A 101,816-nucleotide genomic window follows, 5' to 3' on the forward strand; every position below is an offset into this window, starting at 1 on the left:
TTCAGTTACTTGAGCGATACATGCTGTATTGTCTTCAAAGATGATGGTTGGGTCTTCTGTTATTGTGTTCATTCCACACTCCTTTTGGATATTACTGATCATCGACCTCAGCCACACACATTCCCGTCCTGCTTCATAGAGGGCTATCAACTCTGCATGATTTGATGATGTCGCGGTCAATGTCTGCTTTGTTGATTTCCATGATATTGCAGTGCCGCCATAAGTGAACACATATCCATTTTGTGACTTGGCATTTTGAGGATCTGATAAGTATCCAGCGTCTGCATACCCAATGAGAGCAGCATCTTGTTTTGGTTGGTAATATAAACCAAGATCTTGTGTCCCTCGTAGGTACCGGAGTAAGTGTCGAACTCCCTTCCAATGCCTATATGTTGGTGCATTGCTGTGCCTAGCTAACAAATTCACAGAGAAAGCTATGTCGGGTCTAGTATTGTTAGCTAAGTACATTAAGGCTCCAATTGCACTTAAGTATGGTACTTCTGGACCCAGAATCTCTTCATTTTCTTCTCGGGGTCTGAATGGATCATTTTTCATATTCAAAGAACGAACAACCATTGGGAAGTTGGTTGGAGTTGCTTTGTCCATGAAGAATCGTTTCAAAACTCTTTCTGTATAGTTTGATTGATGGACAAAAATACCATGACTCAAGTGCTCAATTTGCAGTCCAAGGCAAAATTTAGTTTTTCCAAGGTCTTTCATCTCAAATTCTTTCATCAAGTATTTTGCAGTTTTTTCGAGTTCATTTGGGGTTCCGATGATATTTAAATCATCAACATAAACTGCAATGATAGCGAATCCTGATTGTGATCGCTTTATGAAAACACAGGGACTAACTTGGTTGTTTTTGAATCCTTCTCTCATAAGATATTCACTCAGACGGTTGTACCACATCCTTCCAGATTGCTTCAATCCATAAAGTGACCTTTTTAATTTTATGGAAAGCAGTTGCTAGGCTTGTGATTTTCTGGTAGTTTTAGTCCTTCGGGGACTTTCATGTAAATGTCCGTATCGAGTGATCCATACAAATACGCAGTCACTACATCCATTAATCGCATTTGTAGTCCTTTTGTGACTGTCAAACTTACCAGAAATCTTAATGTAGTTGCATCAACCACTGGAGAATATGTTTCTTCATAATCAATCCCTGAAATTTGAGAAAATCCTTGGGCTACAAGTCTTGCCTTGTATCGAACTATTTCATTTTTCTCATTACGTTTTCTCACAAATACCCATTTGTATCCAACGGGTTTTACACCTGCTGGTGTAAGGGTTATTTTTCCAAAAACTTCTCGTTTTTCAAGTGACTTTAACTCAGCCAGCATTGCCTCCTTCCACTTTGGCCAATCACTCCTACGTCGACATTCTTCTACAGTTCTAGGTTCAACATCATTTTCATCAGACACTATGTCGATTGCGATGGAATTTGCAAATATTTCATTAACGATAACATCCTTTCTATTCCACTGAGTCTTTGTAGAGACGTAATTCATTGAAATTTCATTGTTATCGATGTTTTGAACATCTTGTTCATTCCCCGTAGGGTTGTCTTCTTGTTCGTCCCCTTTTGGATTATCATCATTTTCTTTACTTTCATCCACATTTGGTCTTTCTTGACCTTCTGACGGGGGAACATCATTAGTCTCATTTCCTATTCCATCCAATCTTTTCAATTTTCTTGGCTTAGAATCTTTTGAACCAAGTGGTCTTCCACGCTTTCTGCGTGCCTGAGATTCATTTTCTATGGCCTTATTACCAGTTGGGATTTCAATACGTGCAGGGGCATTTTCTGCTGGTATATGTGATTTTGTCACCTTCTTTGTGTCTACAAATGCATCAGGCAATTGATTTGCAACACTTTGTAAATGAACAATTTTCTTGACTTCTTGTTCACACATATTTGTTCGTGGATCTAACATCAACAGTTGTGTTGCATTCCAAATAAGTTCAATTTCTTTCTTACGTGGGTCCACTTTCTCTCCCCCTAAGACTGGGAATACTGTTTCATTAAAGTGACAATCCGCAAATCTAGCCGTAAATAAGTCACCAGTCAGTGGTTCAAGATATTTAATTATAGAAGGGGATTCAAACCCGACATAAATTCCCAGTCTTCTTTGTGGACCCATTTTCGTTCGTTGGGGTGGAGCAATGGGAACATATACAGCACAACCAAAGATTTTTAGATGTGAGATACTTGGTTCTCGACCACAAACAAGCTGTAGTGGTGAGAATTTATGATAAGCTGTAGGTCTCAATCTAATTAGCGCTGCTGCATGTATTATAGCATGTCCCCAAGCAGATGGTGGCAATCTTGACCTCATTAATAATGGTCTTGCAATCATTTGTAATCTCTTAATTAGTGATTCAGCCAGACCATTTTGTGTATGAACATGAGCTACTGGGTGTTCGACATCAATTCCAATTGACATACAATAATCATTAAATGTTTGGGATGTAAATTCCCCAGCATTGTCAAGTCTTATTCTCTTTATTGTATGATCTGGGAATTGTGCTCTTAATTTGATGATTTGGGCAAGTAATTTTGCAAAGGCAACATTTCTACTTGAAAAGTAGACTAACATGTGACCATCGTGTAGAAGCATCAATTAAAACCATGAAATATCGAAATGGTCCACATGCTGGATTAATTGGCCCACATATATCTCCCTGAATTCTTTCCAAGAATTTTGGAGATTCAGTAGCAATTTTGCTCATGGATGGCCTTATTATTAATTTGCCAAGTGAACATGCAGAGCATGTTAATTCATCTGATCGGGGAATTTTGACATTTCTTATTGAATGTCCAACTGAATGTGCTATTATTCTTTGCATCATCCCAGTTGCTGGATGTCCCAAACGATCATGCCATAAGATAATCAAATGTTTGTCATCTAACTTCTGGTTAGATACCATATTGATTTCCACGGGTCGTATGTTTATACGATATAACCCCGAAGAGTATGCTGGCAATTTCTCATATATATGTTTCTTGCCATGTTTTTCTGCCGTGAGACATATATACTCTTTTTGATCTGTCATCATTGTTTCTAGATGATAGCCATTTTGGCGTACGTCTTTAAAGCTTATGAGATTTCTTCGAGATTTACTCGAATATAAAGCATTATTGATTATTAATTTTGTTCCATTTGGAAGCATTATACAAGCCTTTCCAGATCCTTCAATTAATTTAGCTGACCCGGAAATAGTGTTCACATTTGCTTGAAACAACTTTAGTTGTGAAAAATAATTTCTATCCTTTAAAATAGTGTGCGTTGTTCCACTGTCCAAAAGACATTGATATTCGGAACTAACTTCAGGTAGATCCATATCTTCATAAAATAAATTTGAGATTAGTTTAGAATAATATTATACAATCTTTTATTGATGATAGTGACTAAAAGTACATGACTAGAAATTTAAAATACAGAACATAAAGAAAATACATTAAAACATAGCATATGTTACATTAGTAGATGAGAAACCTAAGCATTGTTGTTTTCTCCAAGAATGAAATCATTTCCAATTTCAGCATTATCCATGAAATAATCGGATACATCAAGGCTGGGACAAGGAGCATTTTCCTCATGAACATAATTTGCTTCTGCATTTTTCTCTTTGCCCTTTACAGAAGCCTGGTAAAGATCTACCAAATGTTTGGCTGTACGACAAGTACGTCCCCAATGTCCTGTCATGCCACATCTGTAACATGTGTCTTTTCCTTTCGAAGGAGTTTGTTTGTGGCTTCCAGATGACTGCCCCTTCTGTTTTTCAAAATTTTTGAAATTACTGTTTCTTAGAAAATTGTTTCTACCACGACCACGGCCGCGTCCGCGATAATTTCCACGGCCTCTTCCACGGCCATTGTAATTTCCACGTCCACCTCTTCTTGTAGCATTTGACTCGGGTGGATAGGAATTTGTTGCATTTGTCTCATGATGAGTGGCCAAAGACCCAGTTGGTCTCAGGTTATGATTTTTCAACAAAAGTTCACTATTTTGTTCCGCAACAAGCAATACACTCATTAATTCATTGAACCTTTTAAAACCTCTTTCACGGTACTGTTCTTGCAACAGTATATTGCTTGCATGAAAGGTAGTGAGTGTTTTTTCAATCATCTGTTCATCCGAAACTGGATGATCACAGTATCTCAATATAGACACTATCTCATGTATGGTTGAATTATAATCAATTACAGATTTGAAATCCTGGAACCGTAAATTTGTCCAATCAAATAATGCCTTAGGAAGGAGCACCCTTTTGTGGTGTCCAAATCTTTCATTAAGGCAATCCCATAATTCTTTGGGATCTTCAACCATCATGTACTCAGTTTTAAGGCCTTCATGTAAATGATGCCTTAACAACACTAAGGCTTTTGCCTTATCTTGTTCAGTAACAGGTTTTGCAACAGTCATTGCAGAAGTGGTAGTATCAGTTGTTTGACCAGAGGGACTTTTATTTTCTTTAACAGTGTGCTCCAAGCCTTGAGCTTTCAAATTCATCATTGCATCCACTTTCCATTCCAGAAATTTCTTTCCAGATAAATCTAAGATGCTGAACTGTCTTTTCATAAGGTCTCCCATTTTAGCTACAACAAATTACGTTATAATTAGTTTATAATAACAAATTATACGTACAACTCACATGTTTAGTTCTTCCATATTTATAGTTAAGTTAATAAGACACGTGATAATTAAATTTAATATAATAATAAACCAGAAATAATATAATCTTTTCTCCCCCTTGGTTTATTATTGTGAGTAATTATATGATTAGACAAAAATTAATCATGTTAGTTGCAAAAAAAAAAAACAAAACGACAACAATAACAGTAGTAACAACAATTATAATGATAACGGTAATATTATACAATGATGATTAATAACAACAAACATAATAAAACAAAAACAAGCTTTTAATATACTAAAACGACAAAATAAGTGAGTTTTACTTATACATAATGACAAAAACTAATATTGCTACTAATAGAACTACAAGCGCCGTAATTAGAAGGAAATATTGTTTTATCTTCCTTAAATCTTCTTCAAAGGTGAAGTTGTGGGTGTTTTGGGTGTTCTGGTTGCCGTCGTCGGGGAACATATCGGAGAAGAAGGGGGTGATAAAATTTTTAGGTGATTTTTTTTTTTTTTGGATAAAAAGTGGGAAGGGATAAGGGATTTGTGGTGAAATTGGGGGAAAAATCCGCCTTTTATAGAGGTAGGTTTATCCGTTACTGTTTTGTACAACTGTAAATATATCATTTAATAGTCTAATGTACTGGCATAAAATTATGGTCCATATATATATATTTATAACTGTAAAAGGTTATCACACTGGGAATGCAAGCCATAGTGGTCCGAGAGCCCTAATATCTATAAAAGATCATGGGTTCGAAAACGGAAAGAAACACAAAAAGTATATAAAAGTGAAAAAAAAATAAGTATAAAAGGCTGCATCTTTTTGTTAATCTAGTTAATAATATGCATGCAAAGTTACTACTTAGCAATTATAATAACTAAGATCAAAAATTTACGTAAAATGAGTATGTAATATCAACATGAATCAAACAAAGAAACATCAACATGAATAAAACAAAAGATGATAGTAATGAATTCACAAGTAAGAGAACTTTCACTGTTGTTTTTGAGGTATATATAATACATTAAATGTTTGAGTTTCTGGTATAGAGGATCCCAAATATGGGCAACTATAGAGCATACTCCTCGAAACATTTAGAAGTAGATAGTATTATTTGTTATAATTTTTAGAAGTAGGTATAAATATACCTGACTGGAAACTGGTGCTGATAACGTGTTAAATATTTTACCAATAGAAAGATGTTGGAGAGTAAGAGAAGTAAAGAAGTAAAAGTAGTGTAGTAGTATTACTCCGGTTATTTTTTTGCTTGTGTAGTTCACAATAGTGAACTTGCCTTTTATAGGCAAATTTTCTTATTAAAATATTTTGCATGATTGTACTTTGTTACAAATTATTGTACTAGTTTACATGCTCATGTGAACTTCACTTGTAATTTTTCTCAACAATATATATATATATATATATATATATATATATATATATATTTTTTTTTTTAAACTAAATTTCCTTTTAATTTATTTTTTTTGTTTTTTTTTTTCTTGCCTTTTTTTTAATAAAAAAAAAAAAAAAAAAAAAAATTCCTGAATCAAACGTTGAGGGGAAAGGCACCTTAAAATCAAATAGCGTACTATACATATCTTGTTCAACAATTAAGAAGCATCCTGTTTTTAAATAAACGGTACAATAGTTCACCTACAACTCCCACTCCACAAAATCCAAGAATCCTCAAAATTCAAAAACATTTGTAAAACGGTAAAACCTAGAAATTCAAAAAAGTGCAAAAAAAAAAAACCCTCTAAACCCAGAATCCTAAATCTCTCTCTTTTCTAGTTCTTCCCCAATTTCTCACTATTAAGTACCTAATCACTACGTTGTAGTATTCAATTGAATACTCATTTGAAGATGGCAGGAAACCCACCTCCTAATCTTGAGCAGTTGGCAGAGACCTTTCGGCAGAGACAGCGGGGTCTATTGGAGGCACTTGTCGCGTGGGAGAGAAGGGTTCAGGTCGCGGAAGGGAAATTACAGCTACTCAACGCCATTCTGGAGTCGTCGCAAGAACCCAACATCGCAAATCTTGACAATGTCGAGAATGATTTTCTTCGTCTGAACGACGCCCACCTAAGGGAAATGCATCTTGAAAGGCATGAATACGGCGATACCCACGTTAAGACGCGAATTCGAACGATGTTTTTGATGGAGATACGGAAGGCGACAGTGCTTGATGTAGTGGATTTAGCAACCGCTCGCTGGGCTAGAAGGCTCGTACACGAATACAATTGGGGTGGGACGTTCCGTTTGCGCTATCCAGACGATACGATCGTGGCGGTTATAGACCAGATTCACAAGGAAGTGCAAGGCTTGCAATTTGAAGACCCAATCATCGAGTAAAGTTGTACGGTACCCTAATTCTTTGTCAAGGTTATACTAGACAGTAGGCCCTACAATACGGTATAGACTTTAATTTCTAGATTCAGAAAGTTACAGTAATTTTTGTAATTAGTAATTCTTTTTAGTCATGCTGTGGGAAGAGAGGGAGAATAGGAGCATGAGAAGTGGGAATCTCTAGTTGTGGAGATCTATAATACTCATGGACTTTTGTTTAATTACTTCGTCATAAGTACAAGATGTGATGTGTATGTGTGCTTAGATACTATAATACTCATGTTGAATGAGACTTTTGTGTCGCTTGAACTATATTGGTAGTTGATATAAATTCCTAAGTCCCAACATTTATGTGCCACTAATGAGATGACCCAATCGATCTATGCATAGCGTTTTTAAGGATCAGATCATGTACTATTTCATGAAATCTGGGATGGGAATGCCGATCGAGTGTTTGTTATACATATGTTGTTTTACTTAAGTGATTAGGAGGAGCGAAGAATTAAGAATAACATAACCTTGCGTAGTACATTTTGTGTAATCACATGTGTTACTTACATTATATGTAGGTAGTATATGTATATCTCATCTTCATAGGTTGGCGAAGGGGAAGGGGCGCAATTGGGTAGTGTTATGTGAAAGGTTTCAATGTAAGATGGATTCTGTTTCTTGAGTTGTTGGCCATAGGAGAATTACTGCTTGGATTATGATTTTGCTAAATTGGATATGAAGGAATCACGAGTCCATTGATAAAAGGTGGGCTTTGCTTGGGGAACTATGTTTATGGTATTAAATATGCATGATAATAAAACAAATACGGACTACTTATTATTTTGATTATACAGAGTAGTTCATTTCAAATTACTCATTTGCATTCACTTCAATTTAATCAATTCGATTCAGTTTAGTTCAAATTAACGTATTGGTTTGCATAGTGGTTCGCATACATTTAACCTACTGCAACGGTTTAGCAAGCCATATCAATTTTAGAGTATGGAGCATATGACTTTAATTTGTTAGCAGTGTGCTCTGGTTTTTATAATTTATCTCAATTAATGCTCTTATAATATCATGGTAAATCTTACTAACTTAGCTTGATAATATAAGAAGAAAGGAATGAAAAAAAAATGTAGCCTATTATTATATGATGGTCCGATCCTTAGCTTTTGAAGGACGTATATGCATAAATTTAGCATGTTTGTTTTATGGAAAAATTAGAAAATTATATACATAATACTTAGAACTACATATAAAATTCTAAGAGTAAAAAAATAAAATAAATGAATATAACATTCATGACATAAATCTATTATACTCCGTAATAATTGGTTTCAATCTTTCAATGAATACATTACGGGGAAATAGACAATAATCAGATGGAGAAATTAATTGATAGTTTACAACAAGAGCTCATGTTGCATTTAACTATTGTAGTGCAATGACAATCAATCAAATGCTTTTGGCTTTAAATTGTTTGGCATACACAACACAATTTACATAAATTTTCCATATTGACCTGAAGAAGACCAAGCTTAATAGCTTATGTTATATTGCTAGGTAGCTGCTGACCAAGTATTCTATTACTTGGATATACTACGACGCATATATCATCATACCATTTGATAGTTGTGATGTCAACAATTGCATACGTAATATTACATCTATTTTAATATTAAAGTAACCTTCAAAATGTTTATAAAAAGACTATATTGATCTCTCTCAAGTAAACCTTAATCATGATGAAAATAAAGGTTTTGTTAATGTAGAAGATAATTAGATATTGCTCATGAAAGAGTGTTAGTTGAGACGAACTCTACAAGAGGGGGGGGTGAATTGTAGGTGAGTTCCTAGTGACTATTTTTCGAATTATAAAACATAACAAAACAGAATAAAACAGGAACTTGTAAAGCACACAGTATTTTACGAGGAAACCTTCTAGTGCCCAACTAGAAGTAAAACCTCGACCCTACCTTAGGGATTTCAAACACAAACCACTTCACTATAATAGGGCAAACACCAAGTTACAACCTACTATAATAAAAACTATACTCTCAAGTTCCTAAAAGAACTCTCTGCAGAACAGCACCCTGTTCTACCCTGTCTAAGTACCACACTTAAACTCACTCGTACTCCCCAAGTACAAATCTTCCCCTTCTCACCAGAAGCTAACACAATAAACAAGATTAACAAAATACTTACTACCCAATTAACCCAAACCAGATACAAATAATAAACACCTAGTATATGATAGGCAAGCTATGCATGAAACCCGAAACTAATATGACAAGTTTATAAGCTTGGAAAACTTACACAATTTAAGCTCTGTAATTCTTCACGCATAAAACTCACAAAAACCAAAACTCATTTCAACCTCTACTATTTATACAAGCAAGACTCGTATAGAAAGTAGGTTTTCAAAAAGATAAATAAGTTAAACTTAACTTATCTTAAAACACGGTTTTAAGTAAATCTTTGTGAAGAAAATCTTTTCAGAAAATAAGATAGAAATAATTAGTTAAAAAGCATAATATCTTTTTAACAAACAGATTTAGGAAATTAGTTTTTAAGTTAAAAATCTTTTTCGAATTCTATCTTTTTATATTTTCCGGATTTAATTAATTTGCCAGGCTATCTTGTCACGCTTCTAATAAATTCCATGCATATCCTACTTAACATATTTAACAATAAATCTAGAAGATAAAATCTTAACTAAACTATTGCTGTGCTGCGCTCTTGATCTGGTAGGATTACTTGGGCTCCACGTTTTACTAAGTTCCTCCAAAGAACTTAGTCCTTCATCTTCAGGTTCCTGTTAGGGAACGTTCCTGTTAGGGAACTTAGCTCCTGTGAGGGAACTCTTCTTCTTATTGAAAAACTTTCTGAATAAAGAACTTCTTCAAGGCTTCCTAGCATCAGCTACTTCTTCAATCTCCAAGATCAATTTCACCTAGGCTAGACAAACACTTGAGAAACCTTTATTAGATGAGTTTGCTTCAGTTTAAGTTCCTCATCATCAAAACCTTTATACATCAACAATTTCCCCCTTTTTGATGATGACAAACTTAAGCAAACTCTTTGAGAAAGTTAAAACAAATAGAAGGACGTATTTTTGGATTTTTGAATAAAAGACAGAAAATAAACACAGACGGAAAATAAACACACAACTCAACTAAAACAAAAACTAAAACACAGAAATAACTAAGACAGAAAGTAAACTAAACTATAAGCCTCATATCAGAAGAAAGTTTCTGATACTTTCTCAACTGGAAACCCAGAACAACTTCAGCCTCCATGTTTGCTTCTTCTTTTCCCCCTTTTGGTATTATCAAAAAGTCCTGATTTTTCAAGTTTATTAAGCATCTACCTACAGCCCCACAAGCAATTCATCGAGTGTGGGAAACTGAAGGCAGCGCTGCTAACTTCCCTTAGGCAAATTCCACTCTCCTGTTTAAGCATTCATAACAAACAATTGCATATATGTACAGGCAGTTCCAAAAGCATTCATTAAAACCAAAAATTAACATCCTGCTAAAATTATTACAACCCAAAATATATTTAAACATTTTAAAACAAAAGAAAATGTTCATGACTGCTAAGAAGTTAAGATAGGCTATTTTAAGAAAGCTTAAAAGGAATTAGGATAGGCTAGGTCTGCAATAGGTCTAGGATCTGCTTGTTGTCTTCCTTCTGCTGTGCAACCAGAGCTTCCAACCGTTGCTCAAGACTTCCCAGCTTCTGTTTGAACTTCTTCTCTTGTTCCTTCAGAGCCTTGTCCTGTGCCTGCACTGATTTCTTCAGTTCTTTTAGTGCCTTCCCCTGCTCCTGCACTTGTTTCTCCAATTTTTGAAGCTGAACCTTTCCAGCAGACTCCTTAACTTGGATTTCAACCCTCTCCATCCTTTCCACCAGCTCAGCCACTTGCCCTTCAATCACCTTTTCATCAGTATCTAGCTCTAAGGGCTCCTCCATGCTGGTCTTAGGCAGAGAGCTTGCAGATAGCCTCCTGCTCTTACTGACAGGTTTGTCACTCACTTCCTTTTGCTTTCTCTTCCCTGTTGACTTTTCAACCTTCTCTTCTTCCTTCTCAAACCTTTGAATCTTTCCCTGAACAACCTCCAAACTTAAACCAGCCAGAGTGTTCCCATTAATCACATTTTCTGGCTTCTCCTCCAAACCAACATATTTACCTTTGAGCTTAACACCCAAACTCTCAAAAACTGTTGACAGAATAGCACCATAACCAACTTTTGTTCCACTTGGAACACAATGAGCTAAATGCTGATACATAAGTGATGGAAAATTAATTTTAATTCTCTTTGACAGACAGAAAATAACTGCCATGTCCATCAAACAAGCCTCACCCTTCTTGGCAACTCTTGGCAAGATGGTTTTCTTAACAAGATTGAATAGCAGTTTGTTCAAGGGACTAAGATCATTATGACTCATAACATTCTTCCCCCTTTTTCCTCCTAGGGCTTCAACTATGTCACCACTTAAGTAATTTCCGACTTTAACACTAGACTTACCCTTAATGTAAGTCTCATACCCTTCCATAGGTGTTCTCAGAATTTTGCTTAGGGTTTCCACATTTAGCTCGATATTAATTTTTCCTATTTTGCTTGTTATAATTCCCAATTTTGCATCAAAATTTTCACAGAATTCAGTCATGGCACTTGGATACATCAAATTATTAGAAACTTTGACCAACAGATACTCCCAGCCTTGGAACTTAATTAAATCTATAAAATCAAGAAACCTAGCACTCCTACACCAATCTAAATCAATACGATGACCAACAACATACCTATCAGATTGCAGTTCAAGCTCAGCTTGATCGATTTCTTCCTCCTCCTCTGATTTTTCTTTTTCCGAGTCTTCCTCTTCCAAATTTCGAGCGAACTCCTCAACTTCCTCAATGTGATCCTCCAAAGACTTTTCTTGACTCTTCTTTGCCTTCCATTCTCTCAATTTGTCAAGAACTGACTTGGTGATGTTTTCCATTTGTTCGGGGTTAGGGTTTTGCATGGTTGAAGAAGGTGGGTTTATGATTTGAGTTTCGGAGTTTGAGGCAATCGGAAGTGATGAAACTTCCTCTTGTTCAGAGGTTTGGTTGTTTTGGGAATTTTCAGATGAGCTTAGTGAGGTGATTATGGCCATGGTTTTCTTCTTCAGTGATGTAGAATAGTGTAGAAGGATTTTTCACAGTGGAGTAAATGTTTTTGACAGCGAAGTGATGGAAAGTGGTTGTGGGTGGCTTTTATAATTAATGAAGCGGTGTAAGGAAGTTAATGGGTTTACTGAGCAGTCATTAATTGAACAAATTCAATTAATTTTCCAAAATCAAAACACGCAAGATGTATTTACCAAAAGTAATTTATTTCCAAATTCATTTAACTTTCAAAGCAAGATCACTGTTCACAAATACGCAATTGGAACACGCTTTCTACACATATACACTGTACATTACTACTAGCAAAATTAATTGAATGTTTTAATGAACTTACCTTCAGTAATTAACAACGGTGACACTTCAGCTGTGTTTATCACACCAAAGTTGTGATAAATGCTCTTTTTCCTTTATTTACATTATTTTTGACTCTGCCATATCTTGGAACTTCAGAGGCTAGTACTTCAGCTTGATCATCCCAAGTTCCAGTCTCAATTTCTCAAACCTTTCTCTGTTCAAGGGCTTGGTTAGAATATCTTCAATTTGATTTTCAGTTTGGCAAAATTCTAACTTAATATTCCCTTGCTCCACATTATCTTTTAGAAAGTGATGCCTAATGTGGATATGTTTTACCTTAGAGTGTTGAACTGGATCTTTAGAAATACATATAGCACTTGTGTTATCACAGTAAATAGGTACACATTTAAAAATACTACCAAAATCTCTAACCTGTTGTTTTATTCATAGAACTTGTGAACAGCAAGCAGCTGTTGCCACATACTCAGCTTCAGCTGTTGATAAAGCAACTGTGTTTTGCTTCTTGGAACCCCAAGAAACTAAACAAGGTCCTAAAAATTGTACCATACCTGAAGTGCTTTTCCTATTTACCAAATCACCTGCATAGTCAGCGTCAGTAAAATTATTTAAATCAAAAGAATCACTTCTAGGATAGAAGAGACTCAAATCATCAGTTCCTTTCAAGTATCTAAGGATTCTTTTTACTGCTGTAAGGTGAGACTCCTTTGGATTTGCTTGGAACCTGGCACACAGACCTACACTAAAAGATATGTCAGGTCTACTAGCTGTTAAGTAAAGTAGTGAGCCTATCATACCTCGATACATAGATTGATCTATACAAGTTCTAGATGGATCTTCATCCAATCTAGTAGCAGTTCCCATTGGAGTATTGTTGGTTTTGGCATTTTCCAACTTGTATTTCTTGATCAGTTCCTTAATATATTTTTGCTGATGAATCATAATTCCCTCTTCAGTTTGCTTAATTTGCAAACCAAGAAAGAAATTTAATTCTCCAGTCATGCTCATTTCAAATTCTCCACTCATAAGGTCAGCAAAGTACTTGCACAAAGACTCATTAGTTGCACCAAATAAAATATCATCAACATAAATTTGTACAACTAGGATATCAGTTCCATTTGACTTTAAAAACAAAGTTTTATCAATTTTACCACGTTTAAATCCATTAGCCAAAAGGAACTTTGATAACCTTTCATACCATGCTCTAGGAGCTTGCTTAAGCCCATATAGAGCCTTGTCAAGCTTATAGACATGGTTTGGGAACTCTGGATTTTCAAATCCAGGAGGCTGTTCCACATAGACTTCTTCATTTAGATATCCATTTAAGAATGCACATTTTACATCCATCTGGTACAGCCTAAATCCCATATAAGCAGCAAAAGCAATAAGTAAACGAATAGCTTCTAACCTGGCTACTGGAGCAAATGTTTCTTCATAGTCTATTCCTTCTTGCTGATTGAAACCCTGTAAAACTAGTCTTGCTTTGTTCCTGACAATAATACCATGTTCATCTAGTTTGTTTCTGAACACCCATTTTAGTCCAATTGACTTTTTGTCTTTTGGTCTAGGTTCCAGATGCCAAACTTTATTTCTTTCAAATTCATTCAGTTTAGCCTGCATAGCATTAATCCAGTCAGCGTCAGTTAAAGCCTCAACATAGTTTTTAGGTTCCATAGAAGAGAGGAATGCATTGAATGCACAGAAGTTTCTAAGCTGAGATCTGGTTTGAGTTCCTTTGGTTATATCACTCATGATTGCATCTACTGGATGAGATTTCTGATGTTTCCAGGGCCTTGGAGTGAAATCTTTGATTGGATACAATCTTTCTTCATTATTGTTGACTGGTTCTTCTGTACGAACTCCATTCTGGATCTCAGGTTGAACTTCCTCAGGAGTTTCCACTTGATGTTCTTCATTATGATTTTCATTTGGTTCTTGATGTGGAGTTCCTGGTGCATTCTCCAATTCTGGTTCTGCATTTGCTTCAGGGTTCGTTACTTCAGCAGTTTCCACTTGCTGCTTCTGCAGTGATGCTGGTTCCTCATCTGGATTCTGCTTGCGCACAAGTCCAATCTCAAAATCATCATCACAATCCTGTACATCAATCAATTGTTCAGTTTCATCAAATATAATATGTACAGACTCCTCAACACACATAGTCCTTTTATTATAGACTCTGTAGGCTTTACTATTTGAAGCATATCCTAGGAATACAGCCTCATCACTTCGTTCATCAAACTTTCCCAAGTTCCTCTTACCATTATTATGGACAAAACATTTACAACCAAAAGATCTAAAGTAAGAAATATTAGGTTTTCTCCCTTTCATCAGTTCATAAGGAGTTTTGTTAGTGATGGCTCTAACAGATACTCTATTGAGTATATAACATGCTGTGTTTACTGCTTCAGCCCAGAAGTTCCTAGGCAGTCTGCTTGATATCAGCATTGTTCTTGCCATGTCTTCAAGACTCCTATTCTTGCGTTCCACCACTCCATTTTGTTGTGGAGTTCTTGGGGCAGAGAAGTTGTGGTCCATACCATACTCATTACAGAATTCATCAAATTTGGAGTTTTCAAATTCCGTTCCATGATCTGATCTTAGATGTATCAAGTTATTTCCTGTCCTTCTCTGTTCTTTCTTTACAAAAGCAATAAACTCATCAAACATTTCATCCTTGCTTACAAGAAAGAAAACCCAAGTGAACCTAGAAAAATCATCAACAATAACCATTACATATTTCTTACCACTTCTGCTTTGGATTCTCATTGGACCACAGAGATCCATATGAATGAGTTCCAAAGGCCTTTTGGTACTTACCATCTTTTTGGACTTGAAGGAAATTCGAGTCTGTTTTCCTTTAGCACAAGCTTCACACACTTTGTCATACAAAAACTTAATGCAAGGAAGTCCTTCCACTAAGTTCTTAGATCTTAATTTATCAAGTAAAGAAAAGCTTGCATGGCCAAATCTTTTGTGCCATAGAAGAGGATCATCCTCAATAACACTAAGACATGTTAAACTGCTATTAGGAACCTCGTTGAGATCCACAACATATGTGTTCCCTTTTCGAGTTCCTTCTAAAATAATGTTCCCAGTGTCATTGTGGATGATTCTACACTTATTAGAAGTAAAGCTAACAGAGTTACCTTTGTCACAAAATTGTGAAATACTTAACAGGTTGTGTTTGAGACCCTCGACTAAGAATACATTTTCAATAGCATGGGAACGTGACCTTCCTATTTTACCAATAGCAATTATATCTCCTTTCATGTTATCACCAAAGGTCACGGTTCCTCCATAGTAGGCATCCAGTGAGAGAAATCTAGTTTTATCTCCAGTCATGTGCTTAGAACAACCACTGTCGAGGTACCAAGTGTTGTTCCCCCTCACTGGAACCTGCAAGAAGAATTAAACGTTAGTCAGGAACCCAGGTTTCCTTGGGTTCCTGTGCAACAGAAGTTGATTCATTTTTCTTAACCCAGACTTGTTCTACATGTTTGACATTCTTCTGAGTGCATTTTTCTTTCTTAGGACATTTAACCTGCTTATGTCCAGTATTACCACAGAAATAACAAACAATACTACTGGGCAAATCAACATACTTCTTTTCTTTCTGGAACTTCTTCTTATAGCCTAAGCCTTCAGTTCTCTTGGTCTGAGCTTTAGTGATCCAGTCAGGAACTCTATACTCTATTGGCTGTTTACCTTTCCTAACTCTCTCAAGTTCCCCCTCAAGACGTGCTTTATCCGTTTTTAGATCTTCCAAATCATATTTTAATTTTTCAAAATTTGGATATTCCGTAAGTGGAGGAACTTCAGAGTTAGGAGTATCTACACTGAGCTTTAGTAAAGATAATTCCACATTTAGAAGTATATTATCATGTTTCAGGTTTTCTACAGTCTCTTTTAAAATTTTATTATCATCAAACAGACTAAAAAACCTATATTGAATATCAAACTTCATGTTATCAACCCACTCACTGTTCTCTTTGTAAGTTTCTAAAGCTTTATCACTTTGCTGTTTGGATCTATATAATTCCTTTATATCTTCCTGAATTTCCAAAACAACATTTATTAGATTCTCTTTAGACAGATGTTTCAAATTATTGTAAGAGTACCATACCTCAGATTCTAGCTCCTTCAGTTTGGCAGCTTCATCAGTTTTTGCCATCAAACACAGATGAGCCGTTTCTTCTAAAGGTTGGTCCTCCTCTTCCTCTGAATCTGTATCTCCCCAGGCAGCTAACATGGCTTTCTTGACATTGTCCTTGGTGAAGTAAGGCTTGTAGACTCTTGACTCTTTGGATTGCTCCTTGCCTTTAGTCTTTCCTTTCTCTCCATCCTGAACAGGACAATCTTTGATAAAGTGATCCTTTGATCCACATTTAAAGCACGTTGTGTTTCTGGAACTTGTAAACTTTTTGTTCCTATCAAACTTCCTATTGTTCATCATTTTCTTAAACTTCCTGACTAGCATAGCCATCTCTTCCTCATCAACTTCTGATTCTTCAGAGTCTTGAGCCTTGAGTGCCAAACTCTTATTTCTTGAATTTTCAGTGTTGGAACTCAGATGAAGTTCATGAGTCATCAATGATCCAGCTAGTTGTTCCATGTTGAATTTTGTGAAATCCTTAGCTTCCTGCATGGCAGTCACCTTGGATCTCCATCGTTCATCTTGTGGAAGGCTTCTTAGAATTTTCCTAGCCTGTTCATCAATAGGAATATGTCTGCCAAGGGAGTTCAGTTCATTAATTATATCATTGAATCTAGTAAACATTTCCTCTATGGTTTCCTTAGATTGCATTTCAAACCTTTCATATCTAGACATTAATAAATCAATTTTGGAACGTTTTACCTCATTGGTACCTTCATGAGTTACCTGTAGCAAATCCCATATCTGTTTAGCAGACTTGCACCCCATGATACGATTATGTTCATGAGGTACAAGTCCACAGTGTAAATACTTTATTGCTAAAGCATTCAATTCAAGTTTTTGATAATCTTCCTTATCATAATCAGAAATGGGTTTAGACACTACCTCATGTTTGTCATTGGTTTGAGTTATTTCAAAATCACCAGTTTCAATAACACGCCAAACCTGGTAATTTTCAGCCTTGATGAAGATCTCCATCCTGTTCTTCCAGTATGCATAGAACTTACCATTGAACATAGGTGGACGTTGGGTTGAGTACCCTTCTTCTAGTTTCTCCTTGTAATTCATCTCTCCAGGAACTTACTCAGCAAAGTTTTCTGCAAACACTTGAGAACCTTGCTCTGATACCAATTGTTAGTTGAGACGAACTCTACAAGAGGGGGGGTGAATTGTAGGTGAGTTCCTAGTGACTATTTTTCGAATTATAAACATAACAAAACAGAATAAAACAGGAACTTGTAAAGCACACAGTATTTTACGAGGAAACCTTCTAGTGCCCAACTAGAAGTAAAACCTCGACCCTACCTTAGGGATTTCAAACACAAACCACTTCACTATAATAGGGCAAACACCAAGTTACAACTTACTATAATAAAAACTATACTCTCAAGTTCCTAAAAGAACTCTCTGCAGAACAGCACCCTGTTCTACCCTGTCTAAGTACCACACTTAAACTCACTCGTACTCCCCAAGTACAAATCTTCCCCTTCTCACCAGAAGCTAACACAATAAACAAGATTAACAAAATACTTACTACCCAATTAACCCAAACCAGATACAAATAATAAACACCTAGTATATGATAGGCAAGCTATGCATGAAACCCGAAACTAATATGACAAGTTTATAAGCTTGGAAAACTTACACAATTTAAGCTCTGTAATTCTTCACGCATAAAACTCACAAAAACCAAAACTCATTTCAACCTCTACTATTTATACAAGCAAGACTCGTATAGAAAGTAGGTTTTCAAAAAGATAAATAAGTTAAACTTAACTTATCTTAAAACACGGTTTTAAGTAAATCTTTGTGAAGAAAATCTTTTCAGAAAATAAGATAGAAATAATTAGTTAAAAAGCATAATATCTTTTTAACAAACAGATTTAGGAAATTAGTTTTTAAGTTAAAAATCTTTTTCGAATTCTATCTTTTTATATTTTCCGGATTTAATTAATTTGCCAGGCTATCTTGTCACGCTTCTAATAAATTCCATGCATATCCTACTTAACATATTTAACAATAAATCTAGAAGATAAAATCTTAACTAAACTATTGCTGTGCTGCGCTCTTGATCTGGTAGGATTACTTGGGCTCCACGTTTTACTAAGTTCCTCCAAAGAACTTAGTCCTTCATCTTCAGGTTCCTGTTAGGGAACGTTCCTGTTAGGGAACTTAGCTCCTGTGAGGGAACTCTTCTTCTTATTGAAAAACTTTCTGAATAAAGAACTTCTTCAAGGCTTCCTAGCATCAGCTACTTCTTCAATCTCCAAGATCAATTTCACCTAGGCTAAACAAACACTTGAGAAACCTTTATTAGATGAGTTTGCTTCAGTTTAAGTTCCTCATCATCAAAACCTTTATACATCAACAAAGAGACATTTATTTGAATGAAATAAGCTATTAAAAAAAAAAACAAAAAAAGAAAAGTGCAACTAACAAGAAAACATGAAGGTACAACATCTTCTCACAAACCTAACAATCTACACATGCAAGTATGCAACATTGTTCATTTGTTCTTGTTACTTGTTCTTATACAAATTGCTTTCTTCTCATTCTTACTTTCATTAGTTTTGTTGCTACATAATTCGTATTACAGTATGTCACAAAAAAGGGAGTAAGCAAGAGGTCAGTTTGGGAGAATTATTAATATTTTCAGGTCTCAAACAAATAATATAAACAATTTTAAAAATATAATGATCAGTTTGCATTCTAAAAGTAGATCATAAAAACGGTGACTCGATTAGCTTGCTTTACTAGCTTCTTGATTCGCCAGCCACGTTCACACTACGCTTTTTAAAGACACTTAATCAAATTCATTACCATTATTATAATTCATAATCAACCACCACATATATATGTATTTTATACATCCGAGTATTTTATTGGAATTGTTTGTAACTTTCATAGTTGTTACGGAGTACAAGCAGTCGTCTTACTCCGTAACACACAAAGACTAGTAGGCAGCTACCCTACCACATTACAATTTCAAATCTACCAATCTCAAAAAACAAAATAAACCTCTTTGAGTCATTGGTCAACATATAGAAATAAAGTATAAATAGACTCAAAGTTGAGTGGTAGAAATTGTGACTTTTTTTTTTTAGTAAGAGTAACCAATTAATCAGTTAATCTGATCAAATCCGTGAAATTCTTTGTATTTGGTTTATTTTCTACAATTTCGATTTCTAGGGTTATTTTTTGAATATATTCTTTGCTTCATAAGATTAACCAGATATAAAAAGGAAATCGAGTTTAGATGCTTATTTATTTATTAATTATTCTATTTATCTTTTTCTGAGGTGCAAAGTTAAATTTGGTTAAAGTGAGCCAATAGTAATTGCTTTAATCATTCTTTTGAAAATTTTCAGTGATTCTGTGTTTGCTGATATGATTTTTCAGTTTTTGGTGATAATTGCACCAAATATAGTGATCATTAGTTATTTGATCATGTTCAAAGGAAGAAAATGAGGAATTCATTAATTGGGTATTAAAATTTACTAAAGCAACAACAATCAGAGATTTAATTGGATATTACACGTATATATACAGTCGCAAAATCTTGATTTTCGTTTGGAATAGTCGCAAAAACTTGAGTGGGATTGTCTTGTGTTTGTTTGGAATAGTAATTTGTATGATATGCTGTGGAAATTTGGCAGGTTGTACTTTCTTCTACGTCAACAAACAAGATCAGCTTGACAATCTTGCACCAAGTGCCTGAAGGTGATGTTGGTGTTTACTGGAGAGGGGGTGCCCTTCTCAAAACAATTACTGATCCTGGTGTGATTTTGCGTTTTTTGTTACCTTATATGTTTTCCATTAATGTTTCGTGCAAATCATCTGATAAATTAGAAACAGGTTTTCATTGAAAGCTTGCTTTTGCTTTCTTATTTTCCAGTCGAATTTGCTACCACCTCTATCCCATAATATTATGTTCAGGTCATCAACAGGCTGAACAAGGACGCTGTATATGATACTCTTCTGAATTATGGTGTGCACTATGATAAGACATGGATATATGACAAAATTCATCATGAGATCAATCAATTCTGCAGTTACCATGCTCTTCAACAAGTTTATATTGATATGTTTGATCAGGTGAGCAACATAATTATAAGAATGATGCTTCTGAAATTTCTGGTGCCATATAATAGCTACTATTTTGTTAATTTTGAAACTAGCTGTACTGCTTCATTACTGCTTTTGGGAAGAGGGCCTTTTGTCTGTTTATTTGAATCGCTTTCCCTGTCTATATATATATAACAACAAGAATGACCATACATTAAGGATATTGCTAATGTCTAATGATGAGTATTTTGGAGATCCATAACTTTACCTTAAGGCCTTAACCGAATGGAATAATTAGAGAGGTAATATTTTGCGAGCACGTGAACTAAATGGGGAAACTTTTACCATGAGAACATAGTCGTGATGCTTTTTAGGAAAGCCGCAGTTGAAGAAATGTAAAGACAGAAAATGCATGAAGTATCTTGGGGTCATCCACTTCCTAGAACCTAGACTCAATCATTAAAAAGCAACCTACTTATATGTAAGCTGGAAGCTAGAAGTGCCAACTCTTGACTCATCACTTCTGTTCTGCTATGGCTTGTTCCTATTTCAATGTTGTTTCTGATATTCACAATTTTGATACATCTCCTTCCTTGTCAAAGTTCTGTTTTCAATTGTTTCTATATGTAATTCTTCACCTATACTTGTAAGTTCAGCTGAAAGTCTGCATTTTTTTTGACACACTGCTGTCATATCTTATGCAGATTGATGAGAGGATAAAAGATGCTCTCCAAGTCTCCAGGGTGACTGTACTCGTTATAATCCTGGTGTTGAGATCATCAGTGTCCGCGTCACAAAACCTACCATTCCAGAGAGTATAAGGCATAATTATGAACAGATGGAGGAAGAAAGGACAAAGGTACATCAACTGGATCTGTTTATGTCTTCATCTCTGGAATGAAATTTTGTTTTATATTGGGATTGGGGAAACTATGATGCAGATTCATTTGTAGGCAGATTTTATGATAGTTTGGTCCCTTGCTTAGGAGCAGAAAGAATGTTGTTTACTCTTATAAGAGTCGTCATGATTGTAGGATTGTAGCTGTTCTTCTTTTGTTTCTGTCAAGTTTTTCCTAGGTTGAACTTTAGAGGGATCTTAAATTTGTTGCCAATTTTTAATTTTCCTCCCTGATTTGCTATGGATGGTTTACTTTTGCTATATCGTATTAGCTCTTTGTGTTTCATGCATTTTATTATTTTAAATTTTAATCTCTCCTGTTGCTCAGGCTTTAATAGCTATTGAGAAACAAAAGGTTGCTGAGAAGGAGGCAGAGACACAGAAAAAAATTGCTATTTCTGAGGCAGAAAAGAACTCATTTGTGCGCAAGATCATCATGGAGCAAAAGCTGATGGAAAAGCAAAGTGCCTGAAGCCAGCAACAAATTGATAATGAGATGAATTTAGTTCGGGAAAAGAGCATGGCTGATGCTTACTACTACAGGTGAATCTCTCTACTCCAGGAAGCCCTCGGGACATTTGCCGAGGGGGTGAAATTCCCATGCCATGTCATTTATGCCACTCATGATTTTAATCACAAATTAAATTACCACTAATGTTGATGTTGATATTGATGTCTGCCTTTTCAGATTGGTAAAAGAGGCTGAAGCTAACACTTTGAAGCTAACACCCCAGTATCTTGAGCTCAGATTTATTGAAGCAATAGCAAATAACACCAAAATGTATTTTGGAGATAAGGTAATCTAACCATACCAGCTAGTAAAGATAATCAGGAGGAACAAAAAATGAAAAGGGTATTGTACTTTTCTTTCATATGTTTTGCACATTCTCTCTTCTACATCCTCAAATTTTTGACACTCTGTAAAGTACTAAAGTGTGTCATTTTCCTTGTGTTATCTACTGTAATCAATGAAAAAGCTTGTAAGAAACATAAATACCAACTTCACGTTATTTCTTTCTCAATTTTTTTTTTTTTTTTTTAATTATTCTTTCAATTTTTTTATAATATCTATATCTATACTAATATATTAAAAGACGTTCCTAAAAACGTCCACGTGTCACGTAAGCTCTCCTCACTATGCCACGTCACCTACTCAACTATTCATAACGCCACGTGGCTCTTCTTCCATTTGTTTTTCATTCCATGTCATGGACTCATCATAATAATTTTAAAAAAAAAGTTATCCGCAAGAATTGAACCCACAACCTCTAATTCTAAAACTAAGTATCTTACCACCAAGCTAGGTAATTTTTTATGCAATCATTTAAATACAAAAAATTAATATCTAGCAAATGACTATATAAACAACAAATTTAATTACAAGAAAATTAAATCATACATTACAATGTATATAAATGTTCAATTCCATGTAATAATCTGAGACATCGCCCGGGCCCAAAAACTAATTTGAATGAAAAGTAAACATAGATAAAAATATCCACATACATATTACCATCAAACGGAGCATTTGGTCTAGTACAACATTGAATACTATTACTAAGTAATCACTGCATCCGTTAAATCAAAAGGCGCTAGCTTTTGCAGTTGACCAGAAAAGTTTGCTGCCATTATTCTCTGTAGTACTGTATGCTGCTTATATAGTTACATATAGTTCTGGTAACATTTCAGAATGAACTTACAACTCCTAATCTTGCTTGTTGAGTGATCAAATTTCCGATGAAAATGATGCTTTTTGAGGTCTAAAGAACTGGGAATTTAGTTTCGATTAATATACCCATCAAGAATGGTTTGGTGGAGGAAGAGTTAGTTGGATCAAGTTGGTATGGTGTTTGATGCAATGCTTGCGCTTACTTTTGTAACCAAATTTAATTTACTTACAATTAATATTAGGATAATACCCACATCATTAGAATCCTTAATATAATAAAAATTTCCAAGAAGCTGTATAAACATCATAAAATCACCACATTAACACTTGGTTTAATTCGTTTGGCAAGCAGTTTTGCCCTACTTCTGCCAATTTCCATGTAATCCCTTTTATTATTCCCATACCAATTGCTTAGCTCTCCATGTTCGGGTTTACGAGGATCAAGTATAAACTTCTTAAGCATGGGAGCATGTTGAGTGAGATGATACGCAAGAGCATCAGCATATTCATACCCTGCATATCCAACAAATTCTACCGCCTCAAGTCTCTGGAGGGTACGAATTGCATTAGTTTGAGCAACATTAATTGGTATTAACCTTGTGTAGTAGTCATCCTGCCTCCAAAGCATCTGCAAACAGAAGATTCACGTCAATACTGCTTGCAAAGAAAAGCTAATGACACATTCTTCACATACAAAATCTGGTTTGGAGAGTGATTGCAGAGAGCCTGCTGTTTGCGCGAGCTCTTTGATTCTATGTAGAAGTGCACTATAGGCTACTTCTAATGGCCTATACCAAATATTGTATTTGGAGTTATCAACTGGCTTAAAGCAAACTATCCAATTTGTACATCATGTATAAAGGTATTTAGACCCATAAAGAGCATATATAGATAGTAATCAAAATTTGTACTCAGTACAGATGTACCAACCTTTAACTTGAATGTATGCAACTGAGGGCATGTCGTAATCAGGGATAATGTCGATACTACAAGGTATTTACCATCATCGCAAGTGAAAGATAACTCCAAAATCTTCACATTATCAAAGGATGAAAATTTACAAGCTTGAAAGGGTACCTACAAAATTGGATCAAAACAAGTGTGGTTATACTAATATCATGCACATTTGCACACTAATAAACAAATTCTACTAGGAATCTTCATGTCACATCATATGTCCAAGTTAGATTTTGACCGTTTGATGCGCACAAAACATGTACATACCCATGTTTTATACAATTATACCTGACTAGCAACTTAATTACTAAGGGGGTGTTTGGTTCAAGCATATTAGGTATAAGGTATGGGTTTGGAATGAGCAAAACCCATACCTTGTGTTTGTTTCTTGAAATTTCATTTTTCAAACCCATACCTCAAACCCCCAAGGTATGGGTTTTTGAAACCCAAGGGGGGAGGTGGGTATGGCTCATACCCATACCTTTAGGTTTAAAATTAAAAGGAAAACTATCATTCCTAGATAAAAACCAAACACATGAAATCAAGTATCAAGTTCCAACCCCATACCACCCTGGTTTCATTCCTCATTCCAAACCCATACCATTGTTTGAACCAAACGCCCCCTAAGTATATATTAATTATAGCAAACAATAATAATACTAACCCTGAACCAATGCAGCGAGAGTTTCTCAAGTTGGGAAGATAAACCGGATAGAATTCTCCCGTTGCTACTAAGTTTAGTAAAATATTTTCCTCCAAAAGCAGCATCCACAAGTGATGGAACACTAACATACTCCACATCTACGGTACGAGACTCAAAAAATAAAAGAGTAACAAGATTTGGAGCAACAATGTGCAATGATTATTCAGTATTGAGAAGGCGGGTGCTAGAAAAAATCTCCAAGTGTTTGAGTGTAAGGGATGAGATAACAAGTTCTTGGCGTTTGGAAGAACCAAAAACATCATCGGTGGTCAGACACGAGTGAAGCAAAAGGCGGCGAAGTTTAAGACAATTAGATAAAACCCATTGAAGCAGAGGTCCATCTACAACCACCTTTGTCAAGTAAAGAGATACAAGACTAGTATTCAAGACAAAAGTCGGGTTCTTAAAAAAAGGGATCGTAGAAAAAGTCTCCATGTGCAACTCCAAATTTCGAACCTTTTTAGTTGAGGCGAATTCGAGCCACTTATCAATATTAGAAGCAAATATTTTATCATCATTAGGAATAGGAAAATGCATTCTGAAGGTGTTAAGAGACTGAGCTTGATTTGCTCTGATAACCTGGTTAACCCAATCAGCATAATTACCAACTTGGGAATTCTCATATGGCTTAGTCATTGCAATGGCTAGCCTTGGAGGATCTTCGAAATCTAGTTCCGTGATATAAGTCCATACACGTCTCCACCTTTTCGAAAGAAGGCTAGTTCTTGCTGCTGCTTTAATCCCTACAAAAGATAGCAAGTATACTAGTATATCATCAGGTAGGCTGCTAATCAAATCCACTCGATCACCTTCAAGATTTTTGTTGCTCCTCTACCAAAAAAAAACAAAAAATACAAATTAAAGTTGTATCAAAAGAAAGAAATGAATGTTAGTTAAGAGGATGCCCCAAGCATGAGAAACAATTGTTGCTCATCACATGGTATTTTCGTAGATAAACCAACAACTTTATTCAATTGTAAAGCCCACAATAATGAAAAAGTTGTTGATTAATTCACGAAAATATCACCATGAGAAACAAATTTCGTTTCTCACTATGAGAAACAGGGAATTACCCGTTAATTAAGACACAAGCAACGTACCCTTCTCTTATAGCACTTGTGAATGGTGGTAGTAGTGTTATGTTGAAACATATCTCGGAGGCATGTCCAAGCATCCATGGCAGTAGTATAATTATTATCAAGAAGAGTGATGAGTAAATCAGTGGAGATAGTGGCATAAATCCAAGTGAGGACAACAGCATCAAGTCGAGCCCAAAGATTGGTGTCACGGTCACTAATAATGTGTGGAGGAGTAGGAATAGTGGAGTCGATGTGATCAAGAACATTGTAGGCACGGGCCCTGACACGGAAAAGGGTAGACCAACGACTATACACAATATTTTTAGTACTAGTATTAAGAACAAGAGGAATGAGGTTCTTAATGTTGGATACATGAAGTGCAGGGTGAATAAATTCACAGCAAGTTTGACAAGCGCAGTTTTTCTCCTTAGTATAGTCCATGCCTCAGTTTGTAGAGCACTGCCAACAGTAGCGTATCATCAGAATTGTAGAATTTGTCGTATACACCCAAGCGTACCGTATACCCAATTAACCCTGAGTTAGATTTAGTTTTTCATTTGATGATTAAATGAAAATCAATCATCAAAATGAGAATAAAATATTCATGGATGTATGGTACACCCGGGTTTATACAACAATCTCTCTCTTTTTTATTTATTTATTTTTTTTTTTTTTGACGAAATATAACAATCTCTCTCAAAGTTGAAATCAAATAAATAAATGAAAAACAGAATTCTAGCCGAAATTTTGGACAGAAGTCTAACAGAATTAAAAGTAAGGAGTTAAGCACACAATTAGGTACTCAATTCTTTAAAATTTCACCTTTTAGGTACTCAATTCTTTTTACTTTGCTTTTGGGTACTGAGTTAAGAATTCAAGCTAAAAAAATTAAATCAGCCAAAGAATTTAGTACCTTGGGTTAAAGAATTTGGTACCCTTGGTTAAGTATGTGGGCCCCACCCGATTAAAAAATTAATATTTATAAAAAAAAAAAAATGCTCAATTTTTTTTCCCTTTTCTGGAACTTTGCTTTTGAAGTTATTTTTAGTTTTGTATATTCAACCTTACTGCATTATTGGACTTGATATACAGGAATTCTGCTTTAGCATATGGAAACTGCAATCAATTTTGTAAATGGAGAAATAATAATCTAAACTAGAAAGGAAGCAGATGTTACTTCAAAATAGCCGAAAACTCTCAATGCATAAATAACACAATCTTTAGAAATGTATTTCACTTTTTATACAACTTTTTCCATTGCTTGCCCTTTATCTATCCCCTGCTATGAGCATATCTGTCTCCTCAGTCCTCAATACTATCAGGTTCAATAATCACATAACTTTGAGTCATATTTCTTCCTGATCACTTCAAAGACTTGGAAAATACTATATTCTAATCAAGTTAATTGCCAGTTTCATTGAAGATACACCACCCCCCTCCACACACTAAGCTGAAGCATATAAAAAATTATATCTAAGCTTCAATGTGCTTGTCTTCAATCCAGTGTTCTTTCTTATTCACCGTATTTTAACATCTTGACAGAAGAAGGGGTCCAAGGACAAAAAAACCCCAAAATTCGAAAACCCTAGGTCGCGAATTACATCATCAAATGGGCAAAAAATCTAAAATTTATATCAAATTCTCAACATAAATGATGAGAAATTGAGCTTACCTCAAAAATATGGCGGTTTTGGTGTCGTTTTCACCAGATTCGAGCACAAAGAAAGCTTTGTTCTTCGAGAATGAAGTGCGCAGCAAAGTTCCAGAAAAGGGAAAAAAAAATTGAGCATTTTTTTTTTATAAATATTAATTTTTTAATCGGGTGGGGCCCACATACTTAACCAAGGGTACTAAATTCTTTAACCCAAGATACTCAATTCTTTGGCTGATTTAATTTTTTTTGGCTTGAATTCTTAACTCAGTATCCAAAAGCAAAGTAAAAAGAATTAAGTACCTAAAAAATGAAATTTTAAAGAATTGAGTACCTAGTTGTGTGCTTAACTGAAAAGTAAGTGAGTGAAATTTTATTTATTCGAATTACTCATACCTAACCAAATTAAAAGTAAGTGAGTGAACAAATTCGTTTGAATAAACTACCTCAATCCAAAAAATCAATTGAACAATTTAAGGTTGATTTCCTTCTGAAATTCAATTTGACAACATAAAATGCAAAATCTAACAAACATAAACAATTTCATCAGAAACGGCAACTGTAAATAAAGTATTTAAATTAAGCACAAACAATTCAAAGCTTTATAAAAATAAACATTGCTAACCAAACCAAATCACTTACCTTCGTCGATTCCACCGTCTTCGTCACTACACAGCCAGCAACTCATTTCATCCTTCACCCCCTTTATTTTTTTTTTTTTTTTTTTTTTTTTTTACTGTTGTTGATTTGTTTCCAATATATATCCGGAAATAAAGTAGGAGTAATTCCATAACACTTTACAATTTTTTATACTACCTCCGTTACACATTATTTGCAACGATTGTACGGAAGTAGTATGTTATGGTGTGACTAGGGATTACTTGTTTGGTTAGGGTTATTTGTAAGGGTTACCTGTTTGATCAGAGGTTACTTATAACGGTTATTCGTTTGGCATGGATTATTTGTAAAGGTTACTCGTTTAGTCAGGGGTTAGTAGTTTTTAAATACTTGCTCTACTTTTCTTTTTCAACCGTTTTTAAATACTTACTCCATTTCCTTATAATATTTAATTAATTCTCACTTAGTGGACCCAACTTAAATTATATTTTATTAATTTCATATTCTCTTTCCTCTAATTGTTTCCACTACTTTTACTTTATACAATTTTTTATTCTTTCACCCACTCCACTACCTCCATAATGTATTACTTTCTCCAATTTCTCCTAAAACTCCGCGTATGGAGAAATGAAGCAAGTATCAAAAAACGAAGGGAGTATAAATTACTCTTTTGGTCAAGTTTTACCTATTCAGAGGTTAATTGTTTAATCAGCGGTAAATTATACAAATAACTCTTGAATAAGTTACACATATAAGTAACTTTTGAATAAATAACCCATACAAGTAACCATGCCACACAGAAAAATTCCCCCATAACATAAATGTGGTAGGTAACTCCGTCAACTATGCTGTTTAACCAAGTGTACGGCTGGCCAACAAGTATTACACATCACAACAGTGGCGGATCTAGGGGATACACAGAGGTACAGTTGTACTCCCATTTTGAAAAAAAAAAAAAAAGTTTGGTAAGAAAAGAGACTGTCTGTATCAAATAGGTGGTCTCTTAGGTTCTGTTATGTAGTTACTAACAAATCAGCCCGTGTTAACTTTAAAGAGACCGTCTACTTAAAAAAAAGGTCTCTTAGCCTCTTAAGGTAATATGTTAAATTTTTCTAGCGATAGATTAGTATTTTTCGATCAATGAGACATGTTGTTCTAAATACCAGGTCTCTTAGATAATCTCTTTTTTTTCCACACATATTTAGTTAGGGCCTGTTCATATTTACTTAATTTCATTTCAGTTCAGTTCAGCTCTAATCAGTTCAGTTCAGCTCAGTAAATGTGAACGGACCCTTAGTCAATAATAAGACTTATCATCGGAGGATGGGATGTATCGTACACGCAATTAGTAATAATACAAAGTAAAATAATTTATGATTTATTAACTCAAATTTAGTTAGGAAAAAATTATTGCAATCCACATTATTTTGCATCATGTTCTTAAATAAATAGTACATCAGTGTTTCCATTCAACTACAACTCCCACTCCACAAGATCGTTTACTTCCAAAAAAATCCTCAAAAACATTTGTAAAATCCAGCAATTTAAGAAAGTGAAAAAACCCCTAAATCCAAACTTTCTCTTCTAATTCTCCCCTAATTTCTCTTCAATTCACCATTATTGAAATTCAAGCTAAGTTTCAGCCAGTAACACAGAAATACAAATATGCATTCTTAATCACCTACGTTTTAGCATTTAATGGAATTCTCATTTAAAGATGGCTGGAAATCCACCTCCTAATCTTCATTTGTCGGCAGAGACATCGCCGTCTATTGGAGGCATTTGTCGCGTGGGAGAGAAAAGTTGGTTAAGAAGCAAACAATCAATAGAGACGTCAGGTCGTGGAAGAGAAAGCTGAGTGTTTGTAAACTTAAAAGGATATCCTTATATGACTTTATACTTTATGACTTTAAACTTAATTAAGAATTAAGATATTCAATATGTTAGGAAATGTCGGGTGCGCAGCGGAAGTGAATATGTGTATTGATTGAGAAATATGAATGAAAATAATAATCGGCAAGATAATTAATATAAGGAGGTGTTTGGTAAATGGGATTAAGAAGGTGAGAATGGGAATATATTACCAACATGACTAATTCCCTTGTGGCAAGTAATAGAGGAAGGGAACTAAGAAGGGTATGAAAAGACCAAATTGTCATTAATGAGAAGGGTGAAAAGGAAGGAAAAAAAATATGAGTAAGGACATTGATGTAATTTCTTAGTAAATATCAACATATTCCTAGCAACTACCAAACTATGGACTTTTATTCCCTTTCATGAATTCCCAACAACAAATTCCCACCCATAATTCTCCAAATTTCCATTTCCACATGTCAAACGCCCCGTAAACGAACCCATGATTTTATATAACGATAAGTACTTTTATTCCACTATATAATAAAATAGGAGAGTACAATTTTTTTCATTTGGGTTTGTATTACAATATGACTCTCTAGTATTTGTATATGTGTATGTGTGGCTCTTTGTGTATGTGTGGCCTCTTGTCTTGTTTTTGTATTGCTTTCTTGACAATATGTGCCCAAGTCACACATATATATACTTGTATATGGCGGTTGAATATGACGGTGATGCGATGATATTTTGTGTCAAGAATTCTCTAGATATGCAGTTTCTACTAGAAGTTGACCATAATTCTAGAATTTTCAACACAATACTTGATTTTCTTTGGCTAATCCAGTCCACCGCCATCTTTCTATACTTTGATTTCATGTCCATTCTTGATCATCATAGATCAAGTTCCTCATCTTATGATATATGGACTTGGGCCTTAATTATTACACCACAAAATTTGGGCCACAACTCAACACAATACAACGATTAAAGGCTTAAAGCTAAGAGATATTTGATAATTTTGACTTAGCTAAGAGAAGATTTAAGAGCACCTTTTATATATTGTGGAGTGTTTGACACCATGTATCATTATTTTGAAATAAACAAGTCTTTACTTGTTATTTTTATTTAATATGATTTTCTTTATTTTCAAGAATAAATCAATTTATTCATTTCAATTAAGGAAAAAGTGATTTAACATAGCATGGGTGCAACAAATTAATAAAGATCAAGGTAGTGCTCATAGTTTAGTGGGAGAGTTGCAAAGTTGCAATTTTCATTCCTTTAATTTGGTATACATGAATAATTATGTTAATATCATCCTAAGAATATTTCACATGAGGATATAGTTAGACTCTATTCTTTGAGACATAATATCATGGATATACTTTGACTGAGTTAAATTAAATTTTGATCTTACTCCATTATTATTAGGGAATCAATTCAATTCAATCCACTATGAATTCAATAATTTCTATTCTAGTCACTTAAGTGAAAAATTATGCGGAGTAGTTAATTTCAAATTATTCATTTGCATTCACTTCAAGTTAAGGCCCTGTTTGGTAATTAGCCGTTAGCTGATTGGTAAGAGCTGGGTGCATTAGCTGATTTGACTAGCTGATTTATAAGAGCTTTTTATGTAGAGTTGTTTGATAAAATTAGCTTATTATATGTAGTTGTTTGTTAGCTGAACATATGAAATGACAATTTAAGACATTGATATTTTTTTTACTTGACTAGGGTAAGAAACTGGGAGGGCAAGAATGTGAATTAGAGTAACTTTTAGGATAAAATTGTCATTTAACATCCATTACTCATTAAGCTGAATTAGCTTATTTGCTTCAATAAGCTCATTTAAAAAACTCTTTTACCAAACAATCAAATTAAATGATTTATGTAGTCAAACCTCTAACTTGGTCAAATAAGCTCATTTTTGGTCAAAACTCTAACTACCAAACATGGCCTTAATCAATTCGATTCGGTTTAGTTCAGATAACGTACTAGTTCAATTCACAATGGCGGAGCTAGGATTTACGGGTGAGGGGGGCAAAATTTAATATAGATGGGTGAAAATGCATGATAATATTTTTTTTTTGAGGGCGAAAATGCATGATAATAGAGGAGGGGAAAAACCAACAAAAATTGGTTGTATAAGGTTTTGAATCCACAAGAACTCATGTTCCAATACGGCTCAATGACGTTTCATGTAAATTTAGCATATTTGTTTTAAAGAAAAATAGGAAAATTAAATCGTATTAAATTTACATTATATGGTTTTAAACTTTCAATGAATACATTACGAGAAAATGGACAATAATCAGTTGGAGAAATTACTTGATAGTTTACAAGAAGTCATGTTGCATTTTATTATTGTAGTGCAATGACAATCAATCAAATGCTTTTGGCTTTTAATTATTGTTTGGCATACACAACACAATTTACACAAATTTTCCATGTTGACCCGAAGAAGACCAAGCTTATATTATATTGCTAGGTAGCTGCTGACCAACTCGGGGACTTGACCAAAAAACTATTACTTGGATAAACTACGAAGCATATATCATCACACCATTTAATAGTTGTGATGGCAACAATTGCAAACGTAATATTACATCTATTTTAAAATCAAAGTAACCTTCAAAATGTTTATAAAAAGACCATATTGATCTCTCTCAAGTAACCTTAATCATGATGAAAATAAAGGTTTTGTTAATGTAGAAGATAATTAAATATTGCTCATGAAGTCATGAAAGAGACATTTATTTGAATGAAATAAGCTTCACTATTGCGAATTTGTTAAGATGGGGATATAAGTTAATAGTACTAAAACAAAAGTGTAACCAAAAAAAAAAGAAAAAAAAAAAGTGTAACCTACAGGAAAACATGAAGTTACAACATCTTCTCACAAACCTAACAATCTAACATGCAAGTATGCAACATTGTTCATTTGTTCTTGTTACTTGTTCTTATACAAATCGCTTTCTTCTCGTTCTTATTCTCATTAGTTTTGTTGCTACATACTTCATATGTCACAAAAAAAGAGAGTAAGAGGTCAATTTGGGAGAGTGATTATTGATTAATATTATCAAGTCTCAAACCAAATAAATAAACAATGTTATATAATAATGTTACATTATCAATTTGCATTATTCTTGATTCAATTAACTTGCTTTACTTCTTGATTCGCCAGCCACATTCACAATACGCAATATAAAGAACACTTAAATTCATTATCGTTATCGTAATTCATAACCAACCACCACATGTATATATTTCATACATCTAGATATTTTATCGGAATTGTTTGTAACTTTCATAGTTGTTACAGAGTACAAACACTCGTCTCACTCCGTAACACACTCAAAGACTAGTAGGCAGCTACCCTATCTACTACGTTACAAACTTACAATTCCAAGTCTACCAATCTCAAAAAACAAAATAAACCTCTTTGAGTCTTTGGTCAACATATAGAAATAAAGTATAAATAGACTCAAAGTTGAGTGGTAGAAATTGTGATTTTGTGTGTGTTCCAAGAAGTAACCAAGGAAGTTGCCAAGAAATACACCAAAACCAATTAACACATGGACCCTCTACTGCAGCAACAACAGCAGCAAACACCGGCGCAACGCCCACCTCCCGCCGGCGGCGGCGGCGGCGGCGGTCTCTCCGGCATCTTGCCTTTGCTCTTCTTTATCGTTGCTGCCTTCACTGCGGTACTTTCTCTCTCTTTCTTTAATCATCGTTTACTTTAGTTTTTCTTTGCGGACTTTTATCGATCACATTCTGTGCATTTCAATTGTTCGAGTTTAAATTTGTTCCAGAAGTACTTCTTCGATTTTAATCCGTTGAAATTGATGAAATGTGGCTTCAATTTGATTTCATTTCGTCATGTTAGGTTTATTTAATCAATTAATCTATTGATTGAGTGATCAAATCCGTGGAATTCTTTGTATTTGTTTTCTTTTCTACAATTTCGATTTCTAGGGTTATTTTTCGAATATATTCTCTGCTTCATAAGATTAACCAGATATATAAAGGAATTCGAGTTAAGATGCTTATTTATTCATTAATTATTCTATTTATCTTTTTCTGAGGTGCAAAGTTATTTGGTTAAAGTGAGCCAATAGTAATTCTTTTAGTAATTATCTTCAAGGATTCCTTGTGTTTGCTAATTAGAAATTTTTTTCAGTTGTTGGTAATAATTGCACCAAATATAATGATCATTAGTTTTATGATCATGTTCAAAAGAAGAAAATGAGGTTTTTATTAATTGGGCATTAAAATGTACTAAATCAACAACAATCAGAGATTTAATTGGATATTACAAGTATATATATACAGTCGCAAAATCTTGATTTTCTTTTGTGTTGCGTTCATCAAGGAGATTGACTGGCCATGGTCGGGTACTCGGGTTTCAGTTAGAAATATCTAGGGACTTGTTTGTATTGAAAAATATCAAACTTGTGTGGGATTGTCTTGCGTTTGTTTGGAATAGTAATTTGTATGATATGCTGTGGAAACTTGGCAGGTTGTGCTTTCTTCTACGTCAACAAACAAGATCAGCTTTACGATCTTGCACCAAGTGCCTGAAGGTCATGTTGGTGTTTACTGGAGAGGGGGTGCCCTTCTCAAAACAATTACCGATCCAGGTGTGATTTGTGTTTTTTGTTTCCTTTTATGTTTTCCATTAATGTTTCGTGTAAAACATCTGATTAATTAGAAACAGGTTTTCACTGGAAGCTGCCTATAATTACTCATTATGAACCTATACAAGTGACACTTCAGACTGACCAGGTAGTTCTATGAGTCCTTTTTGGTCTTATAACTGTCTTGATCGAGCAGCTTGCTTATGTTTTCTTGTTTTCCAGTCGAATTTGTTACCACCTCCATCCCATAATATAGTGTCCATTTCCGTTTTCATGGACATACTTTAAAAACTTTGACCAACAATTCTCATGTGTCATATTATTAGATTCGTATAAATTTGTAAATTTAAAATATCAGTTTTTATAGTTTTTGTTAACACGTAATTAAAGATATTGATGGTCAAAGGTACATCTTCAAAAAACGGTGAAAATGAAATAGGCATGATATTATGGAATGGTGGAGTATTTGATATCAAAAGGTGGCACAAAAAGAATATATAATTGTATCTGACTTTTCAAGTTGTACTTTGTAGGTCAGAAATATTCCATGTGGCACAAAAGGAGGTGTTATGATCAACTTCAACAGGATAGAGGTATGCTTAATTACTTGGAGGTTCTTTGCATTAGTATCATTGCTCCATATCAATTGGTGTTACTGATTTTTGCCTTTTAAGTTTCAAGTTGAGTTGTATCGCTGTATACTCTGTGGAACTTGGTTATAATATTATGTTCAGGTTGTCAACAGGCTGAACAAGGACGCTGTATATGATACTCTTCTGAATTATGGTGTGCACTATGATAAGACCTGGATATATGACAAAATTCATCATGAGATCAATCAATTCTGCAGTTCCCATGCTCTTCAACAAGTTTATATTGATATGTTTGATCAGGTGAGCAACGTAATTACAAGGATGACGCTTCTGAAATTTCTGGTGCTATATAATAGTTACTATTTTGTTAATTTTGAAACTTGCTGTACTGCTTCATTACTTCTTTTGGGAAGAGGGCCTTTTGTCTGTTTATTTAAATCGCTTTCCCTATCTATCTATATATATAACAACAAGAATGACCATACATTAAGAATATTGCTAATGATGAGTATTTTGGAGGTCCATAACTTTTACCTTAAGGCCTTAACCGATTGGAAGCATTAGAGAGTTTTTATTTTGCGAGCACGTGAACTAAATGGGGAGAAATTCTTACCATAAAACATAGTCGCGATGCTTTTTAGGAAAGCCACAGTTGAAGAAATGTAACCACAGAAAATGCATGAAGTATATTGGGGTCATTTACTTCCTAGAACCTAGACTCAATCATCAAAACCACCCTACTTAACTCATCACTTATCTTCAGCTATGCTTGTTCCTATTCCAATGTTGTTTCTGGTATTCACAATTTTGATACATCTCCTTCCTGGTCAAAGTTCTGTTTTCAATGGTTTGTATATGTAATTCTTTACCTAAACTTGTAAGTTCAGCTTAAAGTCTGCATTTTTTTGACACACTGTTGTCATATCTTATGCAGATTGATGAGAGGATGAAAGATGCTCTCCAGGGTGACTGCACTCGTTACGCTCCTGGTGTTGAGATCATCAGTGTTCGCGTCACAAAACCTACCATTCCGGAGAGTATAAGGCATAATTATGAACAGATGGAGGAAGAAAGGACAAAGGTACACTAACTGGATCTGTTTATGACTTCGTCTCTGGAATGAAATCTTCTTTTATATTGGGATTGGAGAAACTATGATGCAGATTCATTTGTAGGCAGATTTTATGATAGTTTGGTCCCTTGCTTAGGAGCAGAAAGAATATTTTTTTACTCTTATAAGAGTCGTCATGATTGCAGGATCATAGCTGTTCTTCTTTTGTTTCTGTCAGGTTTTTCCTAGGTTGAACTTTAAAGGGACCTTAAATTTGTTGCAAATTTTTAATTTTCCTCCCTGATTTGCAATGGATGGTTTATCATTGCTATATCGTATTAGTTCTTTGTGTTTCATGCATTTTATTATTTTAAATTTTAATCTCTCCTGTTGCTCAGGCTTTAATAGCTATTGAGAAACAAAAGGTTGCTGAGAAGGAGGCAGAGACACAGAAAAAAAATTGCTATTTCTGAGGCAGAAAAGAACTCATTTGTGAGCAAGATCATCATGGAGCAAAAGCTGATGGAAAAGGAAAGTGCCAGAAGCCAGCAACAAATTGATAATGAGATGAATTTAGCTCGGGAAAAGAGCATGGCTGATGCTTACTACTACAGGTGAATCTCTCTACTCCAGGAAACCCTCAGAACATTTGCCGAGGGGGTGAAATTCCCATGCCATGTCAGTTATGCCACTCATGATTTTAATCACAAATTACCAATAATGTTGATGTTGATATTGATGTATGCCTTTTCAGATTGGTAAAAGAGGCTGAAGCTAACACTTTGAAGCTAACACCCCAGTATCTTGAGCTCAGATTTATTGAAGCAATAGCAAATAACACCAAAATGTATTTTGGAGATAAGGTAATCTAACCATACCAGCTAAAGATAACTTTACTTGCCTTAATTATTTATGAAAATTTTACTCAGTTGTTTGCTCTGCAGATTCCAAACATGGTTTTCGACCAGAAGTTGCTGGGAAACTTCCTGGAAAGCGTGGCTAAAATGCCAAGGAAAGAAGCTTTTTAAGCAAGCAGACCATCAGTATGGTCAGATTCACCTGGGTGCAGCAGAGCTTATCGACCAAATGGATCATGCATCAAATTAACTATTGAAGGGATATGGATCTCTATTTTCCGGATTGCTTTGCTCATACGCGAATCTAAAACTTCTAAATGTTCTTTTGTTCTTTTTGCTAGAATTTTTTCAAGGGTGGTTTCACAGTTTCATATGAATAGTGATATGCATAGGCTAGTAAAGATAATCAGGAGGAACAAAAAATGAAAAGGGTATTGTACTTTTCTTTCATATGTTTTGCACATTCTCTCTTCTACATCCTCAAATTTTTGACACTCTGTAAAGTACTAAAGTGTCATTTTCCTTGTGTTATCTACTGTAAATCAATGAAAAAGCTTGTAAGAACATAAATACAAACTTCACTTTATTTTTTTCTCAATTTTTTTTATACTTATTTTTTCAATTTTATAATATTTGAATGAAAAATAAACATAGATAAAAATATCCACATATATATTACCATCAAACGGGCATTTGGTCTAGTGGTATGATTCTCGCTTAGGGTGCGAGAGGTCCCGAGTTCAATTCTCGGAATGCCCCTATTTGTTTTTTTTTTTTTACAAACATCCCTTCAAGATGACGTATCAATGATCATAGTATCAAAGTTTGACTTTGAAAAGTTAAGCAAATCATCAACGACTAATCACACTTTATTATATACTTATGTTGTATTATAAATTACTTAAGCAAGTACTGTTTCTTAAAACGTGTAAAAGTCTCCATAATTCAAGCCAAACTAACCAATCATTACAACTCATAATAAAATTATAAAGTTTTAATTTTCAAAACATACAACCTCATTTATTTTGTCACACCCTTTGAATGAAGACAAAAAACCCATTTATATATAAATAGATTTACAAATAGCCAAAGTTGCCAATTAGCATACCTCAAAAAAGATCCAGATTCTGGGTGTTTTTGCTAATTTTAAGGTTTTATTCATGATTCTCTACTGTTCTAACTACATTTAAAGAATCTCAGCATTTCTAAACAAAAGTTACGTACTTTTTATTATAGATTCATTGTTGTGTTCTTCCTTTGAGCATTGATTCAATCTTCTTCTTCAACAAATTTAATTGGTATGCAACATTTTCTCTCTCCTCTTTTTATTTTTTTAGATAAGCTTATCTTAATCTTATTGCATCTGAAGTTTTGACCATATGTTTTTAAGATTTCTTTCTTTTTTTTTTAAATTTTTTTTATTATTTTTTTTAAATAATAATCTTAGAATTTTGGGTAAGTTTAATGATTTGTTATTTCATCAATTTCATACTAATGAAATTTGGGTCAAAGTTGGAAATTATTTTGTTCTTCATGTAGAAAGAGTGGAGCTTTCATTTGAGTCTGGAATTCAAAAACTTAGGGAGGTTGTTGTAAATTTTGTTATGTCTAATTTGTCTATGATTTTACTAAAATGCCCGTTATTATTATTATTCTTATTTTTTGAAACATTATTATTATTATTATTCTTATTCTTATTGTGACGTGACTGTTATTAGTACTCGATATTATTATTGTTATTGCTATTATTATAATTCGTGTTATGCATTGGTTATTATTTCTAAGATAGAGTAGACAATTAAGAAGATAGATCAACTTATCCAAATTGAGTAATCCATGCAATAAAAGCAAGATCAATTGATTCAATGCATTTTATCTAGTATTGTTGTTATGTAGTGAAGATCTACAATTGGTTATGTTTATCCATTATACCCTCAAATCTTGCATAATCAAAATAATGATCTTATCCTCTTAAAAAAAAAAAAAGTCAAAACGATATTTTTGGTGACATAAAGTCAGGCAAATAAAAGGGTGTTATGTGTTGAAGTATATTGGTATTTTCATGACTTAGAAAATATAATTTTTGCAGGTGAGATTATTGAAGATGTATCTGGTAGAGAGCAAAATAGGAGCTATATTTTGCATGCTACTCTCTTTGTTCTTCTTAGGGACATGGCCTGCTATACTGGCTTACCTCGAAAGGCGTGGCCGTCTTCCTCAACATACTTACCTTGATTATGCTATTACCAATCTCTTAGCTGCTATCTTTATAGCACTTACATTAGGTGAGATTGGAGAGAGCAAACCAGACATGCCTAATTTCTTGACTCAATTGTTTGAGGTAAGTCACTTTCTTTTGCTTTAAACTTGGTTCCTCACATTTTTGTGTTAGAGTTTCTAAAAATATGCAACAAATACCTGTTTTCCTATAGCAACTGCATCTTTGATCATTGGATCTTACATTCATATATTAGTTGACACATTTCATTTAGGCACGTCTGCCAATGCATATTTTTAGATGTTTTAATCTTAGTTTCCAGATAATTGGCCCTTACAGACTTACAGTGTACTGATTCATATTAGTTGACACATTTCATTTAGGCACGTTTAGATGTTTTAATCTTGTATATAATGTGACAGCTTCCAGATAATTGGCCCTCGGCGTGTTTTGCAATGGCCGGTGGAGTTGCTCTTAGTGTAGGGAATTTATCTATACAGTATGCTATGGCTTTAGCTGGTTTATCAGTTGTCGAGGTTGTAAGTGCTAGCATCACTGTTGTCATAGGTTCGTGTTATAATATTCATCTTACTCCTTTAGTCTAGAATTGAAACAACTGAAACTGATACATTGTCCTGTAAATTAACAGGAACCACAGTAAACTATTTCCTGGATGACAGAATAAACAAGGCAGAAATCCTGTTCCCTGGAGTAGGGTGTTTTCTGATTGCAGTGTTCCTGGGTTCGGCTGTTCATAAGTCTAATGATGCTGATAATACTGCAAAACTTAAAAATATGGACAGTAACCTTGAAGAAGAGGAAAGGTATACATTGTCTGCACTATGATAAAGAACTCATTCAATTCCATTAGGAATTACTTGCAACAATATTTAAGACGTGTGAAACTTTATACATGTGCTCATTTGCTATGAGGTATAGTAGTACTAGTAGTAACAGTTTTGTCGAATTGTGTACTTGCAACAATATTTCAGACTTGTGATGTCATCCACTCCGACTTTTGACAGGAAATCCGACATTCCAGCCTCAGATGGAGCATCTGCTCATAAAGGTTGAGAAGTTAGGATAATTTATGTTACATAGTACATCTAGTGCATGTATGGATGCCACTAGACTAGGACTAGGAATAGAATTTCTCAACTTCCTCTTTGCTTTCAGTTCCTATGGACCTTGAAAAGGCAAATGGAAGTACAAAGGAGCCGGAGTTTGGGACTGCAAAGTTCCTCATTCAACTCGAAGAAAAAAGATCCATTAAGGTCAGTTAGGTTGCTTAGAATGTATGGAATCTATTGTTTGTGATGATGATTTAGCTTCAATTGTCTCATATGTTATGTAATCCATTTGCAGGTGTTTGGCCGGAGTATCTGGATTGGTTTAGCACTAACATTTTTTGCTGGAATTTGCTACTCCTTTTTCTCTCCTCTGTTCAATGTGGCAACCAATGATCAGTTTCATAGATTGAAGAAAGGGGTGCCTCATTTGGTTGTATATACCGCTTTTTTCTACTTCTCTGTCTCCTCTTTTGCTATTGCACTCATCTTGAATGCCGCCTTTCTATTTCACCCTATTTTGGGATTGCCAAAGTCATCATTTGATGCCTACTTTAAGGATTGGAATGGTCGAGGTTGGGCCCTTTTGGCTGGTTTGTTATGTGGTTTCGGAAATGGTCTGCAGTTCATGGGAGGTCAGGCTGCAGGATATGCTGCAGCTGATGCAGTTCAGGTTAGTCAATTTAGTGAATTTTTGGTCTATAGAGATAAGCGAGTCACAAAGGGTAGTGGTGTAGACAGGATTACTGGTTTCTTGCTATTGCCTCATGCTAATTACAATTTTGTTTTAACATTTTGTTTGATTGTTGGTGTGTCAATTATCAGGCACTTCCCCTGGTGAGCACCTTTTGGGGTGTAGTAGCTTTTGGAGAATACAGGAAATCCTCAAGGAAAACATACACACTGCTAGTAAGCATGCTGTCAATGTTCATCATCGCGGTTGCAATCCTCATGGCATCATCTGGGCACAGAAACTCATAATATGGCTTCAGACAATGACCTACATTGTTGCAGTCTAGAGTCTACTGAAGAAGATGATGCATGAATAGCGATTCATAGGTGGTTCTTCGTTGTTTACTCTAGGAATGTCCGAATGTGTAACATATATATAAATGAAATTTGTTTAAATGTTTTCTTTCTTAGTTTCTTGCAAAGGAAATAATGGTTTATAGATTGGTTGGAAATAGCTAAGAAGTGCCAAAGTTTTCCTTGAAAGTAGTAGCTGTTTGAAAATTAGAGTAATACTAAGAAATATGGGAAGTAATTTGCATAAAACACCTTGGTAATTTTAAAATCCATTGGTTTTGATGCAAAATACATGTTTCCCTTTGTAAGCTTAGCTTATAATAATGAAATACCTGTATATTGTTCTTCTTTCCCTATTTTGGGGTGAAAGAGGGGGCTGAGTCCCATAATATACTTGAAACTGCAATTTTGTTTTGTTTGTTCCTGCATTTGTAAGTTACGTCGCGTATTGCAAGTGATAGATCACATGTCGACATATGATACGCTACTTCGACCATCCATTTATTTTAAACACCCAATTGAAGTAAAAAAACGGAACATAAGTTGTTCATATTGAGTACGAGTCATGTCAATTTAGGCTAGGGCTAGTCCACATATCAATTGTGAGTTATTTGATCAATTTTCAGTTTGTTATAGTTGAGTCATTGTCAATTAGCTTATCACAGTATAAAAAGTCTTCATATGTAAGATACATATGTTTTCAAGTCTATTTGACTCATCATGTAATTTCAAGTAATATTTTACGTCTAAATATTTCAAATTATATACGTAGATATGAGACGTTTTCATCAGATCTACTTGAGTCGTTATGGTACATTACTTACCTATACAGTATACACTTGCATTGTTGCATATACAAGATTGTCCAAGCAAGTGGGACCAAATAATTGAAATGCATGTTGAATAATCATACTATAATAGCCAAAAGCCAAAACTCATAACTGCCCACAAAAATTGACTCATAAGTGGGCTGTTACTAATAATACTGAGAATCAGTAAATATAAGGAAACAAAAAGATTCTACCTTTTCAAAAGATTCCATGCAGTCAAATTCCAAAGTCAACGGATCCCCATTACATAGCAATGATCATCCAATCACAAAATTACTTCTCCAAACAAAATTTCTTTTAACATCACCAACAATTTTTACAATCTCAATCCACCTACCCACTATATACAGTAGTAGTAAAACTATTTTAGTCAAATTCCAAAACCTTATTATCATCATCATCACAAAAAAAAGAAAAAAAAGAAAAAAAAGAAAGAAAATGGTTTAGTAAATAATACTCTGTTTCAATCAATATCACATCAATTTTGGGTAAGCTTTCTTGTTTTAATTATAATACAGTACAAAGTATTTAATTTGGTTTGTTTTCATTGGATATTTTTAATTTTTGTTGTGAATTGATTGATGTTTGTTTTTTATGAAATGTATCATGCCATCTTTCTTTATTTTTGTGGGGTTATCCTTTTCTTATAATGCTTGTTTTCTATTACTGAATTAATTTTTTCTTCATTTTTCTCAAAATGGTGAGTTTATATTATTTTTTTATTTTTCTGAATTTCATTATTTTTTTCTTTTTTGAAAATTTGTGTATATTTTCTCCTTTTCTTAGATCTGGGAAAATTGAATTATTATACAATGCTCAAGAAAAAAAAAAAAAAAAAAAAAAAGAGAAAAAAACACTCATTTGGATCATTGGGTGTTTTATCAAAGATTTCCAAATTGAATTTTGTTGATTCTAAATAGAAAAAGATTGAATTTTTAATTGTAAAGTGCATGTGTTTATAATTTTCTGATAATTAATGACAATAAATGTGTGATATGATGATCAGGAGGAGTTTAAGGAAGCAAGTTTACTAGTATTTGACCAGAAGATAATTGTAAGTGGGTTAAAAATGTTTCTAGTAGAGAGCAAAGGAGGGGCAATAGCATGTATGCTCTTTTCATTGTTGTTCTTGGGGACATGGCCTGCTGTATTAGCCTTCCTCGAAAGGCGAGGCCGGCTTCCTCAACATACTTATCTTGATTACTCCATTACCAATCTCTTGGCTGCTGTGATCATTGCCCTTACTCTTGGTCAGATAGGGGATGCCAAACCAGGCATGCCTAATTTCATCACCCAACTTTATCAGGTCACCTAACTTGTTTTATTTTGCTCATTTTAATATAAATTGATCAAAAATTTTAGATCTTTTGAAAACTGAATGGTTATGACCTTGTTCTGTTATTCTGTTTGTTTATAACCAAGATATTTGTTCTATGTTATTCTGTTTGTTTATAACCAAGATATTTGTTCTATGTTATTCTGTTTTAGTACTAGGTGAATACTTGTGCTTCATAAAGGATAAATCATAACATAACATATTTCTTTTTTGTTTGTTTCAAAATAGTGACCAAAACTTTGAATAATGACATATGTAGCTCTTTATGGTTACAAATAAACATTTGATAGCTTTTCAAAATTGATACTTTGAATTAATTTAGGAAATGCATGACAAAAAAAAAAAAAAATCACATGTCATTCATAGTGAAGCCAATGCTTTATTTACTTCGTATTATATCTACTTTTATCTCCTTATATGTAGTCCTTAGGACTTCATATACCAGTTTTTTTAAATTTACTGTAATTTTTACTGGTGCGCATAACTTTATAGTTTTTTTTTTGTATGTTATCTCGACTTTAATTTATGTGTGTTCACACTATATTTCTCTGGAGAACATTGCTTAATTCAATACTTCGTATGTTGCAAGCTTGCAATTAATCTTGGGATTTTGGGAAGGAATGTACATGAATTCATAAGCAGATTTGAGGGGAGGAATTCTGTTTTTTTTTTTTTCCCCCTCTCCCTTTCATCAAATAAGATGTTATATTGCTTTTAATTTAAGAATTTGACTAACTGATGTATCAGTCATTAGAATCAGTAATAGAAACATATTTTCATGCAATTAACTGATCAATGGTCTATATATTTTTTACAGAACCAGTGATGATTTTAAACATTGTAAGATTGTTTGCTGCAGGATAACTGGCCCTCGGTGTTATTTGCAATGGTTGGTGGAGTAGTCCTCAGTATCGGAAATCTGTCCACGCAATATGCTTGGGCATTAGTAGGTTTATCTGTAGTAGAGGTGGTCTCTGCTAGCATTACTGTTGTAATAGGTGTATATTTACCTTTTGCTCTGAGCTCAATCTTTTGATTTTACAAGCTGAAGATGTTTGTTACTGAGATGTTCACTACTGTCTGTTTTCGATACTTACAGGAACTACATTAAACTATTTTCTGGATGACAAAATTAACAAGGCTTACATACTTTTCCCTGGTGTCGCGTGTTTTTTGATTGCTGTCATTTTGGGATCACTTGTTCACTCATCTAATGCATCAGATAACAAGAAAAAGCTCAGTCATTTGTCAAGTGGTTATGAAGACAAAGCAGTGTATGTATATATCACTTCTTTTACAGAACAGTAGTCAGTAGCTTGGTTTACATTCGATACAATGTTATTAACACAGTCGAAATATAACAGCAATAAGGGTGTTTCAAAGGATCCTGAAACCGGAAAAGAAAGTAAGGTACCAGCACAGTTTGGGACTGCAGAATATCTCATTGAATTAGAGGATAAGAGATCCATAAAGGTACGCTACATGCCTACATCAACTGCAGCTAATTTCCGTTGTGTTCAGCATTAGAAGTGATTTATTTGCAGCTGACACATATTTATCAGTTATCAAATATCATCCAATTGATAGTTACCTGTTAAAAAGCTACTAACAGACATGAATCACATATGCAATATTCGACTAGCAAACATCTTTTATTGAATGGTTTTGGTGTTAGTATCATACATTTGTTGATTATTTATTTATTGAAATCGTTCATTCCATCATATGCAGGTGTTTGATAGGAGCATTTGGCTAGGACTCGCTATAACTTTCTTTTCCGGGATCTGCTTTTCTCTATTCTCTCCAGCTTTCAACCTAGCAACAAATGACCAGTTCCACCTTCTAAAGAAAGGAGTCCCTCATTTAGTTGTTTACACTGCTTTCTTCTACTTCTCAGTCTGTTGTTTCGTGGTTGCCATCGTTCTGAACATCACATTCTTATACCACCCTATACTGAACTTGCCCAAGTCATCGATTAAGGCCTACCTGGCAGACTCGAAAGGAAGAGGGTGGGCCTTACTTGCAGGGCTCCTCTGTGGTTTTGGAAATGGCCTTCAGTTCATGGGAGGTCAGGCTGCAGGTTATGCTGCAGCTGATGCTGTTCAGGTATGTCAGATTTCATCCACAGCGTGTACAAATCTATGGATTAACTCTAAATACATTTCACTAACTTGTATAAATTCTTGGATGTTATTACCAGGCACTTCCTCTGGTTAGCACCTTTTGGGCTGTACTACTATTCGGCGAGTACAGAAAATCTTCAAGAAGAACATATATATTACTAGTTAGCATGCTGTTGATGTTCGTTGTAGCAGTTGGTATCCTGATGGCATCTTCAGGACATAGGAAATGATTTATTTAGCTTCGAAGAAATTTAGGAATTAGGCATTTTTATACACAAAAGTGCTGATTTATGTTATTGAACATTGTCTTAAACATTTGGATAAATTAAAATGTTATATATTCTGTATAAGTACACAAGTAAATCCTAGGGATTTAGAGGTTGAAGATTAAAACATAATAAGGGAATATAAGTGACTAAGTGAATTTCCCTCAAAAAAAAAAAAAAAAGTGACTAAGTGAAAAATCAAAACAGTAAAAATCATACGGTATTAACTTTATAAATCATCATTGGGCTAAAATGCTAGATAAATATACATTAGTAGGTTACGTTGGGTTTTTGCTCCAAACAATTCTTCAAATTTACTTCATCTTGCGTTTTTCAATCAATTGCCCAGTTCCCACCTTTAGCTCCTTTGGGAATTGGGATTGATGATGTGTCAAAACAATGATACGAAGTAAATAGTATATATTCATCATAAAGCCTGGTTAAGTCACAACAAATGAGAGTCTGATTACATATAAGTCCAATATTGTTTCATCTCATAGTTTCAAATTAATTGATACTCCGTAATAATTAAGTAAAAATAATAATTTAGGATTTTAAAAAACTAGTCATCCTCTTAATCTTTAACATAGATTAATTAATCTCATCTCACACATGGATTAATAATACAAGCAATCGCTGCATATTTTGAGCTGTTCTTTCCAGTAAGGAAGATGATGAAGGATCCGAGACAACCTGGCGTACATGTACGTACTTTATAAACTTTATAAAATCTTCATTGGGCTAAACCAAGTCGTGTTGGATAAAAGTTTGCATACATAAAAGCTTAACAGACTTTCAACATGAGATGACCCTCTCCAAGGGCAAATATTCTGTAACTAAGACGGCTAATGTCAATTTAATTGGGACTGCTAATGTCACTTTGGTGATAGACTAGACTCATTCACGGATCTATACTTGTTGTTAGAGAAAAACTCAACCAAAAGTTTAAGCTAATAGTTGAGGCAACGCCCCCTCACACGTAAGTTTGTTGGGCTTGAAGTGTGGAAACAGCTTGGGCCCCTCTTGTGTTCAGCCTGAAAAGGTAACAAGATCAAAACGCCAAATTCATCATAATTATCACCACGCAATTAAACTTTGATTATCGTATAACCAGGATTACCTTGGGAGCCAAGGAAATTTATCATACTTTTTTATCTTATATGCCAATCTTAATTAAGTATCCTTCTTATAATGTCCTTGATCATCAAGTAATCCTAAACAAATTAAATACCTAATTAACAATTAACATCAACATAGCCGAAGCCCTACATCTTATGTCACACTAGACACTACTATAAATTACACCAAGTTTTAAAAATAAATCATAACTTCGTTAGACTTTACAGAAACTGCTTAAAATTTTAAAAGTGTGAAACTTTAATATTTGGGAAGCAATTTTTCTCATCAAATTTCAGTTAAAAGTAAATTCTTGTTTATATTTTTCTCACTACCTGTATATAATTGTACATATTTTGATCAAGAATATACAAATAGAGTATAATTTGTGAATAAGTGAGTTAAAAAGATGTTTGTAGTAGAGAGCAAAGGAGGAGCAATAGTATGTATGTTAATAGCCTTGCTGTTCTTGGGAACATGGACAGCTATTTTAGCCTTACTCGAAAGGCGTGGCCGTCTTCCTCAACATAGCTATCTTGATTACTCCATTGCCAATCTTTTAGCTGCTGTGATCATTGCTCTTACTCTTGGTCAGATTGGTGATGCTAAGCCTGGCATGCCTAATTTCTTCACCCAACTTTCTCAGGTCACCTCTTCTTTTTCTTTATTTTATATTTTAAACAGGAAAATTTTCTTTAATCTAGGAATATTATTGGTGTAATAATGTAATACTATGTGTATTAGTACAACACTTAATCTTTTAGTAACATTTACTTGTGTTCATAGTGTGTAATTATACTATTCTTGTGTATGTTCGCGCTTCTTTATGCAAGCGTGCTAAGAAAATATGTTACAATTATTTTAGAGCACGTAACTGGTACAATTGTACAAAATTTCTAATCTAAATTGTAGTAGCAAGGTTACTACAATTTATTAACCTTAGTAAGGGTGCTTGTTGCAGGATAACTGGCCGTGTGTGTTATTCGCAATGGCGGGTGGAGTAGTCCTTAGTATCGGAAATCTATCCACACAATATGCTTGGGCATTAGTAGGTTTATCTGTAGTAGAGGTGGTAGTTTGTAGCATTACTGTTGTAATAGGTAAATTCCTTTTGCTGTGAATTCAACCTTTCTTTGGACAAGATGAGGTTTTTTGTGATGAGATGTTTATGATGGTCTGCAATATTTCTGTACAGGCACCACATTGAACTATTTCCTTGATGATAAAATTAACAAGGCTGCAGTTCTTTTCCCCGGTGTAGCGTGTTTTCTGATTGCTGTTATTTTAGGCTCATTTGTTCACTCATCAAATGCCTCTGATAACAAGAAGAAACTGAGGCATTTGTCAACTGGTTTTGAAGATAAAGCAGAGTAATTTTCACTTCTTTTCTTACAAGAATTATGTAATGAATTGAAATTGGTAGGTTTGTATTCTAATGCAATTCTGTAACACAATCAACTTTGACAGTTACAAGGGTGCTTCAATGGATCCTGAAAAGGGAAAAGAAACTCAGGTAGAGACACAATTTGGGACTGCAGAATTCCTCGTCGAACTAGAGAATAAGAGATCCATAAAGGTATTCTACTTGAACTGCAACAACTTTCTAGGAATGACCAGTAATATTTTCTGTGGTAGTACAAAATCATATAACAATAACATGTTACATCACAATTGTTACAACTCCTACTTACTAGCACCTATGTACAAATCGATATCTATACTTAGTATATGTTTTGTGATTGTGAAAAATTATTAGCATCAATGCATCATCATGATTACATAACTCTGCCTTCCTGTAGTGCTTATATCAGATGCATCAGTTGTTCAGTAATCTTTCAATAATATGGCTTGGACTTGCTATAACTTTCTTTTCCGGAGTGTGCATCTCTCTATTCTCACCAGCATTGAATATAGCAACAAATGACCAGTTCCATCTCCTAAGGAAAGGAGTAACCCATTTGGTGGTTTACACTGCTTTCTTCTACTTCACAGTCTCTAGTTTCGTGGTTTCTGTTGTTCTTAACATCATATTCCTATACCGCCCCATCTTAAAATTGCCAAAGTCGTCGTTTAAGGCCTACCTGGCAGACTCAAAAGGAAGAGGGTGGGCTTTGCTTGCAGGGCTTCTCTGTGGTTTTGGGAATGGCCTACAGTTCATGGGTGGTCAGGCTGCTGGTTATGCTGCAGCTGATTCTGTTGAGGTAAGTTAGATTTCAATCACTGGCCCTACTAATTTTACAAGTCTCTTTATTTAATTTTTCCTGTTCCAAATTTAATAATAGACTTGTATGAATTTTTGGATGGTATTTATATCAGGCACTTCCTCTGGTGAGCACCTTTTGGGCTATACTATTATTCGGCGAGTACAGAAAATCTTCAAGAAAAACATATACATTGCTAGTTAGCATGTTGTTGATGTTTGTTGTGGCTGTTGGTGTCCTCATGGCATCTTCAGGACATAGGAAATAATTTAGCTTTGAAATATTGTACAAGTATATACTTGTATATATTAGGCTAGGCGGCCTAGGCCTTTTGAAATGCAGAAGTACTGATTTATGTAAAGCACTGTCTGAAACACTTTTAAGTGTAAGTAACAAGTTTACACTTGATAAACTTGTTACTTAGACTTGGAGTCTATCAGATCCAAAAATAATGCATAGCCTCAATTATCAAAATTAATTCTTTGATTTATCAAACTTAAAAACTTTTTTATGCGGGGATAATTGGATAACAAAGTTAACAACTTAAAAATGATTTTGTCACTTCATGTTAGTGTAGCATAGAAATTGTGCTTCTAACGATGAGAATGACAAGATTAATTGTTCAAAGTTTACACATAGTTAATATAAATATTACTCCGTAATTCATATCTCTCGTCATACAATCAGTTATATAAAATGAAAGAATGGATCTAGATGGATTCGAACCACCAACCTCCCAAACATAATTTGGGTGCTCATTCCATTTAGAGCTTATAGATCATAAATCACCTGACATAACATGAAATTTTAACTAGGTCGGGGCATCATGCTTTTTCTAAAAACAAGACTATATTGTAGCTCAAAAAAAAAAAAAAAAAAAAAAGCTAACAGCACTGTCTTTTGTTACAACTTACAAACCCTCATCCTCTCCTACCAGGCTACCATCCATATCCAATAATTTACTAAACTTAACACTTTGTGAGACTGTGATAGACAGAATAGGCAAAACGAAAGACAAAGATCAAATACCCACACCACAATCAAACCGATTGCAATGAGCATCATCTTCTACTCCCAGGAAGTGTAAGTGTGCAACACAAAGGAACTTCAAATTTAATAATAATTCAGGTAATAATTGAAAAAAAAAAAAAAAGAAAAAAAAAGGCCAAGCTAAAGCAATTTAAATCTATTAATCATATTTACTAAATTGAATAAATAAAAGTAAGGCAGGGAAAACATATCTTAAAGACAGCATAGTCAACAATCAATCAAAAAATATTATTGATAGGTGCACATCTCACTTTGACAACAGCAACTTAGTGTTCAATCGTTGAAGTAGTGCCATTTAGCAAAACACATCAAGCATCAACAATCAATACTTCAATTATTCTTGATAGCTTTGGCGTTGAGAACATATTCAGTTTACATTCAACTGTGAATAAGTACTGTCATTACAGATATCAAAGCTTTCTAATGAGCATATTTGGCAAACCATCCATGCAAAACTATTCAGCGGCGACAGTTGTAGACGTGCAGATGGGATCTGATCCTCAAAATCAGAACAGCAACTTGGCCACATAGCGTTAGAGTATCGACAGTCTGGCACCAAGAATGTATAAAACCTGTAGAGGAAATTCTAATACAAAAGCGTACAAGGAGAATGATACAATTTCTATTACATCAATAATTTAACACTTGCAAGACTCAACACTATTGTTCTCAGTTGACAGAATATAAAATGCAAAACAAAAGCAACAAAGAGCAGAATTAAAATAACAAAAAAAAAAAAAAAAAAAAAATTTGCTCGTTTGTAGAAGATTTTTTAAATTAATTTGAGTATCAAGTTGCCTGAACAGAATGCATAATAAATAAACTTATAATCTACTTCAAGGATTACAGTTGTATGAAGCTGTCAAACTAAATATTTACATGGTTGGGAGATTGCCAAATAACCCCAAATGGTATGGTTTTTAAGAATTATAATCTGTATGGGTGACTACGTTCCCATACATGAGGGTTGGTGCAGCGTACACATATATGATGGTGCAGTACATATAAAAGGGGATCAGTACAGCATACATTGCAGTGGCATATATGACCTATCTGTGCAACTGGCAAGTAGTAATCACATCTTCTATTTTGCAATATCCTCTACACATGGTTACCTATTCTTTTGATAGATACTTGTATATATGCAATAATATAGATATCTGTATGTAGCTTTGCACATGAGATTGTCCATGGAAGTCAAACTAAAGTTCTTGGAGTAAGTTCTGTATGGGTAAGTCAATGAAGAAATGTTCTACATGCTCAACATTCTCAAAATAAATTAAGTTCTAAATAAGCAGAATTTCTCAAAATATACTCTATACAAGACGATTGTAGAAGGCCTAAGAGCCCTAATTTAGAAAGTTTCAACGACCAGGGATCTGTGCATGCAAACAATTTCGAAGACAACACTTGTAAGACGTCTTGATGTGAATAAGGACACCACCTTAACCTTTGCAGATTGCATTGCAATTTAAATCGTACTAAGTAATAAAAGAGGGAAATTAGAAAGGCTTTTGATAAATATAGAATTTGATAAATATACCTTGGCAACATTGGATCTTGGCCAAATATGCTATCCACTGCAATCATTTGACAGTAGATTTGCTCGATGTTGGTGGCAATTGTGGTGGAGTTTGATGATTCAAGTGCAACGGGTGCAGGGAAAGGGAGACAAATAAAGAAAAAACAGAAACAACACACGCACACACCGTTGGGAGAGCCGGTAAAAACCCCGTGCCATCTCCCAACAAAACCACAAAAACGATTTTTATTGACATTGATGACCTGCCAAGCAAGCGCACCCGACATGGCAAAGGTCGACTAACATGACCAATTCAGGAAAACACTCCATTCTCCCCAACACACCAACCATACTAACTAATACTGCCACTTTCTCATCCACATACAGTATACTCACCATAACACATATATTCAAAGTAATCTATCTCAACTACAAAGTACATATTATGTGAACACACCATAGAATTTGGAGAGTCAAACAGCAGCACAGCCATCTTCTTATATGGCCTTATCAGCGTGCTGAACCGTGCAGAACATCCGACGATCAATCAAAACCAAGCCACTAGCTACACATCAGAGCACTGCAAGAGTCCTGGTTCCAACAAGCGACATAGTACTAGTAAAAATCAATCAACTATAAACTTACTCAAGCTAAACATATAAATTCATCTAACCGAACAATCATGTTTATAACTTCGTCTAAACGAACCAACCATCAAAGATGAATCAAGCTTCTTGAATCGCATGAAATCAATTACATACTTGAACTTACAATTTCAATTTCAAACCTATAAAGATTAAATTTAATATTCATCACATTATTCACATACCAAAAGAGAATCAATAGAACGAAAACAATAAGCAATTGCACAGTTTTCCAACAATTAAGACAGATATATGCAGCAATCAAATTCTTGAAATAATAGCGATTCACAGAGAGATATTCACATCAAAACAGAAAAATTAATCTAAATATTCGTAAATTTCAATTAAATTAAACGAAAGAAATAATGTAACGATCATACGAAAAAGCACTTTTGGAATCAAAATTTCAATGACCTGGAAAATTCAGCGATCAAATTCTTAATATGTTTGAATAACAATAATCAAACAGATAAATCGATTCAAAGAAAGGCAGAGACAACTTATTCGAATCAAATTCATCTCCTACGCCAAACGATCATAAAATTCTACCAAAATCAACAGAAAAAACTGATAATTTCAAGAATTCATAATTTCTGCAAATAAATTTTAATTGTATAAAAAAGATCAGATAATAAACTAATACCTCCGAAATCAATCAAATCTGCAAAAAGTGAAGAAATAATCGCGAATCGACACGAACCAAATAGATCATTGAACAAATCAACGAATTTGAAGAACGATTAATTGATTAATTTGAAGAACAGAAAATTGTTCCGAGAAATCTGATCGAGGAGAAGAAGACATGGTTAAGAGAAGAGAGAAAGGAATCAGAAAACTGGTAAAAGTGTCAAATATATATAGTGGATCGAGAAAAGTAATGGACGGTTGAGATTGCATGGTTAATTGATGATCGGACGGTTGAGCGTTCAGTTTATTGCTTAGAAGCTTGGTATTATAAGTTCGGCGGAAAAAAAGGGGCTATTAAAGTATTAATAGAGTGGATAGAGTTGGCGGTAGAATTAGGCCACATCATCAGGGCGCGAATAATATTAGCTGGTAGTTAAAATAGTAATACGTGGATAACTAGACCTGTCAATTTGTATCAACGAGTCAGATTTGGGTCAAATCTTAGATTTGAATCGTTTAATTTGAGTGATAAAAAATAAAAAAAAATAAAAAAAAAAAGTAATTAAGACCTTGTTCAACTCTAATCAGTTCAGTTTAGCTCAGTTCGGTAAATTAAAACAAACCCTTCGTGTCAACAGGTCAAGTTCGGGTCAAATTTTGGATTGTTTGAGATTTTGAGTCGTTTGGTTCTAGTGGTTTGATTTGTTTGGAATTTTAATAATTACAAATTAAATGGGTCAATTTCGGGTCATTTGGGTCGGGTCAAGTAGGATACCATTTCTCTCTGAGTAATTTGGATTGACATGTCTAACAGTAATTAAAATGTAAATTAAAACTCCGTAGAAATTTTACATGGGACAAAGTGAGTATATATTGATACGGAGTATGATAATACTGAAGAACGAGGCAACAATTAGTGGTTCATTCCGAGATACCGAGAACCAAAGAGATTGTTAGCTATTGCAATTGTAAAACAGATTACTCTGTATTAGCTTTGGAAATCATAAACTAAATTACCTATTTACCTAATTATCAATGTACATTCACTATACAAAATAATCAGTGGGAGTCGATAGTCCATTAGACTTCTCACCCGCCTATATATACGTACAACTACTTCATACTTCATATCCCTCTTACACTACAATCAGAAAACTTTATTTTTAAAAAAAAAAATCAAGAGATCAAGAAAGAAAAAATGGCGAGCACTGCTATGAAAGTGCTATCTTTTATTGTCATGTTGCTTGGATTGTTGAAGGAGGTTCCAACTCAAAATCATATGGCTATGAGGGGAGTAGCCCCTTAGCCTTATAAAGTGGACATAACTTTCTTTTCACTTCAATGTGGGATACACATCCCAATTATCCTCTTTCAATGTGGGATAACACTTTCACTCACATGTGGATTTTCTCATGGGCTCAACACATGAAGGCACCTGGCCAACCCGGGAAGAAGATTTTCAGGGACGATTTTGAGAAGGATCCTGCTACCTATTTTCGTAATCTCCGAAAGAAATAATACTTCGTATTAATTAGGCCTTATTAGTTGGGTCTTGGTTGTTATTCTATATGGCTCTTTTCGACTTCGTTTTCTTTTCTTAGCTTCGTTTATGTTTTATTTGATGTTTTATTTGTACTCTCTTCTCCTTCCTTTGGTGGAGAAGTTTTATTATCATCTATGAAATATGTATTCTACCATCAATCTATATCTTTATGATCAAAGTTTGAACTACGTACTACTTCTATTATATTACTTCTTGTAGTTGGTAAAGTTTTAGCTTATCTAATGCATACTCGTGGTACGTGGATTCACTAAGGTGTTTTTTGTATACGAAAATAGATTATGTTCCTTTAACCTAGCAAACAAGTTATGACTACAATCCTTAATTCCTTATACAATCTATAAATCAATAACATAGTTTGGAAAATGAAAGTGCGCTAATGGGGAGATAGTGACTACTAAACTACTAATGCATGTCAACTTAACTATAATATTCATTAGGGTGTCTCTTAATTAAACTCTTTTTAATAATATTATAATTTACTTAGTATTGATTTAAAGTCAATTGAATTGAAATAATACTGTACATACTGTACCAAATTTCAAACATTCACTTATTTTAGTTAAATTAATAATGTCTTAAACCTTAATACATTGCATTTTTTGCAAACAAATACACTCTAGCTATGTTTGTAAAATCGGCCTTGTTGATATACTAGACAAGCTATGAAAGTAAACTAGCTTTAGCATGGTTTGGATGAAGAATGTTACGATCAAGCTTAACATGCTTAATTGTATTGGTGCAAAGCAAAATGTTCACGTACAATATAAATACAAATAATAATAATAAAGTCGTTTATATAAATAATTAAATATAGCATGAAATAACCCAACTTCTTAACATGTAATTGGAGCGTAAATTCCTTTCTAGATTCAAGATAAGAAGTACTCCATAAATCTAAGTTGTGAACTCTTTATGCCTTCTTTCATTACAAAAATACGAGTAATTCTTTACGCCTCATAAATATATCAAGAATAGTTAATTGTTTAGGGTAATACAAATAGGATATATTGGAAAGCTTTGTAAAGGGAGTACTTTTACATAAGACTCAGTAGGTTATTTAATTTACAACTTTATTGAGTTAATTAGCTAGGCTCATTGCCTCATTTATTTAGATCTCAGATTAAAGAATAAAGATATTTATTATATGGGTAATGATATATGTAGCCCTTAGGGCTATATAGCACGAACGGATCGTATAATTAATGCTAATTTATGTTCAATATTTTCTTTTTACTGTAGCTTCTTATTAGGACTATGTTCATCATTTTCCTTAATTAATTTAATTGGAACTTATCTTAATTGTTACGAGTTGAACTCAAACTATAGCTAGGCTCATTGAGTTAAACTTTTATCCGTTTTGTGTCTAGATTATAAAAGACCTCTCTATATGTTTAATCTTGAAGAAAGTAAAAGACATACATATTCCCGGAGAGGAAGTAATTAGTGGCCAGATTATGACTTCCCAAGTATCAAAAAAAAAATTAGGTGTTAAGTTGCAAATGTGATAGTAATTAATTAGCTGTAGCATTAAAAATACATGCATTGTCACGACCCCATTGAAATTTACCCACACAAACAAAGAACGAAGCATCAACAATTAACCACTTTACCACATTTATCTGATTACTAAGCATCCTCTAATCTTCTACTCCGTGTTATACTGTGCTTGATTTAAGTAAATATATTTAAAACATACGAGTAAAAAATTAAAATAAAAATAAAAACTTGGGTTAGTTGTAATTGATTCTTGTTTATACCATGTCATGTCATGTCAGAATTTGTCAACTAACGTTACGTTAATAGACTTTTTTTTTTGACGGGATTACGTTAATAGACTTAATTAATCCAGAGTAGATACAAAGTACGGACTACAGAGGACTTCATCGTAATAATGACCAAGCGTATAAGTTTTAAGCATACTCTGTCCTTAAGTTACCTTTAAATTGCAAAAACTAAAAACAAATATTACACGTAGGCTTTCTTTTCGTTCTTTTACATGAGACTCGTAGGTTTTTTTTTTTTACAAAAGTATCATATGTTTACCAAAAAATAAAAGGGTAATGCTATATAAGGGCTGTATATAAGCATTAACTATACTTCATTTTTTAGTACTCTGTATTAAGTTGGGAATTTATCGATAATTCACGAGTAAATCGGTGTAATAAATGTTTATTTATTGTCTATTCTTTTCACTTTTTAGCTCCTTATTATTCCAAAAAAAAAAAAAAAAATTATTAAGATTACTTATTACACATTTGAAAAACACTCATAAAATTAATCAAATTTGATTCAAAATCTTAGTGAAAGCAAATGGTCAAATAGATACAAAGAACGTTTACAAATTACTCCCTCCGTCCCTTATTGATACTTTGATAGTCTCTTAGGATCAATTTTAAGTCCCAAAATGATAATGATAGCCTCATTTGCTTTTTTCAAGTATTAATACGAGTACAGTATTTTTTTGATATAAGTGAAAATAAAAACCTCCCGACGGTTTCAACTTCCTAGTGGCTTTGAGTTTAATAATTTGAGTACCAAAGCGTCACATACGTATAATTAAGCGTTGCAAATAGATGTAAATAAGTGTTGCATTGGGAACACACCTTCAACTTTGGTATCCTATCTAATCTACTCTCACAAAGTACCAACCATCTCTATATATAAGTATACTTTCCTTCATTTTCTACCTACTACAATTTGATCATTATATACTACTATACGAGTACACATAACATATTTTAAGAAGCGAAAGATTGAGAGAGATCAAGATGAGTAAAGAAGGTACGGGTAACAAAAGCAGCGATAGAGCGATGGCATCGTCGGAGGAGAATGAAGGTTTAGACTACCTTCAAATAGGTATTGCTGTTTTAGCACTAGGTTGGGGAATTTGTAGTCTTTTTTCGGGTCGAAGAAATGACGACACAAATATGATGAACGCTCCAGGGCAACCTGGTGGTGTTCGTATTTCAAGGGATGCTTTTGAAAAGAACCCTTCTGGTTACTTTCGTGATCTTCGCAAGAATTAGGTTTTGGATCAACTATCCATCATATCATATCAACCAACGTAACCATATGGATGTTCATGTTATCTTGAATCTTTTATTAAATGTATAAACCTATTATGGATCGGAGTAATATTATTATTGTTTGTTAACGTTGTTATGGCTATTTTATCAATGAAATGAACTCTATTATTATCAATGTTGGATATGGTTATAGGCCCATATTTTATAAGCCTGTTATTTTGATGGTTTATTGCGTGCATTATAGAGGCTTTCGGAATAATCAAGCAAGATCATTACTTGAAAGCATTATTGACATTGGAAGTATTAGAATATAATATATGGTTCGTGAATTTTCTAGAACAATATGGATACAAGAATAAAGTAATTTCTTGGAATATTACGACCATTTCTTACAAGATCCATCTATACCTATAAATATAGGTCATGGGCATTCAATCGTTGAACACAACACAAGAAGTCATACCATACACAAACCTTCATATATATTAATTATCTTGCCAATTATCAATTTAATTCAATTATTAATTTCATTTTTAACACCATAAAAGATTCCAGCATGTCAAAAAATAGGGAGAAAATTATTTATGTTTATAATTTAAAAAAATTAAATTGCAAAATACAATGATTTAAAACATAAAACCCTTTTAACTTACTAGATAGTTGTCAATAACATGTATAACAACAAATAAATTAGTTGCAGCAATATTACCCTGTCAAACACGGGATAACCCACAAAAACCACTAGAAATTAACATAATTCCACAATTATATAAGCAATTAAAAACCGTTTTTTAGAATGTTTTTCTGGATTAGTAGGGATGGTTGTTTGAATCTCCAGTACTATGTTGTACCCACAAAAGACAAGTGCAACAATTCCTATTCCACTCCACCATCCAAATATTCTAGCGCTAGTAGAATACCTACTAGCGTAACTTGTGTCTGGTTGTACTCCTTTAACAAGTGAAGCTATTTAAGCAATAGCAGAATAACTAAAAAGATTTTAAACAAAAATTACCTGAAAGACATTATGGCAGCCATCAAAAAAACACTAACAATGGAGTTAAAATTTGGTAGGTTAAAGAAAAAATTCAATAGCCGCATACATTATGGTAAAATATGTAAGCTTGATCGGCGGTCCATTCGGGTGAACAATATTATAGAATTTCATCAGTGAATTACCACCAGGCCAGTAACCAAATAAACGATATCACATCCCACTTGGACCATATATTGTTGTGAAACAATTACCCATAACAGCCCTGTGCAATTTTATTTTATTTTTTTGACAAGGCCTCATGCAATTCGATCATTTTCCATAACGTATATAATGTTATGGCCCGTTTCACTAACAGTATTGTCACACCCAAACCCCTGAAATAAATCTAAATAATTTAATGTGATTATTATTATTATAATCATGCGGACTAAACATAATAATAATTATTAAAATAATATATTTTATTACTATTTGTTAGCTACAAAAAGATTCAAACTAATTTTTAATTATATATTATTTTTGTATATGAATCGAATACTAATGAATGCTCAATATTCATAAATTCCTTTTTTATAAGGGAAATATTTCTAAATTCAATTAAATTTTCTTTATAACTAAAAATTACGCATTAAATTTCTTTCTAGATTCAAGATAAAAAGTACTCCGTTAATCTAAGTTGTGAACTCTCTCTATGTCTTCTTTCATTATACTTAAAAAAAAAAAAAAAAAAAAAAAAAAAAAAAACGCCTCATTAATATATCAAGAATAGTTAATTGTTTAGGGTAATATGAATAGGATATAAACTAATTTCATTACAATTTGAAAGCTTTGTATACGGAAGTACTTTATTTTTATACTCCGTGTCTTCGTATAAGACTCGTAGGTTATTTAATTTACAACTCTATTTAGAGCTAGGCTCATTTTGATCTCAAACTGTAGATACTGGTATTTATTTTAATTTGAACTCATCTTACTTGTTACGAATACTCAAGTTGAGTTGAACTTCAATCCGTTTTGTGTCTAGCTAGATTATAAAAGACCTACTCTATATGTTTAATCTTGAAGAAAGTAAAAGACATACATATTCCCGGAGAGGAATTGAAGTAATTAGTGGCCAGATTACGACTTCCCAAGTATAAAAAAAAAATTAGGTGTTAAGTTGCAATTGTGATAATTAAGTAGCTGTAGCATTGGAAATACATGCATCATTGATTCATTGCCACCACCCCATTGAAATTTACCCACAATTTGAGTACCAAAGCGTCACACACGCATAATGAAGCGTTGCAAATAAATGTAAATACGTGTTGCATTGGAGCACACTTTCAACTTTGGTATCCTATCACATTGTGAGTCACAGTACCAACCATCTCGATCTACTCTATATATATTACGTAGGCCTTGTTTGATTCACCTTAATTTTGCTGAACTGAAATTATTTTTACTGAACTGAACTTATTTTTACTGAACTGAACTTAATTTTACTGAAATTAAATTATTTTTACTGAAATTAAATTATTTTTACTGAAATTAAATTATTTTTACTGATTTTCAATTATAATTCTTGATAACTGAATTTTACTGAATTGAACTTATTTTTACTGAACTGAAATTAATTTTACTAAACTGAACTTATTTTTACTGAACTGAAATTATTTATATAAAATACGAGTATAAGTTAGTAAACACATTTATAGAAGCAAAAAAGATTGTAAGAGATGAGGATGAGTAAGAAAGATAACCAAAGCAGCAAGCAAGATGAAGCGATTGTTTAGAACCTTTTATTAATGTTTAGAACAATTATGGAGTAATATTATTATTGTTGGTTAATGTTATTATTATGGCTATTTTATCAATGAAATGAACTCTCTCTATTACCAAGTTTCACTATAACTAAGGAATTCTTGATCCTCCGTATTATTGTTAGTAAACTTAGGTAAAGTATATACAACTCTGTTTTTTTAAGTACCGTTCTCTTGAGTCTTGCCCTCAAATGTTTTTCGATCATTCTTTTTGAGTTTAATAACAAAAAGTTGACGTTCAAAACATTAATTCAAACAAACTTGAAATTAGATCACTGAACCATCCGCTAATACTTCAAAAGTTCAAAACACTTTGTAAAAACAGCTCGAGCAAACTTCAGAACACCTTCTAAACACAACTCGCTACAAAGTAGCTATTAGGATATGAAATCTAAATAAAAAATTTTATTTGGTAGATATAACAAATTAATTTAAGCCGAGCTACGATGATATAAAAGCTAATTAGGAAGCACTCTATAAAAACATCAATCAAAAAACACCATTAGTATAAAATTTCAAAAGTTAACTACAAATTACAAGTTGTTTATAGATAATAAAAGGTTAAAAATCACACTGCACAACTCATAGTTTTGGTAATCCCCTTGAAAAAAATAATAGGATTAACCGTCCTTTCACCTCGCTCTAATGGATTACGAGAAAAATTTAAATGTTCCACATTGAACAACTATGTCTCTTATCGCTCCGATGGGGGCTAGAATCGTCAACGACACGCCAAAAATGATGAAAGCCTGCAAGAGTAGAAAATCATTAGAGATTTTGAGGGAATAAATAAATAATACAAGTAATAAACTTTAGATGATTATTATGAATATTAAAGGTGTAAAATTACCCAATTAAGAAACCAGGATAGACTGTATTTCTCCGGTTTGCGTATTATAAGCCATATTATGCAAGGTAGCTGCAATTAAGTTAAATAAAATCTATTAATACCAAAATAAAAATCATTTATTGTATTATAAAATACAGTAAAGTTTTTAGACTTACATAAAATGAAGTAGGTGCAAAAGCAATTCCTCCCAACACGCTGAGTAGAGATCCAAAAAAGGGAAATGCTATGCCTATAAACATAGTAATTCCTGCATATAAAATATCATATATATTTTAATAAATATAAATAATAAATATAAATAAGTTGATATAATTAAATACGAAATATAAATCAATAAAATACTTACCAACATAAGTACCACGAGTTATGATTCGAAGCTTCTTACTAGGTTGGAATTTCATTTTCAACACCATAAAAGATTCCAGCATGTCAAAAACTGGAATTGCATAAACCTAACATAATAGAAAATTATTAATATTTATAATCTAAAAAAATTAAATTGCAAAACACAACGAACACTTTTAACTTACTTGATAGCTGCCAATAACATGTATAACAACGAATATATTAGCCGCAGCAATAAGCCAATTGGGTTTTTGGAGGGAGATCATAACATTGTCCTCAACAACCCTACCAAACACGAGATAACCCACGAAAGCCACTGGAAAGTAACATAATCCCACAATTATATAAGCAATTAAAGACCCTTTCCACATGGCTATTTTAGAAGGTTTTTCTGGACTGGTAGGTATAGTTGCTTGAATCTCCAGTACTATGTTGTGCCCAGAAAAGGCAAATGCAACAGTTCCTATTCCACTCAAAAACCCAAATATTTGACTAGCGCTAGTAGTATACCTACTAGCGTAACTTGTGTCTGGTTGTACTCCTTTAATAAGTGAAGCTATCCAAGCAATAGCAGAATAGCTGAAAAAATTTAAACAAAAATATATTGTTTAAAAATTGAATATCATCAAAAAAAAAAAAAATTATTATTTAAAAAAATATATAAAAATAAAAATTACCTGAGAGACATTATGGCAGCCATTAAAGAGACACCAGCAATGGAATTAAAATTTGGTAAGTTGGAGAGAAAAAATTCAATGGCCGCATAAATCATGATAAAATATGTAAGCTTAATAGGCGGTTCATTCGGGTGAACAATGTTATAGAATTTCATCAGTGAACTACCACCCGTAACCATATAAACAATATCACATCCAGCTTGGACCATAAATTGTTGTGGCACAATTATCCATAACCCAAGCTTCTCTCCAAATGCGTACTGCCCTAGTTCATGGTAACGATCGAATCGCTTTCCAGGCACGGCCTCGTGCAATTCAATCATTTGCCATAACGTATATAATGTTATGGCCCATGACACTAACAGTAATGTCACACCCGGACCCCTGAAATAAATAAAAATAATAATTATTATTATAATCATGCGGACTAACAAAAAATAATAATAATAATAATAATTATTATTACTATTTGTGAGCTACAAAAAAATTCACACCAATTTTTAATTATATAATCACTCCGTATTATTTTTGTATATGAGTGGAACTCTTATGTATGCTCAATATTCATATTTGTTAACACAATATTCTTAAAATATTCATTAAGTCAATTAAATTTTCTTTATAAAAAAAATTACGCAAAATCACAAATACATACTTTTATTTAATTGAAAATATTGTCAAAAATAGATATAGTTGATGATGCTACCAAGCAAACATAAACATATAAACATACTCTCATATCTGCCCCAATACAACCAGATGATCCACAACTTCAGATCAAATCGCCTGACAAATTGTTGGATTGAACTAACAATTTAGAACAAAAATGAAATTGGAAAGTAACAAAATTGCCTTATCATGCACTTACGCACTCTCAATTTCTGTTTCGTTAACATAATCTATTCGAACTACTAAATTATTTTACATACATCAAAACATTATTTTATCAATAATATATACCATTTCATGCAATAAATTGTACAAAATTATTAACCTTATATAAATCAATACCATCCATGTCTCATATTGCTTTATTATCATGACATAAATTATACTAGAAGTATTTATATAAGTAAATTTATTTGTTAAATTATCTTAATTTATAAAGGAGTAATTGTGTACGTACCATCCGAGTTGAGACATAGCATATGGTAATCCAAGAATACCAGCGCCAACCATACCGGTGACATTGTGAATGGCAGCATACCACCACTTCCCCTTACGGTCCGCCGTAACAGCGAGCCAACCGTTAAGGCTATCCTCACCCTCATTGTTTTCCTTCTTCACTACCTCAACGTTTTCCTTCATAATTGGATCCATAATGATCAACCGAGTTTCTTTTCAACAAATTAAAACAAAAAGATGACAACTGATTTTCTTTTCAACAAATTACTACTAACGAACGATCAATCTTTCTTTTTGTGCTCTCTAAATTTTAATGAAGAGAATATGATTATGATTATGATTTTTTTGTGGTTTACTTTGTGTTTGGTCGCGTATTTATGCAAAATTTTGAGGGAGAAAATAGTTGTGTCTCCTAACAACCTAAGAATTTGTTTCCTAGCTACTCTAGGACTTTTTAGTGTGTGAGTTGAATTATATTTATAATTATTTTTTTGGATAAATTTTGTTGGTTTTGTAGAGTGTGAATTTATATTTTAAAAGTGTTGCTAAAAAAAGAAATTAGTTAAACCGGAATACTTAGAGTGATTTTAGGAATTTTATCATGCAATTTTGTTAAGTTTGACTTATCAAGTATTGTAAGTCAAAAGATATGAAATCTGTGTGATTTTCTACCTATATTTACGGTTAGTTGGTTATTTTTAAACCACATTCTTTATCCTTCTCTAGGATTTCATCTCTTAATAAAATATGTAATCTGTATTTATTCAATTTTTTATTTAAATTTATTAACTCCTATTATACTATATCTACAGAGTAGTACTTTGATATCATACCTAATTAATTAGTTTGATTGTGATTATTCGTAGTAATTTTAATGTTTAAACAATAGTTATTGATAATCACAATCAATCATATGCTAAGTATTAGTAAACCATAACCCCAATTGATAAGTAAAAAGATAAGTTGATATCATATACTACGTATGATAATATTCATATCATTTAATGATAATCCTAATTGATAAGTAAATTGCTTAATGATAATCCTAATTGATAAGTAAATTGGTAATCGTCATACATAAATGGTAATTTAATTTGATAAAGGAATTGGTGAATGGTATTATAAGCAAATTAAAAATTGAATTGGTGAATGGTATTATAAGCAAATTAAAAATTGAATTGGTGAATGGCGTATTATAAGCAAAGTAATTGATAACTGCAAATCTGATTGTAGATGATCAATTGATCCTAGAGTACATTGCATGATCAAATCATGAATTAATTGTTGAAAATTAAAATTGATTTGCTATCTAATCTTTTCCAAAATTAAATAAATAATTATAATAAATTACATCTTTTACTGGCTTCACGGTTTTATGATGCATATCCATTCATGATTTGTTATCTAATCTTTTCCAAAATAAATAAATAAAAAAATCAAATCTTTTATCTAATATTTTTGGTTTCATGGTTTTACGATGCATTCTATCTAAAGCAATACTTATCTTTTTTATCACTTTTAAGGAAGTATCTTGCTTTTAAAAAAAACTTTTATAGAAATATCTAAATACATCTTATTTATTAAATCTATGTATTTATCTTACCAAACTTTATTATTATTATTATTATTATTATTATTATTATTATTATTATTATTATTATTATTATTATTATTATTATTATTATTATTATTATTATTATATCTCAAAAACAAGTTATACAACCTACTTATCTTATTATTATTATTATTGTTGTTGTTGTTGTTGTTGTTGTTTTTAAAAAACCCGAAGGACACTTAATTTCATTTATTAGGTCCCGTTCTCTTCACCCTAATTTTGCTGAACTGTAATTATTTTACTGAATTGAAATTATTTTTGATGAAATTAAATTATTTTTACGAATTTTCATTAATTTTCCTGAATTGAAATTATTTTTGCTGAACTAAAATTATTTTTACTGAACTGAAATTAATTTTGCTGAACTGAAATTATTTTTACTGATTTTTTATTATAATTCTTCTTTAAGAAAACTGAACTTTACTGAACTAAACTTATTTTTACTGAACTGAAATTATTTTTACTGAACTGAAATTAATTTACTGAATTGAACTTAGGGCCTGTTCATATTTGCTGAATTGAGCTGAACAGAACTGATTAGAGCTGAATTGAAATGAACTGATTGGAGCTAAATTGAACTGAACTGAACTGAACTGATTGGAGCTGAAATGAACTAAAATGAACTGAATTGAGCTGAAATGAATATTTTATAAGAGAAGGAAATTAGGAGCTGAACTGAACTGAACTGAACTGAACTAAACTGAATTGAAATTATTTTTACTTAATATTATTTTTTGAACTGAAATTATTTTTACTGAACTGAAATTATTTTTACTTAAAATTATTTTTTTAAGGTGAAGAGAACAGTGCCTTAGGGCCTGTTCTCATTGACTGAACTCAGCTGAACTGAACTAAACTGAACTGAGCTAGACTGAACTGAACTGAGCAGAACTGAACTAAACTGAAATGAATATTTTATAAGAAAAGGAAATTAGGAGCTGAACTGAATTGAACTGAAATGAATATTTTATAAGAGAAGGAAATTAGGAGCTGAACTGAACTAAACTAAACTGAACTGAAGTGGATTGAGCTGAACTGAACTGCACTTAACTGAACTGAATTTCAACGTTAGAGAATAGGCCCTTAGTGTCATACGTCATCTACAATTAATATTAATACTCATAGTTAACAACAAAGAAAAAAAATTAATAAGAGGCCACATCAATATCTATCTATACTTAGTATTTAAAAAGACAAACCACAATCACCTATATGACACATGTCATCATAATTCACCCATATGCCACATAACACATCCATTAATATTTCCTCTTTATACTCCCTTTTAAAGTAGAAGATAAAATAAAATGTTATTGAATGCTAAAGTCTTTATGCATTCCTAACTTGCAAATTTGAGTAAGAAAATGGAGTGTTCCATTTTCACTATAAAAAAAGTTGTACTCCTTTCTATACCTCTTTTAATGTAAAAGTTAAAATAACAAATTATTTAATGTTAAAATCTTTAAGTATTCCTAACTTGCAAATTATAAGTAAGAAAATTAAGCAAATTATTACAAAAAATCACCGACACATACAACACAAATAAGCAACACATTTCAAGAAAAATAAAATGAGCTACAACCCGTTCGTTGAACGGGCCAAAAGGCTAGTTATTATTAAAACTCAAAGGCAAGATGTTCCAATCCGCCATGTGTCACTTTTTTCCCTTAAATCCGCCACGTGTCACTTTTTTCCCTTAATTAGCCACATCATCAAAATTGCCACATCATCAAACCATATTAAAGTAACAATGTCAATATAAAAAAAATAAAATTACAACCATTAAGAACTCAACCGTCAATATAAGTTATTATAGGAAGATGCATTTACTTGCAACCCCTAAAAAAAGGTAACCCATCAATAATTTTGAGAAGTATCCTAGGTGAAATTGGGTTTCTAATTGTCTTTATTGTGTAATAATTAAAATCATTTAATTGTCTTGATTGTGTAATTAAACCATTTAATAGAAAAAATTGAGATGATTATAAATTAGTTGAGTAAGTAATCGTTATATATATGAAGTTTGTGACTGTAATATTATTTTTGACTCAATAAAGTATTAAAATCATTAAAAGAGTAATTAAAATTGTCAAAACCATTCTTTAAAAAAAAAAAAAAAAATTGTCAAAACCATTGAATTGCCTCATCTTATAACAGTTAAAAAGGGCTAAATTTGTGGCATTGATAGCTGAATTAATATACGTTACATTAGTACTAACTACTAACACTTAACCTTTCAGTATAAAACTAGCCAAATTATGCAGCAAAGGTGTGAAATCGTTGTAAAAGTTTCCATATTTCAGTGATTTTAGTTTGTAGTTATGCGGTCGACTGATCAAGTAAATGTGTTTTACTATGAAAGTATCCATATTTTATTGATTTGTGGCCGTAACTATTGTTGAAAACACCTAAACGTCATTGATCACATTCAGCAAACCAGAATAAAGAAAGGTAATTTCTGTATTGGTTGTTGCCTTCCTACAACTTTTTTAAAAGATACAAGTTGATTGTTGTTATATTTTCATCTTACATTGTTATATTGTCATCTTACATCATGTGATTAGATTTGTATGCCTAATTGCCTATAATACAATGGTAGTAAATTTCAACATAAGTTTAAGTTTTCTGTGTGCCTCATATTTTGATTGATATGGAATTGATAGAATCTTGAGATTTTTACGGGAACAAAATTTTATGATTGATACATGACACTTCATTTTCTATTCTTATATTATGCAAATCAAATTTTAAAAATATAATGAATATATTTCCATTTGGGTGTCTGTTTATTATGAACAAAAAAACCCCAAAAGCACTGATATCGTAATATAAATGTGTACAGGGAAATTGAAAAGCTTATGTAAGGAGAAGATGCAGATGAAGAACAACAACTCCCAGTAGATAACAAAGATGCATAACAAGATGAAAAAAATGAGACATATAGACAGGACTCTATTTACATTTACGAGATTTAATTGTTGCTCTTTGCTATTCAATATATATGCTACTTAAAATTTTAAGAAAATATTTCAAATTCTAGGTAGAAAATTCTAGCAACACAACATCATGGAATGAAATTTTATAGTTATATACAAGAATTGATTCTCTTAACTTTTGTAGTACGGAGTAATAATTTTAAAAAAATCCAAACGCTTGAAATATCACTGTATCTATAATCACCACATCTATAAACCGGGGCATAGCCCGAGTCACTAACTAGTTTCTTTTGAATGAGAACAAAACCCTTTCTTTCAAGGGAGCAAGATATGTTTCACTCAAATGTAGGAACCATCCCCTCCGTCTCTTTATTAATGTCCACTTTCTCTCTATTATGTGAGTAATAAATGATAGAAAGTGGACATTAATAAAGAGACGGAGGGAGTAATTAACAATAAAGAAAAAAGATTTAATAACAGGTTATATTTATTTTGAATGAGAACAAAACCCTTTCTTTCCGCAACTTCTATCATACTCCTGAAGTACCATGTACACGGTACTCCAAGTTTTATAAAACTCATGTTATTTTGATATTAACTTTTCGTTACCTCAAATTATATATATGTTATTTTTAAATACATGTATGTTATTTCGCCCTTTTTCTCATTGATTATCTTCCTCCCGTACTCACTCTCTTTCCTCTCAGCTACTCCAACAAAAACATACACTTTCTCTCTCCTTTCTTCTTTCAATTTTGTGGGTTTTTTAGGAATCAACCTCACTCTCACTCTCTCTCTTCCTCTCACTACTCCAACTCTAAATCAAACACCCTTTCTCTCTCCTCTTTTCTTCTTCTAATTTTCTGGGTTTCTTAGAAATCAATTGATTTGAAGGTAATTTAAGGGTTAAAATGTGTTTATGTCCAAAAATTTAGTATATTTGATTCTCTTTACGATGCCATAAAACTCAACAATATTAATGTTATTTTGATGTAAATTTATTATTATTTCAATTTATATATATGTTATTTTTAAATAAGTACATGTTATTTAATGTAAATTAAAAATAGCATGAGTTGAGGTTGAAGCAATAAATAAGTAAATAAGATAAGGAAAATTTGTAAATTACCACCCAAAAAGAGGTCCAGTTTTGAAATTACCACCCATTAAAAACTTTATTTTAAATAACCACCTATTAAATTAAAAAATCTTTCAGATTACCACCCATTTTGATTTTCCGGTGTAAAATCCGTATGAGGGCCCTACCCTATTTACTTCCCTCCTTTTTTTTCTTCTTTTCTTCGACCTAACTTTCTGACTGTTCCATTAACCACATAACACAGCTTCTCTCTCCAATTTCCTCACTGAATTCATCTAAATTCATCAATTTTTCCCTCTTTCTTCCTTTATTTCTCTGTCAAATCCTCAACCATTCCTATACAATTGATTCAAAACCCTATTTGACACCATTATTCAAGAATGAATCATTCAAATCTTTCTTTCAAAAAAAAAAAAAAAAAAAAAAACACATTTGACACCATTATTCAACCTAATAAACAATCATTCACCAAATTTGGACAACACCAACACCAATTACCAGAAAAATAACATAAACACCCAATTAATTACTTTCACGAAACCTAATTGCAAAATCCCCCAATTTAATTTACCCAGGAACCCTAATTTTTTAAGTTCAGGATTCTTACCTCAAATGCGAATTCAATTGGGTCTGAACTTCAATGGATTACTTCGTCGCACAGTACCAGTTCAAATTTGGGGAACTTTGGAAGAAATTGGGGGAAAAATTTGTTAATTGGAGATTTTTTTTGTTTTGACAAGTAATTGAAGTTGGCGAATATATAAACACAAAAAATCGAGGAGGAACCCAGTCAATTAAGTCAAACTAGCCGTTAATAGCCGTTATGTGGGGCCCTCAAACGGATTTTACACCGGAAAATCAAAATGGGTGGTAATCTGAAAGATTTTTTAATTTAATGGGTGGTTATTTAAAATAAAGTTTTTAATGGGTGGTAATTTCAAAATTGGACCTCTTTTTGGGCGGTAATTTACAAATTTTCCATAAGATAATGTTGTAACAAAATAACACGAAGGAACCATCTAGGGGTGAGCAAACCGGGTACCCGGTCAAAATTTTAGGACCCGGACTTGGAATTGGTTGGAACCGAGTCCTAAAATTCGGAACCGGAATTGGAATTGGTTTAACCGGGTCCTAAATTTTAGGAATTGGAATTGGAACCACTGGGTACCGGTTCCGGTTCCGGGTACCCACTTATGTATGTAATTGTTAAAATATAATACAAATTATAATTCTTATTTTAGTTAGTATCATTATTAGTGTTTAATACTTATATTTATATATGCATTAAGCTATTTGTATTCATGTTAGGTATTAATAATACTTTTTTTATTGTACAAATTAGATACATTTAACATATTTTTATTATTTAAAATTTATTTAGTTTAAGATATATTGGGTAACCGGGTACCCAACCGGTTCCGGGTCCAAAAAGTTGAGAATTGGAATTGGTTATAACCGGGTCCTTAATTTATTACCCGGAATTGGAACCACCGGGTCCAATCTCGGTTCCGGACCCGCCGGTTCCTAACCGGTTCCGGTTCCAATTCCGGGTACCCGGAATTTTTGCTCACCCCTAGAACCATCATTATAACCTTTAAAACCCAACAAAAAAAACATACAAAAACGCTAGAAGGAGGGGTCGAACCTCCGACCTTGTGGTTAACAGCCACACGCTCTAACCAACTGAGCTATTCCAGCAACTTATTACACAATCATCCACTAATTTATTTATACAAAAATCAATATAACACAGCCAAAACCAATGAAAAAACTTCAACAAACAAAAACAAAACAATCAAAAACACACAAAACAAACTTCCCAAAACCACCAAAAACCGGCGGATTATGCGGCGGCTCATCACTTTCTCTCTCCTCCGACCACCGCACTCTACACCCTTCTCCACCACCTCTGAACAAACCCCTTCTCTTTACTCTTTCCTTCAACCCTCTCTCTTCTCCCGTAAACCACTGTCACCGTCACCATCATCTCCGCCGTCACCGTCACCGACAACCCCAACAACCCCTTTAACCTCCGAACACAAAACCACCTTAGAAACCACCCTCCACCATTCTCTCTCCTCCTGCAACACAGATGAAGCTTGGAAATCATTCAAATTACTCACTAACACTTCCTGTTTTCCCAGTAAGTCTCTTACAAATTCACTCATTACCCATTTGTGCTCTCTCTCTGATGTTCATAATCTCAAAAGGGGTTTTGCTTCGGTTGTTTTTTTGATCGAGAAGAATCCCAATTTGTTGGAATTTGATTCTGTGAAAAGGGTTTTGAGTTCTATGGTTGTTGCTAATACTGTTGCTCCTGCTTTTGCTTTGGTTAAATGTATGTTTAAGAACAGGTTTTTTGTGCCTTTTCATGTTTGGGGTTCTTTGTTGGTTGAGATTAGTAGGAAGAATGGGAGTTTTGTTGGTTATTTGGGTGTTTTTCATGAGAATTGTAGGGTTGCTATTGATGAGAAGTTGGATTTTATGATTCCTGATTTGGGTGCTTGTAATGCTGCTTTAGAAGGGTGTTGTTTTGATCTTGAATCGGTGGAGGAGGCCGAGAGGGTTATTGAGTTGATGTCAATTTTAGGGGTTAGGCCCGACGAATTGAGTTTCGGGTTGCTTGGGTATTTGTATGCATTGAAGGGTTTAGAAGGGAAGATTAGTGAGTTAGAGGGTTTGATGGGTGGGTTTGGGTTTACTGACAGAGTGGTGTTTCTGAGTAATTTGATTAGGGGGTATGTTAAGGCAGGGAATGTAGAGTCTGTCTCTAAGACGGTCTTGTGTAGTTTGGAAGGAGGGGATGAAGACGGTTCGAAATTTAGTGAGGAAACTTATTGTGAGGTTGTGAAAGGGTTTCTTAAACATGGGAGTGTTAAGGATTTAGCAGCATTGGTTGTTAGAGCTCAAATGTTGGAACCTGAAAGTGTTGTAGGGGAAAGAACGACGGGTTTTGGCATTGTTAATGCTTGTATTTTACTTGGGATGTTGGATAAGGCACATAGTATATTGGATGAGATGAAAGCTCAAGGAGCTGCTGTTGGACTTGGTGTGTATTTGTCAATACTAAAAGCTTATTGCAAAGAGCATCGGACAGCTGAGGCTGCACAAATGGTAGCAGAGATTAATTGTTCTGGTTTGCACTTGGATGTTAGTTGTTATGATTCTTTAATAGAAGCGGCGATGTCAAGCCAGGATTTCCAGTCTGCCTTTTCTTTATTTAGGGACATGAGGGATGCAAGACTATCGGAGTTGAAAGGGAGTTATCTTACCATAATGACTGGCTTGACAGAAAATAACCGGCCTGAATTGATGGCAGCATTCTTGGATGAGGTAGTTGAGGACCCTCGCATTGAAGTGGGAACACATGACTGGAATTCTATTATACATGCCTTTTGTAAGGCTGGTCGGATCGAAGATGCTAGTCGAACATTTAGGAGAATGGCCTTTCTTCATTTTAGACCTAATGGACAGACTTATTTGTCATTGATTAATGGTTATGTAGCTGCAGGGAAATTCTTCAATGTTTTGATGCTTTGGAATGAGGTTAAAAGGCGAGCTTCGACTGATGACTCTGTAGGCTTTAAGTTAGATCACAGCTTGATTGATGCTTTCCTCTATGCCCTGGTTAAAGGAGGTTTTTTTGATGCTGTGATGCAAGTAGTGGAATTATCTCGTGAATCAAAGATTTTCGTAGATAAGTGGAGATACAAACAAGCATTCATGGAGAACCACAAGAAATTGAAGGTATCAAAAATGAGAAGAAAGAACTTCAAGAAAATGGAGGCCCTAATTGCTTTTAAAAATTGGGCTGGCTTGAGTACATGAAGCTTTTAGATGTTCCATGCCTACTTTCAGTCAAAGCATTGAGCTTTATCAAATTGGCTGATGGTGGCTCGTTGTCAACCCCCTTGCAAGGGCAGAAGAATGCATTAAGGAAAGGACACTCTATTACCCCTCAGAATCTTAACTTTTTCTCTGCTGCTCTTTCAAAATCTCATGAGGCATACACAACTCTATTAGGTAATTTTGTAGTCCCTACAGTCATCTCATGTCTTAATTATGTTAATTCTTATCTCCATTATAAAATGTGTGCAGATATTATGGGGTATTTCTACTCCATAGTAAATGCCTCTTTAAGTTTGTATTTTGTTTTAACTCCTCTAAAGATTTTTGGTCATAGAACATAGATTCAGTTTTGTTAGAAACTAGCTGAGGCTGCAAATTTAGTCACATTAGTTAGCTTGACAGTCCATGCTTGTGGCAGTTTGTTTGATGAAATATGACAGCCATTGCACATTATGTAGCTTGACAATTCACTATGTGTTTTCAACTTTTCATGCTTGTTGTTTGACAACTTTTGCTGTAATCTAAACTAATGGTTATATTATTGGAATGAATTTGTGGATCTGTTTGCTACATGCCAGGTTTTTCAGCTACATTCTTGGATAAAATCAGTTTCACAAAGAAATTGTTTGACTTTAAAAAAAGAAGATTGATCAAATTTCAGTGTTTATGTTGGTGACTGTAATGCTTCGCTTCTATAGGTAGTTGGATTAAGTTTTGGATTTGGCAAAAATGGCACAGGGCACATCAGGTTCATTGCCTTTTGGTCCTACTCATAACTCTGGGCGTGCTAAGCCTGTCTGTAGATGTTCATGGGTGAAGAAACTTTTTCTTCTTGGTTTTATCTTTTGTAAGTATGCTGGATAGTAGCTTTTCAAATCTTCACTTGGGAATTGATGTAAGAATTGTGGGATTTGGATGGTAATTTTGTCAGATAATGATGAAAGTGTTGTAGAACAGATCCATCGATGATAGTTGCCGTGATTTTTTAGCCTTAAACTTGAGGAATGATTATTATGCATACTTGCATAGTACCATTAGATTGATGATTTTTTCATTCTAGGATTATCTGAAGCAATGATCTTGAATTTGGTTGAATATTGAAAATCTGAGCTTAGAAGCTGTGAAACTTCCCAACTTTTTGTGATCAGGGTGTCAGGGTTGATATGTATGATGAACAGATGAAGTAATTTGCTCTGTAGCTCTTCTAAGCTGTTCGTATCCGCATAATGATTATTTTGGTTCTAGGTGAATATGTTATCGTTAATTTTACTTGAATCCAATGCATTGAAATGCTTGATTACAGTATAAGTCTACTTTTTGAACAGCCTGAATTCCGCTGACATACTGTAAGCAGGTGAGATTGGCTGAATTAGTTGTTAAGCTCATAGTGGTCATGTTCAGTACTTCAGTGTGATTTTTCCCGTCTCTAAGCTATACTCTAATTTCCTAAATGTTCTGTGGATCTCTGAAAGAAGACCATAGCTTTATTTCTGATTCTGAGTTCATGTCTTGTGCTCTGGCTTTGCTTTACATCTCTCAGTAATCGAACACTAGCAGACAGATTTTTTGAGCAGTTAGGGCATGTATATATTCTGCTAAATCCACAATATATTATGAGCATCTGTAGCATTATAATCATTGTGCTTCTGAATATTTCTGAAGTTAAGAAGATAGTGGTTAAAGTTTGTTGAAGTCATGAGTATTTCTGCTGTTATTGTTGACAACATCAGAATAATAATTGATCGGGAATACCTGTTTCATGTGAAAAGTTAGCCATGATCTGTCTATGCTCTGCTGCTGCTAAGCTAAATGGCATTTTAGATTGTTTAGCTCATATCCTTCTTTTTTAATTTGTTTTGCAGGTACTTATCAATCTTTCTCTCAAAGCTGAGGTTTCTGCCACTAAGGGCAATGTGCCTGTAGGCCTTTCCATCATTATTTGGAATACCGAACACATCAAGGGTAGAGTTTGTATATATGTACTTGAAGATTATACAGGCTTATTAGGGCCTTAGGGGCTATATTATTTGTAGAACCCCCTTCCCTAATTAAATTTTTACGAAGTATTATCTTCCGGTTACTTGTTAATCTTACTTATTGCTAGTATGGCTAATATCGCCCTCCCTATCCTACCATACCCCAGGGCCCTGGGTAGCCAGGCTGCCCTTCATGTTTTGCTATTGTAAGGTAACACTCTTATTTGGCATAATAAATGTTGCAATGCTCAAGGTTTTATTCAGTGTTTGTGTAAATAGTGTTGCAATGCTAATGGTTTTATTAAGTACTTGGTGGAACATTAATCTCGTGATTGATTGTGCTGCCCTTTAAACTGATGCTTATATATGGAGAAAGGTGGTAATATTACTCAATTTCTCATATACTACGGCATTTGAGTTATTACGGTACTTAATACTTAAATTTGATACTAACTGTTTTGTTTTGGAGGATATCACGAGTATAAAATCCATTAAAAAAAATAAAAAAAAAAAAAAAAAAAAATAAATTTTAGATACACATCTCTAGTTTTTTACGACACTAGACGATAAACCTCAAGTTGCTAAGCTTAAGTTGCTTTGATCCGCCACTTTGGCCAATATAAGTGTTTGAAGTTTGGCATAAAATCTTCTTAATAATCTATTTATGGCCAACTATCACTTTGCCAAAGGCCTACAATAGAGTAGTAATAAGTCTAATAACAAGTTCAGCTCAAACTTGAGCATACTTTAGTTTAAACTCTCAAGATCAACATAATTCAAAACTTGAATTCAGCTCATAAATGTAACGGAACAATTTTTTTTTTTTTTTTTTTTTGGTGCAAGAGAGGGGCAAGGCCCCTTCGGAACAAATTATTCTTCTACTTCAAAATACGTTTAATTGAGAGTATGACTAATGGATGACCAAAACTCTATGTTCATAAATTATTTATAGTCTTTCTCATTCAATGACCAAGCTAGCTTTAGTTAAAACTTGTCGTGTTTATTAATATGATTAAGTCATTATCAGTATAATTATGTCTTTATCAATATAATTAGGATAATTTGTAAATTAGTAAATTACCACCCAAAAAAGACCTGTTTTGAAATTAACACCCGTTAAAAAATTTATTTTAAATTACCACCCTTAAATTAAAAAAATATTCAGATTACTACCTTTTTAAATATCCGGTGGAATTTCCGTTTGAAGGCCCCACCTAATCAACTTCCCTCCTTTTTTTTTTCTTCCTTCCCCTTGACCTAACCCTCTCACTGTTGTATTAAAACTCAAACAAGAACTTCCCTCATAAATTACTTCAATTAATTTGTTCAAACATCATCAATCTTTTCCCTCTTTCTTTCTTTAATTTTAGTCAAATTTGCAACTACTCCTAAAGTGTTAAATCAGAACCCTAACTTTTGTTTTTCCTGCAAATTGAATGATGTACTATACTAGTATACTTACCCAATTCAATTGTCCCAAGAACCCTAATTATAACAAACGCCCAATTCTATTGCCCTAAGAACTCTAATTCCTAAATATAACCATTTACCCCAATTTTTGTTGGCGAAAAACCCTAAACTAAGAACATGTGGATTCATACTTTGGTTGCGAATTGAGTGTTTGCACCTGTGAGGATAAATTCTTCAAACACTAACAGGCGAAATTTGAGAAAATTTGGTTGAAATTGGGGAACAAATTGTGAATTGAAGTTTGAAACTTTTTTAAAAAAAAAAAAAAATCGGGGAGGGAGACCGTAAAAAGAGTCAAAATAGTCGTTACTAGCCGTTGGGTGGGACCCTCAAACGGAAATTCCACCGGATTTTCTAAAAAGGTGGTAATTTGAATATATTTTTTTTTAACTTAAGGGATGGTAATTTAAAATAAAATTTTAACGAGTGATAATTTCAAAACAGGTCCTTTTTTGTGTGGCAATTTACAAATTTTTTATATAATTAAGATAATTATCGATATCAAATCCCTGATTTCCAAATCTAAACCCCCAAGATTCCCTTTAACAAGTACCTCAAAAGCATATGCTTTTCTAGTATTTATGGCTTAAACTTGCCGGCGTAGGAGTCGGAGGATCTAATCAAGCAACCTAAAGTCAATATCAAAACCTCCAAAGTCAAGTACAACTCCTAATTAAACTTTACAAATTAAAAATTAATCCCATTTTTATTATTATAATAATCATCCACTTTCTTCAAATCATTAACTAAATCATTAGAATATTCCGTACTTCTCTCCTTTTTTTTCTCCACTTGATCAAATAGATACGCCCTTCTCACAGGTCAGCATTCACTCTATTTTTCTAAAATTCAAGCTAATTTTTCTTCATTTTATGTATGAATGTTGCTCACTAAAAAGGTTGAACTTTGCTCGCAATTTCTATTTTATATGGCTTATTTTGAGTACCCTTTAATTTTCTGTATCTGGGTATGCTTAATTTCTGGGGGGTCTTGTATCTTGTATATGTGAATGAAAGAATAAATTTTTCCCAGCAAAAAATTGGAACTATATACTTTGGAATATGTGAGAATTCTTGATTGTAATTTCAGTTATTCAAGTAGTGGGTGTTATTTGATTTTTTGGATTGATTACAAGGATTGGTGTGGTATAAGTCTGTTTCAATGGATTGTTTCTTGCTATTTTTATGGGTTTCATGCCTATATCTAGATTTCAGGAGTAGAAAATTTACTTAGTATTGAAATGTGGCCAATAGTAGGGAATGAAATTGCTATTGGCTGCTTAATAGGTACTTGTATATCCGTATTTGTGTTGTTTGTAATCATAATCTGTCGAAGCTTAATGCAAGTAAGAGATATCAGAAGTAGTAATTGATCCGAAACTCGTGTTTGAGAGGTAGGTACTCAGTGAAATGCATAATGGTATAATTGAAGTAGGATAGTGAACTTTGTAGGGTGAAAAACTGAAAATGTTCTGCCATGGAAAAGTTTGTTCAGATCAATGTCTTATATACACTAAGAAAAAGGGTCTATAATATGGTCTTGTCCAACTCGCATTAAATTTTGAGACTAATGATTGGAAATGTTGCACAAAATCGGTTGTTAGTGGATTTACAAAGTTCCATTTCTATGATTGTTGCCATAATCTTGTTACTCAACCTAAGAGTCGTTTATTTATTTCATTTTATTCAGGTTTTAAAGGAGATGAGAGGCCTATTGCATATTTCATACGTGGTCCTTTTCGTTGCTTCATACCTTCAATGTGCTGTGTCCCATGGAGTTCAACCCCTGTCAAAAATTGCTATTCACAAAGCAGATGTTGCTCTCCATGACGAGTCTTTTGTTCAAGTTTCTCCGTCGTTGCTTGGATTAGGGGTAAGCTTTAGTCAGCTTGCACATCTGATATTGTTTATTTTTGAGGTGTAGCTTTTATAATTTGAAGTAGAGAACTTTTTATCTTAGTAGAGTTGCTTATAAAAGTTCTAATTTTATCAATTGGCACTTGATTTCTATTAGGGAACAAATAGAGAATGGGTTACTGTAGACTTCAGCTACCCCAATCCTACAGTAGATGATTGGATAGGAGTTTTTTCTCCTGCCGATTTCAGGTAACATACTTTTTTTTCCCTAAAAGCAGCCTAATTGGAACTCACTTTGTCTTTGCTCCATATTTTGGGTCCTCTAATGACCAAACTCCTTATCTTCAGCTCGTCTACATGCTTGGCAGATAATCCAAGAGTTTACCCTCCTCTTCTGTGCACTGCTCCAATAAAGGTGGGTATTGGAAATTTGGTGACTTTGATCCTTTCTTTTTGGATAATCACATGAAGTTTGAGCGCTGTTTATCATCCTGCATATGTATATATGCTTCTATAAATAACTTAGTGTGTTTGTTTCGCAGTATCAATTTGCAAATTTCTCGAATCCTAAGTATGTGCAAACAGGACATGGATCTCTGAAGCTTCACTTGATCAATCAGAGAGCGGATTTTTCGTTTGCACTATTTACTGGTGGACTGCTCAATGTATGCTTCCTGTACCTTTTGTTATATCTCTCTTGTTTTCGTTGTGAGTTCTGATTGTGCTCCTGATGCGTGTTGTTCTTATGTCTGTAAGCTGTGGCTGAAAACTAATACATCAACATTTTGAATTACATTCATCTATCTTGTGCCAATTGAACTGTGGGGGTATTGTATTTACAAATATTTTCCCATTTCCTGTTCTTTAAAATTGTAGCTGTGATGAATTACTGATGCATCATAAATGTAACTCTTGTAATTTACCTTTTCTTTCTACCAACAGCCAAAGCTGGTTGCCGTCTCAAATGTAGTTGCTTTTGCAAACCCTAAAGCACCTGTATACCCACGCCTGGCTCAAGGAAAATCTTGGGACGAGGTGAGCTTCATTTCCTGTTATTATATATATTACTTATATGAGAATACAAGAAGATATGCAGTAAGCTTTTTCATTAAAGTTGGGGCCCACAGCGGCACACCCACTAACATTTTTCTGTCTACTTATTCACCCTCCTTTAAAAGCAAGTAAAAGAGCAATGAGCCAAGTAATTTGGGATGTAAAAAGTATATACTGTAGTATTTTAATCCATATTTCTGAAATCTGAATTTGACATGTTAATCAGATGACAGTTACTTGGACTAGTGGGTATGGAATTGATGAAGCGATTCCTGTTGTTGAATGGGGTTTGCAAGGAGCTAAGAGAACTATTTCCCCAGCCGGGACATTAACCTTTGATCGCGGAAGCATGTGTGGTGAGTGTGAAATCTTTCTTCCCTATTGCAGGTTTAAAGATTTATTCATGCTTGTTGATTGACTAAAAGCTCAGTGATTGACAAAACATCTACATTCAGATTGCTTGGTTATGTATATAACTTATTAGTTGAGGAATGCGATATTTACAGCATGGGACCTTGCTGTACCTAGAGTCCATTTCTAAGTGATTGTACATTTGTACTAGATGTCTAGATATATATCTGTCAAGTATGCCTTAAAAACCTGAGCTACTTTCAAATTAATGGCTTACATCTCTCTGATCCTGATCAATGCCTCAGTGTTATGTGAAGGGGAAATTCTACAGGACTTCCATAAGACCAGTGTTGCTCTATGGTACAGAATGTTGATCCAAACATGTTTTGAGGTTGATTGGCATGATTACCCTTCTTTGTTGTTTGTCTGCTTAGTGAAGTATGTAGTCACTCTGATGAAGCGGGATAATTAAGCTATACATTTGTTGCATTAGCACTTGGCTGAACTGTAACATTCTCAACTCTACTTCACTTTGCATTCTTCTTTACATTAGTCCTTTGTTTGGAGCTTGCAGTTAATTGGCAAGTTCAAGCAATAACTAGATTCATATTAGCTTGCAAGAATGTCTAATCATATTTGCTTTTGTCCAACTTAATTTATTGGTCTCACCTGAGTCAATATGTCATACAGTTTGGCAATTCATAATCACTTAATTTTATGCGTGCTTGTGCAGGTGCACCAGCCAGTACTGTAGGATGGCGTGATCCTGGCTATATACACACTGGTTTCATGAAGGAGCTGTGGCCAAACTTAGTGTATGTCATCTAACATTTTTGTCATTTTGTTACATCTTGCAGTCTTGTTGACTGTCTTCTATAATATGATGACAGATGAGAAGTCAAATTAAAGGTGTTAAATATTGAGTATAAGTTTATAATATAGTTTCAACTATGATTTTCAGATCTATTCATCTTAATTTCAGGCCCTGGAAAGTGGAAACAACCTTTTTCCTCTAATGACAAAATCATATATCAAAGTAATTATTATTATTATTATTATTTAAGTTTAAAGTAGTAGGCCACTAGGCCAAATCTGTTGCCTTTGAAATTATAAGACTAGGAAAAAGGATCTACCAGAAACATTCCCTTTGAAATGTAGGGTTTATATTTTCTTTTAACGTGATTTATTTTCTTCTTCGTGCCATGCAGGTACACATATAGGGTTGGACATAGATTGCAGGATGGAACGTATGTATGGAGTGTTAGTCATCACTTTAGAGCATCTCCTTATCCAGGTCAAGATTCTGTTCAGAAAGTTGTCATCTTTGGAGATATGGGAAAGGTATGGGATATTTGATAGGATTATCGATAACACTTCTGGGTCCATGGATGGTTGCATCTAAACTTACGTTGATCTTAGAAACACATACTTCCTTCAAGGCGTCTTTTATTTGTCTAAAAGTAAAGCTACTAAACAATGTATTGAGATTTAAAATATAATCAAGCACCCCATTCCATACAAAAAGACTCTGGACTTTGGCAGGGTGAAAGAGAGAGGGAGGGAGGCTGGGGGATTCATATATATGTAACCTTATACCTATGATAGCAGAGAAGATGTTTCCCGATAACTTTTGATTTGATATGCTTTTAATTTTTTTTTTTTTTTTCCTACTTCACTAAAAACAGAAGGGTGGACGTTTAAGGGGACCAATTCATTTTAGTCCATTATAGATGTGTGATAAAAGTAAAAATGAAATTTAGTAAAGGAAAACATGTAAGTAAAATAAAATTTAGTAAAGAAAAACATGCAAGTAAAAATAAAATTTAGTAAAGAAAAACATGTTTGGTAATTACTAATTAGGGATGTTTACCCTGGACATTCCATGTAAAAGGACAAAGTATAGTCTGTTATCATCTCTTAATCTACCTACCTGTGTAAATTAGCTGTAAAACTATTGGACATCCATTTATTCCTTTTTTTTTTTCATGGAGTACCTTCTGAATCATTGATACCTTTAATGTTTTAGGATGAACTGGATGGTTCCAATGAATACAACAATTTCCAGCGCGGTTCTCTAAATACTACTGCACAACTTATCAGTGATCTGAAGAACATTGACATTGTCTTCCACATAGGAGATATATGTTATGCTAATGGTTATCTGTCTCAATGGGATCAATTTACTGCTCAAGTTGAGCCCATTGCCTCAACTGTTCCATATATGATTGCTAGGTTGGTCAACTTATATTATCTCTCTTCAAAAGCATTTGTCGCTGTGTTTCTTAAGGTCAAATTATTTTACTTTTTTCCTTGCAGTGGAAATCATGAGAGGGACTGGCCAGGGACAGGTTCCTTCTACCAGAATACAGATTCAGGGGGAGAATGTGGTGTGTTAGCTCAGAATATGTTCTATACTCCTGCCGAAAACAGGGAAAAGTTCTGGTATATATAGAATATCATAATCTTGGATGCATTAAGTTATTCTGAATGATCTTCAAATTGATGAATCAGTGATTAGAATGAATTAAGAATCTATTTTCTTCTTCTGCAGGTATTCCACCGATTATGGCATGTTCAGATTTTGTATTGCTGATACAGAACATGATTGGCGAGAGGGAACAGAACAATATAAGTTCATTGAACGCTGTCTAGCATCTGCAGATCGACAAAAGCAACCATGGCTTATTTTTCTTGCACATCGCGTGTTGGGTTATTCTTCAGGCGATTTTTACGCTGTCGAAGGCTCATTTGAGGAGCCCATGGGCAGAGAGAGCCTTCAAAAGTTGTGGCAAAAATACAAGGTTGATATTGCTGTTTACGGTCATGTACATAACTACGAGAGAACATGCCCCATCTACCAGGTTAGTTCATTTCCTTGTTGAGTTGCAATATAATCACACATTTAACCTCAATTCTAGAATTTTACATTTTTTTGGCCAAAATATCCTCTCTTAATGGTTTAAGCAATCCTGTTTTCTTTCCGTAAACTAATCTAAACTAGTTGGGGGATGCGCTCATACACTCATAGTCTCATAGTATACCGAGTAATTTAGTAGCTCAGCTTCTTCATGAAAGTAACTACTTTTTCTGGGCATCTATAATATATACTGCTGTGCTAGTTCAGGTCCTTCAGGAAAGTAGCTACTTTTTCTGGACATCTCAGAATAGCAGCTTTTCTGTCTCATTGCTGCACCATTCTTAGTTTGTGGTGTTTTGTTGTTGCAGAACACATGTACCAACCAAGAGAAGAACAATTACAAGGGCACCTTGGGTGGAACCATACATGTAGTAGCGGGTGGTGGAGGAGCGAGTCTTGCAGAATTTTCGACCCTCAAGCCAAATTGGAGCATATTTAGAGACGAAGATTATGGATTTGTTAAAATGACAGCATTCAACCACTCGAGCTTGCTGTTTGAGTATAAGAGGAGCAGTGATGGGAAAGTTTATGACTCATTCACAATATCAAGGGATTACCGGGATATCTTGGCTTGCTCTGTGGACAGTTGCCCGGCAACAACCATGGCATCTTAGTAAACCTTGTAAGGGATCATGTTTGTTGAAGCATGTTGCCAATCATTTCAAATTTAGACAATAGGTCTCCCTTCTCGCTATCCCTGCTGTATAGCTGCGTGATTATTTGAATTATTTCAGTCAATCAAATTATAGATCAAGCTAGTGATAAGCCAGTTTGGCAAAATTGCAACGACAACTTATAGCAATCAAGCTTCCTGAGCAAGAACCTTCTGCCCTTCAGCCTTTTTATGTAGATAATTACGTGATAGACTGGAAGTAGATGGACAAGCTATTTCATTGACACTACATAATATGCTTTGCATTGAATATGTTCTCAATAATGGCCTAATTAGCACTTGTATATTACATTACTTTTTATGCATTTGAATTTAGAATATATACGTTCTTTTTGGAAAGAATGATAATGGTTTGTTGGAGTGGCATATTAAATTCCTTTAAATAATGGTCTTTGACATTTTTCAATTCCCGGTATGTGTCTATTAACATCAGATAGCTTTAAAACATAGGACAAGTTTGGATATCAATCACTGCACAAGCTAGACTTTCAAAATGTAGATTTATGCAACACAAGGATCAACTACATATTGTGAGTAACAAGGCAAGCTGGTAGCTGGTTGTACTCCTTGTACATGTCGTAGCCTCGTAGGACCTGCAAATGAAGTTATTCGCGTTGCACATAACCCATGCACTGTAGTTTTGATCATGGTAGAGATAACATAAATATATTTTGGTTAAGGTGATTCAGCGAAGGTGGCATCATCTAACACACACGAGGTAAAAAAAAACAAAGAAACTAAGGCTAAGAACAAAAGATTAAAACATAATGGAGATGCGGGGGATCGAACCCCGTGCCTCTCGCATGCAAAGCGAGCGCTCTACCATTTGAGCTACATCCCCTGTTGTTTTAGTTAAAGACATTATGTATACTTATTATAATCAAGTTTCTGTAAGAAACAAATTAGAGTAAAAATATATGGCCCATGCAGGTCTCGAACCTGCGACCTTCGCGTTATTAGCACGACGCTCTAACCAGCTGAGCTAATGGGCCAATTTGATAATAATTTGCTTTATTAAATAATTGTCCTATGTAATATAAAAAAAACACTTATGTGTTTTTATCTTTGCGTCTAATATGTGTTTCTAGTCAAAAATCTAGTTATTATCAGATGTTCCGCTCCTTACCATTGATCCCTCATTCCCTCCTAAAGGCTACGGGTATGGCACAAGCTAGGGATGTTCAGAACTTCAGATTATGCATAACGAACACTGAAGAAGACTAGAGTGAAGGGTCGGAACATTAAAAATTTATCAAACATTGGCAAATTTGCATCAATGGACTGCCAATAGCAGCTGTGGCTCACCTTTCATGTACATCGTGTGCTTTGATGACTTGTCCTGTTAGGCTATCAGTACAATGCAGAACAAGGATCACTTTAAAAACCAATGTGGAGAGAGAGCCTTGTGAAGTTATGGCGTATTGTTATAGTTAAGGCATCCGTTTTCAGCCATGTCCCACAGTTACGAAACATGCACATCCCATATATCTGGTAAGATTTTTGCAGCAGATAGCCAGATATCCAGCTGAAATGGAATAGTATCTTGATTATGGATACGTAACATTGACAGCATTTGACCACTGAGACTACTTGTTCGCGTACAAACAGCAGTTGGGAAGGGGAGGTTTATGACTATGCCTCTTTCAGTCAAGGCATGAGATTTTAAGAACAAGTCGATGTGCTCTATGAATGGTCACCAGGCTACTACAAGTCTACAATGGCTTCTGACCTGGCCTGTGGCCTGTCAGCTGATCTCAGGTCTTTTTTGCAATGTCATGCCAGAATGCTCTCAAATAACTCGATTATATGCATATGATGAATTTATATAATTCCAGCCAGTGAGTAATGATGATAAACATCTCGTGCAGATTTGGAACAACCACCCTTGATAAAATTTGAATTTAATTAATGGCCAAAAATTTTCTAGTTTACAATATATGCAAAGGCATAACTAAACAGCTAAACGGGGACTAATTTTTTCCCTTTGAAATAAATCAAAAAACAGGAGAATAAGATCCCACAGCCAATACAGCTAATGACCAGAACCCAATTGAATGTAAAAGGATTATCAAACACCGAGGTCTCAAAATTCATCCCGAAGACACCAGTGACAACAGCAAAACAGGTAACAACAAATGTTGCTGCCGTCAGCAACAATTCAAATTGTATCAGCTGATTCTGAACAGTGCCCTGTTAGAATGAAAACCAAATTGATCATAAGCTGTTAGATCTTCTGAGTTAAAAAGGCAAAAAGCTTAATGGAGTTATAAATAGAGAAGAATTTAAAATGCAAAAGTTCACCAGTTTGATATTGATCAAGTCCTCCGTATCATCAATGTACTCTTTAAGCTGCATCAAAAGTAGATAACTTTTAAGTAACCGAAAAGCGCAAGAATAGTGTTTGGGGAGGGGGGTATGATGATAAAGTAGCAGCTTTGAAGTAGTTTGCTGACCGACTGCATCTTTCAAGATCCAATAAGTAAAATCTTAAATACTAAACTAGAGAGAGAAAGAGCAATTCTTACTGACGACAATTTGCTAAGAGTGTGGTCAATAAAAACAAAATATGCTTCAAGCAACATCTCAAGTTGAACAATGTCTTCCTTCTGACTGGATGAAGTCGTTGTAAGAGTTTCATGCTGGCTTGATCTGGTGATACTGCTAAAAGCCCTCTGCAACTTATGAGATCCAATTGTAACAGCCTCAGGAGAAACAGGAGCAACAGGTGAAACTGGTGCAGATTTTGATAACCATTTCACTGAATCTAAACCAACTGAAGGAATATTATCTATGTCTGAATTCACCGCAACTATGTCTGAATCATTGGACATATAACCCTCCATTTTCTCCTTCTTCTCTGTCAGGTACATTTCTGCCATATCGCCATCATCATCCATGAGATGCTCAATTTCATCGCGCACCTGAAAATTCTATGATAGCTCAAATATGGAGTATACACCAGCTGACCAGCTAAAATATTTTCAGGGAGTGCAAACTTGCACTTTTTGACAAAAGTATCTTAAGAGTTCATCATCCCAAAGTTATATAACCCACAAAAGCCTCTTGCCTCGATCAAACTACTTAATCTAATCAATGGGCTAAATTTTCAATCTTTGACAAAATAATAACACTGCATCAAGCACATTGAAGAGTTTACCTTTTGAACTCGCTGAGTCAGACTAAGGAGGTTGCCTTTGAATCTCCGAACACGTTCCAGGTTCAAAGTGCTAATAGATGATGTCAACTCGTCAAGCACTGGACGTATCTCTGAAGTCAATTCTTTTGCCTGAAGAATTTCAAAATTCATATAACAGTTTATATGATGAAACATAAAATCAATTTTCAAAAGGTAAACTTTGGTTTTGGCAAGCAGAATGCACAAGTTCACAAAATTGGGAATTAGTGTCAAACCAGAGAATAAATCTCTGGGTGTCAATATGATAGTTTGTTATACTGAAGTTTTTAGGGTACTCCCTTCGTTCCATCTAAAGTGGTATAATCAACATTTGAGTATTAAGAAGTGTACATAATGAGTGAAACAAAATTTGTATTGGAATAGTTGTAATAAGGGAAGATGATTGGTGAATATACTACATTCATTCATTCATTAAAAAAGGAGGAAACTTAATTGGAAAGTATCACGGTCAGCGAGACAGAGGGAATATGTTGCAGAAAGCTTAATCATTTTTCCTTCAACGGAATGTTCTATAAATACAGATCATTGCGTGTTTCTTGCAGGTTTTTTAGCATCGGCAAGGCATATCAAGCTATAATGCATACCTGGGCATCTAGGGACGTGCATGTTAATTCCAAAGCCAATTCAAGTGCTTTAAATTCAAATGGCAATTCATCTGTAAGAGCACACAAAACAAACTATTTAACACAGCTATTTTTGTAAAAGACACAGCCAAAGGATGTGACACGAATCGCATGACAAAAGACAATTTTCAGCAGATATGTATATTTTACTTTTCTTTTGATTTACAGGTTTTCAAAGTTACAACCAGCAGCAGCTACCTTTTGCAAAATTACTCTGTAAAACTTAATCAAGAGGCAGACTACAAACCAATGTTATACATAATGCCACGAAAATATCAACCACATGTTCATATAGTGTGATCTAAAGGACCAAATCTCATGTTTCAGGAAAACAAATGCTACAACACTACAGATTCAAAAATGTCGGTAACTCTAATTTTAATGTGATCAAGCTCCAAAAATTACTCTACATGTTTCATAATATTGTTGTCCTGTTTTCAATTTTGCCATATTTCAAAATGAGAATCCTGGTTTTAATTTCTCTCTACAATTTTGCACAACTCTTGAAAGTTATCCCCCTTTTCCAATCTTTGTGACAAGTCAATCAAGACAAACAGATAACTAGTAAGCGTTGTCTGCTTGTGTTTACAGCCATATATGTTTCACATAAATTTTGAAGGGATATCTATATTAAAAAATTTAAAAATTACCAGCATGATCTCTGGTTGCTTGAAGTCGATTGCACAACTCTGTCTTATACTGCATGACAGAGCCATCCAAAGAGTTCATCACAAAAGCCTCGTCAGCAGTGATTACACATCTAATCTGCTCTAAGTTGACAACAATAGCCTTCTCTCTGCCCAATATGGCAGAAGGATAGATAAACAAAGGGTCCAAAAGGCGAAGATCCCTAGAAGGCAATGAACAATTTTTCATAATAGTGGACTTATCAAGCTCCATAACTTTTGCGTTCCCATTCTGCTCAATCTTTATCCATGAACGACTTCCATGACCTCTCTTCTTTACACCTGAATAGCCAAATGCATGCCCAAAGGCACCTGCCCTTGCAACACCACTGGGAACACCTTTATTAGAATTTTCTGGCTTCTCCATCACCTTCCACTAAATGCTCCCTTGTTTATATCTGCAGAACTTCATAACAGGTGTCTGCATCAATACATATCAGCTTGGCTTTTCTTTGAAAGCCCCGTCTTAGTTTTCCAAGATGCTAATAATTCATCGAGGAAGTAATCTTCCCGGCAGCAAATGTGCGAATTCCCAGGAATCCTGCAATTTCAGAACAATTCTCCCATTCACCTATTCATACAAGCAAGTTTGGGGTATCATATACTACTTTATCATAAGTGGAAGTAATGCAACACACGATTAAGATAACTGTGCTACTAGAATTATTTTCTTAAAACAAATAGTACAAAAAGCGGTAACATCAACTACATTACGCAATTTTACACAAAAAGTAAAGCAGTCAGCAACACCTCATGCCAACTTGGTCAAATTTCTTTGATTAACTAAAATATCTAAAAATTTCAGGCACTCTAACAGTACTAAGGGATTGAACACCTTTGGCCTTTGAGAATCAAGTTCATCATGATAATTTTGAGGCCACAGCATCTGTTTGCCAAACTTTCAAGGTCTACCATGGTCACCTTGGACCTTCAAGTTTGAGAAACTTCGTTGACAACTTGATTTTTTAACTACACAAGAATACAGGATAAAATTTTAGATCTTAAATTTATGGTCAAGGCGACTAGTTTTCTGAGAAATTTTTGCTTAAATAAAAGTGTAAATTATCTCTACCATTAATTATCCATTGTCCATGATGACGGGACACCTCAAATGTAAACCTTTGTGTAGCCATTCAACATAGCTCAATCAATGGCACACAAGACTAGTAAATTGTCTTACACTAACTAGTTTTGATTGATGGCACGAGAAGTTGATACTAGAAAATGGAAACTATGTAACGAAGCAACTTTCACAACGATTACATTTCTCATTTCCGAAACTCAAAAACATTCAAGGGGACGAGTTTCATTTGATACACCAGAGTCACAAAATGATCTTAGCATTCTGAATTCTCTTTCAATAAACCAAACAATTCAAAAGCAATACGCAAACACAATCAGCACCGAAGAATAGCATTAAGGCAATGTAATGAATCAAATTAGTGGCTATCGACGATAATAATTCAACTGGCGATCAAACTCAGTAGTACACCATATATCAATTGGCTGACAAACAAGATAACTAGGAATGGTATTTATAACATTTGCAACAACAATTGGGTGACAAACATGATAACTAGTGATGATATTCATAACATCTGCAACAACAATTGGCTGACAAACAAGATAACTAATAATGATAATCATAACATTTGCAACAACTACAACAAACTAACACATCCACAAACACTGGCGCATGAGCACATACATATAGCAAGAGAGTACAGTTCCGTCTCTTCCGGACTTAATTGTCGCGTAACTAGTTCAAATTACCCTATCAACGCGACTATCAATTCCGGGACCAAGGAATTACATGAATTATTCCTCTCATATTTTCGTTCAATTCCAACAACCAAACAAAAATCAGCAAACAACCCAATACAACACAGTGAATTTTAATCAAGTACACCAAAACCCCATCAAATTCTTACTCATTAAATAGAATTATAAGTACCCAATTGTTCTAATTTAACATAAACACAAAAATAATTGTATGAAGAAGCTAAAAAGTGGGAAAGTTTACCTGGGTGATAATGATTAGTTTGTTAAATCCGCCAACTGATTCAAGATTGATCAATCAACTTCGGCAAAGAAGAAGAGAGAGACGCAAAACCAAGCTAATGATCGGGCTGTCTCAGAATATTATTGGGTTGTTCTTGTATTTGACAATTTGTATAGTACGCTGTAAATGTAAAATGTGAACCTCCTCACCAAAGCATGTTTTAGTGGTTATTAGAACACAGTAGATCATTTGTTGGCTAAGCAACAAACGTCACCATCCACATATCCTTTATAATTTGGATACTTGGGTCAGATTGGTGAGGTGGAGTCGGGTCGGGTTTATTTCAAGGTTAAATAATGCTAAATCATTGTGGTCATACGGGATGAAATTTAAATTGGGGTTTTTTTCGAGTCAGATTAGGTCGATTGGATCAGTTTTTGACACCTCTTTTTATTTAATCGATATATTTTTATATCATTGCAATTGTTCGTATATTGATTATACGGTAAACAACGTTGTATTGTACTTCAAGGAAATTTTGGAAAAGGTTGAGTAGGGGTAAGTAAAAGAGATGGTGTAAAATGTGAAGGACGTAACTGTGTAAGATAAATGTGGTTCAAGTTATTTCAGAATTTGAGTTGTTGTTTCAAGTTCAAACTGGGTCTTGGGTTAGGTGTTTTGAGTTGAATAATTGGATATCGGTAAGGGGTTATTTGGTTTGGACATGGGTAATCCAAATCGTTACATTCAAATCAAAACAATTGAAAATCATGGGATTTTTTTGGTACCGTTTTGTGGGAAACAAATCAGTTCAGGAGCTACAGTGTATTTGCTTTTATAAAGTAAGTTTAACTTGGGCCAATTTCGATTAAGACCAAATTTTAGAATCATTATTTCACATGTCTAATTTTTTTTTACCTTAATATACATTTAGCGGTAGAAATTCAACATATGATTTGAGAATTTGAGTACAAGTTATGTTATATTTGGGTAAAAAAAACTTTTAATTTGGACATGGGTCAATCATGATCTATTCAAGGAAGGAAACTTTGAATTCTATTCCAATACAATTTCCAATAGATTAGGATAATAGATATTATTATCTAAAAATTCGCTAATATGCGTTGTAATAATAAAAGAAAAAACAGCATGCAATAGAAGAATTACAATGATCAACAAGTAATATTGAGGCAAGGTCTTTTTTTTTTTTTTTTTTTAGTTTCATTTTATCAATATAATTAAGTCTACCTTGAGCTTCGCAATGCCTCTCGTCAACAACCCTATTCCTTGACTCTATCCCTTTTCTCTTTCTTTCTCTATTTGCACCATACCTTTCATAGAACTCAGAATCTTAAACTAATAATGCATTAAAAATTTAAAAAAAACGATTACCTAAAAAGTAAGAAATTTATAGTAATTAATTACTTTAGCATATTATCCTCATCCAATACTTTATTCTAATCATTGTGTTTGTTTCATATAGTTTCTTTGAATTGTTGAGATGAGGAAATTCTTCAAATTATTTCTATTATTTTCTATATTAATGTAAGAAGCTAACTTGTTTCTTCTTATTTTTCCTCAGAAATATCACAAATAACGGCAATTCTGAATGGACAATTTCATCTATTTTTTCCCTTAGAAGAAGGTAAGTTTTTTCATTCAACATTGCAAATAAAATTGACTAATTACTTTTTCTTATAATTTTTGTTTGTTTTTCTCGACAAAAATTATAAATCAAATCAACAAAAAAAATCGATTTTATTGTTAGATGTAAATCGAATGAATTCATGTAAACTTTAAATTATTGATGTATGTCTATTTTAAAGAAGTGTGTGTATACAATATAAAAAAGTTTGCATTTATTTAGAACCATTTATCTCACATTTATGCATGTATACCAACATATAAGTTAATAGTTTGATTTAATAAAGATGAAAGAAGATGAAAAATATAATTTTGTATATATATGTTGTATTATTTTCTTTATTTATTGGACATATTAGCTTGAGATATAGATTTTAGACAAAAAAAAATGATGTTCTATTGAACTTGATTGATTATATTAATGAACTTTGATCAAATCAATAAGGTGAGTGAATAATGAAAAAATTTCTATGCAAAGGTAAAAGATGAATATTTATTGCTTCATCTAGGTGAACATTGAACTATGTTTTTATTTCAAAAAATTTAGCATGGTGTGTAAAGCATTGTTTCTCTTTATTTACACCAACAAAATAGTTTAATTTTCTTGTCTTTAAAAAGTATGTAGTTTAAATATTGCAACAGGTTGTCATACAGGTGATAAAACTTCTTTACCACATAGATTATCCTATCTAAATATAGATGATACAAGATTTGAAATAGCGCGAAGAATAATTTAATGATCTTGAGCTCATTTAAGCTCCTGCATCGCCATACCTTGGTGGATGCAAATATAAGGAGATCGTCGAAATCTATTGGAAATGGTTGTCAATGATTTTGAATGTGATCTGTTTCGAGCTGGATACATCCAACTTTCAACTCATCAGTCTGATGTCGTAGAAGTTGAATCTAACACACATGAAAGGGGAGATCGTTGGCGTCTGTTGTTCCCTGAGGTTGTCCAAGATACAAACAATTCCAATAGAGTGCAATTATCACATGATCTCACAAACAATGGTCAAGTAAAAAATGATCAAGTGGACAATATCAACAATAATGTTCATCATCAAAGGTACGATAGCCAACATAGCAACAATCAATCCAACTTAAGTTATGTTGGTAGAATTATTGATGAGTCATTCCCATTAGCAAACATTGAAAGGGGAACAAGGCATAATAGACAAATCTCCATCTTATCAGATTCTTCAACCGAGGACATAATTCTAATAGACCATAATTTAATGGTTAGAGGTGAACAATCAAACACAAGTAATGAAACTATTTCTATGGGATCTCCTAATGATGTCCGTACAAATTTGGAAAATGATTCGAGTTCTACTAGTAATGCGAAATTCTTTGGACAAGAGGAACTTGAAAATGAATTTGAACCTACCAAAACATCGTTATCATCAGAAGGTTCATCTGAATTTCCCATGGATAGACCATCTATACAAGTGATGTACAAAGATGATGGAAAATACGATCCACAACGAATTCCATCCTCGGTGTTTGAAAGATGTGATTCTCTTATACCCGCGGAGTGGAGTGCAACGTCTAATGAATCATTATTCAGCATTCATATAGGTAATTCTAGTATAGGAAGAGAACAAGCTCTTCTATTAAGCGGAGAGCTGAAGAATCACGGTGGAGTATCTCCTAAACCACGACAACAATTCGAGCTTGAAAATTTACAAGAGATAAGAAAACTTGCAGGCTTATCAAAGGCAAGTAATGATCAAGGTAATGTAAGCACTTCAATAACAAATAAAGGGAAAGTTGGACATGAGGATAAAAAAGGAGATAAGAGAGTAACTATTGAAACAAATGAAGAAGCTACAAAAGAGGTTTCAACGATGAAACTTAAAGAAGAAAATAAACACAAACAACAAAACATTCACTCGTCTAGCATTTCCTTCCATTCTAACACAAGTGAAGATAGCAATTTTTCCTTTGCATTCCCAGTGTAAGTTTGTCTTCGTTTATACTTCCTTCATTTTTTTATAATTGTAACACACACATTACTTTATCACGGAATTTAAGAAAATTGGACCTTACATGATATAATATATCCTTCATCCTTTCAGATTTGGCGAAGTAGGAAGAAATTCTTTTAAAAAAGGGCATCATCAACAACAACTAGACATAAACAATGAATTCGCACCTTCATCACCCGTGAAAGCTAAAAATAAAGGAATTTTTTCTATCTTTCGAATTTTCTCTTGCAACTCTTGTCGGAATTGCTCTTCTTGCTGCTCTTGTGTTTCTTGTTCATCTTTCACTTGTCCTTCATGCTTATCGTGTACCTCGTGCTTTTCTCGTATTACCTCATGTTTCTCTTGTGCCTCTTGCAAGAATTGTTGTGGTGCTTGTTAAGAATTGAAAATGTGCTCAACCCTCCTTCTCCACTTCTAATTTACCACAATTATTACTGAGGCATTTTTATAACTCTTTCTTTCTCTAAATTATAAATATGGTAGATTTTTCGAATGAGATTGAAGTCTTTATATTTTTCATATTTATAAGCATGACATGTTATGTATATGTTGTCTAACAAATTATCTGGAGGCATAAGGAGAAGATGGAAATGTTAAGCCATGTATAAACAGGTTTATTAGAGAGCCTTTCTTGGTCCAAATGCGAGTATTGTTTAGCCTTTTTCTCTTACAAAAATGTGTAAATTTGTAAATGATGTATTTGTAGAAAAAAAATTTAGGAACCTTATTATTTAGATAATTATATAGTTAAATATATTTTTATCTGTATAATTACTTTTAATTATAATTTCTAGAGTTTAAATTGTTAAACTAAGGGTTTGTTGACATTGTTGTGGTTTTCTGTTTTTTTGTTTATTAAAAGTATATGATATATGCCACATAATGAATCAAAAACTATTTTAAACGTATTAAAATCATAATAATTTTGAAATCTGACAACTAGAAAAGTAGAAACACCTTTTTTTTGTTTCCCGATTTTGGTTTTTAGTTTTCAAAAAAACAAGAAATTGAAAACCAAAAATGATGTCAAACAAGCCCTAAAATATTTAATTAACTTTTCTTCACATGAAATAATATGCTTTCACTCTAAACTATACATTATTACTGATGAGAATACTCAAATGTAATAGAGAAGTATAAAATTGTTCAACAGATAAACTATGAAAATCTGGAAATCGAAAATAACATTTTTTTTTAACGGGAAGTAAAATTTCATTAAATAATAGCCATACGGCATTTACAATAATAAAGATATGTAAACCACAGATTCAAAGAAAATATCATAACTTTTACAATCAAAATCATAACTGATTTGCATATTTGGCATAGCTCATACTCCACCGCTTCAAGCTTGACGCGAGCAATGATTTTCGATGTCTTTGCATCTTTCCAAGTTGAGACCTCCGCAATCTGCGCTGATGTTTTGATCGACCGGTTGATGACAAATCCCAGACCCATAGGAATCCAAACCACCTTCCCAATTATTATAAGAACCCTAAAAATAAAATTCTCATCCATAGAATCAAAATCCCAGAAAATTGGAAAAAACCCAGAAAATTGGGACAGACTCTCACAGATGGAAAGAACAAAACAAAACGTAAAACAAAACAAAAAACGAAGTTGAATTAAAGAAAAAGGGTCAAAAATAGTCTAATTTCGAAGAAGAAAATAAGTAACATTATATCTTTACAATTTAAAAATAATAGAATTCATTTAATTATAGTGATATGATTCGTACAACGATTTCGTAATTATAAAAGGTAAAAATTTTGGGAAAACCCTAAATTCAGGCAATACAATAAATAAAACTCATGGAAGTTTTTTTTTTTTTTTTAAGACTACTCATGAAAGTTGCTTGCAATAGTTAGTTCGAAGAGCATGATCCACATAATCATGTTCCTAGCCAACGTCCCAAGTGTGCATGAGCAAAAACGTGAAGCAACGATTTAAGCATGCAAGCTACAACTTTTTCCTTGTTCTTTTCCACTTTCTCTCATTAAGATTTAAGCATGCAAGATTGCAAGCTACAACTAAGGTGAACATTGACAAGTTTCTATAACCGCTACTCCTCCACATACGATCAATCTCAAATAGGAAACTATATATATACCTCTAAAAACAATCTAATTGCACGATGCATGAATCTTCATTCAACCGAAACCAATATATAATCCATTGTCGAAGCATTTTTCACATTTTTAACTGTACCATCACACACGACTACACCATCACACTCTAAAAAGGCAAACTTGAGTAATGCGTTGAGTATATATCTACACTTCCATCGTCATACTTATATATATGAACATATCCGCATGCCTTTATATATTGATGAATTACATCCCCCGACCGATCCCTTAATTACGTTGTTATATTCTTTTAATTTTAGAGGTGCACAATTGTTTTGTCTATTTTGAATCTTTTCATTTAAATGTTGTACTTTTTAACACTATTATCCTTATTAAACTTAATTAAGGAATTTTAAATATCTCACGCAAAAAACTTCAACAAACATTCAACTAAGGGCCTGTTCTCATTGACTGAACTCAGCTGAACTGAACTGAACTCAGCTGAACTAAACTGAACTGAACTAAACTTAGCTGAACTGAACTGAACTGAAATGAATATTTTATAAGAGAAGGAAATTAGGAGCTGAACTGAACTGAACTGAGCTGAGCTAAACTAAAATGAACTGAACTGAACTAAATTTCAACGTAAGAGAACAGACCCTAAGAAATGAAAGGAGCAATGTTTACAGAGTCATGAGTCAACCTTGCTAACGACCAAGTAAAACCCAACCCAAAACATACGTTGGTGGAAAAGAAGGAAACAAACCAAAGAAAAGACACTTTTTTTCAAATATCCTCACATCCTTGACCCCACCACACCACACCATACCACACCACTTATTTCTCTCTCTTCTAAATTTTACACCCGGTTACACCGAACATTTATGTGTATTTTGATCTCATTTGGATAATTGTTTTTCATTTACTCATCAAAGAAAAAGCAAAAAATAACCTTGGGTTAGGGCCTATTCACAATTACTGAACTGATTGGAGCTAAATTGAACTGAATAGAGCTGAAATGAATATTTTACGAGAGAAGGAAATTAGGAATCGAATTTATTTGAGCTGAACTGAACTGTTTGAAGTTGAACTGAACTCAACTCAACTCAAATTCAGCTGAAGTGAACAGACCCTCAGTTAAAAGATCATACAGTGTACCCGGATGTATATAACAAGTTCTAAAATTTTACTGCGGTCTAACTTTATGAACCGGACTAACCACGTGTTTCCCATTCATTGGCTCCCGCATTTATTTCTCCAACCTCCCCTTCTCCCCACCTCCGTTGGGCCCCACCCACCTTTAACGGCGGCCATGCCAAGCCACCCCCTTTCTCTCTCCTCACTCTTCACTCTGCAAATTTATTTCTAGAGAGAGAAAGTAACTCCTGTTTTTAGAGAGAGAAATTCAACAATACAGTTTTTAGGAGAGAGAAAGTTTATTATCAAGCAGTCCTTTTTAGCAAGCAGTAGTAGCAGTAAAACTCCCAACCTTCTCTTTCAAAAAGCCAAAAACTAAAAAGAAAAAAAAGGAAAATTAAATAACCCAGAAATTTCCTCATTTTCCCAGAATTTTTTCACTCCTAAATCTCTCTCCTTTGCTTAGATTTCGACAAGATTGAATCCGAAAAATGCATCGTTTAGTCCCTTTTCTAGTTATACAGCTGCTACTGTTACTGGGTATTTTCAGTTTTTCTGGGAATTCTTCGTTGTTGTTGAAGGAGGAGAGAGAAACTGTTAGAGAACAAGAAAGAGGGGTTTTGCTGGAGTTCAAATCGTTGGTTTCTGATCCGTCAGGAATCCTTTCTTCATGGGTTTTTGGGAATGATTCCAGCGATACCCATCACTGTTCTTGGGTCGGTGTTGATTGCGACGCTCAATTTAGGGTTTCTTCGCTCAAGATTGTCGGCGGTGGCGGCGGCGGAGGAGGCGTTGATTCAGGTAAATTTGATTATGATTTGAAGGAAGTTGTTGATTGTTTTAATGTTTCTGAGTTTCCGTTTTATGGATTAGGGATTAGGAGAATTTGTGATTCTAGGGTTGGGAAATTGGGTGGGGGATTACCGGGTGTGATTGCTGAATTGGGTAAACTTAGGGTTTTATCGCTTCCATTTCATGAATTTAGTGGGGAAATTCCTGGGGAGATTTGGGGGTTAGAGAATTTGGAAGTGCTTGATCTAGAAGGGAATTTGTTTTCTGGGAAGTTGCCGGATTCTATTAAGGGTTTGAGGAGATTGAGGGTTTTGAATTTGGGGTTGAATAGGATTGGTGGGCAGATACCGAATTCTGTTTCAGGATTGGTAGGGTTGGAATTGATTAATTTGGCTGCAAATGATTTGGAGGGTTCTATTTCGGTAATGGCTGGTGGTTTTCCGAGGTTGTGGGGGCTTTATTTGTCGAAGAATCGGTTAAGAGGGGAAATTCAGGATGTTTGGGGAAGTAATTGTCGAAATCTAAGGTATCTTGATTTATCTGGTAATGCATTGAATGGGGAGATAGAGTGCTCTTGTTGTTTTCGAATAGGTTGCAAGGCGTTATGCCACGTGAGCTTGGCCAGTTGAGGAAGCTCAACGTGTTCGATGTTTCAAGGAATAGCCTTATTGGTAATATTCCAGCTGAGCTTGGTAATTGTCGTGACCTATCAGTTCTTGTGTTGTCGAATAGTGAGGATCCGGTTTATGGGGAGTTAGATGATGCATTGAGTCATAGTGAAAGCAATATCTTCCAGGGTTCGATTCCCATGGAGATCACCACATTGCCGCAACTGAGAATTCTGTGGGCTCCAAAGGCTGGTATTGAGGGTGAGTTTTCGCGCAATTGGGATAGTTGTGACCGTTTGGAAATGATAAATTTATCTCAAAATCTCTTCACTGGCAGAGCAGATGGCGTCTTTGACAGATGCAAGAGCCTAGTTTATGTTGACGTTAGCTTAAACAGGTTTTCAGGGAAGCTCATAGACAATCATCATGCTTCTAGGGTGACTAAGTTAAATTCTTGGGATGGCCCTCAATTCACATTTAGTGCGTGCAATTCACCGCCTTCACAAATTTCAAACTCTCGCCAGTTGAACAAGGGTCCTGCTGCATATATTTCATTCTTTGTCAGTAGAGCTTGCTTGAGAATCTCGTCTCTCCAGTTGAAGACCAAGTTTTTTGTGATCCACCGAAATAGGGATAATGAATTCACTGATGCTCATAGCGTGGTAAGGAGATCTGAAAATGCTAGGTTACTTTCAGAAATCAACACATCATTACATGAAACAGTGCCAGCCACGAGTGCACAGAGCAATGCTGAGGATCTGCAGGCTGATGCTGATTCTCCATCAGGAACTGGATATGGTAATGGAAAAAACCAGTTCAACTCAATAGAGATCGCGTCCATTGCATCTGCATCTGTTATTGTTCTTGTTTTGTTGGCACTTGTCGTCCTCTTCATTTATACAAGGAAATGTGCTCCCAGAGATAGTTCTAGGATTCAAGTGTATGAGAGAAGGGAGATCAGAGTTTTCGCTGACATTGGGGTCCCATTGACATTCCAGAATATTGTTAAGGCAACGGACAATTTTAGTGCAGGCAACTGCATTGGGTGTGGCGGCTTTGGTGCAACCTACAAGGCTGAGGTATCTCCAGGAGTGATTGTGGCTGTAAAGCGGCTTGCTGTTGGAAGATTTCATTGCATTCAACAATTCGATGCTGAAGTAAAGACCCTGGGAAGGATTCGCCACCCTAATTTGGTAACGCTCATAGGTTACCATGCCAGTGAAACAGAGATGTTCCTCATTTATAATTATCTCCCCGGAGGTAATTTGGAAAGGTTCATCCAAGAAAGATTGACAAAGTCCATTAAATGGAAAGCACTTCACAAGATTGCATTGGATGTGGCCCATGCAATCGCATACTTGCACGATGAATGCAATCCAAGGGTTATACACAGAGATGTCAAGCCAAGTAATATATTGTTGGACAACAACTACAATGCTTACCTGTCTGATTTTGGCTTGTCCAGGCTGTTGGAGAATTCTGAAACCCATGCCACAACCGGTGTTGCTGGGACTTTCGGGTATTTAGCCCCTGAATATGCTATGACATGTCGTGTGTCCGAGAAGGCTGATGTGTACAGCTATGGTGTTGTTTTGCTAGAATTGATCTCAGACAAGAAAGCTTTGGATCCTTCGTTTTCATCTCATGGGAATGGATTCAATATCGTCTCTTGGGCACATATGCTATTGCGACAGGGTCGAGCGAAGGAGGTCTTCACAGCCGGAATCTGGGAGACTGGTCCGCATGATGATTTAGTGGAGGTGCTACACCTGGCTGTAAAATGCACCGTTGATACACTCTCAATCAGGCCTACAATGAAGCAAGTTGTACAACTGTTGAAGCAGCTTCGGCCACTTGGCTAGATTTATGTAAGTTCTATATTTATGTATTTTTCACCCAGTTTTGCATCAGCGAATGGCTGTTTATGTAGTGTATCTTATGTATTTTTTAGTGCCATTTAAGAGGGGGCCTGTTGTGAATGTTCATTAGAATGTAGATATTACTAGTCTGTCCCAATTTAAAAGCTGTTAGGGTACAATTTGAGAGTATTGTAACTTGGTTCTTGCAGCATCATCTGAAATGTACATATCAAGAGATGGATAAAATTTATCTGGCATTTTTTTCCATGTCTGTATCTTTACTTCATTTGACAGCAGGTTTTATTTTGTGCTACTGTTATACTGTATACATCAGACAGTCACCCCTTTGCAAAGTGACTTTTATGTGACTTGGAGTTGGAGTAGCTTTTTTTTTTTTTTTTCCCAAAGAGATGGGATCGGCTGAATGATCCGGGAATCTATCATGTGTGAGATCATCCACAAAAAGAGTAAGGAAATCCCCATGGAATATCATATTGGTCCATGCTCATGGATGTGAATTTTGGAGACAGGGCGACTAAGCCTATTGTATACAAAAGTTTCGTCCTCAATACGTTGTGCACTCGCTTCAGCTGACAGGGAAACTGCTGTGAAGGAGCGGTAAGTGCAGTTTCAGTCTTCCTAAGGAGACAGAAAGATGGGGATAAGTTCAACCCCACAACAGTATATGTGGTGCACATTATTGGATTACATTGACTGTAAGCTGTGAGTTGAAAAATCATGGTGAAGATTTGTCGACTTTTGCCAAATCAAGAAAAAAGATACGTTTAGGATATTCTCACCTGTTATTCATGCAAACATTTTCATAGAAAATCTGCTTTCGTAAATATGGAAAAGGACTCGTCAATAATAAAGAAAAACTATGGAAAAAGAATGGAAAGGTCGCATTTCAGGCTAGTTGTTTGCAACCTTGCAACTCACGGCTAAAGTGCCTTTCTATTGACGGTTAGTGTTACAAATGTTACAATATTCTTCTAATTGTTATAGCTTAGCTTAATTTAGCTTCGCAAATCATAAGATATATTACTACGTACAAGTTTTAACTAAGTGAGCAAAAGATGACGTGATGTGACATGAGGTTAGTTGTTAGACAGAAGTTGTTTGTATGAGCAAGTTTGACAAGCTGACTAGCTAATTTGATTAGTTGTGTATGTAAATATGCTTGATGAATAGTCGTTAATTTATAGTTAGAGTATTTTACGGTGTAAATATGCATAATACGGAATAATTCTGTAGTATGAGCAATCTTTTTTAATGTACGGTATATAAGAGTCACTTTTCCTCAGTTATCAGACTTATCACTAACCCATCTAACTAAAAGCTCATATTACTTTTTATTTTTTGAGTTATTGCCTCGATTCCCTCTCTTTTTTCCCTAAACCTCTTCTAACCAACCTATCCCTCAGGTTAGTAGTATAATTTAATGGATAATTAGCACTCAATTTTAAAATCAACACGAGCATAATAGCTTGATTTATGGACGATTTGGTTTAATGTATTATGATACACTCCGTATGAGATATAATTCAAACTATAAAATGTTATCATCCTGATTTTATATATTGAAATATTCAATTAGGTTGCATCGATTCATGTAAATTAAAATAATCTTAATTTGATTGGACTTCTAATTCCTAATTCGATCAATGCTGACAAGTTTGTCCACAATAAATCAGCACAAAACTTTAAAACCATGAAAACTTACTAGCGAT

General features: G+C 34.0%; 6 protein-coding genes, 2 long non-coding RNA genes, 4 other non-coding genes and 4 pseudogenes across 18 annotated transcripts; 9 read left to right on the forward strand and 7 right to left on the reverse strand.

Moving 5' to 3' along the window:
• The first annotated feature begins 21,232 nt into the window (after positions 1–21,232).
• LOC145600341 (uncharacterized) lies at positions 21,233–22,590 on the forward strand (annotated as a pseudogene). The gene is made up of 4 exons (XR_014104289.1): positions 21,233–21,325; positions 21,404–21,558; positions 21,926–22,140; positions 22,286–22,590. The product of XR_014104289.1 is annotated as an uncharacterized LOC145600341 (transcript).
• A 1,014-nt stretch (positions 22,591–23,604) lies between these two features.
• On the reverse strand, positions 23,605–25,758 carry LOC145603044 (uncharacterized). Its single transcript, XR_014104669.1, has 3 exons — positions 24,888–25,758; positions 24,197–24,343; positions 23,605–23,894 (listed from the first exon to the last, which is right to left on the reverse strand). It is a non-coding gene; the product is annotated as an uncharacterized LOC145603044 (long non-coding RNA).
• Positions 25,759–33,657: 7,899 nt separating this feature from the next.
• LOC145601230 (uncharacterized) lies at positions 33,658–37,855 on the forward strand (annotated as a pseudogene). Its single transcript, XR_014104365.1, has 9 exons — positions 33,658–33,838; positions 34,654–34,774; positions 34,852–34,919; positions 35,305–35,364; positions 35,506–35,664; positions 36,299–36,445; positions 36,814–37,029; positions 37,170–37,278; positions 37,360–37,855. The product of XR_014104365.1 is annotated as an uncharacterized LOC145601230 (transcript).
• Positions 37,856–37,959: 104 nt separating this feature from the next.
• On the forward strand, positions 37,960–38,031 carry TRNAP-AGG (transfer RNA proline (anticodon AGG)). Its single transcript has one exon. It is a non-coding gene; the product is annotated as a tRNA-Pro (tRNA).
• Positions 38,032–38,324: 293 nt separating this feature from the next.
• Positions 38,325–41,899, forward strand: LOC145600158 (ureide permease 1-like). 2 transcript variants are annotated; one of them, XM_081656057.1, is made up of 8 exons: positions 38,325–38,570; positions 39,362–39,613; positions 39,913–40,057; positions 40,140–40,314; positions 40,483–40,559; positions 40,667–40,764; positions 40,856–41,230; positions 41,383–41,899. In XM_081656057.1, the coding sequence occupies exons 2-8, from the start codon at positions 39,377–39,379 to the stop codon at positions 41,536–41,538; spliced, it is 1,263 nt and encodes a 420-aa protein (XP_081512183.1). In that variant the 5' UTR covers positions 38,325–38,570; positions 39,362–39,376; the 3' UTR covers positions 41,539–41,899. The 2 variants fall into 2 exon arrangements, with proteins under 2 accessions (XP_081512183.1, XP_081512184.1); XM_081656058.1 differs by having other exon boundaries at positions 40,516–40,559.
• Positions 41,900–43,042: 1,143 nt separating this feature from the next.
• LOC145603116 (ureide permease 2-like) lies at positions 43,043–46,222 on the forward strand. Its single transcript, XM_081659248.1, has 7 exons — positions 43,043–43,113; positions 43,420–43,719; positions 44,609–44,747; positions 44,849–45,023; positions 45,114–45,222; positions 45,481–45,855; positions 45,950–46,222. The coding sequence occupies exons 1-7, from the start codon at positions 43,111–43,113 to the stop codon at positions 46,100–46,102; spliced, it is 1,254 nt and encodes a 417-aa protein (XP_081515374.1). The 5' UTR covers positions 43,043–43,110; the 3' UTR covers positions 46,103–46,222.
• A 1,441-nt stretch (positions 46,223–47,663) lies between these two features.
• On the forward strand, positions 47,664–49,723 carry LOC145601001 (ureide permease 2-like). The gene is made up of 6 exons (XM_081656901.1): positions 47,664–47,900; positions 48,216–48,354; positions 48,450–48,624; positions 48,722–48,830; positions 49,075–49,455; positions 49,571–49,723. The coding sequence occupies exons 1-6, from the start codon at positions 47,664–47,666 to the stop codon at positions 49,721–49,723; spliced, it is 1,194 nt and encodes a 397-aa protein (XP_081513027.1).
• A 989-nt stretch (positions 49,724–50,712) lies between these two features.
• Positions 50,713–53,588, reverse strand: LOC145602151 (uncharacterized). The gene is made up of 2 exons (XR_014104500.1): positions 53,315–53,588; positions 50,713–52,618 (listed from the first exon to the last, which is right to left on the reverse strand). It is a non-coding gene; the product is annotated as an uncharacterized LOC145602151 (long non-coding RNA).
• Positions 53,589–61,190: 7,602 nt separating this feature from the next.
• On the reverse strand, positions 61,191–64,300 carry LOC145601683 (lysine histidine transporter 1-like). The gene is made up of 7 exons (XM_081657740.1): positions 63,686–64,300; positions 62,560–62,943; positions 62,068–62,461; positions 61,884–61,989; positions 61,693–61,784; positions 61,538–61,606; positions 61,191–61,436 (listed from the first exon to the last, which is right to left on the reverse strand). The coding sequence occupies exons 1-7, from the start codon at positions 63,877–63,879 to the stop codon at positions 61,338–61,340; spliced, it is 1,338 nt and encodes a 445-aa protein (XP_081513866.1). The 5' UTR covers positions 63,880–64,300; the 3' UTR covers positions 61,191–61,337.
• A 6,658-nt stretch (positions 64,301–70,958) lies between these two features.
• Positions 70,959–71,032, reverse strand: TRNAN-GUU (transfer RNA asparagine (anticodon GUU)). Its single transcript has one exon. It is a non-coding gene; the product is annotated as a tRNA-Asn (tRNA).
• An 80-nt stretch (positions 71,033–71,112) lies between these two features.
• Positions 71,113–75,686, forward strand: LOC145601662 (pentatricopeptide repeat-containing protein At1g69290 pseudogene; annotated as a pseudogene). The gene is made up of 2 exons (XR_014104427.1): positions 71,113–73,357; positions 75,046–75,686. The product of XR_014104427.1 is annotated as a pentatricopeptide repeat-containing protein At1g69290 pseudogene (transcript).
• A 1,619-nt stretch (positions 75,687–77,305) lies between these two features.
• Positions 77,306–83,877, forward strand: LOC145600870 (putative inactive purple acid phosphatase 1). 2 transcript variants are annotated; one of them, XM_081656727.1, is made up of 13 exons: positions 77,306–77,450; positions 78,319–78,501; positions 78,643–78,734; positions 78,834–78,900; positions 79,028–79,150; positions 79,428–79,520; positions 79,765–79,894; positions 80,623–80,704; positions 81,098–81,230; positions 81,916–82,121; positions 82,206–82,331; positions 82,441–82,750; positions 83,115–83,877. In XM_081656727.1, exons 2-13 carry the CDS (start codon positions 78,331–78,333, stop codon positions 83,418–83,420), a joined length of 1,839 nt encoding a protein of 612 aa, XP_081512853.1. In that variant the 5' UTR covers positions 77,306–77,450; positions 78,319–78,330; the 3' UTR covers positions 83,421–83,877. The 2 variants fall into 2 exon arrangements, with proteins under 2 accessions (XP_081512853.1, XP_081512851.1); XM_081656725.1 differs by lacking the exon at positions 77,306–77,450 and adding an exon at positions 77,452–77,527.
• A 370-nt stretch (positions 83,878–84,247) lies between these two features.
• TRNAA-UGC (transfer RNA alanine (anticodon UGC)) lies at positions 84,248–84,320 on the reverse strand. The gene has a single exon. It is a non-coding gene; the product is annotated as a tRNA-Ala (tRNA).
• A 77-nt stretch (positions 84,321–84,397) lies between these two features.
• On the reverse strand, positions 84,398–84,471 carry TRNAI-AAU (transfer RNA isoleucine (anticodon AAU)). Its single transcript has one exon. It is a non-coding gene; the product is annotated as a tRNA-Ile (tRNA).
• Positions 84,472–85,364: 893 nt separating this feature from the next.
• Positions 85,365–90,205, reverse strand: LOC145600929 (magnesium transporter MRS2-5-like). 2 transcript variants are annotated; one of them, XM_081656801.1, is made up of 7 exons: positions 90,008–90,205; positions 87,949–88,525; positions 87,260–87,330; positions 86,637–86,765; positions 86,005–86,400; positions 85,781–85,828; positions 85,365–85,669 (listed from the first exon to the last, which is right to left on the reverse strand). In XM_081656801.1, the coding sequence occupies exons 2-7, from the start codon at positions 88,349–88,351 to the stop codon at positions 85,439–85,441; spliced, it is 1,278 nt and encodes a 425-aa protein (XP_081512927.1). In that variant the 5' UTR covers positions 88,352–88,525; positions 90,008–90,205; the 3' UTR covers positions 85,365–85,438. The 2 variants fall into 2 exon arrangements, with proteins under 2 accessions (XP_081512927.1, XP_081512926.1); XM_081656800.1 differs by having other exon boundaries at positions 87,949–88,555.
• A 6,848-nt stretch (positions 90,206–97,053) lies between these two features.
• On the forward strand, positions 97,054–100,353 carry LOC145602342 (LRR receptor-like serine/threonine-protein kinase RPK2 pseudogene; annotated as a pseudogene).
• Positions 100,354–101,816: the final 1,463 nt, after the last annotated feature.

This window comes from Chenopodium album, chromosome 21 (genome assembly GCF_948465745.1).
Source record: "Chenopodium album chromosome 21, dcCheAlbu1.1, whole genome shotgun sequence".
NCBI classification, from domain to species: domain Eukaryota; kingdom Viridiplantae; phylum Streptophyta; class Magnoliopsida; order Caryophyllales; family Amaranthaceae; genus Chenopodium; species Chenopodium album.

Bases quoted from the DNA above. Each gene is read 5' to 3' on its own strand.
- LOC145601683 (XM_081657740.1), bottom strand. From the start codon at position 63,879: ATGGATCCAATTATGAAGGAAAACGTTGAGGTAGTGAAGAAGGAAAAC. The intron at 61,785-61,883 runs GTAAGTATTTTA...TTTTATATGCAG, and splicing joins AACTCGTGGTACTTATGTTG to GAATTACTATGTTTATAGGC. The intron at 61,607-61,692 runs GTAAGTCTAAAA...ACTTAATTGCAG, and splicing joins TTGCACCTACTTCATTTTAT to CTACCTTGCATAATATGGCT.
- LOC145601001 (XM_081656901.1), top strand. From the start codon at position 47,664: ATGTTTGTAGTAGAGAGCAAAGGAGGAGCAATAGTATGTATGTTAATA. The intron at 47,901-48,215 runs GTCACCTCTTCT...TGCTTGTTGCAG, and splicing joins TCTTCACCCAACTTTCTCAG to GATAACTGGCCGTGTGTGTT. The intron at 48,831-49,074 runs GTATTCTACTTG...CAGATGCATCAG, and splicing joins AGAATAAGAGATCCATAAAG to TTGTTCAGTAATCTTTCAAT.
- LOC145600929 (XM_081656801.1), bottom strand. From the start codon at position 88,351: ATGGAGAAGCCAGAAAATTCTAATAAAGGTGTTCCCAGTGGTGTTGCA. The intron at 86,766-87,259 runs GTATGCATTATA...GAAATTCTTCAG, and splicing joins GCACGTCCCTAGATGCCCAG to GCAAAAGAATTGACTTCAGA. The intron at 85,829-86,004 runs GTAAGAATTGCT...CTTTTGATGCAG, and splicing joins CTCTTAGCAAATTGTCGTCA to CTTAAAGAGTACATTGATGA.
- LOC145603116 (XM_081659248.1), top strand. The intron at 44,748-44,848 runs GTGTATATTTAC...CGATACTTACAG, and splicing joins TAGCATTACTGTTGTAATAG to GAACTACATTAAACTATTTT. The intron at 45,223-45,480 runs GTACGCTACATG...CATCATATGCAG, and splicing joins AGGATAAGAGATCCATAAAG to GTGTTTGATAGGAGCATTTG.
- LOC145600158 (XM_081656057.1), top strand. From the start codon at position 39,377: ATGTATCTGGTAGAGAGCAAAATAGGAGCTATATTTTGCATGCTACTC. The intron at 40,315-40,482 runs GTATACATTGTC...ACAATATTTCAG, and splicing joins AACCTTGAAGAAGAGGAAAG to ACTTGTGATGTCATCCACTC. The intron at 41,231-41,382 runs GTTAGTCAATTT...GTCAATTATCAG, and splicing joins CTGCAGCTGATGCAGTTCAG to GCACTTCCCCTGGTGAGCAC.
- LOC145600870 (XM_081656725.1), top strand. The intron at 78,735-78,833 runs GTAACATACTTT...CCTTATCTTCAG, and splicing joins TTTTCTCCTGCCGATTTCAG to CTCGTCTACATGCTTGGCAG. The intron at 79,151-79,427 runs GTATGCTTCCTG...TTCTACCAACAG, and splicing joins TTACTGGTGGACTGCTCAAT to CCAAAGCTGGTTGCCGTCTC.